This window comes from Sabethes cyaneus, chromosome 2 (genome assembly GCF_943734655.1).
Source record: "Sabethes cyaneus chromosome 2, idSabCyanKW18_F2, whole genome shotgun sequence".
In the NCBI taxonomy this organism is placed as follows: domain Eukaryota; kingdom Metazoa; phylum Arthropoda; class Insecta; order Diptera; family Culicidae; genus Sabethes; species Sabethes cyaneus.
In genome coordinates, this window is record NC_071354.1 from 52,110,315 (window position 1) to 52,254,493 (window position 144,179).

At 39.1% G+C, this 144,179-nt stretch overlaps 7 protein-coding genes across 7 annotated transcripts; 4 read left to right on the forward strand and 3 right to left on the reverse strand.

Moving 5' to 3' along the window:
- Window positions 1-24,337: 24,337 nt before the first annotated feature.
- On the reverse strand, window positions 24,338-25,246 carry LOC128735420 (general odorant-binding protein 45-like). The gene has a single exon (XM_053829906.1). The coding sequence runs from the start codon at window positions 25,244-25,246 to the stop codon at window positions 24,338-24,340; it is 909 nt and encodes a 302-aa protein (XP_053685881.1).
- Window positions 25,247-44,288: 19,042 nt separating this feature from the next.
- Window positions 44,289-45,662, forward strand: LOC128737342 (39S ribosomal protein L39, mitochondrial). Its single transcript, XM_053831961.1, has 5 exons — window positions 44,289-44,441; window positions 44,500-44,682; window positions 44,745-44,987; window positions 45,042-45,487; window positions 45,543-45,662. Exons 1-5 carry the CDS (start codon window positions 44,390-44,392, stop codon window positions 45,600-45,602), a joined length of 984 nt encoding a protein of 327 aa, XP_053687936.1. The 5' UTR covers window positions 44,289-44,389; the 3' UTR covers window positions 45,603-45,662.
- A 718-nt stretch (window positions 45,663-46,380) lies between these two features.
- On the forward strand, window positions 46,381-56,871 carry LOC128733619 (digestive cysteine proteinase 1). Its single transcript, XM_053827340.1, has 4 exons — window positions 46,381-46,528; window positions 55,061-55,381; window positions 55,449-55,706; window positions 55,766-56,871. Exons 1-4 carry the CDS (start codon window positions 46,450-46,452, stop codon window positions 56,785-56,787), a joined length of 1,680 nt encoding a protein of 559 aa, XP_053683315.1. The 5' UTR covers window positions 46,381-46,449; the 3' UTR covers window positions 56,788-56,871.
- A 54-nt stretch (window positions 56,872-56,925) lies between these two features.
- Window positions 56,926-100,704, reverse strand: LOC128733620 (reversion-inducing cysteine-rich protein with Kazal motifs). The gene is made up of 6 exons (XM_053827341.1): window positions 100,324-100,704; window positions 77,234-77,289; window positions 69,481-69,961; window positions 69,028-69,420; window positions 67,889-68,974; window positions 56,926-57,793 (listed from the first exon to the last, which is right to left on the reverse strand). Exons 1-6 carry the CDS (start codon window positions 100,457-100,459, stop codon window positions 57,000-57,002), a joined length of 2,946 nt encoding a protein of 981 aa, XP_053683316.1. The 5' UTR covers window positions 100,460-100,704; the 3' UTR covers window positions 56,926-56,999.
- A 6,619-nt stretch (window positions 100,705-107,323) lies between these two features.
- LOC128735421 (general odorant-binding protein 45-like) lies at window positions 107,324-108,316 on the forward strand. Its single transcript, XM_053829907.1, has one exon. It carries the CDS (start codon window positions 107,324-107,326, stop codon window positions 108,314-108,316), a length of 993 nt encoding a protein of 330 aa, XP_053685882.1.
- Window positions 108,317-113,331: 5,015 nt separating this feature from the next.
- On the forward strand, window positions 113,332-114,333 carry LOC128735422 (general odorant-binding protein 45-like). Its single transcript, XM_053829908.1, has one exon. It carries the CDS (start codon window positions 113,332-113,334, stop codon window positions 114,331-114,333), a length of 1,002 nt encoding a protein of 333 aa, XP_053685883.1.
- A 14,191-nt stretch (window positions 114,334-128,524) lies between these two features.
- Window positions 128,525-135,219, reverse strand: LOC128737903 (synaptotagmin-12). The gene is made up of 7 exons (XM_053832672.1): window positions 135,046-135,219; window positions 134,764-134,985; window positions 134,622-134,702; window positions 134,189-134,564; window positions 133,945-134,135; window positions 128,871-129,107; window positions 128,525-128,809 (listed from the first exon to the last, which is right to left on the reverse strand). The coding sequence occupies exons 1-7, from the start codon at window positions 135,217-135,219 to the stop codon at window positions 128,525-128,527; spliced, it is 1,566 nt and encodes a 521-aa protein (XP_053688647.1).
- Window positions 135,220-144,179: the final 8,960 nt, after the last annotated feature.

The window sequence follows — 144,179 nt, forward strand, 5'->3', positions numbered from 1 at the left end:
TAAATTACCACCGCGAGCAGCGAAAAAATCAAGTACACAGCAGCGAAGGAAGACTGAAGGGATTAAGCTTGATGAATGGCTTTGAAGTGCGGCGGTCGTTTTCCGAAAACGAAAGGAGATTTGCTCTAATTCGTTCGGGCAAAAATATTCGAACTTTAGAGCGTGCTTCCAATCATGCTATGCTACTTTTGACTAAACAATACAGCAGCTCATGAATCTTGATGATTAGCTATAAATTACAAACGGTCTCAGAAACATTCATTGTGCTTTACATTTTCGTGTAAGTGATTAAGTGAACATATCCTGCAAGCTCAGACGTCTTTCTCATTCAATTTACCTAAGAGACCAACCTAAACACAACCGTTAACTTACATTGCTTATTTCAATACTTTAGCCTCACGCAGTTCCAACGATCGATATAATTTACACAAATGCTGCTTTACTTCTGCCGATTGGTTTTGAAACCCTACCTACCTGCGGTGCACCGTCGCTGTTAGGTTTCTGTCCCCAAAAACGGTGTGGTTTCCGAACTCACCGCACCGCCCCGGTTCCCATGAGTCGTAAGCAGCTTTACAGTCGTAGAGAGAGAGACAGAGAAAAAACGACCGAAAGGCGGTTGGCAATTCGAATCAAATCAAATATATTTATGTTCACCCAATCGTGTGATGAGAATTGAATTGAAATCGATGAAAGACAGAGTTTTCTCCTTCCGGATCCGGATACACTCCGTTTTTTTTTGTCGATGCAAAATCGGGTCCCGTCTTTACGCCCCGCCCGGGGGAAAACGTTCTGAAGTACCTCTCTACGTAAACACTGCCGCATCTGCATCAGCTCTTTATTTCCGCACTGCGATTCCCGTGCGAGTCAAGCAACAGACGGAGTAGGAGTTCCGCTCAAGTGTTGTACCTATTTCGTGATACACCCGGTTGGTTGCGTCTGCTATAGGATTTGAAGAGATTTGAGAATTGATTTGTTTACACCCTTAAAACCGTACTATTCAGCTGGCGCAACTTGAAGGAAACCTGTCTGCTTCCGTACGAGGCAGTGAACTATTTCTTGTTATGCACCGTTGGCCGCACTTCGCTGTCTGTTGCTTGTTAGCCAGTAGGTATTGTCTCACATCAACAAAGTCGCCGCTTCTTTGTGACTTATTTGTAAACATAAAATGGGGCAACAAATTTTTTTTTTTCTCAGTACTCCGTCAGAAACAAAATAAAACGTAATGGACGCATGCTTTGTAAATCAAAATATGTACACCTCTTGTTACGAAACTACTTTAAAGACATAATATTTTGATAACAGTTTAGAAAATTTGAAGTTTAGAACACACAGAGAAAAATTTTGCCTCTTGCCATGCTATATAACACGCATTTTTGTGACCTCAATCATATTCCCAGGAAAAACAAATTTCTAAATGAATTACCCTTAAGATTTACTACATTTTACTCTACTGCTGCTTGTGTTAGTGCAGCCACTAACGTGCTCAGATAGAAGATGGGACACTCGACCTTTCAGAAGAATGTTTTGGCCGTAGGATGGCGAATCGACCTTTACTTATCACAAAAATACCGGCCGATTAAATTGAGAACTCCAGACTTTCGGGTGCAACTGGATTTAAAATCTAAAAATTAGACTTGGAACTGGACCAGAAATTAAGTTGAAATCAGACTTAAAATCGGATTTGAATAGGACAATTACTTTAATTTAGGCTAATTTGAGCTTGGAGCTTTACTTGAAATTGAACTAGAAATCAGACTGGAAATTAGATTTAAAATTAAGCTCAAAATTAAACTTCGAAATTCGAATTGACGTTGGACATAAATTAGATTTAAATTGAATTTGAGATTAGACTTGAAATTACAATCGTTATTACACTTGAGATTGGAAATCAAATTGTACTTGAAATCAGAATTTAAATTCGACTTTAAATCAAACTTAAAATTGGAAATAAATTGGGCTCAAAATCGGACATGAAACCGGATTTGATAGCAGTCTTGATGTAGTACATTCAATTAGACTTGAATTTGTAATAATTTGAACTTGAAGTATTACTTCAAACCGGACATGGACACAAAATTAGACACGAAAGTTTACTTGAAATTGGGATTGCCATTTTTCGTCTTTTACTCTCGCACATTCTACCTCTATTCTGTTCCAGTTTTTCTGTATCGTATTATTTATTTTTGCTTTCATTTTTTTAACTTAGGACTACGTCTTACGGCAAGGTTCGGGATAGGATGTTATTCCAAAAAATCGAAAAATGCGAGTGTCACGAAAAAATTTCAAGGTACGCATGGAAAAAATGAAAATAATTAAGCATTGTCAAGCTGGAAATCTTCGCTCCGTGATTGGTTGAAGAAGACGCCATCATAGTTTCAACGTAATTTTAGAAAAAAAGTGTCAACATCTCCCCTTCCCAACAGATCGAAGATTCTTTGCGACGATTCAACCTAGACCAATTTGATATCTGTGCCTAGGAAGCAAGCCAGAATAAATGAAAAAGTGTCCTCGTCTCAGCAAGACTTCTTAACAACGCGATTAAACCTAGACCATTTTGATGTCTTTGCTTGGAAAGTGTGACAAAGTCTCCTCGTCTCAACAAAATCTCTTACGAACGCGATTGAACCTAAATCAATGTGCTGTCTGTGTTAGGGAAGTGTGCCAGAAAAAATGATAAAAGTTCCTTGTCCAAACAGATTCGCAAATCTATGCGGTCGTGTCAACACAATCCCTCCGATTTTTTCTTTTTCCTTTCGTTTTTCATCTTTTTCTCACGTTCTTCTTTTTCTGTACTGTTTCATTGTTCCATTTTTTTCATTTCCTGTCCCATTTTTTTTATAATCTGTCTTGTTTCTCCTCTTGTTTTTCATTCGATTTTTTGTTATTTTGTTTCCCGTTTTCCGAGTTTTCTCTTCCATTTTTCCTGTTTTCTTTGGAAATTTTCATCTCTTTCCAACTTTTTTGTTTTCTTTTTTCTCTCGTCTTTTTTCAGCATTTCTTCTTTTTGATGATTCATTTTGCTTACTTTTCTGCAATGTTTATTTTGTTGTTGGAAAGTCTCCTACATTGTTTCCCATCTTTATTTCTTTTGTTTTTTGTTTCGTTTTCCCTCTTATTTTTTCCAGTTTTCCCACATTTTCGGTCATCAGGTTACTCATCTTAAGCACTCAAAGGCAGAGCAAACTGCATCACACAATGACCAAGTGTTTTCGTTTTCTGTCCAACCGTTTGTTCTCCCTCCGAATATTACCTGAAAACTGTTTTCTTTTAGAACCACTCATCTTACGCAGAAAGAGCACACCTACAAGAAGAGCTAATTTTTTCTTCGCAAACTGGAGATGAAAAACTATTTGCTCCGTATCGCAAAGAGAATATCAGACAGGCAATTATATCGAATGAAACGATTTGCTCCGTGACCTTGAGAGCATGCATTCGGTAGTGCTCCGGCAGAAAAAGAAAGATGAACCAAAACTGGTGCTCATTCAGGAACAGAGCAAAGCAGCAAAGCATTTGTAAAAGAAAAAAAAATCGTCGCTTGTCGGAGAAGGTATCATTTGATTCGACTGATCCGCTTTGCCAGTAAACACCGAGAATTGAGACTATTTGCAGAACCATATTTTTTCCTTTCTCCTTTTTTGCTTCTTTCTATGCCGTTTTTCCTTTTCGTACTTCCGCTTATTATGTCCTCCTTTTCAGTCACGTTCTGTTTTTCCCATTTGTCTTCCATTTTCATTTTTTCTCTACATTTTTTCAATTTCTGTCCCATTTTTTCTCCTGTTCTTGTTTTAGTTACAGCATTTTCCTGCTCCCGTATTTTCTTTTTTTCTATGCTTCCTTTTCTACCTCGTTTTGCCTTCGTATTTTGGCCAGCTTCTACTCGTTTTTTTATCGTTTCACTTCCTTTTCAATCATTTCACTTCTTTTCGCTTCAATTCTCTCTTGTTCCACCCAAATAACAATTCTAAGTTTTTTTTTATTATTCCTTTAGTGGTTGGCATAACCAATTTCATCAAACCGCTAATAGAACTATGAGCTGCACCAGAACTTCCTGATGACCGCTACAAAACTGCCTTCCGACCAAGGGGCTCACTCTTTAGAAGGTTGCTATAACCTTGTTAAGCATCAGATTATAAGCATAAATCCTCTTATTACACAAAGCACTAATAAACCCGATTCTGCTTTTCGCCAGTTGACAGCTAAGAAAAGCAAAGCCATGGGCATAAACGTCCTTAAGAACTTGACACTTCTTTATCGACAGGTTTTGCAGCCGGTTATTAGAGTACAGGAAAACTTCTATTGACTCAATAGCGGCACCGCCCAGTCGAGATTCTAACTTACGATGACTGGCTTGTTAGACCAGCAGCGTACCCCTGAGCTAACCGAGCGGGCAGCGCTTGACAGCTACAGCCATTTAATAAGTTAAATTTAATTAAGCTCTTCGCTAGAAAGCTATAAAGCATACAGTTTGCACTGCTAAAAAGCTAAATCAATCCGCTAGCTTTGTTGACCTGAAAATACGTCCATCAGCAGAAAAGTTCAAGTTTTACTGTTATCCTGATCGATTTGGTTTATAGCGACCATAATAAAATATCCCATAGAATAATTATTAAATTTTCAGCAGTCTCCGTTGGTTGTGCAGCATATGCGCATTAAACTTTGTCGTGCAGATTGATATAATAAATGGATAAAATCAATGCGCCATCGAAATTTTGCAATTTTCGAAATAGAAGAGAAAGGGGCCCTGTAACCGCAAGGTTACCGAATCTGCCTTGACAAGTGAGTGGTCGTGGGTTCGAATCTTAGTAGAATCAGGCCATTCGATGTTAGGTGACTTTAGCATGGGTTTATTCTCAGGCCCCTCCACATCCTTCCTACTGCATTCTGCATTTACTAATAATGAAAGCCTCTTACCAGGGCAAGTTGTAAGAGTGGTACTTGCATGAGGTGCGAATGAAGCCTCTTGTTCAAGGGCAAATTATAGCTTGTTCCGCTTCCTGGTTCTGGGAACGAGATTGGTAATGCATAAGTAGTAAGAAACATATACATACACACATACACACCCTCACTTTGTGCTGAACTCTGCTTTACCGACCATGAAGCCTATAGCCGGGGCTGGTTATAAGAATGATACTTGTTCGAGGTGCGAATGAAGCCTCTTGTCCAAGGACAAATTATAACTAGTCTCCGCACTTCCATGCTCTAGAGCTAGATTGACTGAAAAGTAGTAAGAAGCGTAGAGGAAAAAAGGGGTGAAAACACACCGACACTTTAAGCACGGATAATAAGCAGTTTGCTCACTCTATAGCGATACTGCAATAACAACGAAGTGCGGAACAACACGTGAATAAGATCACAATAGATCAAATGGTCGTAGTGATAATATAGCAAACAGAGCTGGGCAGAAATGGAAGACGAAAACCTGCGAAAAGGACCTTTGCGTTAAAGCACTTAGAACGGGAATCGAGTCGAAGTGCGAAACGGCTTACGAAAATGTTAGTTATAGCATGTGATGCGACCATGCCAAGAAAGCTGGAACCGAAGAACCAAAGAACAGAGCTAATCTACGAGACTGCCAAGGGGCAGAGATCAGGGAACATCACGGAGGGAGTTCCTCAACGCTTCAACCTCAGGCCTCAGGCTCTGAAACGGAATGCACATCAGTATGCCGATGCCGAAACTGCCAAAAAGGCCGATGATCGTTGATTTTGCGGAAAACATAGTACAGTCGGTAGCAGGAAAGACTCTGGAAGAGATTGGAATGCTGGCCAACAACGAGGCAATCGGAATCTAATCTAATCTAATCTCACACTAACGCAGCCAATTCTTGAAAGCATCCTTTTCTTGTCGATGGCCAGGCCAACTGCTCAGCATGTACTGCAGGAAGAATTCCAAGGAACCAAGTGGAACCAGAAATAACACATAATTCCATTGAACTTCTTGAAATCAAGGGGAAAGAAGAAAGCGTGGACCTCCCGTACCAATTGGCTAAGGATGTAGCGCGCTGTCTGAAAGTAGATTAGTCTAGCAAAAATATTAGTTTAAATAATATAATATTTGAAAATAAAGTCGCGTTGTTCAATGGTTACCAAAAACTACAGGTTAGGAACTGAAAACCATACGACCCGCACCTTTTAACTTGGCTGCTTAATTACACAAATTGAAGTATTTCAAGGTATGGCGACGTGGAGGTGCTAAGTAGGAGCTTGGGGTATCTAGAGCTATGCTGCTATACGCTTTTTCCTAGTTGCCTTCTCCATTTCATACCCGCTGGGCAACAACGAGGCAATCGGAATGATAAAAAATTGGATGCAGGGAGTGAAGTTGCAAATAACACACCACAAAACAGAAGTACTGCTTATCAGTAACTGCAAAGCGGCACAGCGAGCGAAAATTACAGTAGAGGAGTATGTTATAATCTCGAAGCAACCAGTGAAGCACCTATGGGTGATGATTGAAAGACGGCTCAACTTTAATAGCCACACGTATTATGCTTTTAAGAAGGTGCCTATAACCATAAATACTCTTTACTCTTTACTCTTTACTCTTTACTCTTTACTCTTTACTCTTTACTCTTTACTCTTTACTCTTTACTCTTTACTCTTTACTCTTTACTCTTTACTCTTTACTCTTTACTCTTTACTCTTTACTCTTTACTCTTTACTCTTTACTCTTTACTCTTTACTCTTTACTCTTTACTCTTTACTCTTTACTCTTTACTCTTTACTCTTTACTCTTTACTCTTTACTCTTTACTCTTTACTCTTTACTCTTTACTCTTTACTCTTTACTCTTTACTCTTTACTCTTTACTCTTTACTCTTTACTCTTTACTCTTTACTCTTTACTCTTTACTCTTTACTCTTTACTCTTTACTCTTTACTCTTTACTCTTTACTCTTTACTCTTTACTCTTTACTCTTTACTCTTTACTCTTTACTCTTTACTCTTTACTCTTTACTCTTTACTCTTTACTCTTTACTCTTTACTCTTTACTCTTTACTCTTTACTCTTTACTCTTTACTCTTTACTCTTTACTCTTTACTCTTTACTCTTTACTCTTTACTCTTTACTCTTTACTCTTTACTCTTTACTGATTGCTGTAACTTAAATAGAGTCGGTCAACAATACTTTGCACTAATGATCGAACACTTTTTATACGGGTCACTTTGATTCGGTTCTTTTAGTAAAGCAGTTTTGCGAAAAAAAAATCATTGATGCAAATGTTTTGCAAATACGAGCATAATAAATATTCGTTCTATCACCCTATTGGATGAACTCACAGACATCTAATTCACTGTTGGTGGTCGTAGCTCATCAACTAAGCCACCAGCTAGCTGTGGTGGTTTGCACTACCGGAAGGATATTACTGTGCACACCGGCATGAGCGGAGAGTAGGTAGGTAGGTAAATAGGTAAATAGTGTTACCAACTTGCCGCCATAAATCAAATGTGTTTCCGCTTTTTTCCCTCCGGTTCGCCACATATGGAAACACGTTGATCACTTATGATGTAATTTGCTTTCAGTAAAAGCTTTTTACACAACATGTTCACATCAAAGGCAGCAGACTAGCAGAGAGACGCAACAGAGAGAAAAAACTATTGGGAACTTCATCAGCAAGGAAACGGGCAAAAACTGAAGGAGATGTAAGCGAGAGAGGAACTGCGTTACCACTAATGGTAGTCCTGGTGCAATAGTGGAAAAAATCCTCCAGGCTTCCCCGTTGGAGCTATCGTACATACAGTAACACAGTGGCAATGGTCGTCGTTGATGCTGGCGACAAACCACCTGGAATTACTCCGGTTGTGCCAAGGGTAGATTATAAATTACGGCAGATAATACTGTTTGCCGCTTGTGTCAGCGGCGGTAGTGGTTAACATATAGATGTTAGAGGACGCTTTTTCTCGGGGGATTGCACATAAACTATATGACAACATTATTTTGCTTTACTTAAAATAGGCGCTTGCAGTTGGCAGACTGAGTGGCGTTGGAATATTTTACGTTCACTGTATGGTAATATTCAACAATAGCGTTCCTTATCTGGATAGATATCCTTTCTTAGTACCAAGGACACTTTCGAAACTGATCAAAAACACGCTCTTGTTTCCAGGCACACCGAACAGATGGTGAGGTTTTCATTTCCCTCTATTGCTTCCACGCAATTTCCCCGGGCGGTCAATGATTTTCGAGTCAAGAAGTGCTAACAAGTTTTACGAAGCAGACTTTTTGTTGGAAAACTGTAGCACAACAGTTGCATCGTATGGCTGCTAACACACGAGCGATTTCTTTTGTGAATAATAAAACTGGTGAAGGTGATGAGAATGAACAGCTAGAAAATGTTAACCGTGGTGGGCCAAAGTTCCACGTTTCTTCGAATGTTAAAAAACGCCGGATATCCGGATCTACCATCCATGAAAGGGGAATATCGACTGAAGTTGTAGCGAAAAGTGTAGATTTATTGAATGTGCAGAAAACGAGCAAATAATTCTGATTTAATACCATCAGCATCATGTGACGCAGTGTTGCTAAGAGGATATTGAAAGAAGTCGGAGTGCTTTCGGAAAGCTAGGCGAAAGGTTCGTGTACAATATCGATTGATTTTGTACAATGGGTGGCAGGTATAATTTCGGAACAATGCCAAAAAGTTTAAAACAGCATGAAAATGGATTTCTGCTTGTGTGAACGTTTGAATCGAACGCAGCACAAATCAACTCTGCTATGAGTGGAAATATTTGTACTTTCAAGTGGCTGACCTGGGATTTAAGCGTGAATAATGAATGAACTTGTTTGTGTATTTATTGAAGTGTTGAAACAAACCTCACGTACCTGCTAGCATTAAAAAAGTACTGGAGCAATTTCGAATCAAAAGAACGTGCTTTTGAACCGTTTGACAGCAGTCAGTCATAAATTTCAAAATGAAATCAAAATAAACACCACTGCTGTTCGTTTCTTAATTTTGCCATCGGCAAATCATGCCATCTCACCGCAATGCACTTAAATTATTTGCATGCATTAAAACCCCCGGTATCGGCGCCGGCCAGTTGCGTTGCTGAGGCCGGCCAGTGTGGCTATTTATTCACGCATTCGCAGCACTCAATTCTCATGTCGAACATAATGAATTTGAAAATATTGTTTTAATCAACACCTGGACGGATTCGACACGCACGATCGGGGCAACGAACTGCATGGAAATCCGCAAAACCGCCATTAGCAATCCATTTGCATTCGGGGAAACTGGACCGGAATATTTTTCCACCGCAGATTGCACACCTGCCCGCGGAAAGGTAAACTGTATGAAAAGCACGGACAAGTTTATTTATTTAATTTAGCAATTTGATTCGAACGAAAGTGTGTGTGTGTAGATTGCATATTACAGCAAAGAGTAAAAGTAAAGAGTAAAGAGTAAAGAGTAAAGAGTAAAGAGTAAAGAGTAAAGAGTAAAGAGTAAAGAGTAAAGAGTAAAGAGTAAAGAGTAAAGAGTAAAGAGTAAAGAGTAAAGAGTAAAGAGTAAAGAGTAAAGAGTAAAGAGTAAAGAGTAAAGAGTAAAGAGTAAAGAGTAAAGAGTAAAGAGTAAAGAGTAAAGAGTAAAGAGTAAAGAGTAAAGAGTAAAGAGTAAAGAGTAAAGAGTAAAGAGTAAAGAGTAAACAGTAAAGAGTAAAGAGTAAAGAGTAAAGAGTAAAGAGTAAAGAGTAAAGAGTAAAGAGTAAAGAGTAAAGAGTAAAGAGTAAAGAGTAAAGAGTAAAGAGTAAAGAGTAAAGAGTAAAGAGTAAAGAGTAAAGAGTAAAGAGTAAAGAGTAAAGAGTAAAGAGTAAAGAGTAAAGAGTAAAGAGTAAAGAGTAAAGAGTAAAGAGTAAAGAGTAAAGAGTAAAGAGTAAAGAGTAAAGAGTAAAGAGTAAAGAGTAAAGAGTAAAGAGTAAAGAGTAAAGAGTAAAGAGTAAAGAGTAAAGAGTAAAGAGTAAAGAGTAAAGAGTAAAGAGTAAAGAGTAAAGAGTAAAGAGTAAAGAGTAAAGAGTAAAGAGTAAAGAGTAAAGAGTAAAGAGTAAAGAGTAAAGAGTAAAGAGTAAAGAGTAAAGAGTAAAGAGTAAAGAGTAAAGAGTAAAGAGTAAAGAGTAAAGAGTAAAGAGTAAAGAGCAAAAAGTAACGTTTATTTCTCTTTCAACTTTTAAAATTTTCTCCTCAATGCAAATTTTATTTTATTATGTCTAAACTTACAGTGCAAGTGTTGAATTATTCCCTCGTTTTTCGAAAGACCATGGGTGAGATTATCATTTCACACATCTGTTTTCCTCATACACGAACTGTAAGTTCAATAATATTAATATTGTCTAAAACATGTCGGGTGTTTACTATCAAAGTCCCGTGGATCTTCCCTCGCCAAAAGATTGCAATAAAATTAATTAAAACTCCATATAAACCACAGATTTTAATTAACAACCGGTACAAGCAGTGCTATCTCGTGTTCTAAATTATTTTATTTGTTCATTATGATGCAGCTAAAGCTGCAGCAGTCGACTGTAGTTCTGTTCACGGTGGATCGTTTACCTGTTTGTGCACACACTCTACCGTTAATTGCGCAAATGTATCATCATAGGTACGCTAGGGTGGCTAAACTGCGACCATTTCTACGGCACGTGTATTTCCAAAATTAAAAACTGAAACAATCGAGATCGAATCATGTAGGGTGTCTGTGTAAGATGGTGAAACGAGTAACATGAGTAACACAAAAGTTTTGGGTCACCATAGGTTCGAGGCACAGAAACACGATTCTCCGCTTTCCACGCTGCGACATTTCCAAGCCACTAGTGAAAACTATCGAAAGTTTACCAGTTGGAGCCAACGGGAGCCAACTGAACATAAATTAAATGCTAGTTTTTCATCAGCCAAATACAGATTTTTGCGGACAAATTACGGTAGTTTGGCTATTGTGATACTTTATCTGTTGTATGTAGGAACTTGTAGTGCGTAAGTTGTTAAACATAGCTTTGCATGTTTGGAAGCCCCAGAATAAACTTCGATCTTTGGTGTAATAGTTTTCCAATTATAATTTATTTACTAGTAGCTAGTAAGTACTAAAAATGGAGACAAAGAATGAAGGTATGGTTTTCTCAAACTCATGGGTCTTCCACCCACTCGTTGAATTATTTCTCAGTGCATTTTTGTCACTGCATTTCACCAACACCGGTAAACGGCGAATCCCTCGGGAGAGTGGGTAATGTAGCGTGTCGATAGATGATCATTCATTGCAAATGCTGTCCTCAATATGTTTATTTCGCAAGATAAATTATGTGCCCTCCGTGTCGCTGCTAATGGATTTCCTGTGGCATACTTTGCGTACATCCTCGATAAAATATTAAAACATCTTAGTGTCGGAAGCCGCGCTGCTGGCCCGTCAGTTGAAGAACCGGTCGCGTTCTTCCGAAACGAAAGTATCATTCAATTTCCATAAATCAAATCTGCGGCTCTTCTCTTTTCACACCATCAACATCGTTTTCTCTTGCCGAACCGAAGAACGTAGATCGCTTTCGCTACGTACACGATAGATATACTTTTATGGAATATTACAACACATGTCGCATAGGACCAGGACGACGACGACGCCGACAACGACGACGGGAATATCCCTGATGCAGGAAGCGATGATAGTGACGAAAAAGAGTCAAGAACGCGTTAACGGTTTGCTGCTTCCTGGAGATGCATCTTTGCTCACCCGAGACAATATATTACTCATCTAGGTCAATCCTGTGCATAAGAAACATATACTATGCTCTTTGATTCCTATATGATGCACCTGCATATTTTCTTCACACAATCTGCTGTTTTACCGAATAAGCTTTTACTATCACTGTAAAAAAGGCATAGACTTTGGTGCTACACTTCGTTTTTGGAAATTTACCTTCTATTTTTTTTATTCGACTTCGCAACCAGCCATTAGAGTACAGGACTACAGCGCGAGGCTAGTTCTACCTTCTACGATCCTGCTGAAACAAACAGTATCTTCTAGTCAACATTCGAACACAAGACGACAGGTTCGTTATTAAGACCAGTTCGTACCTCGTATTCATTGTTACTGTAGCTACTATTAATAACACTGGTGTGCCTGGAATGAGATGGGGTTTCTTTAAATGTTTATACACAATTTTTCTATTGAAGTTCTAATTTTTTTCTGCAAAGAACTAGTTAGTCTTAACGAGCCGACGACTCTTAGACATGTTTTTTTTCTAATTAACCCTCCACACTCCCGTTACCAAAAAGCTCACACAGAGAACCCCCTGGTGTCGGACACTGACAGAGTTTTAGCTTAGAAGAGAACTGGACAACACACTAAACAAAGAAAATTATTTCAGCTAAGAAATTCATAAAGAGGATACATAAAATTATTCAAAAACTATTTAATGGGCGCCCAGTGGAATTTAATGTTCCTTTTTAAGGGTCCCAAGCCCAGCTTTAATAAATAAAACTGGGACACTACTGGGATCAACTAAAAGGTTAACTTTTGAAATAAGTAATGTCCGAAAAATCGGAAAATTTCTTTTGGAGCTTTCTGGAAGAAGCAGACTTCTAGTTTTATAATGATTGTTTCCATTGATAGGTCCGTACGCTATGCTTCTATGCAAAATGCCATAAAATTCTGAGACCCTGAGAAAAGCTCATAACACAAAAAATATAAATACATCATACAAATAGGATACACAACTGACACAAAAAATACACAAAAGTGTTGTAAAATGATGCACAAAATACAAATATGATACCAAAAATGGCTCAGAAATAATACAAAAATAACACAAAAAAGTAAAAAAAAATAACAAAAACATAACAGAGCTATCAATTATACAAAAATCGGCCGAAAACTGATGCACAATAACGATCAAATGTTTATAAAACTGCACGAACTACAAAAGCGATACGATTTTTTTTATTTATTTATTTATTTATTTATTTATTTATTAAATAAAAAAATAATAAAATAAATAAATAAATTTCTTTTGCGATTTTCTTGTCATTTTTTCAATTTTTTCATCATGTTAAATATCAGTTTTGAACATCACTTGTGTGATTTTTATAAATTTTTTGTTTTGTTTTTCTGTTATTTTTTGTATCATTTTCGTGTTAGTTTTGTATAAGGGTATTACAAATATTTTTTTAAAGTTTTTGTCGTTCGGATGCCTGGCAACTGAAGGAGGGGGGGTCGAAAGAAACAATGAGATTTTTTTTGAATTTTTTTTACTTGAAGTTTAATCGTGAAACCCACTTGCTTTTCTTATACACTTTATTATTTTCTATGCGAATACCTTTCAAAATAGAGTCAAAATCGACAAAAAATGTTAGCCGATTTTCGGAAATTACATTAGGCCATTACAAATATTTTATAAAGTTTTTGTCCTTCCGGTGTTCGGCCACTGAAGGGGGGGGGCGAAAAAAAACAAAGTGAATTTTTTAATCGAGCAAAAAAAACATGGATTTTAAGAATTTTTATTTAAGGTTTAAACGTGAAAACCGAATCTATTCTTGCTTATAATATATACGTTATTATTTTCTATGCAAAAATATACGAAAAAAGACAAAAACGAAGGAAAATTTTTTTGGACGATTTTCGGAAATTCCATTGTTCAAATTTCCATTTCTGTTTCGTGCTAGAAGCGTTAATTCAACTCGGAGAATCATTTTTCGAGTTTTTCAGACTGTAGAGCCCATAGACAATTGATTTTATAAAAAGAAATTTGACTCATATCCTACAAATTATTTTTTTGCCCCCCGATTTTTCAAGCCAATTTTCAAGGGGGGGGGGGGGGGGTGACAAAAACTTTTAATATGATTTGCAATGGCCTTATTTGTACTTTCACTTTTGTTTCGTGCTAGAAGCGTTAACACTCCGTAAACTCTTTCTTCGCAATCTTTAGGCTGTGAAACCCACAAATAACAAACATTTTGTACTCAAGTTTAACAATTTTTTTTTTGCCCCCCGATTTATAGAGCCAGTTTTGTAGGGCGGGGAGACAAAAACTTCAAAAATAATTTGAAATGCCCTAATTTAGAAAAGATTTTTTATTTTAGAGTCTTTTAGCTTTTTTTATTTTAGACGCGTGCAGCTGGTTCCATTATAGGTTTCATCACTTCTGTGAAATTTTTTTAAAAATTTTATATCATTACATACATTCAGGCTTGCAAAAACACTTCAAACTCATATGAGCAGTTCCATGGCTCACTCTGAAAAAATTTTCATCTTCATCAATAGTGAAGTGCAAATGCAGAGAAGAACATATGTATTATGCCTGCTACGTTGTGCTTCCATATCGCTCTGAGTAGAAATAAAAAGCTCCTCCCGATTGCCTTGAAGTGCAAATTCAGAGTTTTCGGGAGCGAAATATTTCACGCTCACACAAGTTAGCTCATAAGCTTTCAAACTCAAAATTGTGCATCTTGCTAAAGTTGATTTTGGGCAATAAGTGCACAAATCACGAGATACAGAAATTTAAACTTGTTTATTGAATTCATGACCTGCATCAAAATTAACCGTTATGTGCTCGACAAGGGTACCCGGGTACCACAAATTAAAATGCTTGTATCTTGGCAATTTTCGACCAATTTGAATTCTCTTAGTACCCAAAGATTCAGGAACATATCCACTTCTAGTATGGTGACAACAAAGTCGGAATTGGTTCATCTGGTTTCCGGAAATCTGGTGTTACGAGGATGTGTTTCGGAATTAAAACATTTGTTATGTTTTGGATATAATCATAGTAATATGGGTAGTAGTTTGAAGTTTGAAGAGTAGGATTTACAGCAAGTTCGAAAATCTTCAGAGAGCAAAACTCAAGCTGAATTTGAATAAATTTATCATCACATTATATGTTTTATCGCTATAGTTTTTCATGTTGTTTTGTGAAATTCTGCTGCAACATTATTTTACCAAATATACTTATTATGTTCACAACCCCATAAGTAATTTTTACTAATAACTTTCAAGAATGATCTATGGACTAGTACAGTTTATGTTTATAATATTCATAGTTCAAATGCCAAGTATGCTTTATCCTTAAATTTTTTTTGATAGAAATTGCAAATGTACGATGTATGTAAATGTAAATCAATAAATTACGATTTTCTTATACTTATAAATTTACCTTCTAATTTATTTTTGCAATCATTTTCCTATCAATTTTCACTATAAAAGCAAATGAGATGAGAACGGTCAGACCTATAAACCAGAGCATGTAGAGATATAGAAGCAAAGTCTAGGTGGTACATTTCGATTTTAACACTGAACCGTCTGTTTTTCGACTGATTTTGCAGCTAGCTGCTAGACTGCAGGGTAATTACGGCGTCAGTGTTATGATAATTTGACTCTAACAGCCTCTCAAACCCGGGATTCGAACATACGATGACTGGCTTGTAAGGCCAGTAGTGACGTTAATCATAGAGGTGGGCGAGTATTGGCAATAAAATGTTAACATCACTAAACTATATAAGGACAATTACAACGAGGGGTGAGCGATCGATATTGGACACTTTTGATAAAAACCGGTATTGGCAAATTTATCTGAGGTTAAAGAAATAATGTTTTTTTTCAATAATTTTTCAAATTTCAGCTTCAAAATTTCTGTTTAGGAGAGTAAAACAACAGGAACAATTCATTTCTCAAACCAGAACGAATTTTATTGTTAACGTGATTGAAAAAGTTCTTTCCGTTTCCATCGAAGGCCGACGTTTGGTTCCCAGTGCGCCTAGTGTTTATCACCTTAGAGACGATATTGGCTCGTTACATTGTGCCTTATTTTTATTTTCAGGCGTAACAAACTCAAATTTGTCACGTGGTTTTCGAGCCACCATAGACTTCACAACGATTGTTCTGCTGAGATAGGTGCTAGTCCCCATACATAAACATACATACATGCATACATCGACAGATAGAGTATCCTTCAAAAGCGCGATCATATTCAACATTCCTCGCAGATACTCTGTTATCTACTCTGCTAGTTGTAGTCGCAATTAGCCTCCCTAAGATTTTGTCAGCTTGATTAATTAAACTCCTACGTGTATTGCAGTGGAACGTGAAAGAAATGAATAATTTAAATAAGTTTGATGATATATTATTGTCAATTGATCATCTGACAATCCCTATTGAAGTGATAATGCAATGAAATAAAAGATTCATGGTACTTGTCAGTGATCGGCCAATTTATAAACAGATGTATTTTACAGGGAAATTTTGTTTTTGCAATTAATTTAATTTATTAATATAATTATTGCTAGAATGTTACTAAATATTATGCAAAAAAAGAATTACATAATAAACTATACTATTGTTTGGTATTATTATTATCTTGACTTTCAAAATTGTGGGTGAATTTTTTGTTTTTTATAACATCGCTGTTCAGTTTGATAAACAAACTGTCGATAATGTGTCGGGGTTTAGTTTTGTTCGCTCGTTTGTCAAGATTTTGCCTAGACCACTAAAACCTCTTTCCACCGACACATGAGTACATGGTGTACTTAACACTGTTCCGATCCGTTCGCTCAATCATACCGAGTGTGCGCACCGTGATCGTTCCATTGGCAATGAACTGAACGTTTATGCCCAGAATTGAACGTCCTTTACGTGATGCTAAGTCAGTTTTGATACACATCAGTTTTCCACGAATTTCGTTAGAAATAAAGTACTTCAAATATTTACAAACATGCTCATGAGTAAGGCTCTTGCAAGCCTGGGTATCAAAATACTTCAAATTTCAACGGTAGGTCATTTTTCATTGCTTTGGAATAATATGATGATTGGTACTTGGAATGCCTATTCTGCAACAGTTTTCCTTAGGGCTTTATGCGGCCATAGAAGTGTTTGGTTTGCAACACCGGCAATAATGGTATACAAATTTAAAAATTTACCCCTGAAGATCGTTTTTCATGGTTTTGACTCTATCTGATGACTTGTCCACGGTAGGGCGATTCTGGAACAAATTTCCGCGGGACTTTTATCAGTAATAAGCAAAGCCATGGGTATAAACGTCATGTTAAGAACTTGACCCTTATTTATCGACAGACTTCGCAGTCGACTATTGGAGTACAGGACATTTACGGGGCTAGTGCAATGATCCTACTGACTCTATAGCAGAACCTCCCAGCCGAGATTCAAAAATACGACGACTGGCTTGCAAGGCCAGCGTCGTACCCCGAATCTAACTCGTCGAGACCATCAACCATTATCAATAGTACGATCATAAATCATCAAAATGTCTCAAAACAATGGAAAATGACCGTCTGGGGTATTTTTATGAATTTTGATATCTGTATTGTCGGTATTCTATCCAAAAACACCCATGGTCACGCTGATCCCTACGTGAACCCGTTGCAGAATGGTCATTCCGAGGAGCAATCATCAAATTGTTTCAAAGCAATGAAAAATTACCTTCCGGAATAATTTCAAGAAATTTGATGCTTTTCATAATTTGATTTGATTTTCATATCCAAAAACATAAAAAAACCTTGCCAACCGGAACACTTTCACGGAATACCGGATTCACGGAAACCAGATGAATCGATTACAACTCTGTTGTCACCTCACTAAAATGGATAAGTTCCTGAATCTTTGTATTGTGTAGATTTTCAAAAAATAGCTTTCGTATGAAACATAAAAAATGAATGTAAGTAACTGTGCGTAAATAGGGTAGATGATCCATTAGTTGCGCCACTAAGCACAATATTACTTCATTTTGCTTGTTTATTGAGGTATATGCTTCAATGAATGCTTGTGGGATATAAATTTATTAAATACAAGGTATTTGTCACAAGGCAAGACAATTGCTTTCGTTGTACGAGAAGCTTTATAAAGAAAAAATGAATATTCCGATTCAATTATATTGTACCAACAGTTGCGCTAATGTTTCGTTAGTTAAGTTTGATGTTCCTTTAATTGTGTTATTCCATATACATTGCTAGGTTGCTAAGTGAAAAAACATCGTAGCAAAACTATAGATGAGCGCCTATAGTTGTGCGCTCCAACTGCGCGTTGGATTTTGGAAAATTGGCATTTTAGCAAATATTGCTTTAATTTTAAATGGTGTAGTCTAACTACCAATACTTCTAAAAACCTGTTTTATATAATGAATGTAATTGTTTTATCTAAAATGCTACGGTGACGAAAATATGCATTAATAATGAATAGTAGCGCAACTATTGGTACTACCACAACTATTGGATCAACTACCCTATAGAAGATTTGGAAAAGTATCTTCTAAAGCAAATATTCCTTTGAAATTTTTCAATGTACAATCCTCAATGTGTAGTAAAGCTGCTCTTTATGCGCTCTTCAAATAAAATATTTCATGAAGTGCAGTTTTCCAATGATTCGGGAGCTTCGTGTTGAAACACTTCAAGGCTCACTATGAGGAAAAAAATAATGAAGTGTTTCGTTGCCATGCTCACCTCAAATACAGCACATGAGTGAGGCTCTTGCAAGCCTGCATACATTACATACAATCATAACAATTGGTCACATAGCTACGCTCGTATTTGTGTGATAGAGTTCTGCAAGTAAAACTTAGGTCTGAATTATCGTCGCCGTTCACAAATAAATCTGGTGTACCTCAAGGCAGTAAATTGGGTTCATTTTTGTTTATTTTATTCTTCAACGACGCTGGCTATGCTCTAGGAAGTGGTTGCAGACTAGTATATGCTGACGATCCTTAAATTTACCTGACGCTTCGTTCCATCGAGGATTGTCATCGTCTTCAGATATTTTTGGACACGTTTTGTGAACTGGTGTAAATCGAACTACTTGACCATCAGTATTATCAGCATTACAGCATGTGAAATAATGACATTCCACCGTATCAAATCGCCAATCGTATATGACTACAGAACTGACGGTCAGGTAATAAAAGGGTCGATTGCATTTACGATCTTGGTGTGACACTTGACTCTAAAATTGCGTTTGATCGTCATCGTGCAATGATAATTTCAAAATCTACGCGCCAGCTTGTATTTATACCCAAAATTGGCCGAAATTTCAATGATCCGCATTGTCTCAAAGCACTCTATTGTCCATTAGTGCGTCCGATCCTCTTGTGACGACGAACAGACCGCGAAAACGCGAGCGACGCGACGACCTACACGGCAAAAAATAATGACATCATCGCAATTTAAATTTTAGTTGGAATAAACATGTTTATGGTTGAAAATAAATAAACTTTTGGATCAACTGATATTTAATTTGAAACAATGCGAATTAATCAGTTTGAAATAATAGGTAAAAGTCGTTACTTTTAACTAGATTTGTGGAATTATTGCAAACAAATTTCGATGTCAACGTAATCAAAACTTTAGTGTGGCTCCAACCAAATTTATGGTTGTTTTAAACTAGCCACATTTTTCTCCGTGAAGGACTTGTTTTACGACACGCTCGAGAGGACCAATGGAGAGTGCCCAAAACGTGACGTGAAAATCACCAGATGCAAATGCGCAGTTCGGGAGGGAGGAATTCTTCCGTCCAGTCATTGGAAGACATAGCCTTAATCTATCGACCAATGATAACGGTCTGAAGCTCATAAAGTTTGCCGCGGCTTGAGGAATGGCCATCTGTAGCACCTACTTTCCACGTTTGAATATTCGGAAACGCACCTGGAGGCTTCCAAATGGAGACTCTAGCTCTCCGATCGATCATGTCTTGATTGACGGTCGTCACTTTTCGAATGTCATGTAGGATGCAAGGTCTTTTCAGGGACCAAACATCGACTCTGACTCTGAAGGGTTGCGGCAAGGGGATGGACTGTCCTGTATGTTATTCAATATCGCTATTGAAGGTGTGATCCGGCGAGCGGGCATCGAAACGAGAGGAACGATCTTCGGCAAGAGTGGCCAACTCCTAGCCTTCGCTGACGACCTCGACATCATTACTAGAAACCTTGGAACGGCGGAGGCAATCTACGCCAGACTAAAAACGGAAGATAGGAGAATAGGGTTACAAATCAATGCGTCGAAAACCAAATATATGGTAAGAAGAGGCTCCAGAGAAAGCAACGCTTGCCTCCCACAGCTAGTGACTATTGATGGTGATGAACTGGAAGTGGTTGATGAGTTCGTATATTTGGGATCTCTGGTCACCGCCGACAATAATACGAGCAAGGAGATTCAACGACGCATTCAAGCTGGAAATCGTGCCTACTTTTCCCTCCGCAAGATGCTTCGATCTGGGAGCATGCGCCGCCGCACTAAGCTGACGATGTACAAAACGCTAATCAGACCGGTAATCCTCTACGGACTTGAGACAGTAACATTGCTTACGAAGGACATACGTGCACTAGCGGTATTTGAACGAAAGGTGTTGTGGACTATTTTTGGCGGAGTACAAGCGGAGAGTGGTGGAGGCGTATTGATCACGAGCTACAGACACTGCTTGGAGAGATTCCCATCGTACACCTGGTGAAAGTTGGGAGACTACGGCGGGCCGGCCACGTCGCAAGGATGCCAGACGACTGTGCAGTAAAATCCGTTCTCTTCAAGAACCCCACCATCAGCAGGTATAGAGGGGCCCAACGTGCTAATGGCTTGACCAGGTTGAAGCCGACTTGCGTGTGTCGAGACACGCAACGAATTGGCGACGAGTAGCCCAGGACCGAGTACAATGGAGAGGAATTCTTGATACGGTAAAAGCCACCCCGGCTCTCGGCTGCTAAAGTGAGTGAGTATGACATCGACTCTGACCACTATCTCGTAGTATGTAAGATTAACGCAAGGCTGTTGAACACGGCGAAGGCTCGAACTGAGAGGACGCTGCGTTTCAACATCCAGCGGTTTTTTTCGTTTTACTTATCTTTGACTTTATCGCGGTCCAACGTAAATCATTTTTTATAAAAGGTGGGGGAGCGTTTGGTGAGAAAGAATGGTCGACTGGATGATATTGCGAAACTTCGATGTGAGACCAAAAATATATTGTGTAGTTCAATTACTGAGTGGGACTCTAACCCAATTGTCAAAACATTTGGGCGCAAACCGAAAGAGTGTGATAGACTGAAGCAAGGGGATGCACTCTTTAACCTGCTTTTCAATATCGCTATCGCCTTAGAAGGTGCAATACGAAGAGCAAACGTGGAAAGGAATGAAACTATCATCACGAAATCTCACATGTTAATTGGCTTTGACGGGATGACATCGATATCTTCGCAATCAATCGTAGAACAGTGGAAGAGACCTTCAGGCCTTTTAAACCGGAAGCGGCGTGATTGGGGCTTACCATTACAACGCCAACACGAAGGATGTGCGCTGTTGAGGACGACAAACGGTCAGCTGGTGTTCAAGGGGATTGAATAGCGACAGCCCAGGACCGACAGTACTGAAGCACCATAATTCGTTCGATGCAGAATCGATAACGGACAGCCAATAGAATAGAGTAAGTAAGATATCGTAGGGTAAAATACTTTGTTGTAAAAAAAATCAACGCAAGTAACTTTTATGACATTTTTGTCTTATTTTTATATAAATTTGTATTATTTTTTATCATTTTTGTATCAATTATTTAGCACATTTATGCCATTTTGGTATTATTTTGGAATTACTTTTGATATATTTTTGTTATTTCGGACACTTTTGTAATGTTCATGTAATTTTTATTCTCTGATTCCGTATCAATTTGTACTATTTTCCTGCTATTTTTGCCATTTAGCAGTAATTTTATATTTTGGTGTCATTTCCGTGTTACATGTTTGGTTATTTTATTATTTTTACTGGAGTGGCTCTTGCTGTATCAAGAAGTTCTTTCTCTCCACTATACTCGGTCCTGGGCTACTCGTCGCCAAATCGTTAAGCGTCTCGATATACATAAATCGACTTCAACCTGGTCGAGCTATCTAGCACGTTGTTGAAAGATACAGATTTTATTGCACAATCGTCCAGCATTCTTGAAACGTGGCCGGCCCACCATATCCTCCCAACTTTCGCCAGGTGCACGATGGGAATCTCTCCAAATAGCGCAACAAAACTAGATATTAAACTAATGTACCTAGTAGAAAAGAGTGGCGGCGGTGTAAGGGTATCAAATTTGACCGACAAGCGAGAGTTGTGAGCTCGAGTTCCACCTACATTCCACCTAAATTCAATATTTTTGGTTTATATACCGAAATTTTCCAGTTTATCCAGTTAATCATTTTTCGCATCATACGTGTACTGCCTTTTCACACAATTTTTACTAGTTATAAGTTTTTTGTTTCAAAAAATCGTTATCCAACATTGTTCATTAGAAAATTAAACCCTTAATCCTCTTGGGTAAAATACGACAGTCATGATAGGGTTAATGGCAAAAGCTTTCCCAGTAAGCAAGGACAGGAACCACTAAATTACTGCTTTTCCATGAATCGGCAGGAAATGAGAATACCATCATGCAAGTAACTATGGCATGATTCGGAAAAATTGTACCAGCGATCATTAACCTATTTTTTTATTCACACAACCGAACGAACTGAACATGAGCACCAGCTTCCGGTATGTTCCAGTATGCATTTATTTGAAGCATCAATGTCCTACATTCCTCCACACACCGACTGGCGTTGCTTGTTCCTCTCGGAAGCCATGAATCGAAGCAATCAAAGATATATTCTGCATGAGAATATTCACAAAAATAGTCACCAGAAACGAGAAGTGTGAAATTTAAATTCAAATTTGAAAATCCCTCCGCGATAAGGCTTTAGTATACGTGCTATAGCACGGGAAGAATCCCAAACCGCACAGCTAGCAGAAAAACCATTTCCATATTTTCACCTACCTAGTCCCCATAAACCGAAACGTACGTACAGAGGTACACTCAAACCAGCTGAAAACTTTTGGCGCCCCGTACGATTGGTAGCTGCTCTGCTACCCACCAGCAACCGGTTCACGCAGCTGCAACCAGAGGCACGACACGACACGGTTCCACTCCGCCGTAGAGTTACTCTCGTTTCGATGACGGAACGCACATAGGAACTGCTGCTGCACGAATCCGTTCTACAGTCGTCAGCTTTATGGCGTTTTCCGATGTGCTGAATGGTTTTTGAATTGGCAAAATTTATGCTCTCGGTATCAAAGCGCCATAGAGGTACCGATATCCAGCGAGTGAAATGCAAATTTACAATCATTACCGTAGAAATTGACCCGGCAGATTAAAGGGTGAGTTCGGTTCCATTGTAATGCGCTCCGCAGTTCGACGAGGCGGTAGCGGTAGTAGCAATCACTGAAGTGTCTGGAGCAGAAAAATCAACCAAACTGGTGTGGAGGTGGAGCGAGCGGAAGTCACCGGCCATAAAATATTATTGCAGCACCCGACGATAAAGCTTACTTCCTGCACTTTGAACTTCGAGTTCGAGCAATAAGAATTACGCAAATCTTAGTTCACGTGGTGAATTGAATGCGTCGTCGCCATTCTCGATTTGTTATCCTTTTCTGATATTTTTCTGTCATTAATATTAGTGATCTATGAATTCAAGTCAAAAATAAATCAGAGCCAAGGACTGCGCAAGGAACCTTTGGACGATTTTCATAACATAGAACCCGGACTCCCAAGCTCTGTCCCGAGACGACACTCACCCACGTGACCCACATTTTTCCGTACGGTCAAACTTGAACCGTACCTCCAGTGGCATTAAATCTTCAACTTCAACGGTCGGTGGAATGTCGAAATTTATGGGGCGTAAATCTTACGTCGGGTGGAAATGCGTTTTCGTTCCGGATTATCACACCGTTTAGCAGCGATATTGCCGACTAACACAGCTTGGCTCGATCGTGTTATGAACGATGATTACCATAACCATAAAGCACACACCGACGACGCGACGCGACGGTATCTTAGCAGTTGATTTAATGGCTGAGAAAACTTCTGCGTTAAAAACTGGATGCTGCTGTAGTTAGAAAAATCCGGAATGTTATCAGCTCCAAACAGATGGATGCAAGTGATTTTAGCCAGTTGAATCAATGAGCCATACACAATAACAATAACTAATTTAAAGCAATGTCTAAAATAATACTAATAATAATCAAATTCCATATCAGGAGACGACAGCAATATTTTAAATATCAGCGAATTAAATTTCTAAAAAATAGGAAGTACATAGGAAAACATTGATGATTGATTCGCTGCTTCAAAAGAGGCAATCAATTTATTTGAATTAATTAAAACTAGCTCAACTGCAACAGAAAAATCGACGGTTTTCTACAAATATTGGGATCATCTTCCTGCTGTCCAAACCTCCTTACACATTAACTACAATTATATCTTTTCATCGAGTATTTATTTACGTCTCAAATGGCCAGAACAAAATTTTAGCTTCTGCTGCTGCGTTTGTTTCCGAACAAACTTCTACTAACCGTCTTACAGGTTGCTAATCTACTTATTGTAGTTATACCGCGGGTTAGAAGGCGGCGGTGGAGCCGGACAGGATGGCGACTGTCCCAGCAGAATGTCCGCTGCATTCTTCAGAACGATGGCGGTTGAGTTCGGAACACCGTACAGTGAGAAGCAGTTTTTAGCCTGGAAAACACGGCTGCATTCGTCGCAGCTGCCCTTCAGAGCGGCATCAATGCACTGTTTGGTTTTATCGCTCAAAATTTCCGGAGCCGGTATTTGATACTTTCGAACGTACAAACGCGGCAGGTTGAACCCTAAGGCGGGATCGTAGACTCCTTCGGCAATGTACAGGCATCGGTACAGACAGCGGGTTTCTGGCACATCTGGAACAACTCCGGCACTGTATTGTTCGAGCAGGTTTCGTGGGGTTCGCAAAATATTGATGCAGTCAATAGCTACCTGAGTCTGCTCGAGGGGCGTCAACGGAATGTACTGTTCACCGCATTTCAGGTTACCCCACTGGTGGTAGTAGCAAAGGAATGACTCGTAAGCTTTGGAACAATCATTCTGACAAACTGCTAGTTTAGCAGCAATGCACTCGCGAGTGCGTCTTTCATAGCACGCATCATCAGCACCCGGTTGGAAGTAGCTTTCCATGACAGGTCCTTGCACACCGGAAGTTTCATTCCACCAGCCGGAGTTGATGCCAGCACAACGAACCAGACATTTCAATTCTTTGTCCTGGGTAACATAGTTGTTGGCCACAAGCTGTTGGACTGACTCTTTAGGAATCTCCAAATATTCAGCACATTCGTCCAACGAATTGCGGAAGCTCTTCAGCTGATAGGCGAACTGCGATTCCTCAACATCCGGTGGCAGAGGTCGGTACTGTTGACCAGATGCAACAGTGACCACGGTGACAATCAGCAACGCAATGAACGACGTCATCGGCAACGGCTTTACTATAAGTGGTACGAGTCAAGCAAAAAACTGACCAGAATTGCGACTGCTGAGTAAACTTCCAGTCGAAGACTTTAAATAGCACCCGTAGGCAGTAAATATAAGCAAACTGCTGCTGATGTTGACATCACGTCTCGGCAGGGCCTAAGTTTCGCTGTTGTTTGAGCTTTTGGACATGTTGCGCAAGGATATCATCGGTGTTTAACCGCAGTGGAGAGATATCGGAACGTTTAGGGTATATTTAGTTGTTTATTGTTTAGTAGCTTATTGGATGTCTGGTCTGCAATGGCAATATATAAGAGATAGAGGTGTTTCAATGTGATTTTATTTCAGGCGGCGCCAAGTAAGGTACTGCAATAAACTTTGTTTGACTAAATGGAATCGAGTTTGTATAAGCTGAATTAAATTTAGTTGATCTTCCGAACAAGCTTCCATAGGAAATATTTAAATTTGACGAAGCTAGTTTCGAACGCTTCAACTGAAACAAGTGAATGAAATCGGAATTGGGTAATACAGAGTCAAGTAAAATGTATGATTTTTGTCCTCTTTTTTAGGATTTTGATTTTTCACAAATTTATTTATATAAAATACTATTCCACAGAAGCGTAGATCATTCAACTGGATTAACACCCAAAATATATAATCAGAGATGTCCTGCTCTTTGAATCTATAAACATAAAAATGAATCTCTATCTGTCTGTCTGTCCGTATGTTCCTTATAGACTCGGAAACTAATGAACCGATCGGCGTGAAAATTTGCTTGCAAGCGGTTTGGGGCCGGGGAAGGTTCTTATGACAGTTAGAGGCCCTCCCCTTCCTAAGAGAGAAACACAAATTTCTGCATAACTCGAAAACTAGTCAAACAACTAGAACCAAATGTGGCATGTGGGGGTTTTTGTAGGCAAAGCTCCCATACATCTGATATAAAAAAATTCTGCATAACTCGAGAAGTGATCAAGCAAGTGGAAGCAAATTTGCCATGTGGAGGTTTTAGAAGACACGAATATTTTCTATGGCGAATTATGACCTCTCCCCCCTTTAATAGAGGTGGCTCCCTTAAAGATGAAATACAAATTTCCTCATATCTCAAAATCGAGCAAATGGAACCAAATTTATCATGTGGGGGCTTTTTTTTCTATGGTGAATTAAGACCCATCCCCTATTTAGAAGGGGGGCTTCCATACAAATGAAATACAAATTTCCTCTTAACTCGAGAACTAATCAAACAAATATGGGGGTTTTGGGATGCAAAAATTTATTTTATGATGGTTTGAGACTCCTTACTCCTGCGGTACGGGGATAAGGACTCTCTTTTTTGTACAAATTGGGCTGCAGCGTATTGCTATTTGGGTCTTGGCCCGACTCGCGAGTTAACCAAGCAAAATAAGCCGGCCAAATTAACCTATGTTGGTCGAATGAACGCCGTTCCTCGGACCAAGAGGACTTAAGTTGCCCGAATTAAGCTCGAGATTACTTTGGGTGAATCGTCTTGTCATGGTTCTCGTATTCAGTCGTCTCCTCTCATCTTTTGTCCGCGTCTGACTTCTTTCCCTTGCTCCCTTTCAATATGAGCAGCACTAAAACCTTCTTTATAACACATTTCCCATAGAGTGATGATTCTGTTCACTCTTGTCCTATAACTCTAAAAAACCACCGTAATTCAAAATATGCTGTAAAAACCGCTTTAATTCAATAACACAGGTCTGCAAAAAAAATTTTTTTCGCGTGCATGAGATATTTTAGGTGAATTATATGTTTTTTGGGGTGCTGAATCCAAAACTGATTTCCGTTTTTCTCCATCACGTACCGATTTTTTGCAAATTATGCTTCTTATATGCAAAAGTCACAAATTAGGTGGAAAATTATTATCACAGATTCGTCATAAAAAACCTAAATAAGATCTTTTATGATTATTTTTGTAAATTTTTACCTAATAACCACAGAAAAAATACTACTGGGCAGAAATATTTTATCTTTACTATTTAATTTTGTCTTCAACACAGGGTTACTGTACTCACGTACGCTCACTTATGCACATTCAACTGCAGTGCCTCACAGAAGCAAAGTCTGTAAAAAACATGTATGAAGCATTTGTAGAACTGAATGTAATCTACAATTTTGCTGAATAGAGTAGTGCATTAATTGTTCCATTCATAATAGAAACGGCCTTTAAATCTTGTTATATAAATAGAACGTTTGTTTGCGCTATGGATAAAGTTGCAACATGATTACTGCGTTAATACAAAAAATAATGGAATACTCAATTCAGAAAGATTGTAGATTGCATTCAGCTCTACAATTGTTTCATATATGACTTTTACCGAATTTGCTTCTATAAGGCAATACAGTCGACTGGGCGCAAGTGGGTGTATTTGAGCGCACCAAATCTGCTTTAAAATAATATTCTCCGTAGTTTCTCCATCATATACGGTTTTCTTCCGAAACATGGAAGGGTTTAGATTAATAAATACAATTCTGATGTAAACATTAGTTGTTTAATATAAATTACATCCGGGATATTTTTGCTGCCTTATGTTTAAAACCAACTTACAAGATTATTCAACAAGTATTACATGAAAACGTGACGTCATGGACATTTTTTATTATTATTTCTGAATTCAGCGGACAAAACTCTATAAGAATCAGAATGCTATGCAGTTCTTTTGATGCAGACCTGTGTAATCGTTATAAAATAGACCGTGTTGATTCAAAAACCGACGTAAAAACTGCGTTAGTTCACAGTCGTTGGGAAAACCGCTCAAAGGGTCTAGCCGGTTTTCCATACAAAAAATGCCCCGAACCTAATTAAATTATGCAATGATTCAAACAAAGTACTTGACCTGAGGAGCATTTTGGCAAATTTTCAGATCATTAGACGCCATCTTGAATCAGTAATGGCGGCTAGAGTGAATTTCATTTTTCGCAGTTTACTCCGAAACCAATTATCATAAAAATTTGAAAAATATCACAGATGTTATACTCACTGCAGGACACATTTCCATTGTTTTTTGGAAATTTTCCGATGCGAATATCACAGTAAAAAAATCGAAAAAGTTTTTAGAGCATTTTTTTCAGTGTTCCAAAGATGGCGCCGCTTATTTTTTTCTATCAAAAATTTTTTCAATCAAATGTATAATTTATAAATAATAGGCTTTTTTTAGTCAAATTTTCTTTTGAAAAGTTCAATATTAAAATTGCTCTTATATATAGTTCAGGAATACGTCAATAGGTTACTAAACCAACACTCTCCTTACACTACTGGTAATTTATGATGACTGGCAGTGCTTTTAAAATAAGAATTGTGTTCGTATTTGAAATTTTATGTAATTTTTACAATTTCACAGTAAAAAAAATTGAAAAAATTACAAAAATATTAATGAACATTTCTCTCAGTGCTTCAAACATGGCGCCGCAGATTTTTTCATCAATAGATTAGGAAATCGATTGTGAGAATTATATATTTTTCGATTTTTATTGTAAAATAAATAATAACTTGAAAGATTATATATTCTAAACTTTTAGCGAGCATGCGAGTACTATAGTATATCAGTGTCCATTTGCAAATTCGCAATGTTTCTTAATGCTCTAATAACCACTTGAATGTAGTGCGAGTTGATTTTTGGTGCAACAGTACCCGCCCAGTTAGTTTTCAAGTACGATACGGGTCTAACAAGCCAGTCGTCGTATATTCAGCTGGGCGGTGCTGCTACAGTCAGTGGGATCGTTGTACTAGCCCCGTAATAGTCCTGTGCTCTAATAACCGGCTTTGAAGTCTGTTGAAAAAAAAGAGTCAAATCTTAAAGACTCGTATAGCCAGGGTTTTGCTTTTTGGGGACAACAATATGATTGTATATTTTCGGCAGTAGCTTGCTGTCGAATTACTGATGCAAAAGACAGTATGTATTGACTAAAAACTAGAAACTCGCTAAACTAGGCTCGCTAAAAGTTTAGAATATGTAATATGTATATGAATATGTAATAATATGTTATTATTTATTTTACAATAAAAATCAAAAAATATATAATTCTCACAATCGATTTTGTAATCTATTGATGAAAAAATCTGCGGTGCCATGTTTGAAACACTGAAAGAAATGTTCATTAATATTTTTGTAATTTTTCAATTTTTTTTACTATGAAACATGGGCGTAGCCAGAAATGTTTCCTGGGGGGGGGGGGGGGGTTCACAAAAAAAAATCTGACTTCTGACTTAGCCTAACCGTAAGGCGTTTGTTCAGGAAATGGGGGAATATTTTCAGTTAAAAGCTATTTTGGTTGAAATTGAGTGTTCTTTTGACTAAAAAGATAATATTGAAATAATAGAAGCCAAATGTTAAAAATTTGCCTCCCAGTTGGCATTGAGAATCTCGGCTGAGATAGGCTGTTAGAGTCCATCGGATCGAGTCTCTTCGAGACGCAGTGAAGGTGCTGCTAACAACTTATCTTGCATGATTTTAAATTTCGTTCTTGAATTGATCCGACGAGCAGATTTCGAAACGGGTGCACTATGGGCAAAAACAAGAGAAAAACGGACGCAATTAAGATACGGCCTGCATGCTTATAAAATATAGATGATCTTATGTAAAATTTTCCGGAGAATCGCGTGGTGTCGACCCCTTTCCTGTTTATCACCCAAAAGTGCCCCATTTTGCTCATTTTCCCCTATTTTTAATATTTTTCACCCTTATTGGACTGTTCCAAGCAAGGCTTTGAGAAAACAAAACTTAAAAACCTAAAAATTTTGTGTAAAAAAGTCCGCAGAATCGAATAGAGCTTATCTCATCTAACACATTATTTTTTTAGTTGAGCTCCCGTTATCAAACCGACCATACCAAAGGGGAATTCAACCAAAAAAATTAATGTGCTCTAAAATAAATGAGATAAGCCCTATTCGATTCTGCGGACTTTTTTACACAAAATTATTAGGTTTTTTAGTTTTCTTTTCTCGAAGCCTTGCTTGGAACAGTCCAATAAGGGTGAAAAATATTAAAAATATGGGAAAATGAGCAAAAATGGGGCACTTCCCGATAATAAACAAGAAAGGGGTCGGCACCATGCGATTCTCCGGAAAATTTTATATAAAATCACCTATATTTTATAAGCCTGCAGGCCGTATCTTAATTGCGTCCGTTTTTTCTCTCGTTTTTGCCCATAGTGCGGTGGTTTGGCAGCGAACTTCTTGGCTACGCAGGTGACATTGATGTTAAAACCAGAAACTTTGCCACTGCAGAGGCCATTTGCGCTAAACTGAAAGCGAAGGGTAGGAGGATTCGGCCTAAAATAAACGCGTCGAAAATTAAATACATGAATGACAAAAGCTCAAACGAAACGAACGTGCTTTTTTCGCGGACGGTAATCGTTGACGGCGACGAACCAAAAGTGGTAGATGAGTGAGTTCGCGTATGTGGGATCGCTGATAGCCGTGGACAACACAAATAAGAAGATCCAGCGGTGTTGCTGCTCACCAATTACGGACAGCACAAATCCGAACAAAGCAGCACCAGCAGCAGACGAATGAACGATACCCACTATCTTTGAACTTGTCCTGGGCCAGAAGACGAAAAGTTTCAGCTTTCAATGGACAGCGAAACAGGACAAATTTTCGACAGAATAAAACACCGAATGATCGTACTTGACCATCTATATTACGCAACTAAACTATCTCGGACAACAGTATTCTATTTATACGGACGTTACATTGTTCTAATCTTCTTACATTTAACAAAGCTATTTGTCTCGCAGAGAATCCAGTAATAGATTCCGTCGCACTTAATCTCAGATAAAACAAGCGGCGTATTCAAACTGGACATCGAACCTGCTTTGCCCTTCGCAAAACGCTACGTTCAAAAGGCATAAGCCGCCGTACGAACTCCCTATTAGACCGATAGTTTTTATAGATTGGACAATACTGATGCAGGGCATACGCGCCTTTGCGGACGACATTTGGAAGAGTACAAGCTGAAAGCTAAGAGCAGCGGAAGTGCATGAATCAAGGGTAATAGATACTGCCTTTGGGGCGAACCAACCACTGGTTGAAAGCCCCATTAAAAAAAGTTAATAAATAAATAGATACTGCTTGGGGAGACGTACATTTGGCGAAAATCGGTAAGCCACGGTGTACCGGACAGGTCGTAAGGAAAACAGTTTTTCACAATAACCCCACCGGCACCCAGAACAGAAAGACTCAACGTGCGAGATGGTTCGTTCAGGTCTAAAGTGACATTTTTTATTTTTTAATTAAAAAAAACTGCGATTTCTGAGATGCCTGGGAAATGAGCGACGAGTAACCCAAGATCGAGTTGAATGGAGCTTAAAACAGCAAGAATCAACTCGGCTCTAAGCCGCTGATGACGACGACGAGGATCGCACAACATGCCCCGTAAATATTCCTGTGCTCTAAATAGCTGGCTGTGAAATTTCAAGCTTGAAAGTATTGAACAAATTTTCGTCTGGAGAAGGGTTGAATGATGTAGAAAAAAACCAACAATTGTCATTAAAACCGTGTTTATTCAAATTCGTAAAATAACGAGTAAAAAGAGACTTGAGTGTATGTAAGCACCGGGTGTATGAAACTAACCAGGATATTCGAAAATTTTCTTGTTACCACAAATAGCCGTATCACGAATGGACTAAACACAAATGGCCGACATAACAAATGGCATAATATATCTAATGGCCGAATCGCAAAAGACCACGACTGGCCGAACGTCATATTCGACCGAAAATATTCACGGCCTTCAATCTGCCGCTCGTATGGACTTAACTAAGGGATAACAGCAATCGGGGCCTGCCACAAAAGACGATCATTAAGACTGTCGCAGTGGCCTTTTAACCCAATGCCCTTCTGGCATACAAAAAAAAAGGGATAACCTCTACTAGTCAGTAAACCTAGCAAAATGCATGCACCTAAACAGAAGTGGTTACTGCGGGGGGACTGCACCCCCCCCCCCCCACCCTGCGTAGTGTCCTGCGCTTCCGATGGCGGTTCACTGGCGCACGCTCGCGGCCTGCGGCCGTATCGCCCTGAATCATGTAGGAAACATTTGCTCTAACTCAGTAAATAGGTCTCGCACTTCAAGAAAGAACTTTCAATCATCTATACCAGCGATGCCCAGGAATAGGCATAGTGCGGGCCAGATCAGATCGCCCATGAATGCCGTGGGCCGCAATAATCTGTGGCCATTCCTGTTCATAACAAAAGGTAAAATATACGACAACAAAAACCATTTTCTGGGAATCAACACAAGATTTAACCCGGAAAGCAATCAGATTCACAACATGCACGAATAAACTAAGGAATCCTATGTCATCAAAAATTTTCTCAAAAGTCCACCATCTTTGAAATCAGTCAGCGGGCCGCACGAACCATCACGAAGGGCCACAGTTTGGCCATCACTGATCTATACCCTATAGTGAATAGTTGTGTTGCTTATTGTGTGTTTGTTTGGTTAAAGTTATTTGTCAATTGCTTGCCAATTCATGTTTTTTATCGAATAGTTATTTGGGCATTCCGGAAAAAAATCGGCCTTCTGTTACTGTTGTTGAAATTCGGTCGTTTGGATTTCGGCCATTCGATACCAGCCCGTATTTAGCATCATTTATTGTGACAGTTAAAATAACATCAATTAGCTAACGTCCTCTGCTAATTACCAGTTCTTTTTGACACTTTGTATATCAATTATTTCACACTTTACAGCAATAAAATCGAAAGCATGTCAACAATTGCATACAACTAATTGTAAAGCGACAAATTAAACGCCTGAAACCTATTTTCGGATTAGACAGTCGCTAATTCTTCCACACTTCCAAAATTGTTACATCACGTCACATGCATGAATGTTCCGTCAACCTCTTTTTCATTTAAGACACCAGTTTTGAATAAATTCTTGCAGTATGTGGATACAATCGAGAAAAAGATAGGGTTGGTCGCTCATTTTCATAACTGTTCACTTTCAGGACACCAAATTGGACTAGGTTTATCGTTGTCCTTAGAAATCTCTTTGGAATAAGGAGACTTGTCACTTTTTTGGCGCACTTGCCTAACACAGACATCAAAGTGGTATAAATCTGATGTCGTAAAGAATCTCCGACCTGTTGGGACTAGGGAGCTTTGTCACTTTTTTTCTAAAAATAAACTAAACTAAAGGTAAACTAAAGGCTTAAACTAAAGGTGTATTTAACTGTCGCCCCGCCTGTGAAGCAAGGCGATCACAAAGAAAATGTATGGGGATATTTGACCCTGAAACTTTTTGTGATTGAAAAATTGTATTTAGTAAGTACAGAATAATTATTATTGAAAAATGAATTTGCGTACGACTCGTAAAGTTGCTGCCAGGTGCAATAAACAACCCAATATTCCTTTTATGTTTCACATGGACTGCTCCAGCTTGCAAATATAATCTAAAACCATTCAACTTATCAGTAGGAGCACTAGGGGTGCATTCCTTGGGCGATTACCTCACAGGACTGATTTTGACATCGTTCAAAAATATGTAAATTATCGGTTCCAGTGATTCGCAAAGCGGAGAATCAGTAACAACTTGCCGGTGAGGAGCGCAGAAAAAAAGTAGGTAGATACGTGCTAAAGAATACTCCGACAGCGGGCGGCTTTTCTTCCGCCAGAAGCCAAACTGTAACCGGTGCAATTGCATTTGCGGGCGAGCGGCAGTCCGATTCAATTTCCAGAGTGCAGTTCACAAAAATTTATAGATTTCACAGTCTACCGCCTTTGCATAACAGCAGCTCAGCGTGGGGCACTGATAGCTTCAGCTTTCGACGATATCGAGCACCGCACCACGCCGGATCGGAAACGGAAATGGCTGCTGCAGTGAGGTATCCTCGGTATATTTCCCGCACGCTTGGTGTCACCGATGGGCTAGTGCTACTGCTACTACTACTATCATTACTATACTGGAAACGCTTCTGCTGCTGTCGCTACTGAGGGCTGCGGTTGACTGCAAGTGAAGCATGATCGTGAAGCACAGCCAGTCGGATAGGATATAAAAATGAGAGCCTTCCAGAAACAGAAAGTACCACATACCTCGCTACTCTCTAATCGAGGTAACCATGAATGGAAATAGTAGAAGAAGGGCGTTTTATATCGATGCGATTTATTTCCCAAAAGGAAAGGCGTGGACGTATAATAGAGCCGAATGAATGAATAAAAGAGGATCACTTTTTCCGATGCCAGCAGCCCAGCAGCGCTGGCTGTGGCTCTGATAGAGATATGAGAACCAAAACGGAAAATAAATTATCCTTCTCTGGTAACACTATCTGACACCGCGAATGACGAGAGCATGTGGTTGAAGTGCTGGTAGCATAATGGAATGTGCTTTATGCTATTCTGATTTAATTTAAAAGTATATTTGGTTTTGACTGGAATCTAATTTATAATTTTCAAATTGCTGAAAAAAAATTTTTTCAAAATATCGTGCACAAAAAGTTATGTTAGTTCATCCATAACCGATTTCAAATTTCATCATTGTTGAGAACTCAAAATCAGTAATACTTCCTATTTTCTTAGACAAATGTTTCAAAACAACTAGTGCGTAAGATAGCTAACATCTGCAAGAAAATGCGAGAATTTTTGGCAACACTGCCAATTTTTACAGACAAAAGTGGTGGAAAATTCACCCACTTCAATAAGTAGATAGACGACATCCTATGATATCGGCAAGACGGTTTCGGACGATAGTGAAATGCTAATTTTATGACTAACTATAATCGGAAAAGAACGGATTTTCTATCTCCGAAGCTGCAGGCGATTTCAGCTTGCCATTGTCGTTAAGTATTTTATCGTGTTCCCATACTCATATACGAAGCTGTCTTACCGGACCGAGAATAATGTGTAATAAATTCTGAACATTTTCAAATTGCCCGCCGGAAATCCAATTGTGCATCGAATGAACGGCAGCATTTGCATTTTTACTTTGAAACTTTTACTGCTGGGCATTAGGGCATAAATGATAGAATCTAAAATCTGCATAAACGATGCTCGAAATGACCCACAGAAGTTAGAATATCGGAATGCCAACTATGCATTCGTATGATAAAGTCAAGATAAGTAAAAATCTGCTATTAGATGTATAAAACTAGTAATTATTTGACAAATCAACTAAACTTATGAAGATAGATGAATAGAAAATTGATTAAAAAAAAAACAATGTCAATAAACAATAGATAAACTTAATTTGATTCTGTAAAAACCGTTCAACACTAGTGGGATGAACTCATTATAAAACCGACAACAGTACACGGGCATATAATACATTCACCGCTTCAAGCGCTGGATGTTTATACTAAAACTCTGCCATCAGGTAGGTGTAGCAAAACCAATCATCCCCTTCCTTTGCTTTTGCCACACCGCAAGACATCTACGCAGCGGAGCACTAATAGAGATTGTCGCTATCGTGAGCCGGTGCCATAACACGTGTCGCACCAAATGATCCTCTCCGGAATGAATTCACGGCAAACAGCGAAATCCTGGCACAATCAAGATAAATGAGACTAATCCCTATTATTCATAAATTAATTCTAGCTATAATAATCCGTTGTAGAGGATTTGAGAAACTTCAGCAACGGAACGGGAATCCTATCTCGTGCTATAATGTTGAATCATTGCAGGTAGTGCTATATAGAGTATTGATTGCTGAGAACAATCTGATATCAGTGATATACCTATTATATGCATTCAAATATGATAATACAGAACAGTCAGAGGCGAATGCCAAAATAGGCAGTCTTTTTTTAAAAAATACAGAACAGTTTTATGTTTTGGATTAGACAAAATTATCGGACAGGAAAAATTTTGACAAAATTTAAACTTACGCTTAGGCTTCGACTTCAAGTTCAAGTTGACGTCCAAATTCAATTCGACGTTCAAGTTGAACTTCAACTCAGATTCTTGGTGAACATGAATTAAATGAACTTAGATTTTAAGCATAAGCATAAGCATTGGATACCGCCTGTGTGCTGCTACTCCGTTATAGATGGGGGAGTTTGATGGATTCTGCAACATATAGCAAAACAGACGTGGACGAGGTCCTGTGAAATTATTATGAACATATACGAATAATAAAACCCTGATAACTTGCTAAAACCAGCATATGTGTATGTAATCCTATGGCGGTTCAAACGATGCTAACTTTAGCTGCCAGTAGGTGCCTATTTACGAAAAAAATACTTGTAAAAACGGTAAAATTTATGCTTCAAATAAATTTTTAAAGCGAATAAAGCAACATATGATATTTACACCTTCCAGAAAGTTAGGTATTTTGATAGTATCCAAAAGTTTGTAGAACCTGTCAGATGAGGTTTTTGTACAAAAAGTTAAAAAAAACTGATTTTAAGGGGGTCACGACAGAAAGTCAATTATATCTCGCAAACCATATGATGCAGATACTTAATATCTTCGACAAAGTTTAATGAAATTCAAAGTTCTACAACTTTGCCGAACACACGGCCATGCTATCTAGTTCATATAAAAAAAAATTTTTTTATCAAATTTGTTATCCCCTTAATTTTTAATTTTACGAAAACGTCATTAGATGCAGAATACTTTTCTAAGAAACTTCTCCTAAGACGCCTAAGCTCGAAAACGTCAGGAAAAATATGCAATGGTCTTATTTGTAAACAATATCATTTCGCAGCAGATTGAATCAGCAACACTTTTATCAAAACTAAACTATTATACACCTACTCGGCAACTTCGTAATCGAAATTTATTTGCCATAAGCCATTATCGCACAAGTTATACAAAATTCGGTCCATTAAATCGTATGATGGCCTCGTATAATCAATACTGCGAAACCATTGACTTTACAATGTCTCGGCATAGACTTAAACATCACTTTCAGTCAACACGTAATCGTAACGCGTAGCGAACGATACAAAAGAATAAGTACACTTTTTAATCTTCATTTAGTTATAAGACTTTTATATGAGAAAATTGTATATATCATACTAGTCTACATCGGTTGACGAAATCTTCTATATAATAAAACCAAGTTGGTTTGTTTGTTTGTAAGGGATAAACTGAAGAACGGCTTGACGGAATTGCATGGTTCTTTTTTCAGTTGTTGTGTTTTGGTCTGCGTCAGGTTTATACGTAAAAAAAGTAATAAAATTTCACGCGAAAAGCTGGAAAATAGTAAAAAACCGATATTTTACTTTTCCCGCCATCCATTGTATAGACTTTATTTTAGATTGCTATGATTATTATCGGTGCAAATCAGCCGACCCGCATTCAATATGAAGCAGCGTCGCGACGTTGCTGGGCAAACAAACACGTTGATGAAGGTAACTTTGATTGAATGGTGAATTGTGCTGAATTTTCATAGAACATCTGTTCGTTATAACAGTGGTAAACCATTAGTTAGAAATGGTAATCTTTCCAAAATCGTAATGATTATTGCCGAATATTCATTAGAAACATTAGTTAGAAATGGTAATCTTTCCAAAATCGTAATGATTATTGCCGAATATTCATTAGAAACATGTGGAAAATATTAATTTTTCAGTTCTTAGGACTCAACAGTTAAGCCGGCTGTCAATTTGTTTGTTTAGATAACACCTAATTTCGTTCGCTGTAGTTGATTGTCAAAATGATTATATTCTTATTCTTGCTAATAAACGATTTTATGAACTTGCAAGATTCGAAAATAATAAACGTTGTATGTGTTATGGGTTCAGTTTATCAAATAGCCTAACTGCCTAGAGCTAATTCTTTCACCTCATTTATCAAATTATTGAAATTAACCAAAACTGGAAACTTTCTACGTTAGGTGCGTATCTAATGCATGTTTACAAATGTTTTACACACTAAAATAACACACTGTCAAGTGACCAATATATTTTATGTACTAAAAAAATGTAAATAAAATTTTGTATTGGAAAGAAATATTGGCCGGAATAAATTGGCAGTAAAAAAGTTTTGCAATGATGGTAACCCATTAGAATAAGTCGTATTTCAATATTGTTAATAATTTTTTGTCTTTTTTACTTCGAATTGGACTTCTTACAAGTGCAAAAAGGCTCATGAAATACCAAAGGAATAAAGAAAACACAAATCGGTTTAAAGCAAAGCGTATATTTATTTGCATTTTCGTATGTTTGACGAGCCCAGCAAGAAATGAAATTAACAATATAATATTGATTGTATTTTAAGGAATAATAAAACCTTTCGGATCGGTATAAGATAGTAACGCAGTTAATTGATTGAGAAAGTAATTGAAATTCAGCAATGCAATTCATTCGACAACTTCTTACCAATCGATTGATATATCAAACAGAACTAAAGATCTAATGAATATTGACATCGGATACATAACCGAATTTACACATAAAAATTATCGTGGAAATCAAAACAAAGCTCTAATTATGATAGAGGAAATGTGATCGAAAGTGTCAAAAAATTATACGTTTAATAAACCAATAATTTACGTAAAAAACAACATGTAAAATTTCAACCTAATAATGAGTGAAAGGCAAATAGAAAGCGTTTGAGGGCGGAAATGAAAATATAGTTGGCGGAGCAATGATTCTATTCTCAATAAGTTTTGAATATATATTGCATATCGTTAGTCGGTTAACCGCAGAAAACGAAATTAGACGCCATCGAGTTAATTTTCCAAAAAATAAATTGACACCCAGCACAACTGTTGAGTACATTATTCACAAGTTTTTAACGGATATTTGGCAATAAATGTTACGATTTCGTAAAGATAGCTATTCCCAACAAACATTTTATTTGGATAGTAGATTATATAGACTAGCTGAAGATACCGAAACGATTTAATGCAAAATAGCACTTTTATGAGCGATTTCGCACTTTGGATGGTACAATTTTCCTTGCAATTGACAATATAGCCAATGTTATATTAATAAGCAATTACATATACAGCATTTGTTAAACGTTTGTTGGGTTTCTAACTAATTGCTAAACGATTGTAGAAAACAGACGTTCTATGAAAATCCGGCAGTTAATTAACCATTCCCTCAAACTTTTCAAAACAAGTACAAAACGTAACCTATACTTTGAATACATCCGCCATTAACAATTTACGTCTTTTAATATAATTGGTGGCAGTACGAAGTTTGCCGGGTCAGCTAGTAAATAAATAAATAAAAAAGCGAGAAAAGACTTTTGACCGCCTTTTTCCAGAATGGTCCCACTGTGCGTGGGTTTCCCGCGACGACCAAACAGAAAACCAACTCGACCACATCTGCATCAGCCGAAAATGCCGAAGTAGCCTTCTTGATGTAGCCTTCTTGATGTAGCCTTCTTGATGTAGCCTTCTTGATGTACGCAACAAACGCAGTGCTGATATTGCATCCGACCATCATCTTGTTATCACACTGAAAATAATATTTAATTTATAAAACGAAAAAGTACGTTTATTGTTCGAATTTTTTCGTTGTTTTCTACCACGAAGTACCCCAGCTAGCATTTTCATATGTACAAAAAAGGTAAAAATCAGCATTACGTACAGATATACATGCTAAATAAATCGTATTTCATGCGCAAAATTGGCATATCCGTACTATTTTGGATGCGATATACGTGATTACGAATAATTTTGAGCGTTACGACTATATAAGTATTTATATACGATAATATCCGATTAAGCGCGAGTCGCTCCGTACTACTCTACGATCTTGTGCTGAAAATCGTATGTATGTCAGTCATTATCATTATATACGACAGAAAATCAACTTGGTCCCACTTTATCCAGCTTTAGTTACGATTTCGAGTTTGTTAGGAGATATTTACGAGAGTTTTCGTACATTGAAATACGAGTTGGTGCTAGCTGGGTAGGTTATGTATTTAATATGAAGAAATTGTATTTGTGTATTTACAAGTTACAATTATTTCATTAAATGCTTCATTTGTTTTATAAATGTAAACCGTGCATAAACTGAACTTCAAGATTTACAACAAAAACAAAAGAAACAAAACACAAGTTTTGTCAATAATAATAACCGGATTATACTATAATTATAAATATATACTAGAACAGGGTGGCAACTACCTGGAAAACCCTGGAAAACCTGGAATTGTCAGGGAATTTGAAATTACCTGGAAAAACCTGGAATAATCAGGGAATTTTTAGCATATGAACACTCTGATTCTCATTTACTGGTTTGATATGTTCGTGTACTGAGTACCTATATCAAAAGCTTGTTAAATTGGCGAAAGTCTGTGGTGAGCCTGTGCTGTATTAATATAAATGCAAAGGGTTACCTGGAGGAGTTCATCTAGTCAGGATACTGCCATAGATGATAATTCCATTTTGTAAAACTACTGCTAATGAATAAAGTAAGGAAACGTACCATAACTTCGTAAGACACGACTCAAGGGAAAACAAATTAAGATTGAGGGCTTCGTATGACAATAGTTTGTTCAAAGTTCTTAAAGAATGCCAGTTTATGCGATGTAAATCTTATCAGAACCGAATCAGAAATTTGTATAACTCCTTGCTTTAGTATAAGTGATTGATTAGCTTGAGTATGTACTATTACCCTCCAGGACAACCTAGAAATTAGATAATGTAATATGAAATCCGGTAAATTAAACATAATGCTAAAAGGAAGTGTGTGTTTTTTTGTATTTTTGGTATCCAGAACTGTCTCAACCAGCTCAGTATTCATGTAACCAAGTTCAAGTTCATTCAAGGTAACCAGAATTTGCAAAATCAGCGCTTTTCTCTGAAAAATATTTGCATTATTGCTAATATATTATGATTCTTCTAAAAACTCTCACGATTACGACTACTGAAACCGTTTCAGCCTTTTGTTTGTAAAATATTATTCCACTGGTAGTCTTCACTGATAAGATTCGTTAATTTGAAATTTTAGAAAAATAACTTCTTCCATGTTCTATTATGACTTGACATTTTATGTTAATGAAATTTTTGCATGGTGAAGATTGCTATAATTTCAATTTATGCGATGTTGCCAGCGCATTATATGAAACTGCGGCTAGGTTCTACCACAAACTGGTAATGTAGAATAGGTAATTCCAAAAACTGAATACTTAGTTTTCGGAACTGTCTGCTTCTACTTCGTTTCTGTAAAGATGCGTTTAAACTGGGCAATTGTTCGGCAACATGTATAATTCAACATGTTGTAAGTGGCATGTTGTTAGTTGTTGCTCAATGTCGCTTCTGTTATAGCCTGAATTGAGCCTAGATTGATTGTTCATATACTTACTATTCCTAACCGATGACAATTGGACAAATGCGTTTCTGATGACGTTTCCGTTGGAGTGCTGTTCAGGATTTTGCATGAAAGAGAGATATATTCAAGTAAATTGCTTATTGATCAACCGCTATATATACTTACAGTTTCAAAAGGATGACAAAATTGACGATTTAAATAGATATTAACTTTGCAAACAGCCGATGCGTTGCGAACACACACTTTGGTTTAGAGAACTTTCCATTCGAGAATTCGCGATGGCGATTGGCGACGTTTCACAAGAGAAAAAGAGAGGGAAGATTTTTTTCTGCTGTCATTGCAACATCGTCAATTTTTATTGTCATCAAGCAGTGATGCCAAATTTGCAAATTGCAGATTTTGGAACAGGAAATGCAAATTCTAAAAACTGTGAAAATTTTGCAGTTTTTTAGAATATTTTATAGATTACCGCAGGTTTTCGATGCACAATATTTACAAACTGGTTTTTCGTTTATTTACTTTGTGTTAACAAACGATATCCGAAGTGTGACGTTTCAAAATTAACACTTTTGAGTTAATAGAATGGATTATGGGTGATTTTATAAATGTTTTGACAGCAGTTTATTCAAAACTCGTGTTAAATTGGGTGAACCAAATTCATCAACGAGATCCGTGATAGTCTTTGTAATGTTTCAACTAGGAAAAAACTTATGTGGCATCACTGACCGTTTCTCACTACCGATACCAACCCGGCTACAAAAGTGGGTTTGTGCCAAATACTAATCTTTCGTAACTGAAATATCTTGTGCTTGAATTGATCTTACGAATGTGTTTTAAACGGTACGAAAAATGTATATACTGTACGAATCTCATTTTACGAAAAAAAAATCCGAAAAAATACGAGACTATATTATCAGTGCACTGAAATACCTTTGCGCGTCGCACGTGTCCAACGACGGGAGGAGAACGTTGGAGACCATTACGGCGTCCGCCTATTGGAGAATCCTGAGGCGAAAAGAGTCTTTGTCGAACAACTTGAATCCCAAGCCTCGGAGTTGCCATCTGGTTGAACCATTAAAGAGCAATGGACCGGTGTCAAGAACGTCTTCATCACGACCAGTGACGAAATCCTCGGTAATGTGCGCAGTGGGTGGAGGAAAATCACAGACCGGAGAGATGCAAAAGCCGGCATTGAACGAGCGTGAACCAGATCGACTAAGGCATCTGCCCGTCAACGATACGCCGAATTGGAGAGGGCTGTTAAACGAGCTTGTAGGCGGGACAAGAGAGCCTGGACTAACTCCATAGCCTGTGGCCGGGGGGCTCTGCGGCCGCAAGATTACCGAGTCTGCTTTGACAAACAAAAGGTCGTGGGTTCGAATCTTAGTAGAATCAGGCCATTCGATGTCAAAGTGGCTTCAGCATGTGTTAATTCTCAAGTCCCTCATCACCCTTCCTTCATGCTGAATCTTATATTATCCCGATATGGCATCTTCTTGACAGTGCAAAAATGACCCTTATAGTTAAATACACTGGTTAGGTGTGCCAGGGGAGCGAGATCTATAGAGAAGCACTCGACTGAAATCCGCAAGGACAGCGTAGAAAAGGCAGACCCAGAGGCTCATGGTGATGCAGATTAGCCAAAGACCTCCGAGCTGTAGACGAGAACCTGTCCTGGCGACAGTTAAACGTCATGGCGGGTAACCGTCAGCAATGGGAATTTCTGACCTTTGTTCTGCCGGACTGGCGGGTATGGGCACAAAAAGTAAGTAAGTAAATCAGACTTAAACAGGTACATAGCCGTCATGATTATGCAGTGACTGGTCGACCTACTGCATCCTTCCAGGTGCATGATGTAGTAGAATCTAATGCGTCGCTCGTATGGATGTCTTCCTTGCAATGATATCTAATCTGGAAAATCATTGCACAGTGCACAAAACCAATCGAAAAAACGAACGCGATTCAGGAACGATTGATCTTATGTGAAAAATGGCGCTTGTAAAATTCAATATTATCCCGTTTAGTCTCTATTGGCTCGTTTTTGGACACTCGGCATTGGTAGGGTACAGTATGACTATTTTTCAATCAAAATATAATATCTTTATGGATCACCTATGGTCTGTGCCAAAAGGTGAATCAACCCGCAAACGATTTTCTGATCGATTAGTATAAAAATCTTGTTAATCCATTAAAAAATAAAAGATTTATAAGAGTTAGAAACCTGACAACTTTTTTACTTTTTAGATTCTGATCTGGCACCTAGGTGATCCGTTTTGTCTCAACAAGAAAAATGACATTGCCGTAAGGGGAAATGAACAGTCATTAACTTTTGTCGTAGCCCAATCTGGAAGCAGTTTTTGTATTCACTGCAAATATATTCACTGAATTCTTCTTGCCAATCTGAACACTGAAAATATATTTTCATAAACAGAACAGAAAGAGAGTACTCCTCTTTTATTCCTATTCATGTTGCATAAATTAATTATCAGCGGAACTGACTACCAACATAGATTATTAAAAAATAGTTCCTTTTCCTTTAATAATCTAATGTCGAATTTGTCGAATTGGAACTGGATGAACTTTTTGTGTTCATTTGCTCCTATCTGACAGATAAAATTCATCCAGTTTCAAACCGGATTGAATAAACAAATTCGACATAAGTTACCAATAATATTACGCATTTTTTAAATACCCTCTGGTTATCAATTTCCAATGCACAGTGAAGCAGCGCCATCTAAATGTGAGTATGAAAATTTCTACTTTCAAACATGACCGAGCGGGAGAGCTCACCATCGTGCACATGTATTTGACATTTATACGCAATGTAAATAAACAAATCGGACGAAATCGGCAAAGTATAAAATTCGCGGATTATTTTACAAAAGTTCCAAGCCTTTTCGAGTGATATCAGAAATTTGAGTCTTAAGTATTGTATTTAAGTCCAACCGGAGTAAAATGGTATTCAAATATTCCCAATTATACATCAATGTGCAACGAAATCACAAAAGTAAAATTAGCGTGAAGATTGCCATATGACTAGATTTTAGTTGAAATCTCTTTTCTAGGACTTTTTTCTTCCACTGCAAACCGGCAGAGCCTAGCCAGTAATCTATTCACCGAAGAGCAGAAGCGGCAAAGGGAAAAAGTTGGTCGAATCGAAAAAATTGAAATTCGCTATCTTGGAACACCAACAGACACCACTCTGGTAATGAACCGAGGACTCTCAACGCCTTACGACTGTGCCAGACGTATGCATAGCACTATTTTGACCATCGAATCATTTGAATTAACTTCTTTCTTTGATCTTTAGATATCGGGGAGAAGTACTGTCGTTTTAGTGCATTAGCTCTGTTGGATAACCATACTCCTTGGGACATGCGTCGGCCCCTCGAAGATTCATGCACACTTCAACTGCTGAATTTCACTTCTCCCGAGCCGCAGATTGCTAACAAAGTTTTCTGGAGATCCTGTTCGTTTCTTCTGGGAGCGGTGCTACAAAAGAGCTTCAAACAGGAAGCCGGACTGTTTTTGCACAGTTTTCCGAAGCCAAACAGTAAGTTTGCCTATGTAAATCACTAAATGAAAGCTTCATTATCTTTAACTTCAGTAAAAAGTGGTAGCTTTGTTCATGACATTGCGTTATCCAAAGCGAATTGGAAACCATCAGTCGAAGAGCTCCGTGCTCTTTCCGTTGGCATGATAAAACTGGCCCAGCAAGAATTGCCCATCGAACGGCTGGATGTGAGCAACGAAATTGCTCTGGAGATGTTCCGTGAAAACCCCTACAAGCGAGAGCAAATTCCGAACATTTCCGCTCAAAATAATGGACTGATTACGGTTTACCGTGTCGGTGACCACGTTGATATCAGTAAAGGACCGATGGTTAGTTCTTCTGGCCTGCTGGGGAAGTGTACGATAGCAGCCGCCCACGAGGTTCCGCCGTCGGGTTCGAATCAGCTTCCGTTGTACCGAATCCAGGGAGTGGCACTACCGGTAGGGTTAAATATTAATCACTTTGCATTCGGTATTTTGGAAGACCGGGCGAAAAAGTTGGTGAGTGCCGTTGCAGTGAATTAGCTAGCACGTTTTTCAAATGTTCTATTTGCAGAATCCTGCCAGACTTCCGAATGAACCGTATGAGGACACTGTATCCGAGCAAGTAGCATAAGGTTTCAACTATTTTATGAAATGTCTATGAATTTGTAGATAATAGAATCGTAGACTGTTTACCGACTACTATTTTCTTGTTTCATTTATTTTCAGTGCTTTTGCGTAAAAAGCAACGAATGAGTTGTTTTAAAATGTGATCTTTTTAAGGCCCTTTATTCCAAATTGTCTTTGGAAAAGTAATAATCAAATTGTATCAATGTGCAAACCCGAATTTTCACTTTTGTTAAGCAGAATTCACGTTTGTTATTTGAATATGTCTAAAATTCAAGGTTCATTTGAAAAACATCAAACCCAAAATTTCAGCTGGTCATATTTTTACTTAACAGGCTTTTATTTTCTAAACAAATATGAGGCACCGTAAATGGGTGAACTTTGATTTAATGTCACAGTATGGTTCACACGGTAACAATAGATTTTTTCTGAATTTTGCCTCATGATGTACCCGATAAGGAATTTTAAGTTCGTGAAACAGTATCAGAATCGGTATTGTTAGAATAAATTTATGGAATTGAGAGACATTAAATGCTTAGGCTATTATTATTTACGGAAAGGAAATAGCTAAACCCGCTTTTAGTTGCACGCTCACGATTGCATTCTTTCATACAACTTTCTCACGCAAGCAATTCAACTAACACATGTCTCAGACCGAACATGAACATCATGGACAGCAATTTTACATTCCGTTGCCCACACTGATTGCGTTGTTTGTTTGGTCGGTTTGGTCTCTTTAATCCTTACAGTCGGCAGGATGCTCAGCAGTTGAGTAAAATCTTTCCAATCGAGAGGACGTGTCTAACTGTGCTTGCTCAACAAGTGAAGTTTTATTTTTAATTATTTTTTAATGTATGAAATCAACTAGTAAAAAGCTGAAGCAGTGCAAAATGATCCTGTTCTCTGTACTTATAAGCTGCCTTGCAGCAGTAGGTAAGTGCTGTAGTAATAGTGAAGTAAAGCAATTATTAAAAAATGTCAAGTTCGATTCTCGTACCTATCACACAAACGCGAATGGCCGCATCGAGCTACGTTCTTTTATAATCTATTTAGCGCTCGACCCTTTTGACCGCGTGTTTATAGCCTTACAAAGCCATAACAAAAGTGTATACAGAACGAAAAAACTTCTTTGAAGTCTGCTACTATTCTTAGCACTTGATCAGGCAGTGCGTAACAGTAGTGTGAACCGTACAACTTCGCCACTTTAATTGAGCACATAATTAAATTTTTATGAAATATTCCATTTGAACTACGTTATTCCAATTTTAGCCTGATTGCTGAACAATTTAACTAAGTGAGCATGTCTCGTCTTCATGCGTCGAAAAATGCCCCCTGCTACCGTATAAGAATCGGATAAATACAAGTAGAAAAAGAAAGATGGCAATTAAGTCAACATAGCCTTAGCATAAAATATCTTGTTATTAAATGTTTCCAATTTTGATGAACTATTTATCAAATATTTATTGTCTTGAATTAATTTGTGTGCTTTTATTGCCTTTTTATACCGTACATTATTATCAAATTCCATGCCCATGAGGACGCAATAGAAAAGATTAATTTGTCAATTGATGACCTTTGTGGGTTTGTCATTAGTGATGTGATTGATTAGTGATAGTAGGATTATGAGAATCTTTTCGGGTTAGACACATTCTCTATAATCACCACTAAGGAACGGATTGTGCTAGGCCATGCGAATAAGTTTTCGGTATTCTCCCACTGATTAGGACTGTAGTAGATCCACGGCTAAAGCCCTGAAACGCACTCAATTATTCGCTCTTATTCTTGTTTACGGTCATATTCTATACAATCGCATGAAAGCACCAATAATTGGTTATTGATTTGATAGAAAACAAAAATAAGGCTGATTATTTTTATTTAAAGAAAATGGTAAACAAGCTGTTGTGGCGTAAAGTGTTGTTTCGTGTTCTAGCGTGCTCAGGCATAAACAGAAGGTGGGGCGTCGACTTTTCAAAAACTTGTTTTGCATTGGGAAAATCACGTAATCGTGGGATGATGGATTTATTTTTATGAAATCGATTTCTTTATCGCAAAAATGCCAATCGATTACGTTAAAAATTCCGGATTTCTGGTTATTTTAAATTTTATAGAAAAGGACGGACTCGTGGTCCATTCTGGGCTTGTCATCAGTGATCGTAAAATTGGATTTGAAATTAGACGTAAAACTTCCGTTCAAATTAGCCTTGAACTTAGATCCCAAAATGGAATTGAAATTATATATAAAATATGGCCTAAAACTGAATTGCAATTGAATATGTACTACAGTGGTAACCCGATTTTGTCACTCCCCGATTTTGTCACTCCCCGATTTTGTCACCCCCGATTTTGTCACGTTTTTGACCCGATTTTGTCACCCCCGATTTTGTCACGTTTTTTACCCGATTTTGTCACGCTTTTGATTTATCAAAAGCTTAGTTTGAAAATCATTTTGAAACATGTCAAATGTGTTAAGACACTGTGAAAAGAGCTGTGTTGATTATCGTGGAGTTTTCACAAAAGTTGTTTCTTATCTCCACAACTATAATAGCTAGAAGGTCACTTTCTTTGGCAAAGTTCTTTATAATAATCTTCTCAAAAATTTTGTAGAACATTATTTTGCTCTATCTCTTACTGCTTAAAAAATAAATTTTCTATCTTACTTTTAGGAGAATTAATCAAAGAATGGTTCATACCATAAGAAAGAGCTTTTCACGCTATGAAATTTCTATGAACATAGTTAACCAGTATAATCAACCATTTCGGCGCAATTAAAAAACGCGTGTTTTCATACCTGTGGGACTGCTGTGAACAGGTGACAAATGTCCACAGAGAGGTAGATGGAAGTGCGAAATGTCCTAAAAGTGATCAGAAAGAAATATATGTAGTTCGTTCTAAGTTATCTGCAAAAAAATAAAAATTGAAAAAATACCCGATTTTGTCACTGTCCCGTTTTTGTCACCCCTAAATTCATCATGGGGGTGACAAAATCGGGTCATTACTGTAATTGGATATGAAAGTGAACTTGAAATCATATTCTAATTTGGCTTTGGAGATCGCAGTTAAAATTTGACTTAACATTTTACTTGAATAATTTCAAGTTTGTGAATGAGGAATGAGTATCAAGAATGAAGATTTGAATATGAATTCGGACTTCAACTAGAACTAGACTTCAAATTAGATTTGAAATAAAACATGGAACTGGAAGTTAAAGTAAGACGTAAAATTGCACTATAAATTAGATTTGAAATTAGACTTAAATTGGACCAGAAAATGCCCTTGAAATTGTACGTCAAATTATACTTGAAATTGAGGTTAAAATTGGAATTAAATTAAAATTAAAATTAGACTTAAAATGAGACATATTGGACACTTATTTAACTTAAAATTGGACTTGAAATCGGACTCCAATTGTAGCTGAATCTGGACTTAAAATTTGACTTGAAATGGTCGGTGTTAAGTCAGACTGAACCAAGTGACAAAACTCTGATTTTGAGAAAAACGCGTTCATAGTTTGCTGCTCTGTATGGTTTATAGCTATCAACCGTTCGAAATCATTTCATAACTCTGGCTGTTTGCAACATTTATGTAGTCTGATTAGAGTAAAATGCAGCTTAGAAAATTCTTGATCGTTTGCTGTCTTTAATTCTTATTTTTAAATTTTGCGACTTGCTCTGGTCTGATTTAACATCGACCAAATAGGAGTTGAAATTTAAATTAGATAATATTTGAAGTTGTACTTAAAATGGGACGAACTAAAATTGGACTTAAAATGAGACATGAAATTAAAATTTTGTTTGAAATCGGTATGAAATTGGAATCAGATTTGATAAATTGATTCAAATTTGCCGGTTTGACTTCAAATCTAATTAGGATTTGGACAAGAAATTAATGTTTTTGTTGGACTTAAAATTATACTTGAGATTGACTGGAAAAGTCGGCAAAAGCTTTCGATGAAATACGTGAAGTGCACGTATGTCTTCCGTAAGCAAAATTATAGTCTGAAGTCGGTAGAGGTCTGTAGGGAACGAGCCGAGTTAGATGAATCAGCGTAAAACAAATCTAATAAAACTGAATTATTTACTTGAGTGTAACTGAAACCCCTTGCATAGGAAGAATACCGTCATACGAACGATGAGAGACAAGGAGAGAAATGAATCGTCCAATATGAGACTTACGCATACTGTGGCATGATATAGCATGCTCTAAACAAGTCAGTTTTTGGACGAACGTAGACTTTGACGGACGTTGTTCCGTATTCCGGAGGGCTCGGTTGGAAATAACCGACGGACACGACAAGGTCTAACCTCCATACCAGGTAACCAACCTATTTTGGACCCTATCAGCAGCTGTACGTAATTTGGACACTTCCATTTGATTTTGCTGTAAGTGTCTAAATTATGTATAGCTGCTGACGGGGTTCAAAATACGTTCTTAACCCTACCGGTCTGATTAGCGTTTTGTACATCTCCTGTACTCCTGTACTCCTTGACCGAAGCATCTTGCAGAGGGAAAAGTAAGCTAGACTTCCTGCTTGAATGCGTCGTTGAATCTCCTTACTCGTACCGTTGTCGGAAATGAGATCCCAGAGATCCCAAATATATAAACTCATCTACCACTTCCAGTTCATCGTCGTCAACAGTCACTGTCCGTGAAGGGCGAGCGTTGTTTTCTCTTTCCACCATATGTTTGGTTTCGACGCATTAATTCGTAGCCCTATCCTGCTAGCTTCTGTTTTTAGTCTGGCGTAAGTTACCTCCACTGTCCCAAGGTTTCTAGTCATGATGTTGAGGTCATCTGCGAAGGATATGAGTTGTCTACTTTTCCTGAGGACCGTTCCTCTCGTTTCGATGCCCGCTCGCCGCATCCCCTTGCCGCAACTCTGCCGAAACACGCACATCCACATCACTCGCTCCAGAGTAGCTTTGATCACCCGCGACAGTTAGTCCGGAAAACCGTTCTCGTGCTTGGCTATTCGCGCTCGACTGTATCGTATGCTACCCTTAAATTTACGAAAATACGATGCGTGGGCATGTGTACTGCCGACATTTCGGAGGACAGTTTAGGAACTGTTCCTCCAGAAAGACACCGTTTTCATCAGCAAACGAAAGAATTCGGCTTTGGATTGACTTCTGAAACAGCTTAGATTGCCTCCTCTGATGAGCCGATAGCTCTTTTTAAACAGCAGGATCTTTTCCCGGTTTCAGTACTGGAATAACCTGAGCTATTTTCCACATTGAAGGGAAATAGCCAAGCTCCCAACAGTGGTTGAACAGTGGTTTGCTACAAAAGTAATTGAGCCGTAGCTCAATCGCTTGAGCTCGATGTTAAACGTGGCATCGAATCCGGGGTACCGATCCGATTTTTTCTTCCTCAGGTACCAAGCTGTCTGATCGATTGACCTTGGCGACTCCCTCGGCAACAGAGGACTCTTGTGGGCTGACAATATTCTATCCCAGATGGTGAGATATTACAAGCCGCTGACCCAGCGCATCCGCTTTTTCAATTCAAGTGTTCTGTAAAATTCCATCGTCCACCTGACGAGATAAGAGAACAGATAGGCTTTGGTTCCTTTTTGAGAACCTTAGTCAAAGACCAGAATGGTTTTGAATGAGGTAGAATTTGTTGCACCTTCTGTTGGAATTCCTTGTTTCTTAACTCTCCAGTATGGAGCACCGCTGAATTGAGAAGATTAAAATGAGTGCGTAATGCCCATCAGCGTCGACTAAGTCGCCTAAGTCCGTTACCGTTCTGCTGAATCAAATAATGCATTTCGATCTTCTAGCAACGCCTATCGGAAACTAAACTCACAGCTATACTAATCGTATATATTGCGCGTACAATCGCGCGTACAATGCGCGTATAAATCAAAATGCCTCTGGAACTTAGTCAACCCAAAGAGGAAAAATTCAGCTATACCGTTTTGCTTACGTTTTTGCATAATGAACAGTCGTCTTTGGAATCGAAAACCTGCGAACAGTTTGCAAAATTATTTGCTTCTGTTTTTGCATCGGACGTTGCTTTAGACCAAGAAATTGAATAAGCAATTGTGGATGTTCCTGCTAACACCGTTGATTTGGATACATTCGAGATTACTCAACCCGCGATCTGAGCTGCAATTAACAAAATTAAGAATTCATCGTATTGTATAGCCAATTATTTTCTACTATCACATAGCAGACATTAAGTTCAACAGAGTCGAAGAGATTAGTGACCTTAGAGTTTTGGCTACCTCATCAAATAACATGGGACATACGAATAGAGAGAGTACAAATACGGTTTCTTCGCGTTGCTCCGCGTAATTTGCCATGGCGTGACCCTCTGAACATTTCTCATAGCGATCGCTGCAAACTAATCAACCTTGACACTTTGACCAGACGCCGGAGAATTCAACAGGTAACTTTTGTTACCAAGCTTCTAAACAACGAGGTCGACTGTCCACGATTGATATCACCACTTGATCTCAGAATTCCATCGCGGTCCCTTAGGATTTAGGAATGCTACGTTACTTCAACCAAGAATTCATCGCACAGCGTTTGGATGACCTATGAGTTTATGTCATCGATAATACGAGCTTTCGCCTCTGTAGAAGACTTGTTCGAGTTTGGTGAAACCTCCAGCATTTTCTCGCGAAGAATAACTAAATCTGACGTTTTTGTTATATGAGAATTGTGATATTTTTATTCGTTAAGACAATATGTTAGATGAATACAATAAACAATAAACTCTGGAATTCGCTCCTGGATAATCCTCGAAATACTGTTCGTCATCGATTTTTCCTAGCGGTCACCAGTACGCTGGTATTTGCGCCGGTATACACTACGCAACCTTAACTGATGTTTGGTGGAGGAATCTATCCGAAGAGAGAGACTCACCTGGAGTTGTTGAACTGGGACCGCACCTGGCCGGGCAACGGCAATCGCTCGCTGGAGATTCCGGCGCCTAATCGATCAGTTCCGGTTTTATCAGAGGCTGTTCGGAATCGATGTTGTCGTCGACGATGCGTTGAAACTCCATCCAGTTGTCACGAAGGTAGTTTCGTTGGGGCCGACTGTCCACCGTATCGGTAGTGGCAGTAGGCTACTGTGGAGATAGCCTCGTTCATTAAAAGATGTCCAAAATGGAGTGGACCCCTGATCTGGAGATTCTAGTTGGACTAACCGGCGCCAGGATATTGTAGTAACCGGCCTCGAAATCTCCCGACAATATGGTCCCATTCTGATTTGTCCTTCGGTTGCCCACGCTTCATAGCGAGCATTGAAGTCATCGGCAATGATATACTTCTCTCGCCGCCATGTTAGTTTGCCCAAATAGAATCATAATTCAGTAGCAGTACCATCCCGGGCCCTGGTCTGTTCGGTTAGTAGACCACTAAATTATGTGGATTGGGGCCATCGACGTACTGATTTCTACTCCTATGGCCTCGTTGACTTTCAGGTTGAAGCCCGGTAGTAGACGGAATTTTAGGAGGCTGCATCCCCTCGTCCTGCACTTGTATGATCGAGTCTCAAAATCGAAAATTGGATAGGTGGACCCTCGAAAATTTGATAGGACGCTTTCCGTGATGACGGCGATGTCTATCTTCTTTACGCTAAGAAAATCGAGCAGTTCAATATGCTTGCTCCTCAGAAAGCAACCCAGGTAACCAATAAGCATTTCCAATGCAATTTAAATGCAAGCCAATAAGCATTTAAGTTGCCTTAAATGCTACTTAAATGCTACTTAAATGCTATTTTGGCAAAATAGGCGGCTACCTTACTGCTAGTCCTCTTATAGTGCTGACAATGATTATTTGCAGCTAGTTATCGACAAGAAGAATTTAAATAGAATTGTGGATGCCAATTTACAACAGTTATGCAAAATTGACCAAACTCGTGACTTTAGTCATGACCTTGAAATGCGGTCAGGCATATATTGATATTTTTTTGAAACGATGATTCTACAATTGATGAAGGGACGGTAAGGGAAAGTAATGAAGAAGGATTTTTTTCGGGAATGAAGGGGAAGAGTGGAAAGGAGGGGGGGGGGGTAATAGGTAACTATGCTTAACAAGTTGTCGTTGTGACTCCTATCTTTTGTCCAATGCTGGAAGGTGCAATCTCTGATTACAGCTTGGTTCGACCCATGCACCTTCCAGCATTGGACAAAAGATAGGAGTCACAACGACAACTTGTTAAGCATAGTTACCTATTACCCCCCCTTCCTTTCCACTCTTCCCCTTCATTCCCGAAAAAAATCCTTCTTCATTACTTTCCCTTACCGTCCCTTCATCAATTGTAGAATCATCGTTTCAAAAAACAAAAAAATATTAACAGTTATGCAGTCAAAAGGCTGATTAACAGCAACCTGCTGTATAAAACGCCAGGGATGCTAATAAACGATTGATTTACTGCTTATACTAATGCTTATTGGTTACCTGGGAAGCGTTCCAATTAACTATGGAGATGGCTTCACGGTCCATATTACAGCTTGGAGCTGCTCAGCTACAGTTCGCTTCCGAGATGAGTTGGACGAGATCTTCTGTCGTGAGAGGGGCACCGGCGGGCACACCAAAAGCGACGCCAGCATACGACAGAACATGCACGGTAGAACCTAGATGTTGAAAGGTATCAGCATCAGCATTTGAGGGCTGAATGAGAGTTGGAAGCTGTTTGATAAAGTGTTGAATTCGAGGCGGCGATTCGTTGGTTGTTGAGAGAAAGTGGAGGCAGGTTTGGGACCTGCTAACGGGGCTGAAGAGCAGGATACTCGGTATCCATGATGGCCAGAAGTCGGCGATGGGTTGGCTTGCGATCAGTCTGGTTGTTTGCTGACGCTTGTTGACGAATCCGTTTGAGCTCCGATCGCTTAGGGCAGGTACGGCTGGTGGCGCGATGGTTTCCATCGCAGTTGACACACTTTAACTCGCTATCATTGGGATGTACGCAAATCACAGTTGAGTGCACCCCAGAGCACTTGTTGCAACGCGAACCCATGTTGCAATTCTTAGTACCGTGACCAAACCGAAGGCATTTGGTACATCACATCGGAATTACTTTCCTTCCATCATAACACGGTCAATTTGCGATTCGCTTTGCGGTGGTGTACTCCAAAGTTACCAATATGGGAGGTTATGCTGGAAGTAGGTATTTCGTATGACTTTCCATTCAAACTTTTTTGTGAGTGGCTCATTCAACTGTGGTGTATCTCATTTCCGTGAAACAAGCTCTTAATGGGATATTATACAACAAAAATGTTCTTTGGATAGTTTCGGAGATGGTAGAGTCAACGAATGGAAAACCGTTTTCGTTCGTAAGCACTAATCTTTCCAATAACCGATCTTAAACGAACCTGAGTGTTGAGATCCCCGATAACGATTTTAAGTATAACTGTGTTGAAAACAAAATTTGCTTTTTGATACTTCCGTGTTAATCAATAATCATCTATTTTGATTTGATATATAAAACTTATATTATGTTTCTTTTCTTATAGCAATGGCTACCAATCCACCCAAGTGGCCCCAAACGTACTCCGTTAGTGGAGTGCTGAGCATTCCGTACGCCGAAATCACTGAACCGTTCTTCGCCTGGTACGATAACGATAACGGTCGGTCCCGTATCGATTACTATGGCGGTATGGTGAAGACATATCAACTAACTAAAAGTGGCGATTACGGTACCAGTCTGAAGGTCGCTCCGGTTAGTAGCCGTCAAACGCTGAACAAAGAAACTTGCCTACAGGTCAACGGCACCGCTGATATGGCAATCACGGTGCAGAGCATTCTGCCGTATGTGAAAAACTTCAAGCTTGCCGGTGGGTTAACTTACGCTTTCTTAAGGGTACTGAAAAACAGAATTGATGAAGGATCTTTTTGTTTCAGGAACGGAAACTAGAAACGGTTTCAGCTGTGACAAATTCACGCTGATTGAGGAGGTTGGTCAAAAGCGTAACGTTTACAACTTGTGGGTTCGCTACATCAAGTCACCGAAATACCCGGCATCTCGGATGCCTATTCCGGTTCGCTATGAAATGAAGGGATACAATACACTGCTTGGATCTCATTATGATCACTATTATCTGGATTATGATTCGTACGATCATCAGGATATTCCAGCCGAAGTTTTTGAGGTCCAAACTGGTAAGTTCGATTCTACATTAGATCAACAAAAACATAATTTTCTTTATTTTCAATTCCAGCTGACCCATGCATAGGCTTCCCCGGACCAGGCAACGGCCACTACACCACATTCAACCCAATGCAAGAATTCATTCTACCGCGTTCTGAGGAACATCTTGACAACGAATTCTCCCGTTTCAAAAATAAACACAAAAAGACCTACCGTGAGCAGGAGGAGCACGAACGTCGGCGGGAAATTTTCCGGCAGAATTTGCGCTTCATTCACTCGCACAATAGAGCGAACAAGGGCTTCACGGTTGCCGTTAACCACCTAGCTGATCGCACCCAAGATGAGTTGAAGGCGCTCCGAGGTTTTAAATCATCGAACGTATACAATGGAGGACAGCCGTTCCCGTACAACGCGAAAAAGTTCCTGGATGATCTGCCAGAGAGTTTGGACTGGCGAATTTCCGGCGCCGTGACTCCAGTGAAGGATCAGTCGGTTTGTGGTTCTTGCTGGTCATTCGGAACTGCGGGCCATATTGAATCCGCCTATTTCTTGAAAACAAAGAAACTGATGCGTTTGTCTCAACAAGCATTGATTGACTGCTCGTGGGGTTACGGAAACAACGGTTGTGACGGTGGTGAAGACTTCCGCGCCTATCAGTGGATGATGGAAGTTGGAGGTATTCCTTCCGAGGAAGAGTACGGAGGTTACTTGGGTCAGGATGGATACTGTCATGTTCAGAACAGTACGCTGTATGCACCCATCACTGGTTGGGTGAACGTTACTTCTGGTGATTCGGACGCTATGAAAGTTGCCCTATTCAAGCATGGACCTCTGTCGATCGCAATCGATGCCGGTCACAAAACGTTCAGTTACTATGCTAATGGAGTATACTATGAACCAGAGTGTAAGAATAAACTGGAACAGTTGGATCATGCTGTGCTAGCTGTGGGTTATGGAAAGTTAAACGGTGAGGATTACTGGTTAATCAAGAACTCCTGGTCAAACTATTGGGGCAATGATGGATATGCTTTAATGGCAATGAAGGACAACAATTGCGGACTTACAACCGATGCCACGTACGTCCTCATGTGAAGAGATCTAAGACTAGTTGATGTCTATTAGCTTTTTAAGCAATTAGTTTATCGTAGAGTTTTGCGAAATAAATGCTAACTGTTTCGTAACAAAATTCAAGACTAGAGATTTATTGCATCTTTTATCACCTATCTACAATATGCTTTGGTTGATTAGTTTATTTTTTATCACAGACTTTATCCTCAGCAAATGTTTGGTATTGTCATTTGATACTACCGTTTGAAAACATACGAAAATAAAGCTAATAGTGCAAAAATTATAATGGATACAGAATAACAATTAATTCTATTTGCTCCACTATCGATATTCAATCGAACGAGGGTGGCAACGGTAAGTGCACTTAAATTTAGCTCGCTGGTAATCCTATGACTTTGGGTACGAATCAACGTAACTAGCTTTTCAGCTTCTCGAATGCAAATTTCCTCCTGCAACTGATTTGGACGGTAGCTGATGTTCTCAACCATCACAAAAATATCATTTTCGAAAGTTAACTGACCACTTAGCCGGCATTCCACGGTTTGCAGCAGCCGTTCGAGCGATTGCAGCAAACCCTTTAGCGTTAAGTTTTCCGTATCCTTTCCTTTCAACGCATACAACGCACGATCGACCTGCTTTCGGGAATAAACGATCCTCAAAGCGGTTCCACAAATGGGACAACAGGCTCCGGGTGGTATCACCAGATTACACTCGAGCCACTTCCTTTTGGGACATTTGATCGATGAGCACTTCGCCTCCAACTGGGAATCAATAACACCAACCTCCTGGCAGGGCCCGTTATAGTCTACCGTGGAGAAGTCGCTCCACGCTTCACACTCGCTGCGGTAGGTAATTCCGTTTACACCGCAAACCTGCGCCGTTTTTCGGGACGTTTCGCAGTACTTGAGGTATTTCTCCTGATAGGCAAAAACTCCACCCGATTTGGCAAGATCACAAATCGTCGGGTAGAAATTCAGCTTGGTGTCGCGGATCGACGTGAGAACGGAACAGTTCGTTGAGGCTAAGCTGACTGAAAGTGAAAATGAAACAAATTGATTAAATTTCATTAATTGGAAGTGAAAGTACGATTAAAGTTTTGAAATCGTTATAGCGGTTTCATCTGATTTATTTGATGCTCTAGTACAACGTGATGCCGTCCGACCATGACCAATCGGTGGATTTCGGAACTTGACCTTCAGTTCTTTATTCGACTGACTTCACCAGTCAGCTGTTGAAGTACTACAGCCTCAAACATCCACTTCCGTATAAGGACTGGCTCTTGACGATGATCAGATTAGCTATACAATGGTTGAATAAGCTACTATTCAACAGTGTCTGCAACCGGAGTGTGTGGTTAATGAAAGAAACATGTACTCTTGTATCCAAAAGTCAAGATGGTAAGATCATCACGAGGCTCGGTAGCGAGGGGACTTGTAGGAACTTCTTGTGGAGTCTTGTCATGTGCGCTAAAACAGAGTGGATGGGAAAAGATAACCATAAGACCAAACTGGAATGGTATAACCGGACTGGAATGGTTAGAACGCAGTTCTAACGGAGTTAGAACTTAACATTGCAAAAAGCCGAACACTGTTTAGGCTCTACAAAAAATATCTAAGCACGTTAATAAGACTAATCACCGCTCACTACCTGAGCAAACATAATCTCGTGAAGATAGACAAACTCAATGACCTGCCCCTGCCGATTCTGTAGACTTGAGAGTGATACTTTAGAACATCTACTCTGCGAATGCCGAGTATTGACACAAGGCAGGATGCGTATCCTTGGGAAGTGAAGCAACTAACTTCATACGTGCAGTCCTTAACTGGGATACATCTATTATCATACGTGGCCATCGACTCACAAATAATGATGAGCTACGAGATTAAGGTGGAGCATGTTACAATAGATCTCTCAAAATAATCACAGCCAGCGGTTCAGTCTTCTAGAAAGAAAATCATGACAAAGGAACGGCTATGTGAGTTCTTCGCACTCCTCCTGCTGACAGCGTTCCTTTTTCTGCAAAAGTCGGGTTTGCTGCCGCCTTCGTTCCACATTCGGATGAGTGGCTATACACAGCATTATTACTCGTGTTGCTTACTTCTCATCCAATATCTGTTGAAACTTCTGATTCTGAGTTTAGTTTATGTGTCCCTGTCCGTCGGTTCGGCAGAACAAAGGGATGAAATCAGAGATCTCCATTGCCGACGGTTACCCGTCATGGCTTTTACCTGTCGACAGGACAAGTTCTCGTCTACAGGCTGGAAGTCGTTTGGCTAAGCTGCGTTGCCCTGAGCCTCTGGGTCTGTCTCTTCTACGTAGTCCTTAAGGATTCCAATCGAGTGCTTATCTTTCGCTCCTTCCTTCAAGGTGTTTTCCTTCCACTGAGACTTCTGAGACTGAGACTATTCTAACGGTGCTCCAGCACGCCTCAAAAGGGACTGCATCCCGTTTGGAGAGATACTGCGTAGCCTTCCGCACCATCAGGTTGCTGCGATCGCATATGGTTATACAGTGGACCCCGTTCGTTTGAACGATTTCTCATGCAAACTAACGGGGTTCGTTTTTAATTTGAACAACTAGCAACCCTAAATATGCTGAAACTTGTATGAACTGGCCGCCCTGCTCTTTGTTATTGTTTTGGTGTTTATGTGCATTGTCTGCGAAGGCAAATGATGCCATATTGAGAATGACATTTGAACCATTTTTAATTTGCACATCGTGCAAACCAGCGGGGTTCAAATTAAAAAGTGTTCAGATTAAAAACGGTCAAGCGAATGGGGGTCCACGGCCCAGCTAACACCAACTCGTATATCAATGTACGAAAACTATCGTAAATATCTCCTAACAAACTCGAAATCGTAACTAAAGCTGGATAATGTGGGATCAAGTTGATTATCTATCGTATATAATGATAATGACTGACATACATACGATTTTCAGCACAAAATCGTAGAGTAGTACGGAGCGACTCGCGCTTAATCGGATATTATCGTATATAAATACTTATATAGTCGTAACGCTCAAAATTATTCGTAATCACGTATATCGCCTCCAAAATAGTACGGGTATGCCAATTTTGCGCATGAAATACGATTTATTTAGCATGTATATCTGTACGTAATGTTACGTACGTAGGGGTACTATGGTGAGCGCCGATTCAAATGTTGTTTACAAAAAATAATTTTTGGCATATCTTAATCATCACTAGGTACCTTTTAATCAAGGTTTGCAACCCGATAGGTTTTGACAACGATCTACATTCATCTACCAAAACGCGGTCGATTTGTGATTCCATCTGGTTGGGTGGTCTCTAGGTCTACCGATAGTGAAGGTTATGCTGGAAGAATGTAATAGGTATGTTTATATTGTAGGAGTAAGCGTCCAATAACCAGTTTGAGTTTCTTCTCCTGACCAACTTGTGCATTGTAGTCGATGATGATCTTGACATCAAAGTCTTGAGCAGCGGTCGTAGTCACGCTCCAACTGCGCGTAAATTTCGTGTGTGTCATTCGTCTCGCCTATCACAACAAAAGCTATTTCCAGTTCGTGCATGTTCCGAGTTGCCAAAAACAATTTCCCATCCAACACCCATTTTTCTTGCCTAGGTCTTTGCTGATTACTGCGATCCGAATTAATTATTATGTCCTCCGTTGGTTGAGTTTTTAGTACTGCCTATTTACTAGAGGCGCTACCAACTCCACTGTCTCGAAGGAGGACCAACGTAATACTACTGTTTAAATTTCCGAACACTATCAGGGGACTACTGAGGGAACTCTGAAGTAGAAAGTCCATTTCACCCATCAGCATGCCACTAGCAGTCCCAGCGGTGTTGATTACCCGATCATTACACACCCCAAAGTGTCCATAGCCTCCTATCCAGCAACCTCTTATCCTATCCCTACCTACCAGTGGGAACTAAGGTCGTATACCAACAGGGAAGGAGGCACTGTGTTGTCTCGCCACCACTACGAGACTCGGTAGCGTTGCCCTAGTAAGGACAAATCAACCACTAAAAACATAAAACATAAACATAAAATCATTTCGGTGTCCAGAAAATATTTCAGAGCTACGCAGTTTTCTCGGGCTAATAACTTATGTTGGAAGATTTTTACCATCTTTGACAGATAAAACAGAGCCCCTTCGGAGCTTACTTCGCGTTGGGGAAAAGTTTGACTGGCAGCCAATACATACACGAGCGTTCGAAGAGATCAAATCCGCCATAAGTGAAGCTAGCTTTCTTGGCTATTATGATCCCAAAGATCTTTGTATTGTAATAGCCGATGCGAGTCCTAGTGGTCTAGGCGCTGTTTTATTACAACAGGATGTGAGTGGAAAAAGAAGGATCAAATCTTTTGCGAGCAAGTCCTTAACAGAAACGGAAAGGAAGTACTTCCAAACAGAGAGGGAGGCGCTGTCTATGGTCTGGGCTGTTGATAGATTTCAATTGTATTTACTCGGAAGAAAATTTATACTGATAACGGATTGTAAGCCTCTCCAGTTTTTGTTTAAAGAACGATCCAAACCATGTGCCAGAATTGAGCGCTGGGTGCGTCTTCAGAATTATAATTTTGATGTTATATATACCCCTGGTACAAACAATCTGGCTGATGACCTTTCGCGACTATCAATGACCGATCCAGTAGCATACAAATCATCAGATGAAGGGTGCATATTACAATTAGCTGTAACTGGAATTCCAAGTGCGGTAACGGTTGAAGAAGTCGAAGAGCAGGTCTCGAAAGACGCGGTACTTCAAAGTGTTCTACAGAGCTTGGATACAGGGATTTGGAATGAGATCACAAAGGAGTTTAAACCATTCAGCTCAGAGTTGTGTCGGGTTCAAAACCTTCTGCTGAGAGGGGATAGACTAGTCATCCCAGAGCAGCTTAAGTTACGAATAATGGAAATTGCCCATGAATCCCACCCAGGTATGGTGGTTATGAAAAGGAGGCTTCGCCAAAAGGTATGGTGGCCGCAGATGGATAAGCAAATTGAATCATTCGTAAGGAAGTGTAAGAGCTGCACCTTAGTATCGATACCGAACTGTCCCGAACCACTGATCAGTACCAAACTGCCATCAAAAGCTTGGGGCGATCTCGCAATCGATTTTGTTGGGCCATTACCATCCGGTCATAATTTGCTCGTAATTGTGGACTACTATAGCCGCTTCACAGAAGTTGTAATCATGAAACAAATTACGGCACATCTGACTGTTAAGGCGTTACATGAGACGTTCTGCCGTTTTGGAATGCCAGAGTCCATTAAAACAGATAACGGTCCTCAGTTCATTAGCTGTGAGCTTGATAACTTTTGTAAACAATTTGGTATTAAGCACTGGAAAACTACACCATATTGGCCCCAAGCAAATGGGGAGGTTGAAAGGATAAACCGATCTATTGGCAAAAGACTGAAGATTAGTCAAGAAACGACAGGAGCATATTGGCAATGGGATCTTCGGACTTTTGTGCTCATGCACAATTCAACTCCGCATTCTACAACAGGTGTCGCACCATCAATCTTGATGTTTGGGCGGAAGCTGAAGGATAAGCTACCTGGTTTGTTCATGAAAGTGCCTAACATCTTGGAAGAGGTTTATGACCGAGAACATCTACAGAAAACGAAGCCGAATATGCGAATAATCGGCGCAGAGCAAAACATATTGAGATATCACAAGGCGACACAGTAGTTGCAAAACGCATACAAAGAGAGAACAAGCTCTCTACCATATTTGATCCTGAAGAGTTGTCGCCAGGAATGGTTCAGATATAACTTTAAAATCAAAGGAGAGTGGAAAAGTCATGCACCGAAATGTGGCGCATCTAAAGAAGCTTTTCACAGATATCAAGGACAACGAAAACACTAGTGGTGAGCCGCAAACGGAAAAAAGCAGTGGAGAATATTTACACCCATACCTGGATAAAACGACAACCAATGAAGAAGTAATCGACATTTTACCAAAAGGTTATAAGGAAGCAGAGATAAGGTTCCGTCCGAGAAGAGAAGTTAAGCATCCATCACATTTTAAAGATTACGAAATAAATAATGTAAATTAGTTTGAAGAAAGAGAGGGATGTAGTATCGTACCTATATATATATATATATACTAGCTGACCCGACAAACTTCGTATTGCCACAAATTAACCTGTGTTGTACATAAATCATGAATCTCGGATAATCTTTGTCACTATCTCGAGTTTTGCAAGCCCCCCAGTGGGCGGCGCTTCCGACGGCGGGTCACCGGCAACACTCGCGACCGGCTCGTCCTGAATGATCTAGTGTTACTATAGATAGTTTTTGTGGTCTTGTTATTGATTAATGTTTTATGGAAGAGTCTCGAATTTCTCGAGTTGGATTAGTTTTTGAGTTTCGCAAAAATTTCTGTTTTATTTGTATGAGAGTCCATATCCCCCTACCACAGGGGTGAGAGGTCTCTAACTATCATAAAATAAATTCAAGACTCAAAAATCTCCTACATGCTAAATTTGGTTCCATTTGCTTGATTAGTACTCAAATTATAAGGAAATTTGTATTTCATTTGTATGGGAGCCCAGCCTCTTAAAAGGGAAAGGGGTCGTAATACACCACAGAAAAAAAATTCTGCCATCTAAAACTCTCACATGCCAAATTTGGTTCCATTTGCTTGATTAGTTCTAAAGTTATGAGCAAATTTGTATTTCGTTTGAATGGGAGCCCCCCCCCCCTCCTAAAAAGGTAAGAAGTCCTAATTCATAATGGGAAAAATGGTTGCCTCCAAAAACACCCACATGCCAAATATGGTTCCATTTGCTTGATTAGTTCTCGAATTATGAGGAAATTTGTATTTCATTTGTGTAGAAGCCCCCCCTCTTGAAGTGTGGAAGGATCCTAATTCACCGTAGAAAATATTTTTGCCTCCAAAAACCTCCACATGCCGAATTTGGTTCGATTTGCTTGATTAGTTCTCGAGTTATGGGGAAGTTTGTATTTCATTTGTATTGGAGCCCCCCCTCCTAATGTGGGAAGAGGTCCTAATTCATCACAGAAAAAATTCTTGCCTCCAAAAACACCTACACGCCAAATTTGGTTCCATTTGCTGGATTAGTTCTCGAGTTATGAGGAAATTTGTATTTCGTTTGTATAGGACCCCCCCTCCTAAAGTGGGGAGGGGTCCCAATTCATCATTGAAAAAAAAATTGTCTCCAAAAACACACATATGCCAAATTTGGTTCAATTCGCTTGATTAGTTCTCGAGTTATGAGGAAATTTGTATTTCATTTGTACAGGAGCCCCTCCTCTTAAAGTGGGGAGGGGTCCTAATTCACCATAGAAAATTTTCTTGCTCTCGAAAACCTTCACATGCCAAATTTGGTTGCATTTGCTTGATTAGTTCTCGAGTTATGAGGAAATTTGTATGGAAGCCCCCCCCCCCCCTCTTAAAGGGGAGAGGAGTTATAATTCCTCTCATAAAGAGGGGAGGGGTCTCAATTCACCATAGAATAAATTCTTGTCACCAAAAAAAACACCCACATGCCAAATGTTGTTCTATTTGCTTGATTAGTTCTCGAGTTAGGAGGAAATTTGTATTTCATTTGTACAGGAGCCCCCCCCCTCTTAGAGTGGGAAGGGGTCCTAATTCACCGTAGAAAATTTTCCTGCCCTCGAAAACCTTCACATGCCAAATTTGGTTCCATTTGCTTGATTAATTCTCGAGTTATGAGGAAATTTGTATGGAAGCCCCCCCTCTTAAAGGGGAGAGGAGTTACAATTCCCCTTATAAAGAGGGAGGGGTCTCAATTTACCATAGAATAAATTCTTGTCACCGAAAACACCCACATGCCAAATTTGGTTCTATTTGCTTGATTAGTTCTCGAGTTATGAGGAAATTTGTATTTCATTTGTATAGGAGCCCCCCCTCCTAAAGTGGGGAGAGGTTCTTATTCATCATAGAAAAAATTCTTGCCTCCAAAAACACCCACATGCCAAATTTGGTTCTATTTGCTTGATTAGTTCTCGAGTTATGCAGAAATTTGTGTTTCATTTGTATGGGACACCCCCTCTTAGTGGGGGGAGGGGTCTCTAACCATCACTAAAACCTTTCCTGGCCCCAAAAACCTCTACATGCAAATTTTCACGCCGATTGGTTCAGTAGTTTTGGATTCTATAAGGAACACAGGACAGACAGACAGACAGACAGACAGACAGAAATCCTTCTTTATAGGTATAGATATATATATATATCATTATTACTTTGATTGTATAACTCTCTCTCTTTTATATTGTCTTTGGCAACCCTGCCACAACGAGTGAAATGCCAACAGTTAAATAAAGGACATTCTAGTTTCTGCTACCAACGAGACGTGACGTGTATTTAGTAATCCAAAACGATCCGAAGCAACCCGATTCCACAGATGCGAATACGAATCGGAATATTTGGAATCGACCTAGTCGACGAAACAAGCACGATGAATTGAAACTTGGTACTTGGAACTGCAGATTGCTAAATTCCGCAGGTGGCGACCAGTCTAAAACGTATTGATCGGTATAGTGCCTGTATAGGACCCCACAGTCCGCACAGCGATACAAATGATAACGGGTAGTAGCGTATAAACTTCACAGCTTCCCGAAGTCTGGTAAGCCGAAACACCTTTTCCCACGCAAGGATATCTACAAAACCATTTGGTGATCACCTGACCAACGAACAATGAACCAGATTATAACGACGTACTCATAGATATGTTTCTTACGGGGTGCGGATATTGAATGTTACCATCACCTAGTAGTAGTGTATGTGCGTTCAAAACTGTCAACCAGACACATCAAAGCCGTCCTCCTTGGTTGAACATTTGGCAGCTAGATAACCCGCAATATACCGAGAGATGCATACCGATACTAGAGTACTGCCTTTTCCGAGGAGCTAGGTGCTTCAAACTTCGAAGGCGTTTGGGGTAGAATACGCTCGGTCATCAGAGAGGCCGCTGCCGAGAGAATAGGTGAAAGCCCCGGAATATACAAAATGATAGGTTTGATGGGGAATATCACCAAGCGGTGGAGAGGAAAAAATTGCTTGGAAAAATTATCTGAGTATTGCCACCAAGCAGAACTTGACCAAATACCGACGAGCAAGAAACCAATTGAACACGATCCTGAGGAGTAAACGCGCCAAAAGTAGAACAGAGATCGCGAGGAATTAGAACAGCTCTTCCGAATCAATGAAACTCGCAAGTTTTACGTGAAGGTGAACCAGTAACTCGTAAGGGTTAGACACCGAAACCAGTCATGTGTAGCGACAAAGAAGGGATCTAATCACAAATGAGCAAATGAACACCTCAATGGCTAAGTTACAGAAGCAGGTGAAACGGGAGTTAACCTACAAATGCCCATGGAAGGTAGTAAAGTCCCAGCACCTAACCTCCAAGAAGTCAAACGAGGAATCGGGTTGCTAAAGACAAACAAAACCGTAGGTGAGGAAGGCTTGCCGCTCTACACTGAGTTATTTCCAAGATTTGGGAGGAAAAAAAGTTACCGGGGGAATGGATGGAAGGAGTGGTTTGCCCCAGCTACAAAAAGGGTGATCGGCTCGACCGCTGCCACTATCATGGTATAACGCTGGTAAACGCCACCTACAAGGTACTCTTCCAGATCTTGTTACGCTGGCTGTCACCGATAGCACAGGATATCGTAGGAAATCACTAGGCGGGCTTCATGAAGGCTCGCGCAGCTACGGACCAGATTTTTACCATCCGACAGATCTTGCAGAAATGTCGGGAGTATAACGTGCCCACGTATTACATCTTAACTGATTTCAAAGCAGCATCGCGTGTATCGTATACAGACGATTGAGACCAGCTATGGAGATAATGCACGAACACGGTTTTCTAGATGACTTGACGCGACACGCGACTGATCAGAGCTATACTGGATCGAGTGATGTGTTTCATGCGCATCTCGGGGACACTCGCGAATCTCTTCGAGACATAGCGAGGGTTGCGGCAAGATGACGGCAACGAGCAGTCTTTGAAACGAAAAGTGCGGTTTTACCAGGGTTAGCCAACTCTTAGGCTTTGCAGATGACATAGCCAGGAACTACGCCAGCCATAGCAGGAAGCTAAACCAGACTGAAAGCGGAGTCTAAGACGATTAGGCTAAAAATAAATGCGTCAAAAACCAAATACTTGAAAAGAAAAGACGCCAATAAATTGGAACGAACTAGAAGTGGTAGATGGGTTCGTTTATTTGGGATCACTGGTGATCGTGGACAACAACACTATTAACAAAATCCATCTGCGCATTCAAGCGGAAAATCGGGCCTACTTTGCCATGCGCAAAACGCTACGATCAAAATGCATACGACGCCGTACAAAGCTGAAAATGTACAAAACCTTTATTAAACCACTATTTCTTTATGGATTTGAGGCCGTGTTCGAGTTAAACATACTGCGGACGATATTTGGCGCAGTACAAACTGAAAGCGAAGAGTGGAGGAGGTGTAAGAATCACATGCTACATGCACCGCTTGGAGAGATTCGCATCGTATATATAGCGAAAATCAGTAGGCTATGGTGGGCCGGGCACGTCGTAAAGATGCCGAACGATAGTATGACAAAAACAGTTCCCTTTAACAACCCCATCAGCACCAGGAACAGGAGGGCTTAACGCGCAAGATGGCTCGACTAGGTCGAAAGTAATTTGGGGCTTCTGAGACGATTAGAAAATTGGCGACGAAGGACCCAAGATCGATTTGAATTTAGACTACTGCTTAAAACAGCACGAGCCACCCCGGCTCCAGGCTGCTAGTGACGACGACGACAACTAACTAGCATCTACTTAAACTAATAAAATGTATGGATTTTGCCATTCCCATGTTTTCACCGGCAATTTTCCGGAAAATTGTACCCAAAAAACTGCTTTATCATATATAGCTTATGGATTACTCCGACGTCGTCTGGAATTAACTTCAAATTCATTGAGGGTCAAATTTGGGGAACTTAACCTAACCCAACAAACATTTTTGTTGAATAACGGCTTATTTAGCGCTCGTTACCTAGTAATTAACTATACAACGGTTGAATAAGCTACTAATAAAAAAAAATGTTTGTTGGGAAAATTATGAATATTTTTTCAAAATTTCGGATAACGGATAACTTGCCACATCGATGCTGGGGGCACGGCTTATGCATGCTGGACAGACAAACATTTCTGTCCGGTATGCACACCGACAGTGGTCCACAGTTCACTCCCTCGCAGGGATCTCTCGCACGGCACGGTCCGAAACTGATGTCGCCATCCTGTATTCCAGAGCACTTTGCAATACAAGCCGAAGGATAGGTGTTTCCGTTGCGACCGCACACGGGCACATAATGTGGAGGACAGTTGCACGGTAAGCTGGTGAAGGATTTATTGAACGTTACTCCCGGCACTCGACACTGCTTCTTAGTACAAGTTATCTCCCCTGCAAAGCAACTGCATATATTACATTCTACGTAGAAAAACGATAGATGTTGAAATCGTTTCCCGGCTAGACTACAGGAATCGTAGCTGATGCACGGGAGAGGTTGACATTTTTCGATTCTTCCCGAAGTTCCACAGCGGCATACTTTGAGACAGCCATTCACAGTAGCGGATACTGGAATACGGACGAAAGTTCCTGCTGGTACCAAATAGGACGAAGCTTCGCCCATAGGACAGCCATTCAAGCATTCATAACCATAAGTACCATCTCTTTTGATAACACAAACTTGAGTAGAGTTGCACGGATTTCCTTTACAGGGTGATACCAACGCTACATCCGTGTTCCTATGGGGAACATCACTGGGCTCTTGGTAATGCTTTAAAGATATACACTCGTGATCACTACTATCTTCCGGGGAGAATATTTGACACAACGATACCACCGAATGCTTCGTTGTTATTCGGTTCCAATCGATACATCTCCCCAACACTTCGTAGCAGTCTTCTTTGCAGATTCGATTTGTATGGTAACTACGGGTACATGGTTTTACCTGCAAGGAGCAAGCAATGGATTTCCAAGTGTCACCTGAACACTCGCTGATATTGCGAATCGGCAAGTTCACTCCTAGCAGGTTTATGTACAGCTCTTCACGCCACTGTTCTACATCGTTCCGAGCTGCATTATCCGATTGAGATCTACAGCTTCGAAACAACTCCGTTGGTCGGTTGTTAAAATTACTACAATACGACAAACCGTCACAACCAAGCTCGCACGGTTCGTCAACTGAAAATACATTGTATAAACTTGATGCGGTAAAATGTCATTAAACCCTATACCTTCTTCAACACACTGCTTTAGACTATGCTCTTCCACCGACATCAAGCAGCTATGCTCGAACTCCGCCAAATTAGTAGTCCACTCGTTGGAATACGTCGCAATACAGAACTTTCGACATCTGGAGGAGTTAGCCTTCAAGCAGCAATGTAGCTTAGCCGAATCCATTCCTACTTGGTTGATCCGAGAAATTTCTTCCGAATTCACGGGAGCAGATTTTTTCTGCTCGAATGAAAAGAAGCATTTCCACAGGGGGTCGTGTGGTAAAGGAACTCCACAGCCAGAGTTTTGCAGAATGTCGACGGTTTCCTCCTCGGTGTTAGTACCGTCCATGAGCGTTTCTCTGCAAGCTTTTTTACATCCGTAATCAGTCGTTTGATCACAACATGGAAGATCTAAAATAGCTCGACTAGGTAAGTAGAATTGAGTATCTAAGGTTTAGAATTGTTACCTACATCGCTTGAGGTTAGAGTTCACTGTGACTTCGACGTAGGATTTGATGCACTGCAGGATGTTGCTGTTGTTGTTGCTACAGGTGCTCTGCACCAGCAGCCGCTGCTGCCTGGTTGGCGTTCGTTGGTTTTTGAACACATCCTTGCATGCTATCAAACACTCCGAGGTACGAGCCTGCCCGCAACAACTGTCGCCGTCTTCCTGGCGTTGGATGCAGCTAAACATGGTCTGTTCGTCGCTATGCCGGCATCCAGAGAGCAGTTCCTCCTGCTTCGATGCAATCGCACACGCATTCTGGCACTTTTGTGTCATCCCCAGGGAGCAGCAGAATCGACCAGGCCAGCTGATACCACGTTGCACCTGCGCCAGGGTGCTGTTTAGGCAGTCCCAAAATGGTGGCTCTGCTGACTGGCAGCTACGCCGAATGTCGGTCAATTTCCAGTCTTTGCTGCCGGCTTCCGAAGCCAGTTTTACTAGAGGTAGCTGAAAGTAATGGAAAGCTATTCTGTAGTAATAGTAACATAATACTTAAGTTCTGTTATTAACGTAGGACTTCGTCTGTCGGGAAGGTACGGATGTAAAACCAAAACGGATACGGGAGAGCACTTTATAGACTGAATGAAATACTGTTTACCGCTCAGTCAAACTAGACTGGTGGGGCACCAGTCCTTTCAGAAGAATGTGTTGGTCTGATAAAACAGACTAATCGAAAAATGGCGAATCTATTTTTACTTGGCATAAAAATACCGTCCAATTAAGTTGAAAACTCCAGACTTTCAGGTGCAGTTGGACTAGACTAGAATTAGACTTGGAACTGTACTAGACTAGGTTGGACTCGAAATCGGACTTGACATAGGACATTAAATAAAACTTGAACTTGGACTGATTTGGGTTTGGAGCTTCACTTCAAATTGAACTGGAAATTGGACTAAAAATTGGATATTAAATTGGGTTTGCATTTAGAGTAATTTGGACACGGAGTTTAAAAATTAAATGAACGAAATTGAAAACTGGATTTGAAATAAATGGAGAAATGTGGTTTAAAATTGGGTTCGAAATTAAGTTTAAATTAAACCCCAACTTAACACGTACTTAAAATTGAACTTAAATTTGAAAATTGACATTTTTCGTCTTATTCTCTTATACAATTTTGCTCCTCTTTCCGTTTTCCGCTTTTGTAGCCCACCTTTTCTCTTTCTGTTTTGTTTTTCTGTACCGTTTGCTAGGTTTTTGCTCTAACTTTTATGCTTTTTTCCCATTTTTCCTCTTTTTCTATCGTTTTTCTTTTTTTCTGTCCCACGTTTCCTGCTTCAGTGTTCCGTTTTTTCTTCGTTTCTTGTCCCCTTTTCTCTTATTTTCAGCCATGGTTTTCCTCATGCTATTCACACTTTCTTTTATCTCGTTTTCTCTTGTTACCTCTCCTACAATCTCTTCTCTTGTTACCTTTTTTGTTTTCAGTCTTTCTCCTAGTCCAAGTTTTTCCAAGTCTTCCTTTCCTCCTCATTTTTCATCTTCGGATGTTCAGTTATCCTCTTATTGATGCCCCGTTTTGCCATCTTTTCCGTCACGTTTATTTTGTTTTCTGCTCCTTTATTCCCTTTCCTCTCCAAGTTTTCTTTTTTATCTCGCGTTTTTTGTCTGTCTTTTTCTCCTCCGTTTCGCCTCTTTCCTTAGTCCTTTTTTCCTTTTTCTGTCCCATTGCACAGTGGTCCAAAAGGGCGAAAGGTGGAACTTTTTTCCTAGTGTCTTTTGCTTTCATTTTATCATTTATTAAAACTGTCAAAAGTTAGTCATTGCTTACTACAATGAAAATAAAAATAATAACCTTTTTGTGTTAGGAAATATAGACATAGTTTCTTCGGCAAAGTTGTAAATATTGTAAAAACAAGCAACTTTGCTCGAGAAATAAAATTTCTATCTTTATCGAGTGCTAAACTACAGGGCATATCCTTCGAAATTTCTTTAAAAATTAGTTTTTCATTCTTAGCTTTTGTTAGTGGCATTTTACAAGAATACAATGTTCTAGGCAATTATCGAAGCAGCTTTCAAAACACACGTTTTTGCAGAAGACTGCAAATCTCTGGGACTTTTACTTTCTGAGTTATCATGTATTCAAGTTATAAATTTCCGTAGCTTCACGAGCCTATGGGGTAAAATGGGGCAAAATGGGACAAGCGGATTTATGAAATCGGTACTTCATCTTAAAGCTTAAGTCGAGTACTATAAATTTGTATAGGTTCCGCTTGTCCCTAACCACCCAAATGAGAGTACGGCAAGCATACGTTTTATGTGTTTCGCGTTCGCTAACGGCTCGATTCACGTCCATTTTTTGCATTAGATAGACACATGGTTTCTTTGGCAAAGTTATAGAAAACATAATAAGGCAAACAACTTTGCTAAAGAAATGACATTTCTATCTCTATCGAGTGCAGAGCTATAGAGCATTTTCCTTTGAAATTCTTTTAAAATTAGTTTTTCATACTTAGCTTATGCTGGTTCCATTTTACAGGAATATATGGTTCTAGGCGATTGTTGGAGGACTCAAACAAAATACAAGATTTTGCAGAAGATTGCAAGTTTCTAGGACTTTTCCTTACAAAGTTATCGCTTTTGGTTCGTGAAATTAAGGAAAAATAAAATTTAGATAAGCGATAACTTTGTAAGGAAAGGTCCAAGAGATTTGCAATCTTCTGCAAAAACATGTGTTTTAAGTCTTTCAATAATCGCCTAGAACCATATACTCTTGTAAAAAGCAACCAACATACGCTAAATATGGAAAACTTATTTTTAAAGAATTTCCAAGGAAAATGCTCTATAGCTCTGCACTCGACAGAGCCAGAAATGTCATTTCTTCAGCAAAATTGTTTATCTGTAGATTTTCTATAACTTTGCCGAAGAAATCATGTGTCTTTAGCGAACGCGAAACACATAAAACGTATGCTTGCCGTACTCTCATTCGGGTGGTTAGGGACAAGCGGAACCCGTACAAGTTTATAGTACTCGACTTAAGTTTTAAGATGAAGTGCTGATTTCAGAAATCTGCTCCCATCCCATTTTACCCCATGGGCACGTGACGCTATGGAAATTTAAAGCTTGAATATGCGATAACTCAGCAAGTAAAGGTCCAGCAGATTTGCGGTCTTCTGCAAAAACGTGTATTTTGAGAGCTTCGATAATTGCATAGAACATTGTATTCTTGTAAAATGCAACTAAGAAAAGCTATGAAAAGTATGAAAAACCAATTTTTAAAGAAATTTTAAAGAATATGCCCCTGAACTATGGGGTCGATAAAAATAGAAATTTTATTTCTTCAGCAAAGTTGCTTGTTTTTACAATATTTACAACTTTGCCGAAGGAACTATGTCTATATTTCTTAACAAAAAAAAAGTATTTTTTTTTATTTTCATTATAGTAAGCGATGACTAAGTTTTGACAGTTTTATATTAAGGGGGATATTCATACGAACAAAAGTGCTGGAGGCCATGAATGATAAAACGAAAACAAAAGACTGTAGAAAAAAAAATTCACCCTTTTCGACTAGGGTAAAGTGGTGCAGAATGCACCGCTTAAGCAAAACATCATTTTGCAGAGCAACGGTGTGTTTGTTCCACGTTTTTCAACTTCCAAAAGACTTTGGGATCTTTTTTGCACTATCTCCTGGTGAAATTTCTTAACAAAAACCGGTATTTTTTGTTATTTTTGACGATTTTTAGCAAGAGTCAAAGTCATTATGTGAGGCAAAACGCCAAAACCCGTGGCCAAAACGCACCAAGTTTGCCCAGCCAGGCGTAAAACGCAACCAGCAAATATTACATATAGTCACGTGTTCTACAAACTCCTAAAACTAGGCTTCAAAAATGACGGAAGCGTTTGTTATAGCGTTCGTTCGCTGGGATGGAATGGATGCAATAATGGGTTTATATCTCAACATAATTGGCAATAAAATGTATTCATTTATTTTTCTCCAACTGAATTGTGATGAAATATTGTAAGTTAAAGAATATTCAATTAGGTTTGAGGCAAATTCTAAGTCCTATACAATACATAATATTGCTATATTTTAAATAATTTAATAAATAATCTGTAACAAAAGATGTACTGCAAATTAAAAATATTTTATATTATCCCACTGTGGTGCATTCTACCCCTGTTTTGCATTTTGAAGTTTTTTTTGCAATTTATGTGAAAAACATGCCTAGTTAATGCCGTTTTTGTGATGAATCATCGAGTATGACAGTATATCAATTAGATAGACTGTATTTATCATGAAATTTGCATACGACTAGCGGTAAAAGCTTAAGAGAAAACCGTGATTTCTTACATGTGGAATGAGATCGCGGATAATCGCTTGATTTTATTTGATGTGGCTATGTTTGATGCTTTGCTACACAATTATGCATTAGCTTGTTTTACACCAAAATAAAATGCGCATTCATGATTTTACAAAATAGTTTCCGCGTTTTTAAACAATTAATAGCATGGGCCATTCTACCCCCACGGTGCGTTCTGGACAGTCTTCCCTTACTATGCATTGTCCGTGTTTTGTCCAATCTTTCTTCTTTTATAACCCGTCTGAGCTCTTTTTTCGTTTTCCTCGTTTTCTTCATCGGTTTTCTTTTTATCCCCTCGCTTGATTTCTATTCTGTATGTGCGAGACGAGACAAGAAATTGTTTTCCTTTTTTCTGTCTGCTGTTTCCTCTTTCTCAGCTCATTTTATCTACTTGTCCCGTCCTGTTTTCCGTGCTTTTCCTGAGTCCTGATTTCATCTGTTCCGTTTTTCGTTTTTCTGTCTTCTGTTCTTCCTTGTTTCCAGGCCCGTTTTTCTTTTTTTACTGTTTTATTTGTCGTTTTCTGTACTATATCGACTTCTATGATCCCAGTTTACGTATTTTTGACGTAGAACTACGTATTTGTTTACTATACTGGGTATCAGCATCTTTGGCTCGAGCAGCACGTTACTATACTGGGACTGGGTAGCACTTTGTGAAAACGAAAATAGAAGTGTAACGTTTAAATGAAAGATTTCAAATGCTAATAACTACTAAACTATTGAACGAAATTAAACAATTTATATATCGTTGGATTGATAAAATCACCAGCAATTTTATGGAGGGGTAAGCGAGCAATTTTATGGAGGGCGTTAGAGGGGGCTCCTTTAGAAATGAAACATAAATTTCCTCATAACTCGAGAGCTAATCAAGCAAAAGGAACCAAATTTGGCATGTGGGGGTTTTTGAAGGCATGAAATTATTTTATGATGGTTTGACCCCTCGCTTCTGTGGTAGAAGGATAAGGACTCTCATACAAATAAATCAGATTTTTTGCGTACGTGCCATGTTTTCTGCTATGTAACAAGCGGCAAACTGTGAAAGTAAACTAGTAAAACCTTCTCGAAGCAAAAGACAGTGAATCAACGCCGCTAACTTACGTGCCTGTTGCCATTCATGTCAAAAGAGATGGGCATTCGAATGGCACGTTATACTTGCTATGAACGTGCTTTAGTTTTAATGTTATTTGTAACCAATGGCCCTTTTAAAGGCCACAAGCGAGTTAAAGTAAGATTATTGAAACATGTCAAGCTATGTATAATTATATTTAATACAATAATCTGTCAGCTGGTCATTCATTACTATTTCAACCTTTATGATGTACCACAAATGATTTAAAAAAAAACTCCATGTCTCAATGTTTGCAGGCGTTGTACTTATGAACCCCCGTCCTCTTATTTTAAAAGTCACCATTGCATTCAATGAAGAATTGAATCTGATTATTTCGCTCTTCTCTTTTAAACATTCACTTAAACAATGGCACTCACAGATTCTTATAAACATACATATGCCAGAAATGCAGTTTACACTAGCCTTTGTTCTAATGATCTGATCGAGTCCTACGTCATCCTTTCGTACAACCCTTAGGGCTGTATACCTTGTAGTTTTTCTCTTGTTAACACCTTTGAAATCCCGTTTTTCGTTTTTTGTCTGTTCCATTCTTCCTCTTTTTATGTCCTGCTTTTCTTTCTTTCCTGTCACGTTCACGTCTAGTTTTTTTTTCGTTTTATCCATTTTCATTTTTTTTTCCATTTTCTTTCTTTTTCCTCTTCTCGTGTTTCCTGTTTTTTTTTTGTTCACCGTTCTCCTAGTCTTCCTTTTTTGTATCCCTTTTTTTCTTTTTTGTCCCGTGTTTCTTCCTTTTCTGTCTAATTTATCTTCGTTTTCTTTCTCCTTTCCTTTATGGTTTTTCGCTCTAGTCCCAGGATCCATCGCGCAGTGGTCCAAACAGCGAAATACGAGATCGTGTGACATTGCGCCTAAACGTGAAGTTTTTCCCATGTAGTGTCTTTAGGAACATTTCATGGTATAACAAACCCCTTCTTATGCGAGAAAATTTTGGATGATTCATTCCCTTAAAAGTGAGATACGAAACTTATTTTCTCGTATATTCGAGATACAGATTTGGTACGTTAGGCAAAGTTGCAGTAAATATTAATACAAACAACTTTGTCAAAGATACTATACTTGTATCTCTTCATGGAAATTATCTATGAAGCGTTATTCGTGGGCAAACCCATTTTTCACTCGCATGTTGACCAATTAGTTTAAATTGCTAAGCTGAATCACACACTACGTCGTGCATAACAAATTTTCGATGCATAACATAAATCAATATACACAAGAATTCATACAGCTCTAAGTATGTTTTGTGAAATTGATTCTCCAACTTGCTTGACACACACATTTCAGGTAACCATAATGTGTCACTCAACAGAAAAACAGGAAAGAATGCTTCCGGACGTACCAGTACGTACGCTGTCGGATTAATAATGTGGCATTAAATCAACAACTAATTCGATACATCCGTCCATCATGAGTAGGTACTCTGCCAAGTAGTGCAAAGTATATATAGCTGACGGCGGTAATTTTGTCACTTATGAACAAGACGCGAATCAAATTAATTGGCAAAAAAAATGTCTCTAATCCATAGCTGTGCAATAGCAAAATAATCGGAGTTATAGTTCAATGAACTTTTCCCGTGACAAAACATACGACGTCACTGACTGCTAAAGCAGGGGTATGATTCCAACCTGAAGAAACGGTCATAAATCACGGCCAGCAAACAGCAAAGAGACCACTACTTGGTTTAGAGCCCTAACCGCTAGAGTAAAAGAGAAATAACCGAAATGCAAGCAACATATCGAAAACGAAATGCATGTACATGGTGTTAAAGGATAAATAAATCATAAAGTAACAAGACAGACAGTGAGAAGTTTTTCGTATGTTTGTTGTGTTTTAATTTTTTTTCCTATTCTTGAGGTGTAGAATTACACGTTGGCAGCTACAGACGAACTCGAGTGTGTAAGTTCATCTGCATGCGAATATTGCATTTACTAGAATACGTTTCCGCAGTCAAAACCTTGCTTCGAATGTTAATTTATTTCGAATAAAAATTAAATGTGCACTTGGCCTTACTGTTTTATGTTGAAAAAGCTTTGGTGATATTAAAAAAATATGAGAGAATGCGATGATGGCCTATATCGCTTATTTGTAGATCTAGTAAAAATTCATAAGATGCTAATTATAACCCTAACAGCACAATTTTAGCACTTTTAGCAGCATAAACCTATTTATGACCAGAATTAGTCATATATCGGTTGCCACTGCTTTGTAACAACTGTGTTAGTAAGCAACTGTGGCGTTTGGGTTCTCGTTACAGATCGAATCGTCAAAATCGATATTCTTCGGGCATGTGATACTCACGTTTTCGCACGCTGCTTTACATGAGCCATAAACATCTGAGCAACACGTGAAGATATCTGGAAGAGAATTAAAACAAAATTAAGAACATCATAAAACAATTTGCAGTCGATAAGTTACGACCAATGGGCCGCGAAGCAAGATTCAATGGCAATGATAGAAAAACAGAACATGACATACTCGCGAACAAGTTGGTGTGATTTTCTTCTGCTTTCCCCGTAGCACCGTACATGTACAGCTCTAACCAAAAGATACAAAAGGAACTAAACTGTAGCAGACAGCAAGTCCCAATAACATGTGCTAATGCAAAACACGTTTATATGTCGAAAAATGTCAGAATGTTGGGCGCCTTAGCGAAAAATAAACCTGCAAAGCCTGAGTGATCTTGCAATCTGTGCTACGCGCTTCAAGTTTCAGATTTAAATTAGAAGTAAACTAGAAGTTTCCTACTGCACCAAGAGCAAGTTGAAAAGGATTTTTTTTCGTCGTCTCCCAACAGCAGAAGTGTGCAAATTTAATTAAAAGCAACAGCTCAACACGAACGTAACCCGCCCGAGATGACTTGACTTGAGTGTGGCCAACAGCGTCAGATGTCTGTCAGATCAAATAAAACGCTTAGGAATTGTCTGTTGGAAAACTGCACGCCGCAACAAAGGCGAATAACGTGAATCTTGTGACCGCATAGGCAAAAATACTCTTCTTCAGCAGCGGCTGTTTTTCATCGGAAAGTCGTTAGGATGCTGGTTACGTATATCAGATAAATATATTTAAATATATGGTATATTTTTCTAAAGAAGTTTAATGTTTCATTTTACCTTTTGTATGAAAATGAATTAATAATGAACAAAGTGTTATACAATAGATATCTGATGGCAAAAATTACAGTTCTATCGACATCTTCCTTGTTGTTTTCCACAACAAAGGATACCTACTGCTATTTATTCGTAGTAAATCGGCACTGCAATCTTTTACTCCCAGTTGCGCTACGCAATTAGGTACCCAACTACCTAATTTGTTGCTCGGAAGATCGCGCTGCATTCGTTGCAACTTTCCCACAGGGTGTATTCAACACATACTTTAGTTTTATCATTTTTGACTTTCGGGTCTGAAACCTCGTAGTTACGAATGAGAATCGTGTCAGGTTTAATCCGAGCATCGGACCGTACGGTCCTTCCGCTAAGTACTGACAACGATATAAGAACTTAGTTTCCGATACATCAGGAACACGCTTTTACTGTATTGTTCGATGAACTGCTTTGGCGTCCGAAAGTAGTTGAAGCAGTTGAGCAGCCGAGTGATTGAAATGTATTCCTGGGAACATTTATCCCAGCGATTATCCTGCTGTTAATGGTAGCACAGGAATGTCTTTATGCTTTGGAACAATCGTCTTAATACAGTGCTTGTTGATGCACTCTCGTCCATTTTGCTTAGCAGGCAAAAGGCTGGAAATAACTTTCTATGATTGGTCTTTGCAATCCAGCTGTATCGTTCCATCATCCAGAGTTAACACCAGCACAACGAATCAAACGCTTTAGGTCGGTATCCTGTGGACCAGCTTCGAAAAAAATGTGCATGAGTCAAATGAGTGAAATGTTACGACTGCCGTAGGTTTCTTACTAAACAAAACACTTTGATATGACTGCTGTTTTTGGGGCAAACCCGCATTTCGTACCACGCCGCTTAATTCATTGAGCAGAAGAAATGCGTGATATACGTGCTACATTGAGAAAACCCCACCAGGTTCTGTTACAGTCATAGTAAAACTTGAGTTTGTTTAGACGAAATCTGTGTTTACTTCTGGGAAAAGATACTTCAACGTGACGTTAAAACAGCTCGGCATTACAATAAAATGATTTTTTGCGATCCTCTGTCTGATATCTGATCTGATCTGATATATGATAATTATGAAAGTGTTACTTATGGTTATGTAAAGAAATAACAGCTAATTTAATTTTTTACTCAATCATTAATATTCTGGAATACACTTCAGTCCATTTACGTATACTTCAGAGCTTTCTGGTTCTTCTTTAAAGTTTCCCACCACCGAGATAAATTTTATAACAAACATTTTCCAGATAACACTTTTTCTGAATTATGACAAAATTTTCTTTCATTTCCAACCAAATAATGTTTTTTACGATATACCTACACGTTTTAAGAGTTTTAAGAGTAATGTTTAAAAATAAGTGATGTCCAAGCAAATCAAAAAACTTCTTTCAATGTGTTGTTAGAAAACAGAAAACTTCAATTTTTTTTAAAGATTGTTTTCATTTATAAAACGTCTACACAAGGCTTGACCCTTCTTTATCGATAGACTTCGCAATCGGCTACTGTTAGAGTACAGGACAATTGCAGGACTGGCGCAACGATCCTACCGACTGTAGCAGCACTCCCAAGCTGAGAATTGAACATACGACGTCTGGAGCAATGATTTCCCCCTTCAATCGTTTGGCAGCGAAGATAGCTCTAGAAGCCTCTTTTCTTTTGATCAAGGTGTTAATGTCCAGCAGCTTACATCTGTCTTCATACGGTGAAAGATTTGAAGGATCGTTCCAGGGAAGGAATCTTATTAACTTAAATTTGGACCAAATGAAGTGAAACTGTGTAATTCATTATATTATGGCTCGAATGTGGCGGGAAACTCAAAATCGTCATTTGGAATGGTTTCAAGGTCAAAATATCGCAGGTTTTATATTTCATACGCTCAGTTACAAACAAACAAATTACAAAGTTGTTTACATATTTCTAGTCGAATTTTGTGACAGACTTTACATAGAAATACCGTTTTACATTTCAGGTAATGTTTCGTCACAAAATGTAGCCTTTTTCATTCGTTTTGGAGACAAAGCTTTTTTCGCATTTTTTTCAACTTTTTTTCCGCCATTTATCACAACTTTGCACTGTTGAAAATACAGATGAAATGACAAAAACTGACACATTATCTCACATACACATCGGATTGATGTCTTTTCCTTGTTGTAGTGAGCTTGTTGTACAATGAACTGGCTCATTGTGAGCATACCAAAATGTGAAGTTATTAGTTTCCACCGCATCAAAAACCCTATCTACTTTAATTATACTATTGACCATACTGAATTACGCAGAGTGGATCGGGTTAGTGACCTGGGTGTCTTGCTAGACGCTAAATTAACATTTAATTTACACCGTGAATTGATTATTTCAAAAGCATCTCGACAGCTTGGGTTCATTTCTAAGATTGGACGAGACTTTAAGGATGTCCATTGTTTAAAATCCTTGTATTGCGCGCTAGTACGACCACTGCTGGAGAACTGTAATTTAGTTTGGTCTCCCAAGCAGATCACTTGGAATCTACGCATCGAACGTGTGCAAAGAAGATTTGTTCGAATGGCTTTGCGACATCTCCCTTGGCGTCATCCCGATAACTTGCCACCGTATGCAAACCGGTGCCGTTTAATCGACCTTGACACGCTTGACCACAGACGCAAAATGCATCAGGCGATATTTGTGGCTAAACTAATCAATGGTGAAATTGATTCTCCGAAACTGTTGTCCTTGCTGAATTTCCGGGTATCACAACGACCATTACGATCGACGGGCCTACTACAAACTCCATTTCATCGAACGGCATTTGGATATAACGAACCAATCACGGAATGCATTCGGACTTTTACAAAAGTGGAGGAACTATTTGAGTTCGGCGAACCATCGCACGTGTTTGCACAAAAATTGAAGAGGTGTAATATGTTATAAGTGTCCATTAATTAAGACAATTTTTATGTCAGATTAATTATCCCAATAAATGTAAATGTAAATGTAAATGTAGTGATATATTAACAATGCTAACTATTGAAATTCAGCAGTAAACGAGCTTTGAAGACGGGGTATGATATATCATACGCTAGAACATAGTGGGTTAATACATGCCTAATGAATCTCCTTTGCATGACGTTGTCCATGCCGATCAAGAATTTAGTTCCAATTATATCTCCGGTGCCAGGTCGAATTTCAAATGCTATTTAATGTCCGATTTTAAAACCAATTTCTATTGAACCAAAAATTTAAATAACGTTTTGTACAACTTTTTCTTAGGCGTTGTTTACCACCCCTTTAATGCAAACTTTTTTGGTATAACAAAAAAGTGCCTTAAAAACAAGAAACAGGAACGTTTGGTGCGACCTCGGTTTGCACCCAAGTGTTTTGACAATTAAACTACCAGCACACGACATCCTATATTAGGTAGTCTCACATCTATTTTCGATCATTCTAGTCGAACCATTCGTACGCACACACCATACGCTCCACCCGACGACGGTAATTATTTTTTGTATGATTCCACCACTGAGAAGATAGACTGTTATCGACTACATTGTGGTAGGAACTTAGCAATCTGGAGCCGATCGTTGATACCGTAACCGAATTTTGTAGTTCTATGTTCAACTGAGCTTACAGCAAAGAATATTTTCAGATCGTTCACATATATTAACTTGCTTACAGGTGCTATAAAAAAACAAACATCGTTGAAGTGTAAGGAAAAGTTATGTGCCTAAATTACTTCCCTGTGAAACGCCGGACTGATTGCAAAAATTACTCGACTCGGTAGTGCCCAGCCGTACCGAGAGCCTACGATTCGTTAAGTACGTTAAGTATCAGCAGACAAATTCGTTACGAGCTCCAAGTCGGTTCAGCTTATGTAACAGGATTTGATGGTCTAAACGATTGGAAACAGTTTTAAGGGGGCATAGTATTTTTTCAAATTAAAATAATCGAATTTCTTTAGCTTTTTGTACCGCGCATGTCTGTATCGATTACACAGCGAATAAAAATTTCAACGCCGTTTTTCTCGAAGCCAGATTATGGAAGTCGGTTAAAAAAAGGATGGGTCAAACACAAGATAATTTAATATACTTTTATGTCGCTTTGGAATTTTCCGTTTCGGATATGTCCTCGAGCGCCAATCCATGGTACCGCATATGATGATTTTATTTTTTGAATGATCATCTACAAGGAACCGTAGGGGAGGGGAGAGAAGGTTTCCAAATGAAATCAAAATTGTTAATATTAGTCGAAAGTGCAATGTTTAGAATACAAAAAGCCCGAATCAATTGGTGTTTCGTATTACAGAGAAAATAAATATTTGAAATGAGGTAACAAATATGGTGGAAAGCCTACGCCCCCTTAAGATTAGTATACACTGCGTCAATTTGAGCACAATCAGCGCAGAATTAATAAATTTGTGCCGATAGAGCGCTATGGAAAAAACCATGTTGTTCTACTGAAATATAAATATGATTTTACATTACTGAACAAAAACTAAAAGACATATTCTTTAATAATTTAGAGCATGCACATAAAGATGTAATTCCATAATTTTCTGTGTTGACTTTTCCTTCTTTCCTATACACCGGGAAAACGCAAGATATTGTTAAGACAAAAAAACCTATAAAACCTGTTAAGACAAAAAAGCTTATCAAGCGCTTGATAGTTCCATTGGTTTTAGCTATACAACAGTTGAATAAGCGACTCTTAAACAAAAATGTTTGTTAAAAGCTTTGTTAACTTTAAAATATATAGCCAGGTAAAGAAAAGTTTAGGTTTTACTGTCAGATCATCACTCATGATAAAAAAGCTGAAAAAATAATTTTCTACAGTTTCCGCAGTTTTTCAGCAAATGCGCATTAAATTTTATCATACAATTTGGAATGATAGGTGCCCAGATAACATAAAGTCGTAACAGAAAGTTCACATTAAATCGTTGCCATGTCAATTTCACAATGGAATTGTATAATGATTAGAGTGTGTCAAATCGAAGTGGACAATAAGTTGTTTTGCAGTCGTGCGTGTCTTCATATACAATTCATGGCTGTGAATTATAAAGCAGTATAGACGATTGCAATATTTGATTATATCTTAATCATATATTCAGGAGTATTTAGTTGCGTGTTATAAAAACTACGCAAAATAGAATTACAAATAATTGTCAAAAATATCGCACGTATATCGCCTCCACTTTGGTACATATATGTTCTTATATAGCGTGAAATGTAACTTTTTCGTTCAGATATGATTTCGTATATCTCAGTTGCAATCGAGATATACAAGCCAAATGGTTTACTGGGTGACTAAACTTAACGCATCATCAAAATGTTGCAATTTTAGAAAACCAGTTGTTGAAACAAAATAAATAAATTCGATTAACTTACTCAAATTCACTTAAAACTTTCGATCTTTCTTAAAACATCCGATTTATTGCGGCTTAATAAGCTACGCCGTAGTTTTATAACACATGTGACGTAGCCAACTAATTTTAAAATTGTAATATAGTCAGCCACAGTAAACTTGCTAGATTAACAATTTTATTAACTGACTGAAGTTTTGTGGAATACGAAACCAGAAAATAAATAAGGTATCTGTCGCGAATAATAAAAATAGTAGATTTTAATTTGAAAACCCCGACTTAATCCACCTAGTGGTGAAAGGAACCTTTGTTATACCATCTTATGTGTCATTTGATATTGGCATTTCCAGCTTAAATATTATTTTTGATTTGTATTTAAATTGGTATTTTTTATAAAACTGACAGAGTCCAATTCTATACGTATCACTTTGAACCAAATTCTTATATAAACTGTTTCTTAGGCCCAGCCGTTCTCAAGTTATTCAGATGTGAAACCTATAAATTATCTATTGGAATCAACTCATGCAAAGTATCCGATAACCGTGTAATCGACCTTCACGGATTTGAACCAAATTTTGTCAGATTGTGCATTTTAACTTAACTAAGCACAACGAAAACTTGCACGCAATTAAATTGTGCTCAAGCTTGTATGTAAACTCTTATATTACAGCAATCATTTTATTTTTTCGTTAATTTTTTTCAAAAAGTTCTACGAGTTCGAAGTTGTTTGTTTGTCGTGTGTTTGAAAATTATTGTAAAAGTTTAATAATTGTAAAATTTGTTCCTGTTTGCTAATATTGTTTTCTTTTTACCTTTGTTATACTATAACAAAGGTTTAAAAATTGGTCGAAAAACACGAAATTGATCCGAGGCCCGGAGGGCCAAGTCACATATACCAATCGATAGGGTTCGACGATTTGAGCAATGTCTGTCTGTGTGTGTGTGTGTGTGTGTGTGTGTGTGTGTGTGTGTGTGTGTGTGTGTGTGTGTGTGTGTGTGTGTGTGTGTGTGTGTGTGTGTGTGTGTGTGTGTGTGTGTGTGTGTGTGTGTGTGTGTGTGTGTGTGTGTGTGTGTGTGTGTGTGTGTGTGTGTGTGTATGTATGTAATGATTTTTTCTATCGCCTGTTTCTCAAAGATGGCTGAACCGAATCGTTCGCTATTACTTTTGTTTGAAAGGTATTATTGTCTAGTAGATCATTATTGAGTTGCTTCGTGACACGACGTTTCGTTTAAAAGTTATAAGCAAAAATGTGAAAAATACGTGACACGGGTTTCTCTAGAACTACATGACCGATTTCAACGATCTTAGTATCAAATGAAAGCCCTTATTAAAGCTAAATTATTCAGAAATTTTTAATTGAAAACAAACAAGTAGTTGAAAAGTTATGCTTAAAAAACCTGTTTTGACAAGGAAATAATTATCGCCTGTTTCTTAGAGATGGCCAAACCGATTTATGCGCTATTAGTCTCATTTAAAAGATAATATATGCTAATAGATCACTATTGAATGGTTTTTTGATTGGACGTTTAATTTGAAAGTTATGAGCAACCGTATACACCACACCAAAATTAACAATAATTTATAATGATTTTAACCAAGATAATTTACCTAATTTGAAATATTTTAATATCAAACGAGAGGTTTTGACAATACGAATATATATGCAAAATTTCAGAAGAATTGGTTGTACCGGTCAAAAGATATTACCCCTCGAACACTCGCGCCAACTTTTGCAACACAGTTGCTCGCGCGCGCTATAATCCCAAACCAAAGAAAACGTGCGCACTAGAGGTTTGACTGGGAAAACTTGGTTTTAGGTTTATCGAACCTTTAGAATAGTTTCTTGAAATTAAAAGCTCTATCGTCTGGTGGAATCTAAATTTTGATTAATCCCCCTAAAAGTGAAATAAAAAAAATATTTTTCTTCAGTGTCAATATAACACATTAATGTGCTCTGCAAAGTTATAGAGCATATTATTACAAGAAATTTTGCTAGAGACAGTAACCTTCCATCTCTGCAGCTAAGATAGAAAAATCTTATTTATTGTATATGAATTTGTAAACTCAGTTTCTATATTTTTGCTCTTTTTGTAATTGTTGTATGACTTTTTCTTGTATTACAAAATTGTACAAATGATAAAAATGATAAAAATACACAACTTTGCTGAATATAGTATACCTCTATGTTTGCTTGTTTAGGAACTGTAGAACTTTGATTATAAAAAATACCTTAATTTTGATTACGAATTACTCGACTACCAGCAGACGGATACATTTTAAACATTTTACATTGGCTAGTTTTGCTGCATACAGACACCATTTTTCCATATGAAGAAACGAAAGAAAATTCCACTTGGGGTCAATTGCGGTACACCTCGCATGCTGATTGTTTCGTTTCTGTGATGACGGTTTATGCTGATCTATTTTTCCAACAATTTAAATTATTAATGCATTAAATAGTTATGACATTTTGCTCAGAATAAGTTTATTGAAGAATATTCGTTAGTTAAACAACGATTTGTAACTTTATAACAATATGGCGTTGAAAAACCTACACGTGTTGTACAAAATACAACAGCGCACAGTGGTGCCAGTCAGAACAAAACTGAGACAAAACTAATAAAATTGGTAAAGTAGCATGGAACATACATATTTTGTATATAACTGTGAACCAAATTGACTACTAAAACTTAAAGTTTTCAAATATATCAAAAAAATATATTCAAATATATTAAAAAATCAATAATTAGGGTGTCTCTAAAATTATTTTCTAAGAAAAGTTTTATAACTACTTGAACTATTATATTTATTTTGTGTTTTTTTGCATTGGGATAATTAGGAGAAGTAGTAATGACCTTGTAACACTCAGCAATCCATAACGTTGAGCCACATTTAAAAATAAATTTCGAATTTTAAAAATAGCTCTTTCTCCAGCCAATAACCATGTTTATTCACTAAAATTTGAATATCAAAGTGTCATTTCTGCTCTGCTGACCTGGTACTAACCTTTAGCTGCTAAATGCTCAAAGATTTATTTTAAAAATATCTGTAATAGTATTGTTAGAAGTAATTACAAAGCGGGATTGCCTAAAAACACATGGTTCTATAAAATTCAATATTTTTAGTCTCTGCGCAAATCTGCGCAAAATGCGGATATGATTTTTGGAAAGTAGACTAAATTCTACATAAAATATGAAAAAATCACGGTTACCTTCCGTTCCCAAAAAAAGATGCTCAACTTTGAAAATTCGAAGTCACATGTGTGTTACTATTTTGAGATTTGTTACAAACATATTTTAGAGTGTACTTGATTTTCGTCAATCTTCAAAATAAGGTGCTAATCTATAACCATTTCAATACCAAATCGCGTTTTCTTTGTATCCAAATACCTAACAGGATACGATTAAAAACAGTTTTTCGAAACTTGCGTTAATTGAAAAATATGGGAAATTATCACACAAACCTCAGATTCAAAAAATTCTCCAAAAAGCTGTATCATTCCCAGTGCTCTGAAATTTTGGAATATAGTTATTTAGTCTGTCTACTTTCATAAAAAAATAATAATTCATGAAAAACTTCAACTCCATTTTGGGTGTTTTGTCCCAGTATTTTCCACTGTGCAGCGTGAGTAACCGAAGGTTAATAAAAATTGATTAAAATTATTTAAGTAAACTCTATTGATGTGAATCAAATAGAATGGCATTACAGGAAATTATGCATAGTTCAAAAACCTATAAACTAGACCTTTACTAGGCAATGTATATGTTAAAGAATAAGATTTCCTCTTACAACTTACTTTTATTTGCACTTACTCAAATTAATAACAACTTACTTATCCTTACTCAGGAATTACATGAAAATAGGATCTATCAAAATTTAAAAGTGTTCCTATTTTGTTCAAAATTTGTAAACTTAGTCAATTTTCAAAAATTTTATGTAAACCAACGCATTACGCAACGTTAACCAATAGATGAATTATGTTCCGAAAACGTATCGATTTCTATCTCAAATGCCAAGTAAGAACGTATAACAAAGGTTCCTTTCACCACTAGGTGGATTAAATCGGGTTTTTAAATATTGTTAGGCTAATATGTACATGCGGAGCAGAAGTGACCGTGTAATGATGAGCCACCTGACAAAGAAATGGTCCATTCTCGGTAAAAAGTTTATATTAATGTTGTAAGGACAAATTAATGCTTTGATTATTTTTAGAGCCTTGATAAAGAATATAAATTATTCGAAACGTTGGAGAAGGTGAAAACACCGTTTTTCTGCTTTTTAAGACTACAAAGCAGAAAGAAACTCCATAGAATGAATTCCCATTCGATAAAAGATTGCAGTGTTCATTTTAGGTCAGAAAGCAAAAATCTTAAATTTGGCGCCGATTGATGCCCCCACGATTAGTGGTAGTACCTCCTTTTTAAAAGGAAAGACCCGTTTTGTCAAACCTTTTTATTTTCATTTATAGATAAAAATGGAAATATTAGGTTTGGAAAGAAACTATTTTCACATTTTCACATTCCAATTTCAATCGAAAATAGTCGAGAAAAAATGGCTTTTTTAGCGTTTTGAGCTGGAAATGATCATCGGTATCTTCGGTACCTTATTCAACTATTTGTTAACGCTGTGCTAGTTATCATCCATATGCATCCTATCGATAAACAATCTCCAGAGTATATTTTAACCTACTAAATAACTTTGTAGAACATTTGAAAGCAATGAAAACATCGTATGCAAATTTTTTGAGCAGAATTGCTTTTAGAGTGGCTTCTTTAAACAAATCATTAAATAACGTAACCAGTAAGGGATAGATAGTTACTATATACATCAAAGTTGCTTATTTTAGTGTGCTCTATAATTTTTGAGAAGACGCTAGATTTTTTGGAAAACAAAAATTTGTGTCACCCTATTAGGGGGATTCACGGTCACCCTAAAAGTGTAAGAAAATGTGCTATATTTTAGTAATTGACTGCTCCAAAGAAACACCCGTTGAAAAATTACACATTTTTGCTATACTGTTCTGTTTTTCAGGTTTGGTCCCATTAAAGGTTTGGTCATTAAAGTTTTCTTGAATAAATTTCATCAATCATTTTTAAATATCTTTTGACCAGTAGAACCAACCTTTATGAAATTTGGCAGATACATTTGCAGTATTAAGACCTCTCGTTTAATACTAAAATAATTGAAACTAAATAAATTATCTTGATTAAAATCGCTATAAATTATTGTAAATTTTAACGTGTAACTTTAATTGCTCATAACTTTCAAATTAAAGGTCCAATCAAAAAACAATTCAATAGTAATCAATCCGGCTATATTACCTTTTAAATGAGACTAATAGTGCATAAATCGATTGGGCCATCTCTGAGAAACAGGCGATAATTATTATCTTGTCAAAACACGTTTTTAAGCATAACTTTCAAACTACTTGTTCGTTTTCAATAAAACTTCTTGAAAATTTTTATGGTAGCAAGAGCTTTCATTTGGTACTAAGATCATTGAAATCAGTCGTGTGGTTCCGGAGAAAATCGTGTCACGTAGTTTTCACATTTTTGCTTATAACGCTTAAACGAAACATCGGACCACGAAACTATCGTTCGACATGCGCACGATATGCCTAGCCCGAGGCAGCCGAACTAATCTCGTGATATAGACGATGATCCTGGTCGAACTTCAAGATTTGTTTACCATGTTTCATGTTTCGTCATCCATGTGTATTCAAGGTGAGTTAAAATAGGTGATCTGGTTTTTACAGTTTGTAGAACAGAAGTGCGCAAAGCGATTGATTAGCAACCATCGATGTTATTTGTACACATTCAAGTGTTTCAAGTTTGCAAATTTCGGTGATCGTCAAAGGTAACCCAGCGGAGGTGATAAACTAATTTGAACATCAGAAAACCTCTCTTGACTAACCTTGTATGTATTTGTGTTCTGTCGTAGACGATACGCAACACTGCTCCGTTCAAAGGGCGCACTGGTCCTCCGCAAGTATAACCCATATTTCATGGCCGTAGAGGATTTCCGATCTTATCAGTATTTTCTAGACGGCCAAGTTCGTGGCGAATTTTATTTTTTATTAAAAGAAACATATTTTTATATACATTCTATCAGTTCACAGTTTGTTCGGAGGACCTGTTTGCTTTTGTGAATTTGACTAAAAGATGATCATGCTACCCTTATTTTTGAGACGTTTACTGAGAAAATTAGAGTAAAATGACTATTCTGCCGCAATCAAATAACCTGCCATTAAAATCCACATGATAATAGCTTCCTTATGGTACAAGAAGATCGGTTTTATTCCAGCGGAATCCAGAGTTATTAAAACATATTGATTTTCGTGATCGAGTTTTTTAATGTTTTATCGTTAAAGTTATTTTTTTATTTTTCGAGAAAAAAATAGAATAAAACCTGTATATAAAGTAATAAATTTCATTATTAATTCATTATTTGCTAATACCGATAACACCACAGTAATCTAGGTAGGTAAATTACAACTACAGTTTACTTACTTCGAACTTAAACTTCACTTCAGCTATAGTTCTATCTCACGTCCTTATCATAATGCGTCGAAAGGCTCAAAACTCAACAAAAAGTGAATCAAAATTTACTAGAAAGTCAACTTCATCCATTCTGGCAAGAATTCAGATAGTTCTTAGTTTCTGCTGAAACGACCGAGCTCGTACGGCACGCCACAGAGATTCATGGAAATCGTTCCCATCTAAAGCTTCTTTGTTGCTTCATACATCACGCGCCGGGGGCTCACACCTTCCCTACAGCAGTGCAAAAGAAGTATGTACTTCTGGCGATGTACGGTATCACCGCAAAAAAACATGTCCAGCACACGCTTTTCCTTTTAATTGTTTTTACTTTTGATTCTGAGCAGACACAATTTAGCGGTGCCATCCTCCCAATTTCACCTTATATAAACCGCTGAAGATAGACACGACATATCAGTTGCATTGTTACTTTCAACTCAATTAAGTAACATTGGCGAATCATTAGTTTCTGAAACTATTTAAAAATGAATGTCATAACGTGTATACTAGTTGTGGCTAGCGTGACGATGGTGTTGGGTCAGTACAATGTACCCATGTCAGCGCGTTCTGGTGGGGAAAAATTACACTTTGCCTATAAGTTGAAATCGCTACGACAATCGTTGGATGAATGTGCTCAGTATTTGAACCAACCAAAGGATGCTGTAGGTCGATTGATTGCCAGTAATTACATCACGCAGGATAAGGACCTAAAGTGTTTGATTCGCTGTGCTGGTGTTAATTCTGGATGGTGGAATGAAACAACCGGAGTGCAAGGACCGGTCATTGAAAGTTACTTCCAGCCTTCCGCCGATGATACCTGCTACGCAAGACGAACGAAAGAGTGCATCAGCTCGAAACTAGCGCTGTGTCAGGATGATTGTTCCAAAGCGTACGAGACTTTCCTATGCTATTACCAGCAGTGGGGCAATCTAAAATGTTCGCCAGAATATATTCCACTCCCGCGGTTGGACGCGGTCCAAGCAGCTTTCAACTGCTTTAGCTATTTGCGGACACCCAAACAGCTCCTCGAACAGTACAGTAAAGGTGTGTTTCCGGAAGTGTCGGAAACTAAATGCTTGTACCGTTGCCAGTACATTGCTGAGGGATTGTACGAGCCGGCATTGGGAATGAATCTGACCCGAGTCTACATTCGTAACCATGCTGTTCCCGATCCGGAAATATTAAGCGACAAAACTAAGGCTTGTGTGGAATATGCCCTGCGGGAAAGTTGTGACGAATGCAGCCGTGTCTTCCGTGCAACCAGCTGCGTAGAACAACTAGGAGTCAAGGGACGCACTGCTGATTTGTTGCGAGAAGCAGCCACTTTTGTCGTTGGAAAACAACAACCCGATGAACAAAACCCACCGCCACGTTATAGTTCACCTCTCGGTATGCCACCACCATACAATCAACCACAGTCCAATTATATTCCACCACCACCGCCACCAGCACCGGAACCACAGGGAGGAAGATGCCGGTACAATTGCAGGAACTAAATGAAATTTAAAGGTCACAGTAAAAAATATTTATTGAAGCATAGTTGGTAAGAAAATGGAACTACTTAAGAGTAAATTATTATTTTAATAAAAATTAAATAAACATATTACACAATATTGTTATTTTTGGTACAATGAGCTCCTGTTTTAGAAAGTTGAACACACCATTTACAAGAAACCTCAATATATAAAAATAAAGGTACATGTGCCTCTCTACTCTATCCAAGTGACGTGAATTGGGAAGATGAAGAGTGAAGAGGGGTAACTCTAAAGAGAAAACCGTTAATTCTAATGACATGGTCTGCTGGGAAAAGTTTCTAGGAGTTTTTGCAGATAGTTCAGTGATTAATTCACCAAGAAGTGAGATAAAAATTGAATCCTTTTACCAAAGCTAGTACAAGCAACTTCCAGAAGACACCAGCAAGAACAGTTTTCCAAAACTGCGTCAGAACGCACGCAACTTTTCATCGCACGAGCACACACGAGCAACATAATGAGCCTGGCAGTTTTTGGAACGTCCGTCAAGTCGAGCGTATAAACTGCATCTCTACCACCAGCATCACGGCTGGTCTAACGGAGCCCGAATAGGAGACGAACTACTTTGCAATCTGGTTTAATTTTTCACCTCTGTTGATTTAATTAAAATGTCAAAATAATCAACAAACCGCACCCGATCCTCACGTTCGTTGCAGCGAAAAGTTGACCACTACTAGCCTGCCCCGCACTTGGGACCACGAGACGGTCAGTTGCAGCTGAACTGAGTATACGGAGTAGTACGGATACGATGAAGGCACTCTTGCCGGGCGTTTGGGTCCGGCGATGATGTACGAGTCTTTTACATTTCATTAAAACTTCACCTCTAGCGTAGAATATAATTGACGTTGTCATCGGCAGCGCGTACTGCCAGCGAAAGATGCACCATGTTTGGGTACAGCGTGGCGGCCGCAGACTGGCAGACAGCATCGCACGCGAAAATGTTTTTGCCTGGCGAGTGCGTTCGCCGGCGATCACGCTTCTAGCTCGTTTCGGGTGGTAATAGTCTGAAACTAATTAGGAATGATATTTGTATCGTTTCGGTTTTGTTTTTTTGTTGCTCACGGAAAGTTAGCTAAAAGTGTCAACGTTCGCACATTTGGAATGCGCTGGATTGGAAACGTCATAATGGATTATGCTCGAATTGGACGAGTTTTGCCAACAACTGAAAGATTGTCGTATGCTGATGAAGTGTTACACAAGTTTAGACAAGCTTCGTCAACCTATCATCATCATCATTATTAAGGGCGTATGCTGGGTGAATATACAACAGGGCCCAAACACTGGCGGGTTCAGAGATAAACAAAAGATGGAGCCCCTACCTTCAAATTTGGATTGGAAATAAGAAGTTTTGTTTGTTATTGGATTGAAAATTTGACTTTCAGTCGGAATTGAACCTAAATTTGGACTTCGAATCAAACTTGAAATAAGACATGATTTAAACTTAAAATTTTACTTGAAATTGTGCGTGTAATTAGCTTAAAATTAGTCCCTGAATAGACTAAAACTGAATTGGACTTGAAAACGGACATGGAATTCGACTTAAATTGGATTTAAAATGGGACATAACTAGGACTCAAAAATGGACATGAAATTGGACTTGAATTAGGACTAATGTGGACTTGCTTTACTTCAAATAAAATTAGAAATTTTACTTCCAATTGAACTAGAAATTTTTCTTTAAAATGAACTTGAAATAGAACTTAAACCTATATTTGAAATATGACTTAAAATGGAACACAAAATGGGACTTGCAAAGGGTTATTGCACCCATAGGTCACTTTCGAACAATTTATTTTTGTCAGATGAACATCAGAACTTGGAATTTAACTTGTATTTGTGGATTTATAGTTGGAATTAGACTTGAAATTGTTGAAGTTGAAATTGAAATTGGAAATAAAAAGGATATGAAATGACTTAAAATAAGACATGAGATTATAATTGGAATTAGTCCTAAAATTTGTGTGTGTGTGTGTGTGTGTGTGCGTGTTTGTGTGTGTGTATGTGTGTGTGTATGTGTGTGTGTATGTGTGTGTGTATGTGTGTATGTGTGTGTGTGTGTGTGTGTGTGTGTGTGTGTGTGTGTGTGTGTGTGTGTGTGTGTGTGTGTGTGTGTGTGTGTGTGTGTGTGTGTGTGTGTGTGTGTGTGTGTGTGTGTGTGTGTGTGTGTGTGTGTGTGTGTGTGTGTGTGTGTGTGTGTGTGTGTGTGTGTGTGTGTGTGTGTGTGTGTGTGTGTGTGTGTGTGTGTGTGTGTGTGTGTGTGTGTGTGTGTGTGTGTGTGTGTGTGTGTGTGTGTGTGTGTGTGTGTGTGTGTGTGTGTGTGTGTGTGTGTGTGTGTGTGTGTGTGTGTGTGTGTGTGTGTGTGTGTGTGTGTGTGTGTGTGTGTGTGTGTGTGTGTGTGTGTGTGATACAATCTAGCGCTTTTATGTAAACAAATTACATGCATGTTATAGTAAGAAAGTTTGTCTTCCTAAATGCAATTAATTTTAGTCCTGAAGATGGAAGGTGATAGCTCTATTGTTCATCCAACGACCCATTTCTAGAATACCTGGATATACACGCACATTCCGAAGTCGCCTTCATAAACAATAAGTCCCGCATGGATACTTTTACATATCCACACTTCCAGAATAATTTTCATTATTCTGGCGCGTATTTCATTTGACAAAATCATAGTTGTAATTTGAAACAAGCAGCAAAGCTGATTTGAAATAGAATAGTTCTCTTCCATATATATACCGTTTAGGTTCTATTTTGGAGATATTGCATTAAACACGAGATTTCATTCATTCAAATTATCCGCTTTTATAATTTTAATTAAAATACAGCCGAATGGAACATTTCAGTTACTCAGCTATACATTTCAAAACTCTGCTTAACTATTTTAATGTTGATGCATAACAGCATCATCTGTACCGTAGCGCCAACTACATGTCAAAAGAAACCCATATTCGTCAATAAACATCGAAAACAATTGGCATCACGAATTATTTTTTATGGAGTTTCTATGACATGTCATCGGAAACTACTTTTAGTTTGAAAATGTACTTATCCGTGCTTATCCTTTGTAAATCAGCGGGATTAGGAAGCCATCAGCACTAAACAACACACTCGCGGAAAGGAAGGGGGGGGGGATATTGGTAGCTATGCTTGACAAGTAGTCATTTTGACTCCTACCTTTTGTCCATTAATATATATGTATGACCGCATTTCAAGGTCAAGACTAAAAACTTGAGATTAGTCTAACACACTCGCGCAAATTACGGAAATAAATACTGAGTTTTGACACTGAAAATTTCAAAAGCAACGGAGCGATAAAATAAAAACAACAATTCTTAACCGTGCTGCCAGCAGAGGCCAATTTCAATCAAGCGGTTCAAAAGTTATGCTTAAAAATGTGCTTTTTCAAGGTGTCAATTAGTTGAACGTTTCTCAGAGATGGCCAAACCTATTTATGCGCTATTAGTCTCATTTGGTAGGTAATATAGCCTCTTAGATCACTATTGATTTGTTTTTTGATTGGATGTTTAATTTGAAAGTTATGAGCAGTCGTGTACAGCATAATAAAATTTACAATTATTTATAACGATTTTAACCAGATAATTAAGCAGATTTCAATTATCTTAGTATCAAACGAGAGGCATAAACTCTATGAACATACCTGCTAAATTTTATTAGAATTGTCCTTGCAAGTCAAAAGTTATTTGATAAAACATTGATGAAATTATTTAAGCAAACTTTACTGATATGAACCAAATAGAAAAAAAATGCGATCATGTGCTCTAGCGTAAAAATGCTTAATTTTCCAGGCGGTGTGTCTTTGGAAAAGTTTATTTAAAAAATCTGGCGCAACTTTTTACACTATTAGGGTGACCGTAAAGCTACCTATTAGGGTGATACAAATTTTTGTTTTTTTTAAATGCGTCCAAAAAAGTACAGTGTCTCCACAAAAGTTGTAGAACACAGTAAAATAAGCAACTTTGCTGGGTTGTATAACATTTCGCCGAAGACCATATCGCGGAGTACCGTTTCGCGGAATACCATTTCGCGGAAAGTACTATTTCGCGGAAAGTACCAAAACGCCGAAAACCCTTTCGCGGAAAGGACTATTCCGCGGAAAACCGTTTGGCGGAAATAAACATTTCGCGGAAAACCATTTGGCGGCAAATATGGTTTCGCGGAAAACCATCATGTTAGCAGCAAACGTTTCCTAGATGATTCAGGGCGAGCCGGCCGCAGGCAACGGCGAGTGTTCGCCGGTGACCCGCCGTTGGAAGCGCCGGCCACTGCGGGGGGGCAGCCCCCCCGCAGAGATCACATCTGTCTAGGTCTATTCGTTTTCCTAGGTCTATTGACCTCTAGTTAGTTTTCCCTAGTCCTCGCATCGATTTAACTACTGATTTAACTGATGATAACTACCATAGTGTTATCCGCGAAATAGTACTTTCCGCAAAAATGTATTCCGCGAAATGGTACTTTCCGCGAAAATGTTTTCCGCGAAATGGTTTTCGCGAAACAGAATATTCCGCCTTATGGTCATCCGCGAATTGGTTTTCTGCGAAATGGTATTCGGCGAAATGTTATACAATCTTACTGTAAATTCTCAACGAGAGCACGTACCGAAAAATACTTTGGGCTCAACATTTCTGAAGATAAAAGGCTTCTGAAAATGCAAAACAAATAAATTTTCCGACTTTCCAGTAAGGGTCCCCCTTTAATATCAATCCTGTCCAAGAACTTTGCACACGATTTTTTGATTGATTTCAAATATTCTACAAATTTATCAGTATATTACATACACACGCATATGTGTTGATGATAACTACCATTACTGCCCATAAACGCATAACAGTCCCATGTTATTTTTCACCGCTTTTAGTCTCAGTCTCAGTCTCAATAGTCTCAGCAGTGAAAATATAACAATAAAGATCTGCATTTCGGAAATGCCTGGACCGATTTGACTGCAATAACTAACAAACGGAAAGTTTTGTGGCCTAGAAGAATTTGGATCGGATGTACGGTTCGAAAGATATGTCCGGAACAAGGTCGGGAATACATGAAACTTGAACATAGAAGCACCTTGAGTCATAATAAACCCGTCATGCGACAGCTCCAAGTACTCGAAATTGCAAACTAGACCATTGGTAGTCGTATAAAATGTTTAAGACATCATCGGCTACATCTGAACACGTCCAGCAATGTTCCGGATCGGGGTTCAGTTTCTGAACTGAACTGAGATACAGCATGTGACATCTTAAAGTACTCAAAATTGCAAAAGTAGTTCATTTGTCGTCATATAAAGTGTCCAGGATTACATTGGCCACAGCCGGACACGTCCTGGGAACGTTCCGAATACATCCAGGAAAACGGCCAGTTTCTAACTTAAACCAAACCCCACAATGCGACCCCACTATTTACTCAAAATAACAACTTACAAATAAAAGGAAGACATTTTTTGATTGCTTTGAAATATTATACAAATTTATCAGTATATTACATAGACATGCATATGTATTGATGATAACTACCATAGTGTTATCAAAAAGTTGAATTATGTTCCTGGCGTGTCGAATTCTATCTCATATGACAAATGAGATGGTATAACAAAGGTTCCTTTCACCAATAGGTGGATTAAATCGGGTTTTTTTTCTGACAATGAGAAGTCTTGAGTACAAAGATTAATTCTTAAAAATTTATCCTTTACTGCTGGTATGTTCAGCTGTCTGTAAGCCACCTTTTGTCGCATCAGATCAGAGTTACATCAGCATTCAACTCTTTCTGAAATTCCTCAACTGCACTTTATAGTTACAGATTGATAAAATTTAACAAATAAAATTTAAAAATTGATAATTGATGCTCAAAATGAAGAAAATTGCCGCCCAGTTAGCTTGAAGGTACGTTTCTGGTCTAATATGCAAGTCAGTCGTCGTATGATCGAATCTCGGGTGGGCGTACGGCTAGAGTCAGTAGGAACATTTCTTATAGCTATAGCCAACTTCTGGAGCTGGAATGCCCCATAATGGAACAAACCAACTAGAAGCAGCCCATATCTTTCAGGTATTGTGACAACCCCGAGCCAAATGAACAAAATGTCTCCAATTCACTCACTTGTGGGTTCTTGCTCTCCAATTCCTAGCATACCGCGAACGAGTGTACTCGTCGCCAGATCTTCCTGCACCTGGTTTACCCATCTTGCTCGCTGCGCCCCTGGTCGTTTTGTTGTTACCGGATTTGAAGCAAACACCATCATTGTCCACCAAGTTAGCTCCGGGGTATGATGATGCTAGCCTAACAAGCCAATCGTCGTATGTTCGAATCTCGACTGGGTGGTGCCGCTACAGAGTTAATAGGATCTTTGCACTAGCCCCACAATTTTCCTGTACTCTAATAACCGACTGCGAAGTCTGTCGATAAAGAAGGATCAAGTTCTGAAGGACGTTTATACCCATGGCTTTGTTTTTTACCATCATTGCAGGGTAGTGGTGTGGCATTCTTGCGAAATGCTCTGCCCATCGTATCCATCTAGCTTTAGCTACCTTTTGACTACTGGGTTCGTCACAGGGCTGCGCAAGCTTATGTTTCATCCTACGTCTCCATACTCCGTTCTCGTTTTTAACACTGGTCTCTCGAAAACTCCGAATACTCACAGGTCTGCCTCGTGTATTATCTACGTTTCATGCTCGTAGAGAACATCCGGTCTCATGAAATTCTTGGACAGAGTATACTTTGTACGATTTCCGCTGATGATACGCCTTCGAATCTCACGGCTGGTGTCATTGTCTACCGTCACCATTGTGCCAGGATATACCAATTCCTCAACTAACTCGCACGCATCGCCGTCGATCGTTACACTATTGCCCAAGTGGCGTCGATAGGCCTCAGCTCCGCTGAGCAGCAACTACTTCGTTTAGGATGTATTTATCCCAATTTTCTCTTAGAAATTCTGTACCGCTCCTCTTTACTCAAGCTGGGAGATCCGCGGATCAAAACAAACTGAAATTGGAGCCAATCATAACAGGAATCAAATCCACTTATCCTCCTAGGCCCTGTGTGAGTACGATTCCAGTTATGATTGGCAACTTGGTTCCAACGTTAAACGTTGCTTGAATAACCATCCTTTACCTAATTTTCCACCCGTTCCTCTTCACATCTTGTGCCGCTCTACTTAGATACTATCAACACCTTTGTTTCATTACTTTCTATTACCGTTCCCTCCGGCGATTGCAAAAAAAACTATAGTTATAAAAAAATAATGATATGCCTAACCTCAATAAAGGTTAAAACAAAACCACGAAGTTGGTCCAATCTTCCCTGATTCGGGCTTCAGTCCGGTGTACTGTTCAGCCACCCTACAGATGTTTTACCGACAATATCCATGTCGTCGCTAAAGCAGACAAACTAGATTTGTTGAAGCTGGTGCTCCGCGAGTTAATGTCCACTCAGTTCATAGCACCTTGCAGTGCAATGTTGAACGGTAGGCATGAGAGACTATCACCTTCAAGAAGCCCTTTATGTCAGTAATTCTCAACCTTATTTAGTTCGTGAAACCCCTGACGGAATTCCGTATATAAGTTTGGTGCGAACTAAATGGTGCGAAGCCGTGGAAGTTCGTGAACTCCCATTTGGGAAACGCTGCTTTATGTGATAACAATACACCCAAAATTCAATCACAGCACTGTGCACTATCCAGAGTAGCGTTAGTCAGACTCGAAGATGTTGTTCTTACCTATGATTTTCCATATCTATCTCCGGTCAATGGTATCAAATGCAGCTTTGAAGTCAACCAACAAATAGTGCGAGGGAGTTCTGTATTCAGTCCAAAGGCTCTGATCTACTGCAGTGATTGGTAATAATGGACGCAAAATGGTTTGGGCAAAGCATTGGGAACGGTGATCGTACGATAGTCTTCATAGACCAGCTTGTCGTCATTCTAGTCTATCAGGCAGATAGCCCCGTCCTTTTACTCTCCCGATAGCTATTCAGTATCCCAGATTCTAACAAACAGCCAAGTGGCCAGCTTTTTCAGTCCCGGGGCGCCATTTAGGTGTTCTTCGGAGTGCTACTTTCACCTTCCGGTCACCTCACAATCGCCCGTCAAAATACTATCATTCTTAACCCGACACATCTTGGCTCGCGTTCCACAAAGCCTTTGTGGGATGCATTTAGTTTTTGGTAGAACTTTCGCGTTTCGTTAGAACTATGATGCTGCGCCTACTTCGCATATTTCCGCTCTTCCAAGTAGCGCTTTTTCTCCCGGTGTACTTGGGTTAGCTGCGTCCAAATGCTGCAAGCAAATGCGCTCGCACAATATTCTCCTCATCCATCATCCTTCTACATTCATGGCACTTCATGGTCATACCAACCGTTCCGCTGATTCCTTGCCACGTGCTAAATGATGCTCTCTGCGGTGAGTTTTGGGCACAACTTAATCATCACTAAGTAGTCAAGTTTAGCGCTCCGAAAAGATCTGACATCAATGACTTTTGAGAAGAGCCGGCAGTCGACCAAAACGTGATCGATATGTGTTTCTATCTGATTTGGTGACCTACAGATGTTCCTGTGGCGGCGTTTATGCTAGAAGAAGATCCTTCTTCTTTTCCTAGTGTTTTGAACTGAATGTGATTGATAATGTAAACGAAAACTTTCGTATATTTTTGGATATGTACCTTTCAATATTTAATCAAAGAATCCAACTTTCGTTATTATTTACTGAAAACAAATGTTTTCCAAATGTCTTTCTTATATCCCGTATAGTGAACAACATGTTAAATCTCATACATTTCAATCGAGTATAAGTTTATAGCCCATTCCGTTGCTCGTAAGCTATAGGCTCGTAAAATCTATGAAGGATAAGCATTACATATACTCACCAGAACCGCTGTGCGGTGACGGTTGCGTAGATCTATATTCATCTTCCGTCTCTAGAGAACCGGTACTCCAACCTGAAGAGACTGCCACTAAACAGCTCAGTACAATCAGTTGGCGGTACATACTCGTAAAACGCATCAATTAACTATAGTACTGTTGAAACGGTAGCAAAAATATGCATAAACTGTTCATTAACGTCCGGTGGATGCCAAGTTTATTTTTTACATTAGTTGTCATCGACCAAACCTCTATTTTCACTAGTTCACTCACTCGATCCGTTCAAATGACTCGGTAAGTTGAAGTCAACTCATTATGCAATTATTTCCAACTCGACCAATTAAGATTCATTACGACAACATGTTGGCACTCACGGTCGCCTCCTAAAAAAGCTGGGTGGTAATCGAAATTAATAATCATCACACGGCTACTTTACTTGACAAATCATACAACTTTCTAGGATATTCTCATCTTACAATGTTTTCAACAGTTTCACTTTTTATTTTCAAAAAGGGCTTGTTATTTAAAGTTGACTTTACAACTCTAGCTCAACTAATTCAACTAATTTTGAAAATTAAAGTATGAAGAATTGCCAAGTTAAACAAAGTTTAACCGCAGTTGAACCGAGTTCTGAGAATTGGCACGAAATCTTTCATATACTTCTAAATTAATTACCGTGCATAGTGCACATATTCAAGACTATTGAAAATGAAATCAGAACTCAAGCAAAAGAAGCCATGAACGTTTCACCACCCGTAATAGACTAAAACACACTTGCAGTTGCAATCGAACACGCCTCTGTACAATTTGTAAACAAGTTGACAGTACATATGAAGTTCCGGTGTTACTAAACTCCTTCTCCTCTTCCTTCGCAGTCTTATTTCCCGCGCATATTCAAACGAAGCGTAGAGACAACTGATTGAATCAACAACATAGTTCTTCCCTCAATTGATTAATTAATCAAGCGTCGTATTCGCACAGTATATACACACTAACAACTTGCCGCCGTTTGAATTGATAACGTCGAATGGCAACCCAATGGCACCGGCTCCATTACTTTGTTGATCGCTCTAAGCTGCAATAGTTATCAGGGAAATCGTTAAACATTCTTTCGGAGAATGAATAACAATGAGCAATAAAAACTTATTCAAATCAATCGTTCGTGAGCTGTGAATTAAATGCATAGATTGAGCCATTGAAGTCAGCCAAAAATTTGAACTCGTGCATTTCATTACGACTACCTACGATTTCGGGTTTTGAAACAGGCCCTTAATTTCTACAAATTTCAGACAAAACACCGACCGCGAGTTGAAAGGACCAAAACAAAAAGTCATATCAGCAGCAAAAAACATTAAACGGCCCGAGCACGCGGTGTTTGAAAAATAAACCACTCACACGCGACTCCTCCGCAAATTGGGTGGAGCGGTGACGGTATCAAGTGTTGGGGAAAACAGCTCAGCTATGCGAATCATCGCCAAAACATAACGAGTAGGACACCACTAATCACATGCACGCTCTTCCTCCTAAAGCGTGAACAAATGGTCTTACACGCACACGGAACGCGAATCCGCACCGGGCTATCGCCGCCCAAAACTTCAAAATGATCAAAATACTGGCCGGAATCGCGAACGTCCTAACGCAAACACGACTGACGGAGCACTAAGAAATGCTGCGCGCACTCAGTGAGCAGCTCAGTCACAGTCGACAAACGCGCCGCGCCGCGATGCGTCGCGAACGGGACACTGCCAGGAATTTGTGACGAACGTTGTCCGGTGTGTGCGCGGTCGGTCTGGCTGGGATGGGCCGGGCCGGACTGGGCCGTGTGACAGCAAGAGACAGGAAAACTGTCACCACCGCACCGCCGCCGCCCGCTACGCGGCCTTTGCTGTGGTGACATCCGACAGTGTCGCTTCGCTTGCGGGATCAGCTTGTTTGGATTTGCTTACCGTATGTCCGCGGGATTCGTTTTGTCTGGTGAAGTGAATTAGCTTATGTTCAGATAATTTAACATGAATTGAGAAATTTAAAAATAATAATTAACCTCATCTTACTCCATATTTGTTATTTCGACGATGAAAAATTCTGTACAACCAATTGATTGGTTAGCTTCGGTAAATGATACCTTTTTGTATTGAGAATGTTAGTCTCAATTATTTAAATTTCATGAAAGGTACGTAATATCGATCAGCTGTTATTATCACTCGCTGAACTTTATTGCTTTTCCTGTGTTCAATCATATTTTGTTTCACGAGTCGTAATCTCAAATCCCAAAATCCAAAAGATAAAACCCAAAATCCAAAATTCCAGATCCAAAATCCAAAATTTAAGATCCAAGATCCAAAAGCTGAAATTCGAAATCTAAATCGCAAAGTCCAGAATTTAAAATTTAAAATTCAAAATCCAAAATCTGAAATCTAAAATCGAAGATCAAAATCTACATCCCAAAGTTCTAAATTCAAAAATCAAAATCTAAGGCCCAAACACAAGACTCCGAAATCTCCAATCTAAAATCCAAAATGCAAAACCCAAAACAGAAAATTCAAAATAAAACCTTCAAAATTCAAAATACAAAATCTAAAGTCTAACATCTAAAATCCAAGATCAAAGATCCTAAGTCGAAAGTTCAAAATTCGAAATCCAAAATCGAAAACCTGAAAGCCAAAAGCCAAAGTAGAAAATCAAAAGTTACTTTAATCTCATACTATTGCAGCCAATTATTGAAAGCATCCTGGAAATAAATAAATAAATAATAATAAACAGAATCAGCCAGGCTGCAACAGGTCAAGGATATAGCGTGTTATTTCGCTCTCTGAAAATAGATTAAAAACACCATGAAAGTTCAAATATTTCAAGGTATGGCCACGTTGAGGCGATAGGTAGAGGCTTCCCAAGCAGCAATGTAAGTTTTATTGTACTCTTATGGCGCTACGGAGAGTGACCAAAACACGACGTGAAAATCATCTTCGGAGATGCAAATACGCAGATCGGGAGGGAGGAATTCTTCCGTCCAGTCATTGAAAGACATAACCTTCATCTGTCGACCAATGATAACGGTCTGAGGTTCATAAATTTTACCGCGGCCAGAGGAATGGCCATCTGTAGGACCTACTTTCCACGTTTGAATATTCGGAAACACACCTGGAGGCATCCAAATGGAGACTCTAGCTCTCAGATCGATCATGTCTTGATTGACGGTCGACACTTTTCGGATGTTATCGATATCGGTCTTTTCGGGGACAAAATATCGTCTCTGACCACTATCTCGTAGTGAGTAAGATTCGCGCAAGGTTGTCGAATACGGCGAAAGTTCGCACCGAGAGGACGCTGCGTTTCAACATGCAGCGGTTAACGGCCGACGGCGTAGCAGTGGATTGCTTGACCAGCGAATCGCAGAACAACAGGTAGAAGGAGAAGATATAAATGGGCTGTGGAGGAACATCCATGGCGCCATCGAAACAGCTGCGAGAGAGGTGGTAGGCACGACGCGTGGAAGACAGCGTAACAGCTGGTTTGATGCCGAATGCCAGAGAGTGACAGATGAAAAGAACCGCGGCAACGCGTCGAAACAGAGAGAGGTACAGAGAGACTAGAGCTGCGGAAAAAAGAATCCATCATCTAAAGAAACTCGAGTTCGAGGAGCACGAGCTCGCCGGCGTAGAGGGGCGATACGCCAGCAACGACACACGGAGTTTCTATAAAACGGTGAGATGCAGGAATTTTGTCATGCCTGTGATGTGCAATGATAGTGCTGGCAACCTGCTTACCGACAAAACGGCGGTAGCAGCCAGACACTACTGAATGGAGAGGTAAACGCGGAGATCAGCAGGGACAGGATAGGAATTGTAAGTGATGGTCAAGCTGTGGAGCCACCAACACAGGAGGAGGTTAAAAAGGCAATCAGTGAGCTGAAAAACGGTAAGGCTGCTGGAAAGGACGGTATCTCGGCTGAACTTCTAAAAGCGGAGAGGGAGCGGCTGTACGAAGCAATCCACCGCATCATTGTCAGGATCTGGGAGGTAGAACAAATGCTGGAGGAGTGGTTGGATGGCCTCATTTGCCCAATTTTCAAAAAGGGACATCGACTGGAGTGTAAAAACTATCGAGGAATTACATTGCTCAATTCTGCCTACAAGGTGCTTTCCCGTACCCTGTTCTGCAGACTGAGACCGTAAGCGGAGTCCTTCGCCGGCGAGTACCAAGCAGGTTTTCGTGAGGGTTGCTCTACGACGGATCAGATGTTTACCCTGCGTCAGTTGCTAGACAAATTCCGGGAGTACAACTTGCAGAAACACCATCTGTTTGTGGACTTTAAGGCGGCGTACGATTCAATTAAACGGAATGAGCTGTGGCAGATGATGCTAGAACATGGTTTTCCGACGAAACTAGTTACGCTGATTCGTGCGACGCTGAACGAATCCAAATCATGCGTTAGAACAGCGGGTGAGACCTCAGCTGCTTTCGTGCCGTTGGATGGACTGAAGCAAGGGGATGCACTATCTAACCTGCTATTCAACATTGCCTTGGAAGTTGCATTACGAAGGGCAAACGTGGAGAGGAATGGAACTATCCTCACGAAATCTCACATGCTTCTTGGTTTTGCGGATGACGTCGATATCATCGGAATCAACCGTCGAGCAGTGGAAGAGGCCTTCAGACGAGATTGGGACTTACCATTAACACCGCCAAAACGAAGTACATGGTTGCTGGTAGGGAACGTGGGAGCCCAAGTGGTGTTGGTGCCAAGGTGGACGATGATGGCGAACGATGTGAAGTAGTGGAGGAATTTATATACCTTGGTACACTCGTGACATGTGACAACGATATAAGCCGCGAAGTGAAACGACGAATTGCAACCGCGAATCGGACTTTCTACGGATTACGCAGCCAGCTGAAGTCCCGTAATTTGCAAATTCGCACAAAACTGGCGCTCTACAGAACACTAATCCTCCCGGTGGCCCTTTACGGACACGAATCATGGACGCTAAAAGAAGCTGATCGGCGAGTGCTTGGGTTTTTTGAGCGTAAAATTCTGCGATCTATACTTGGTGGCAAAATGGGAAATGGAGTGTGACGCAGACAGCATCACGAGCTGTACCAAGAATATAAATATGCTGATATAGTGAAGGTAGTGCAATATGGCAGGCTGCGGTGGGCTGGACACGTGGCTAGAGTGCCCGACGAAAGAGTAGTCAAAACTATTTTCAGTAGAGAACCAGAAAGAGGCCGTAGACTCCGACGCAGACGAGGTGTGCTGTCGAAGACGATGTACATTCAGCTGGTGTTCGTGGGGATTGGAGAACGGCAGCCCAGAACCGACGGTACTGGAGGACCATAATTCGTTCGGCGCAGGGTCGGTGACGGACCGTTGCCACTAAAGTAAAGTAAAGTAAATTAAGGCGTAGTCAATGACTGAAGAATATTAATTCGAAACGTCAGCTGAAAGCATCATAGTTTTTATTTTCACCGAAAAAATCAACTAAAGTGATATATATAAAGTAAGTAAGTAGTATGGCGGTTTTCATGACCAATTTTGGTCTTAAATGTCATCATAAGAGTGTAATAAAACTCCAATTGGGTATTTTACTTTTCCCAAAAAAGTGGATTTTCCAATCTTATTTGATAGACCGTCGTTTCCTGAATCTAGCAGTTCTTTTTTTATTTCAATTAAGACAATATAGTCGATGAAAAAATTAATAAAAATCAAAACTAGAATGATTTGCTGTTTGACAGATATCAACCAAGCCGATTGATTGACTTGATGTCAGAAGTTCTCTCCCTCTCTTCTATCTCTCTGATAGAGCTCTTCATTTTAACCGAGCTTTTAAAGCTCTCATATGAAACCTGTATCGTTCGACGACCATAGTGTATCTATTCACTGTGTTGTCTAAGGCGAGCTAAAAAGAAAAGTGGTTTACTTATAAGCTATCGTCTTATTCCAAAATTTTTTTTCAAATATAAAAAAAATGTTTTTTCATTACTTCCATTAGTCAAATTCGGAAAAGTCTTCATGTAGCGATTGAATGGCATCATATCTTGTCAGAATATGCGGAAATGTATATACCACTAAAATACCCAATTGTTACTTGGGCTAAGACGGCCAGAGCTACGTTGGGTGCTTCTTCCTAGTTGCCTTTCCAATTCATACCAAAAGACAAACATCAAAATCTGAATTCCAAAAATCTAAATTCAAAAATCGAAATCTAGGGTAAAAAAAATGTTTGAACTAACATCTGAAATCAGAAATCCAAAACTCAAAATTTAAAATTCAAATTTCGAAATTCTAAATCCAAAATTCTAAAGTCAAAACAAAATTCCACATCAAAATCCACAGTCGAAATTCAAAAAATTCCCAAAATTCCACATTCGCTATGACAAAAATGGAAAATATTTCTTTACAACGGAGCACTGAAAATTTTAATGTAACAAAGCAAGTAACGAGCAACTTGACCACTCTACTTATCTATCCTAAAAGCAATAACGATCGTTAGCAATTCTTACAAATATTTGTATTGTTATTTTTATAGTGTTCACGTTTTAATTACTGTTAATTCAAATTACCATCAATAGATTTACTGACAAAATAAAAAGAAAATTTTATCAACAGAACAAATTATGCCACTACGCTTGTTTTTGGATATCTCACCTTTCGACCGGCACGCCGGTCCAAATACGTAACAAATAAACAAAACCGATAGAAAGTTAAAACGATGACTGGCAACTTCTGACTGTTTCACTCTTCACTAGCTAATTAATGGACAGAAGCCCACTAAACAGCATTTGTTTTTCGGCACGTGTTCATGAACTATATTTCAAGGCAAAGATAACATCGTTATGGCAACTGCCTATGATGTAATAACGGTAACGTGCGTTAATGCACAGCACTTTAAACGCATTATTTTCAACCCTATAAAAGGTTCTCTTTTTGCATTACTTTCATCAGTAACGTTTTCGAGACCATTGCAGTAAAAAAAATTCAAATTGATCAGCTTTCGATTATTTGTGTCAATGCGTCTGATATTTATCATTCTAGTTGCACCCCTTGTGGGACTCGTAACGGCCCAGTTGTATCATCCGCTGCTTCCACCGACACCGCGTGTAGGAGAGTCTCACTATTCGTACCAGCTGAAAAGCTTCCGTCAAGCACTAGATGAGTGCGCAGAATACCTTGTGATTCCGCTGGAAGCTGTCGAACGATTGGTTTCCGTCAGCTACGTAACGAATGAAAAAGAGCTCAAATGCTTGATCCGATGTGCCGGCATTAGCTTGGGCTGGTGGAACGATACGACGGGTCTTCAAAATGCAGTGCTTCAAAATTATTTCCTGCCTGCTCCCGGGGACACCTGCTATGTCGGCCGCACAAAGGAGTGCATCGAAACTAAACTAGCCTTATGCCAAGATGATTGCTCCAAAGCTTACGAATCGTTCATGTGCTATTACCATCAGTATGGGAATCTCAAATGTACCAACGAATACGTCCCGTTGACATCACTTGAAGCCGTACAGGCAGCCGTAACGTGTATCAACGCCCTGCAAATTCCCGATGATCTGCTCGACCAATATAGTCGGGGCATCTTTCCGGAGTGCCAGGAAACTAAATGTCTCTATAGATGCCAGTATCTGGCCGAAGGACTGTTCGATGCCCGGCTTGGATTCAGTCTGTCAAGGCTCCAAGCCCGTGAACATGATAATCCAGAAGTAGAATTCCTAGGCGAAAATACCAGAGCTTGCACGGAGCTTGCTCTGCGAAGCAACTGCGACGAGTGTACGCGCTTCTATCGGGCACACAAATGCTTCCTGAAGTATGGAGTTGCTGAACGGACCACCGCTGTTCTGGTGCAAGCAGCTTGGGTTGCCCTGGGTCAACACTCCTGCCGGCGACAAAATCCGTTCCTTATGCTGCCACCGTATGCAGCACTGCCACACTTTGCTCACTTCCAGACACTCGTTCCACGGTACGTCTATCCGCCGTTTAGAACTTGTCAATTTTGCCTTAGATGAAAGCCAGTGTTGAGAATAGTTGGAGAGCGCAAGTTCATTAGGAAATATAAACAGCAATAAACAGTAGAGTATTAAATAGTAATTATTTGTCCAGTGGCCTTCCCCTGCTTTCGTGGAAAGCGCAACTTTGACGAATACAAAGATATTCCCTACCAACACCAAATTTGAAATAACTATTACAGTGTGCGAAGAAGGTGACATGAGTGTTATGCCTGTTAGTCTGTGGTGGAAACATAAAGATTTATAAGTGGCACTGCTTGAAACTCCATCCTGGATAGCATCCAACACTTTCTCTATTCTCTCTGCTTAACTCTACCTAATGAATAACTTTCTAAACTGTGTGAAAACTGCTCGGAAAAGTAAAAACCAATTTGAATGTTGAGATAATGTACACTCTTAAATGAGTGTACACTCTAGTACTTTTTTACACGGTTTGGTTTTTCGATTATTATAGGAACAGGGCAACTTAGGGACCAATACATTTGAGAGAGGCCCGACATTCGTCACGTAGTTTGTAGATGGTCTCTAAGTTGCACCGTTCTCGAGTAATCGAAAAAAACGAACCGTTTAAAAAAAGACTTGAGTGTACCTGTAAATAGGTCGAGTTTCGCTAAAACTTGGTTGAAACTATTCAAAATGCCCTCAAAATGTACAAACTCAAAGTTTGGGTAAAAAATTCAACCAATTTTAGCTACTTGCTACCGCACTTTTAAGTTCCTACTATCAATTTTTTGGTTGAAAAACTACTCAAATTCACAGAGTTTGTACACTTTAAGGGCATTTTGAGTAGTTCTAAAAAAGTGTTGGCTAAATCCAACCAATTTACAGGTAAATTCGTTTAAGAGTGCAGAGATGCTTGGCTAACGTTACGTAATGAAGGGGAACGTAGGGGAGGAAGGTTTCCCAAAAACCGGAATTTTTGGGATACGTAATTCGTGCGCCACGCTTTAGGAAACGCGCCCTGTTACATGTTGGGCGTAGATTTATTTAGTAAAAACTAATTTTGTGTTTTCTTTATTTGAAAATTTGTTACGCAACTAAGCTTGTGACTCCCCTTCCCCCCTATGTGGTAAATAGATACGCAAGCCATAACTCGCTTCGTTTGACTGAATCGTACGCCGTTTTAATGTCCACAAACAGATGATGAGTCTGTAAGTCTCAAGCAGCATTCGGAGGCCGATCCTCACGAAAACTAGCTTGGTATTCGCCGACGAAGAACTCAGCTAATAGTATCAGATCTCAGTCTTCAGAAGAACATTTTTTGAGCAAAATTAAGTAATGTAGTAATGTCCATTGTTTTTACACTCGAGTCGATTTTTATTTTCAAAAATAGATCAAATGAGGCCATGCGATCACTCCTCCGGCAACTATTCCTCCTCCCAGATCCTGACAATGATTCGGTGGATTGCTTCGTATCACCGCTCGTACTCCACTTTCAGAAGCTCAGCCGGGATACCGTCCTTCTCAGTAGCCTTACCATTTTAGCTCGCTAAATGCCATCTTAAGCTCCTCCTCTGTTGGTGGCTCTAAGCTAGGCTATCGCTCATAATTCTTAAGCTGTTCCAGTCCTATCAACACGATTTTTACAATAGAAAGGCATCTTTAAAAAACTGTTTAGGATAGTATATGTATAAAACATCACGTCTATTGTAACTACATTAGGGCTTGCATCTATTATGTCAAACTATGTCATAAGGTATGGTATCTGTACCTAAGTCAAACGTCCGTATTTCTGGTTATCGTTTGGTCACCCTAAAACGATGAATTACACGATTTAATCAATCAAAAAAGCTGCGAAATGATTGGTGCGTTATTTTACGTCATTAGAAGGCTGCCCACATTGGCAATATGCATTGATTAAAGCGCAGTCATTAATGTACCGTTTTTGGAGTTTTTGAAGAGCTGTGAGCTTGCTTAAACGCTAATCAGACCGGTAGTCCTCTACGGACTTGAGGCAGTAACTTTGGTTAGGGAGGACATACGTGCACTAGCCGTATTTGAACGAAAGGTGTTACGGACTATTTTTGGCGGAGTACAAACGGAAAGCGAAGAGTGGCGGAGGCCTATGAATCACGAGCTACAGGCACTGCTTGGAGAGACTTCCATCGTACACCTGGCGAAAGTTGAGAAATTATGGTAGGCCAGTCACGTCGTAAGGATGCCGGACGACTGAGTACAATGGAGAGGAATTCTTGATACGGCAAGCGCCACCCCGGCTCTAGGCAGCTAAATGATGATGATAATGAAACTTGCTTAAAAATATTTAATTTAGAGACCAATAGGAGAATTTGTTACTGTTGGTTTGGTTACAGTTGATATTTCAGCACCGCCATAATAATAATGTTGTCCAGAGTTGCGCAATTTTATTCTGAGCAAACTTTGACAAAAGGAGTAATAGCTCTCCAAGTTTTCGGACGGAGATGTCACTTACAGGGAAATTTTTCTCAGATGTCTAGTAAAGAGTTGTCAGCGATATGGATGTCACCCCTATATCTAATCTTCTATTTATATAAGAGGCTTATGTCTGTACCGAAAACGGTCTCTGACAGGACGTCATAAGAGGCTTATCAGTAACTAAAAACAGGTCCCTGACAGGTGGGGTTGTATTCTCATTCACCTCACTGGTCGACTGCTGGACTGCTCGATTGCTCAACTGGTTGACTACACTGCTCGACTGGACTGGTCGATTATATTGCTCGATTTAATTGCTCGACTGGACTGCCTACTGAACTGCTCGACAGAACTGTTCGATTCGACTACTCGACTCAACTGCTTGATTGGACCGATTGACTTGACTGCTTGGCTGAACAGCTCGAGCGGACTACTCGACTTAACTACTCGATTTTACTGCTTGACACATTTGTTTGACTTACTACTGGACCCGACTGCTCGACTTAACTGCACTATTGAACTTCTCGACTAGACTGTTCGATCCGACTGCTCGACTGGATTGCATGAATGGACAGCATGATTCAACTGCTCGACTCAACTGTTCGATTCGACGCTCGACTCAACTGCTTGATTCCACTGCTCGACTGGACTACTCGACTCAACTTCCCGACTCGACTGCTCGAATGAACTGCTTGACTCAACTACTCGATTGGACTATTCGAATCGTCTGCTCGACTCAACTGCTCAACCCGATTGCTCGATTCAACTGCTCGACTAGACTACTCGATCTGATTGCTCGACTCAACTGACAGCTTGATTCAACAGCTCGACTAAACTGCTTGACTTAGCCACTCAATCCGACTGCTCGACTAAACTGCTTGACTTAACTGTTTGATTCAACAGCTCAACTTAACTGTTCGATTCATTCAACTGCTCGACAGGACTACTCGACTGAACTGCTCGACTGAACCGCTTGACCTGACTGCTTGACTAAACTGCTTGATTCGAGTGCTCGACTCAACTACTCGACTAGACTACTCGATCCAACTACTCGACTGCGCTAGTCGACTAAACTACTCAACTGGACTGCTCTAGTAAACTGTTGGTTCGACTGTTCGGTTCAACTGCCCAACTCGACTGCTCGACTCAACTGCTCGGGTGGACTGTTTGACTGAACAGCTTGATTTAACTGCTCGATTTGACTGCTCGACTCAACTGCTTGACTTCTGTTTGAATCGACAGCTCGATTCAACTGATCGACTGGACTACTCGATTCAACTGCTCGACTGGCCTACTCGACTCAGTTGCTCAACTGGACTACTCGATTCTATTCCTCGAATAAACTGTTCGACTGGACTACTTGACTCAGCTGCTCGACTCGACTGCTCAAATGAACTGTTCGACACAACTGTTCGACTTAACCGCTTGACTCGACTGCTTGACTGAACAGCTTGATTTAACTGCTCGATAGAAGTATTGCTACTTCGACTATAGCCGAAAACTTATCAGACAAAACTTTAAGGATTAAGTAAATGAGATGACACGTTTACACGCGCCAACTCGAAACCAACCCATACACGATCCAACCAGATTGTCCAAACAAACCGTCAGCAGCTCAATTTGCTCAAAAAATCGTACTCGAAACAATTGCTATGCAGGTACAAATTGCTATGCTGTACAAAATAAAACCCTCCCTAGCACCAGCACGATAAGTAAATTAGAAATAAGAACACTAGTAACAAAAATGAAATTCCTCTACAAAATTGTTAAATGGGAGGGGATAAAACTGTATTCCTCAAGACACAAAGACAGTTCCACTTTGCACTATTCCCTAATTTCATGATTCCGTTTAGGAAAGGCAAAAAAGGACCACCACCACACCACCCACCACTGAGTAGCTCTGGGCGAATATAATAAATTTCAATTACTGATTATAATTACAAATCTGACAAAGTTAGATACCACAATTGCTACGATTAAACAGGTTTAATCAAAATGCCTTCAAGCAAAAAAATCAAAGAAGGTCGTTTCAGGCTGATTATTGTAAATCTACTTAGATCCACCAATTACAATTACAGCTGGTAAATTTCACAGAACGCAGAAAATTTCTAATATTTTAAATGTCTCATTCAGTTTAAGTTAAGTTTACTTTTTTCATTTATTTTGAAAAACCGGCAAACCATTTAGGTAGAAAATGATACCATTGAAATTACATCCCCCAATTGTATTACCCATGAATGTAATTGCATGTGCACCACTTGGCATGGCACCAACCTTTTCATCTTTTTGTTACCATCAGTTCTTTGAGAGCAAGTTCTAAATAAACTTACGAAATAAACCATTAGAACAGAAATAGCAACATAACATATCGAATGTTGAGTTAAATGTAAAAGCCCATTCACTATGCGAGTGAAAGCACTTTCTTATATGTGTGGTGTTGATGCCTTCCTATCTAAGGTACGTGGTATCCAGCAAAAAAAACACTCTAATCACCCTATCACTCACGTGCTGACCATTAAAACATAATCGAGTCTTAAACGGTGTCACGAATATAAATATCATTGACCTCGTAGCGTTTGCCTCAGTACCCGCTGTTTACCCGTTCATTTAATTTAATTGCAATAATGTGGTGGACGACAGCTGTCCTAATAGCAACCGCGGCGACCGTCGTTTCGGGACAATACTATCGCTTAGCGGCACCGCTTAAGGTGGAACAATCCTATTTTGCCTATCAGTTGAAAAGCTTTCGGCAAGCTCTGGATGAATGTGCAGACTATTTGGTGATTCCGCTCGAAGTCGTCGACCGCCTGCAGGCTCAAAGTTTCGTTACGAATGAACCGGAACTGAGATGCTTAATCCGATGTGCCGGATTCAATCTAGGATGGTGGAACGACACGGCGGGTGTCCAGAGCCCAGTGATGGAAGCCTTCTTTCAACCAGCCCCCGGGGACACCTGCTATGCCGGTCGCACTCGAGAATGCCTGGATGCCAAAATAGCTGTTTGTACTGATGATTGCTCCCGAGCTTACGAGACTTTCCTGTGCTTCTTCCAACAATACGGAAAGCTGAGATGTACCAGTGAATACGTTCCACTACCAACGCTGGATGCTGTCCAGGCAGCTGTGGAATGCATCAATATCCTGCAAATTCCGAACGAATTGCTGGAACAGTACAGCAGGGGATTGTTCCCGGAATGCCAAGAAACTAAATGTCTCTACCGCTGCCAGTACCTCGCCGAGGGATTGTATGACACAAGGCAAGGCTTTAACCTACGCCGACTGTACGCCCGGGAGCACGAACATCCCGATTTAGAACTACTGAGTGAAAGTACCAAGGCATGCACGGAATTAGCTCTGCTGGACAACTGCGATGAATGTAGTCGATTCTACCGGGCCCACCAGTGCTTCGATCGGTGCGGTGTTCCCGATCACACGACTGCCATTTTGGTGCAAGCCGCCTGGGTGGTTCTGGAGCAAAAAGCATGCCAACGGGTAAATCCGTTCTATCTCTTCCCTCCGTACGCTCCACTACAGTCGTACGTTCCGCTGCAGCAGTACGTTCCTCGCTACGTTCATCCATTTCCACATGCCGCCAGAGGATGCAGTACCTGTGCTTTGCAGAAGTAGTAGTCGTTCGTATTTAGGGAGGCTAGTGTGTGAAAAATTCTTCTCGCTGTTGCAATTGTACATAAACTCACCAAAAACGTTAAATAAATTTGTTGTTGTTTGAATATCGATCCTGAGTACTCATTTGCTGTTGCAAGTTGCAGTCCTAGTTGCTTACGGCTCCAAGACAAAGTTATGAAAAAAAGTTTTTTTGACGTAGGACTACGTCTACGTTATTATCAAAGTTTTTGCAACGACCGAGACATGAAAGCAAGCGATGCTGATCCCTTACATTAAAATACTCAGAGCTCAAACACGTCAGTACCACTGACGAAAACTGAGAATAATAATTTCTTTCATAAATGATTAAAACAAAATTAATTTAAGAACCGTGACCACTGCAAAGCAGTATCAAAGTTTCTGAGATTTTTATAAAGATGAAGAAAATCACACATTGCACAGTGGTTCAGCAGCGAAAATTAAGTGGAAAGTTTTTTGTGGTTCAAAATAGTTCCCCACAATGTTCAGCAAAGTTGTACAACTCTAAAAGACAATTAATGCGAAATCAACAGCTAAGTTCCAGTTTGGCTTGTAAACACATAACACATAATAACTTTTTATAAGAAAGAGATAGAAGGATAATTTCTTCGACAAAGTTGTAGCTAAATATTATATGAGTAACTTTGCCAAAGACATAGTAGGCATATTTTTAGGTGTTTCTAACTTGCAGGGTGTTTTATAAAAAGACATCTCAAAAATCACTTTTTCGCTGATTACTTCAAATGCAATGGTTTAATTGCATCATAATGTCTTACAAAGTTGGTTATCTTATCAAAAGACATATTTTTGTAGAACATTGTATGTTGAAAACTCATACGTATAACGAGTTCTAACGTTTTTCCTGTGTTTTTTTAGTCTTTTTTGGAATAGAATATCTCAAAAAGGGGCAAACGAAAAAAATCAAACTTGGCCGTTTCTGAAAGCTTGGAGTTTTATCTCAAACATATGTGAAAATAAAAAACTGGTTTTTTCTCTAACTCGAGTAATTTCAGTTTAATTATTTCATGTTTGACCATTTTCTACTATGCAGTATTTTCCAATATCTTCTTGAAGACGATTAAAGTCAACATGTCAATAGTAAAAAAGAAATTTGTCGTACCATGACACAATTTCTTCTGATTGTCACGTAAAATAGTCTTCGAACTCCGGATAAGTTAAGAGATCTAGTTTTTCGACCTTGTGCTAGTTTTCGAACCACTGCTGAAATATTCATCAAATAAGTTTTTATAACGGTAGTTTTTACAATTGTTTATTGTCAAGATATATGGACTTCGCCCGTCATCCAATCCATACATATAAATATAAATTATAATACCAAATACATAATAATATAAAATGCAGTGTGCAGTGTGTACATGTAATTGATCTTTCAGAAATAGTCAGAAAGTTTTTTCTTTATAGTATCAGTCGACATGTTCAAGCTTAGTATGTTTCTAAAATTGTTCATTAGCTGCATACAGCGGCAGACTGGTTCATTGCGCGCGTAGTTAGTTCGACGGTGGTTTAGAGTGAAGGGCCTTGGTCTCCACAGAACTACTGTAGTCTGGTTAGCAGTTATCCTGGATTTCAAATAATCACTGTCGTATCGTCCTCTCTACAAATGGAGCTCAGCACCAGCTGTTTTTGATAAATATGTATCTTACAATTTTCATTATTTTACAAATAGTCATGGAAATCTTCACTTGGATATATGCACATGAAATTAAATTTTATATTGATACTAGCTGACCCGACAAACTTCGTATTGCCACAAATTAACCTGTGTTGTACATAAATCATGAATCTCGGATGATCTTTGTCACAATATCGAGTTTTGCAAGCCCCCCAGTGGGCGGCGCTTCCGACGGCGGGTCACCGGCAACACTCGCGACCGTCTCGTCCTGAATGATCTAGTCTATAGATAGTTTTTGTGGTCTTGTATTGACTAATGTTTTATGGAAGAGTCTCGAATTTCTCGAGTTCGATTAGTTTTTGAGTTTCGCAAAAATTTCTGTTTTATTTGTATGAGAGTCCATATCCCCCTACCACAGGGGTGAGAGGTCTCTAACTATCGTAAAATAAATTCAAGACTCCAAAATCTCCCACATGCTAAATTTGGTTCTATTTGCTTGATTAGTTCTCAAGTTATAAGGAAATTTGAATTTCATTTGTATGGGAGCTCCCCTCTTAAAAGGGGAAGGGGTCGTAATTCACCATAGAAAAAATTTCTGCCATCTAAAACTCCCACATGCCAAATTTGGTTCCATTTGATTGATTAGTTCTCGAGATAAGAGGAAATTTGCATTTCATTTGTATGGAAGCCCACCCTCTTAAAGGGGAGATGGGCCATAACTCGCTTTCTAAAGAAGAGAGGGGTCTCAATTCACCATAGAAAAAAATCTTGCGTCCAAAACCACTTACATGTCAAATTTGGTTCCATTTGTTTGATTAGTTCTCGAGTTATGAGGAAATTTGTTTTTCATTTGTATAGGAGCCCCCCCCCCCCTCTTAAAGTGGGAAAATCCATAGAAAATATACCATAGAAAATATTCTTGCCTACAAAAACACCCACATGATAAATTTGGTTCCATTTGCTTGATTAGTTCTAGAGTTATGAGGAAATTTGTATTTCGTTTGTATGAGAGCCCCCCCTCTTAAAAAGGTAAGCGGTCCTAATTCACCATAGAAAATATTTTTGCCTCCAGAAACCTCCACATGTCAAATTTGGTTCTATTTGCTTGATTAGTTCTCGAGTTATGAGGAAATTTGAATTTCATTTGTATAGGAGCCCCCCCTCCTAAAGTGGGTAGGGGTCCCAATTCATCATAGAAAAAAATTCTGTCTCCAAAAATACCCACATGCCAAATTTGGTTCCATTTGCTTAATTACTTCTCGAGTTATGAGGAAAATTGTGTTCCTTTGGTACAGGAGCCCCCCCTCTTAAAGTGGGGAGGGGTCCTAATTTACTATAGAAAATATTCTTGCCCTCGAAAACCTCCACATGCCAAATTTGGTTCCATTTGCTTGATTAGTTCTCGAGTTATGAGGAAATTTGTATGGAAGCCCCCCCTTTTAAAGAGGAGAGGAGTTATAATTCCCCTTATAAAGAGGGGAGGGGTCTCAATTTACCATAGAATAAATTCTTGTCACCGAAAACACCCACATGCCAAATTTTATTCTATTTGCTTGATTAGTTGTCGAGTTATGCAGAAATTTGTGTTTCATTTGTATGGGAGCCCCCCCTCTTAGTGGGGGGAGGGGTTTCTAACCATCACTAAAACCTTTCCTGGCCCCAAAAAACCTCTACATGCATATTTTCATGCCGATTGGTTCAGTAGTTTTCGATTCTATAAGGAACATACGGACAGACAGACAGACAGACAGAAATCCTGCTTTATAGGTATAGATAGATTTCTGATTCTAGTCTAAAGTAATTTTTTAATTACTTTAGTGTCAGAAAGCTGAGAAGTCTTCAAAATTGATGTCTTATACGTATTCAGGAACAGGAGCATGATTATGATCGTAGTAAAAAAGGAGGAACGCCTTCAAGCAAATCCTATTAGAGTCCTGGAGTTTTTTGTCAAAAGATTTGAGGGTACCGTTACTGTTATTTTAAATTAGTATCTAAAATGTTCGTGAAAGTAATTCGGTAGTTTAGGAGATTATTTCCCATTCAATTCCATATTAGCTATATCGCCAACCGTTAATAAAATGCTAGTACACGGCGCAGATATTATTCAGGCCACGGCACAACCCATAGGGTTATTAAGCGAAGAGGTACAGGAAACGCGAAATAAATGTATTTGTAAGTTCAGGGAATTTCACGCCAGAAAATTTAACCGGATTGCCAATTTGGAGGATGTGTTCAAACGCCTCCTGCTGTCGTCCGATCCAGTCATTGCAATACAAAATCGTTCGTATTGTACACGTACTCTGGAGCTTCCACCAAGCGCAAACCAATTATTAATATAATAAATTATTATATTGCTAACAATAATAAAATATTTCGAAAACAAAACATTTATTGAATCTCTCAAATAAATGACTACCCTTTATGTTTTCCAAATCAACGATATACTGATATAAGGTGGTTGAAGTTCGAAAAGGATCTATAGTTTTTTTTCTGTTTTACCTCTTTGCCTGTTTTGATATACTTACCTGCGATTAAAAATTGACATAAAACTTATATAACAGTTAACAATATTACGTATGAAATAACTAATATTTTTTTTGCTTTTTTATTAAAAATTTTTTTTAAAACATTATTGATGGTAGATTGAGCATATTTGCAAAGTAATGAAAATTGAAAGATAGATATTTATCAAAAACAGCTGGTGCTGATAGATAACTGATGTCATATCTGGAGTTCGAACACTATTTAACGTGACAATCAGAAGAAATTGTGTCGACTCATGCACCTTCCAGCATTGGACAAAAGGTAGGAGTCAAAATGACTACTTGTCAAGCATAGCTACCAATACCCCCCCCCCCCCTTCCTTTCCGCTCTTCCCCTCCTTCACCAAAAAATTTTCATTTCTTTCCCCTACCGTCCCTTCATCAATTGTAGAACCATCGTTTCAAAAAAAATATTAATATATATGTATGACCGCATTTCAAGGTCAAGACTAAAAAACTTGAGATTAGTCAAAGTACGACAAATTGCTGTTTTACTATTGACATGTTGACTTTAATCGTCTTCAAGAAGATATTGGAAAATACTGCATAGTAGAAAATGGTCAAACATGAAATTATTAAACTGAAATTACTCGAGTTAGAGAAAAAACCAGGTTTTTATTTTCACATATGCTTGAGATAAAACTCCAAGCTTTCAGAAACGGCCAAGTTTGATTTTTTTCGTTTGCCCCTTTTTGAGATATTCTATTCCAAAAAAGACTAAAAAAACACAGGAAAAACGTTAGAACTCGTTATACGTATGAGTTTTCAACATACAATGTTCTACAAAAATATGTCTATTGATAAGATAACCAACTTTGTAAAACATTATAATGCAATAAAACCACTGCATTTGAAGAAATCAGCAAAAATTGTGTGATGAGAGAGTCAGCAAGTGATTTTTGAGAGGTCTTGTTGTAAAACACCCTGTAAGTTAGAAACGCCTAAAAATACGCCTACTATGTCTTTAGCAAAGTTAGTTATATAATCTTTAGCTACAACTCTGTCGAAGAAATTATCCTTCTATCTCTTTCTTATAAAAAGTTATTATTGATTATGTGTTTACAAGCCAAACTGGAACTCAATCATTGATTTCACATTATTTATCTTTTAGAGTTGTACAACTTTGCTGAACATTGTGGGGAGCTATTATAAATCGCTTAGCCGCAAAAGTAAGTTTCCACTTAACTTTCGTTTCTGGACTACTGTGCATTGGTAATTGGTTCACAATATCTGACAGCAATAGGCTCCAGGCTCAGTGAAACCAATGACGCATTTCTTGAAGCATAGTCTCTAAGTTGGTTAGCATTTTCTCTTACCAACGCAAATGTGTAGATATATAGCGTCCTACACGCCACTAGAGGACGAAAAAAATCGTAACAAAAACCAGAAAAACGGAATAGCAAAAAAGTTAAAACGCGAGAGAAAAAGAAGAAAAACTGGCATGAAAAACAAAACGCAAAAAATGGTGACAGAATGGGAGGGAAATGCGACGTAAAAAGAGAAAAAAAGGAAGAGAAAAGGGAAAATGTGGTAAATAAAACCTGTATAGAAAAAAGGGGAAATCGAGGAGAAAAGAAGAAAAATGAGAAAAAACAACTAAGAATCTATTTATATAAGAGGCTTATGTCTGTACCGAAAAGCAGGTCTCTGACAGGACGTCATAAGAGGCTTATCGCTAACTAAAAACAGGTCCCTGATAGGACGTCATGCTTTCGTAGCATTGGGTTGTATTCTCAGTTACTTCACTGGTCGACTGCTGGACTGCTCGATTGCTCAACTGGTTAACTAGACTGCTCGTTTTGATGGCTCGACTGTACTGCTTCACTGAACTGCTCAACTGAACTGTTCAATTCGACTGCCCGACTCAACTGCTTGATTGGACAGATCGGCTTGACTGTTTGACTCAACAGCTCGATTTAACTGCTCGAGTGGACTACTCGACTTAACTACTCGATTCGACTGCTTGGCACATTTGCTTGACTTACTTCTCGACCCGACTGCTCGACTGAACTTCACGATTGAAATGCTCGACTGGACTGTTAGATTCGACTGCTCGATTGGACTGCTTGACTGGGCTGCTTAATTTAAATCTGCTCGACTAGACTGCTCGGCTCAACTGCTCGATTCAACTGCTTGATTCCGCTGCTCGACTGGACTATTCGACTCAGCTGCTCGAATAAACTGCTTGACTGAATTACTCGATTGGACTACAGAGGTTTACCGATTTTATCTACCCATCCGAAAATTTTTGGTAGATATATTTGGAAAGTTGACAAATTTGGGGGAAAATAAATTGCTCTAAAATAATTTAAATGAACAAAAAATATAGTTAATATTAATCATTTTCTTCAATTATTTATTATTTTAGCGTTATTTTACGCATAGGGCTCATTTTATTCATACCAATCATTAGCCATAAAGCATGTCAACTCAGCAATATTATGAAAAAAGACATCGAAATTCAAAAATGCTCCGGTTTTCTTCAAATTTTGTGTACTTATTCCTTTGCAGTAAATTTTAGATCCGTATTTTTATTTGGTACTTAGGGTTCTCCTTTCTGAGTCAGTGTGGTTCCAAAAATTACCATTTTATCCATCTTTTTTTCTTTGAAAATTCATAACTTTTGATCGTTTAATTGATCAATAATTTCAATGATGTTTATACCAAATGGAAAGTATTTTAATGAGCTTTTCAGAAAAAAATATTGGACTAAAGCCCAAACTTATATTATTATCGCAGAAACATTGAAGACATTCACTTTTTATGTTTCCATGGTGTGTAGACCAAAGAAATTCTAAGTTTTCATAAAGTATCGAGAATACAACGGATGGTTTTTGTTTTTACTTGTAAGAAAAGGGGTTTTTTGACAAAGAAATGCCTCTCTAAAACGCGATGCGAGTCCATTGCATTTTCGCATCTTTATTTCTTAAAAAAGAGTATCTCAAAAACTAAAAATGTCAGATACCTGACAGAATTTTTAAGGAAAGAAAAGTGATAACCATAGTTTCTAGCGGAGACGGGGTGTCCCCGTTAGCGTTACGGTATAGAAAAATATCAGAAAGGATTAATATTATGAAATGTTAAAAATATGCGTTACAAAATAAATGGAAGTTACTTCGCGTATTTGACTTCAGCATTATTATACTCATTTTGTGTATAATTACATACCACAGATGCCACATAGTAAACTATAAAATATAAAGAAATGTTCCGTGTTATGCATAAATTTATGAAATCTTCCAAATTTTCATGCCGAAATGACAATTTAAAAAAAGGTAGATAAAACCGGGTCTAAATGGTAGACAAAATCGGGGGTACCTAAATTCGGGTGTAGATTAAACCAGGTGTATATATAATCGGAATACCACTGTATTTGAATTGGCTGCTCGACTCAACTGCTCAACCCGATTGTTCGATTCAACTGCTCAACCCGATTATTCGATTTAACTACTCGATTTTATTGCTCGACTTAACTGACAGCTTGATTCAACAGTTCGACTTAGCCACTCAACCCGACTGCTCGACTCAACTGCTTGACTTAACTGTTTGATTTGACAGCTCGACTGAACTGCTCGACTCAACTACTCGGCTGGACTGCTTGACTGAACAACTTGATTTAACTGCTCGACTAGACTGCTCGATTTGACTGCTTGACTCAACTGCTTGACTTCTGTTTGAATCGGGCGCTCCACTTAATTGCTCAATTTAGCTGCTCGACTGGACTACTCGACTCGACTGCTCGACTCAGCGGCTCAAGTGAACTACTCGACTCAGCTGCACGAATAAACCGCTCGACTCAACTGCTCGACTCTACTGCACGAATGAACTGCTCGACTCAACTGTTCGACTTAATCGCTTGACCCGACTGCTTGACTAGACCATTCGATTTTACTGCTCGACGCAAGTGATCGACTAAACTAGTAGTAGTTTCAACTGCTCGACTGGACTACTCGACTTAACTGCTAGACTGTACTGCTCGATTCAACTGCTCGACTCGACTGCTCGACTCGACCATTCGATTCAACTGCACGATTCGCCTACTCGACTCAACTGCTCGGCCGGACTGCTTGACTGAACAGCTTGATTTAACTGCTCGATTAGACTGCTCGACTTGACTGTACGACTCGACTGCTCAACCCAACTGCTTGACTCGATTGCTTGATTCGACTGCTCGACTCGTCTGCTCAACTCAATTGCTTGTCGCAATATCATATGGTCGGAATTAAGGTGAAATTAGTCGTCATCGATTCTGCGAATTTCAGAAGCAGTTTTTTGGTTTGAAACAAAAATTCTGTTTATGAAAATATATTCGCTGTGTTCAGTTTAGCAAGAAAAATACAGTGAGTACATTTCTATAAAAAGAACCTCACTTTTGGGCCCAAAAACTGCTTCCGAAATTGGGCTCTCCGACGAAAAGTTAATGACTGCTAGTTTCCCGTTAAGGGGGCATAGTACTTTTTACACCATGTTTTTGGCCTTATTTCAAATATTGAATAATGCTGTTCGCTGATTTATCTCGCGTTATGTACCAGAGCAAGCGACAAGAATCGGTTCCGCCTATTTTTCGTGGTCCGTCATTCCATCATCTACGTTGAAGAAAATGGAGCATTTCATTTTCAGTCTAAACAAAAGAGCAAAGTTATCAGTGAGCCGTTCACCTTTGGTGCCAAAGAAAAATTACGCTAAGTATTACTGTAGCATTGGTGATGGATAGATTTGTGTTGCTAAAGAAAACCTAGTGAAAAGCCCTAAGTTCCAAGTTTCCTAAGTTTCATCAATAACCGAAAACCGTTCTTTCAAGAATGAACAAATTCTTATATGAAGATGCAAAAGATGTTACTAAAACAATTTCAATCCACAGTTTTCAATGCATTTTGACGCTTGACCGAACACATTTACTTGTAGCTGGTATGTTTGTTGACTGCTTTGGTACCTTCCGAGACGGCCAACTTAACCAGCAGTAATAAGCGAACAGAAGCGCGAGATGTGATCGGTTAAAATTGATAAGAAGCGAACAATAACAATTCTTTTTAATAGGATAGAAATAAAATCAGTGAGCGAAAATTCCTCAAATAAGCATAAACATTATGTTTCGTCCTTAAAAGAACATTTAAGCCTTGTTTTCTGTCTTCTTGGGTAGCAACAAAACAGCTTGGATGTTTGGAAAGACACTTCTCTGAGCAGTGGTGACACCGGACAGCAATTTGTTCAACTCTTCGTCGTTGCGGTGCGGATGGCCAGCTGAAAGTGACGTTAATTCTGGTTTTGTTGTCACGAGCAGCACATTTCCTGCCAATTCCAGAACTTCAGCAGCCAGATATTCCATCACGGCAGCGAAACGAGTGCTCCAACTCCAAGACATTCTCAGCATACTTTCGTTTTCCCAGCAGCCGATGAATACGACCGACCGAGAACTGCAGACGCGCACGACTGCGGCACCGCTAGTATTGCCGTTGGTGGTACATCACAACAAGGAATTTTAAAGCCAATTAGCAATCAACGAGAAAAGGTAGGATTTCATTTAATTCACTTGTAACTTTGTTATAGTAGAATTAAATGGAATTTCCCATCAATTTTCTCGTTGGGTCCTGAATTGTATCGAAACTTGTTCGAAAATAATTGGAAATTATTCCAGCCAATCACGAAGCGAGAATTTAAACCTCGACGAAGAGATGAACAAACTGCTTTTATCTACCGAGTTAGAGTTATTTTCAGTTTTTCAATGGCTCGCATTGAAAATCAACAGTTTTCTATATTTTCCAATTCGATTTTTCGATCTATTGGTGTAAATAGCTTGGAAATCTATTGAGAATAAACTGAATTATAAGCCGAAGCGTGAAAGCGCATTACCACTTTGATGACGTCATTTCCTACAACCAATCACGAAGCTAGGATTTCTAGATGGACAAGGTTTCATTATTTCCAATTTTTCAATAGTGCGCACTTAAAAACCAAAGCAAAGCAAAGTCTTGGGCTTAAACATCTTTCTTAGACTTAACCCTTCTTTATGGACACACTTCACAGCCGACTATTAGAGTACAGGACGGCTACGGGGCTAGTGTAATAATCCTACTGACTCTATCTAGCAGCACCGCCTAGCCGAGATTCGAACTTACCCACCTAAAAACCAATAGCTTTCTTTATTTATGTAGATACGTAGAAGATTTTCCGATCGATTGGTGCAAAAATATTTAAAATCGATCGGGAAACCGCTAAGCTATTAGCGCTCAAAATCTTTCATTTTTCGTGACGCTTGCATTTTTCGATTTTTTGGAATGACCCTACCAGCTACCTTTCTGAAAGACGTAGTTCGACGTTAAAACAGAAAATACAGGAGCAGGAATATTGAGTTAAGAGAATAGGAAAGGTGAAAGCAAAAGAGGCAATAAGACAAATGGGATAAAACGAAAAAAAGATCGAGACAGAAAATCGGAAAAACAGAACAAAACATAAAAAGAGGAAGAACGGAACAGACAAAAACAAAAAATAGAAAAGGAGTAACGGGACAGAAAATAAAAAAAGGAGTCTGAAAAAAGGGAAAAGTAGTATGAAAATAAGAAAAACGGAATAGAACAGATACAAACAAGTAGAGAAAGAAAAGGAGAAAGAAAATAAGACAAACAAATCAAAAGGGGAAACAGGTCAAACCCAAACGGTATATAAAAGGTGAAAGATGGGGCAAAATGGGATATGAAAAGGAGACAGAAAAAATGAAAAACGGAAATAACGGACCAAAAGCAGGTAAAGAGGAGACATAAATCGAAAACCGGAGACCAAAGAGTAAAAGGGAGCCAAAAACAGAATAAACATAACAGAAAACAAGAAAAATCGAAGCATCTAAAAAGGGGAAAACGGAACAAACGAAGACAAAAAACGATAAGGAAAGAAGACAAAATGAGTTTGAAAAAGACGAAAACTGGAAACGAAAAAAATTAAAGGAAGAGGAAGAGAAAAGCCGGATAGAAAACAAGGCGCAAACAGGAATGAAAACAAGAAAAAATGGGATTGGAAACGCACTTAAACTGATCAAAGAAACAAAACACATTAAATCGCGAAAGAACTGGAGGAAACGATGAAAAATAGAAGTAAAAGTGGAAAAGAGCAAAAATCAACTGAACGGTACAGCAAAGAAATAAACGTAACAAAAGCTACAAAAAGTGGAAAAACGGGACTGGAAAAAAGGAATAACAAAAAAAACGTAAAACGTGTGAGAAATTAAGACGAAATATGTCTATGTTCAAGTAGTAATTGTGTGTTCATGCTCAAATTCAAATTTATTTTAATGTTCAATACCTCCTATTTTAAACCCAATTTCAAGTCTAATTTAATTCTAATACAAGTCTTATTCAATTCTAATTTTATGTTCAATTTTTAAACAAATTTAAAGCTTCATTTCAAGTCCAATTTGAATTGCAAATTCCAGCAAGAGTAATCAGTCAAATGTGATTCCAGGTCTAATCTAAAGTTGAATTTCAAATCCAATTTCATGTCCAATTTCTGCTTGAAGAATTTGAAAACTATTGACTTTTTAAAAAATAAATAAATCTAGTTCTAAAGTCCAAGTCTAATTTTTGTACTAAATTAGACTTTCAAGCACAATTTCAAAATAAACTTCAAGTTCTCTTATAAGTTCGATTTCGTATTTAATTCTAAGTGCAGATTCCAGCCCAAATCACTTTTCAGTACAATTTCCATCTCAAATTGAAATAAAGGTTCACACCCAAGTCCACATTCAAGTTATTCAATTAGCCCCATGTCAAGTCCAATCTCTCCAAATCTAATTGATAGTGCAATTTCAACTTTGATTTTAAATCCAATCGCATCCGAAAATCCGGAGTTTTCAATCTAATCGACTGGTATTTTTATGATAAGTAATAATAGATTCGCCATTCTACGATAACTCGATTTTCCAGGCAAAAACATTCTTCTGAAAGGTCGGCTGCCTTGCTTCAACTTAGGTTTACGTCTGGGCACGCTAGTGGTCACAGAAACCGGTCGGTGGTGTGGCAAACAAGGTATCATCCACATAATTTTAAGCGAATTTTTGAAACTGCGATGGTATTACAACCTGTTTAAAAATTAAGTGTAACTCTAAAAATAAAAATAGCACATTAAGAGTTTGAAACAACCTATTGAACCACAGAGAAAAGTCGATTACACGATAAATTATAACATAGAACATATTTTACAATATAAGTAGATAAAATTTATTTCTTATCAGTGCGTTATTTTTCAGAGATTTACATTTATTTCTATTCTGTAAATATAATGTATTCAATGGTTAGAGCAGTTTCTGCTCATGTAATTGAAATAATTTTATCATAAATTAAAATTATGAACAATTCCCAAAAAGCAACTTACGTTCAATAAATTTGATTTTGTACTGAAATCAAGAATCCTACATGTTGTGTTTTATTTTACATTTTACTTAAAAATCTGAAATCGGTTTCTGCACATTACAATACTCGAGTAATTTTTGTACAATTTAAATCGGCATAATACAAGGTCGGAATAACGAAATGAACATTAGTTGAAATAAGTAATCACTGTAAATGATCCTAGTTCACTAGAGAAGAAGGTCAACGAACTACATTTCTCTAATTTTTAAACAACATTTCACATCAATAGCAATTGGGCAAGCTGTTTTGACTAGAATCACTTTTCCATCGGACACATTTTATGCGCGTTAGCTTTAATGTTTAACTACAATAACGGCGGACTCGATAAAATGTTTATTCCTCCGTTTTTGGTTCAGATAATGTGAATTTCAATTAGAGAAAATTTTCAGAATTACGATTTTTAATCTACAGTTACTGCAATATTTAACAAGCAATCAATTTCTTAATTAACATATTCCATGATATCCTTATAAAATGCTGCTACAGTCTTTTACTATCATGAACGTTCAATCGGTTCATTAGGATTTATTATAAGTGAATTTTTTTAAAATAATCTAAATGATATCTTCGGTGATATTAACGGATATAAACAATACCTGAAACTACACTATCGATTAATGTTTACCGGGGGAGTGAAAATGTTAAGTCTTGTTGCTCGCTGTCTGCATATGTATCAAAGAAAATTATAACTGTATTTTAAACACGCGCACCATATATTAGTCTTATCAAGATATAAAAAGCAAGCAGCCCGACGGTATCACTCGATAAATATGTTGGACTATTGCATGTTTCAGAGAATAGTCATTTGTTAGTCATTAATTATTTCAAATGGAGTGTAATCGTAATCCGAAAACGGCAAATTTGAATCGCTTAATAAATCTTCCAGCGCAACGAAAAAATGTAATCATTTTTCAAACTTTGAATCCAAAATTGTTGATCAATCACAATTGAAGTTAACTGTCTTTTGGTTGATTGTTTTTAATCCGGCGAGTTGGCGGTTGGCGAAAGCAAAGTAATTTCCTAACTTGGTTACTGTCTAGTTACAACTTGTACATATTTGAATAAGCTCTGATGATTTAAACATATTTTCTTTATTTTATCTATAAGATAAGTGGATTATACGTGGATTATTATACTCTAACATTCTTTGTAATGAACAAAATAAGACAATTTCATTATTCGCTGTAATGGAACAATGAACGGAATAACTGAATAAATCTACCGTAAATGTAACGTAAACTGTAACGAATCTGTTGATTTTTTTATCAACATTCAACCAAAATAATGTTTTGCGCATTTCTGCCTATTTCATTCTTCAAAAGCGGAGTGGGTAGTTTGTCTTATACATCAACCATATTTAATTTAAATAATTATTGTTGTGCAGGATTCAAATATTTCAAAACCTGTCTGTTGGAGCAAATATTCTACACCAACGGCTATCCTACGGAGTAACAGCATAGTACCTAGATACACAATATTGTTAAGTGTAATATGCCACTGATTGAAACCTTGGCTGGAAGGTGCCAATCACACAAACGGTTAAGAGTCTCCGACAAGGTTACGAGAGGTAATTGATCTTGCAAGCTCCTTAAAATCATTTATCTCAGCACATGCCACATGGCAATCGGTTTACGGCTGTTCTGCATCAAATCCTGCCAGTGCAGTAGTCCCGATCCGGTCTCCCGTAGTCCGATCGCACAACCTGGTTCCTGCTGTTCACCTTCGTTAGAAGTAACGTACAGTTCCACTCCGGAATCCTGCATCTGGGAAGCCGGGAGATCGAATGTAAACGCTTCGTTCCAGATCGGATTTGCCGGATCCGTTGCACGGATTGCGCTTGTCTTGCGTTTTTTGACGCGTTTCTCGTTGATCATCAAATATAGCTAAAAATTGAAGCCCAAATTCAATCAAAAATGAACTGAAGTTATTGTTGCGAAAACATACCTTCACAAATGGGTCGTGAACAATGTTCAGGTTCTTGGCCTTCATCACAACGAGCGTCAACCGTTCGGCTTGTGGTAGATAGCTTAGAGAAATCAGTAGCTCCGGGGGCTCTTCGATGGGTTTTTTCATCGCAATCATATCACCCCATATTTCACAACCGGATAAATCCAACGTATTCAGCAGGAAACGTATTTCACCAATCACTTCATCTCGGGAGAAACGATCGTAGTCCAACAGCTGGAAGCATAAAAGAGTGAGATGTAAAGTTACTCTAGTTTAGCGACATTATGAGAATATCAGGCCATTGCTAAGTAAGTTATAAAGCTAATCCAGCCAAAAATGGGAATCGGTCTGGAGTGATGGCATGGCTGACATGTTTAAAAAAGCCTTAATTTGTATTAGATGTACCTAGCTCTACGAGCCAGGAGAAAATGGAATAAAAACAAAAATCCTGTAACTGAACCTTCAAATACTTTTCTCAAATAATCGATGTAACAATACATTTTTCCCCCAGCCAAGTTCGGGCTACGACACTGAGATGCGCAACTAAATTCTCGGTCTTTGTCAATATGTAGATGGCTTCAGCAATAAATGCTGGTCGCTTTCGAAATATCATGATCATGACAAATCATCATGAGCTAAGCTTAAACATGTGGTAGACAAACCGTTTTGTCACTTTAGTGATTTCGTTTCGGCGTCATATGATTTTTCTTGCCATGATTTTTCTAGAAAATGTTGATTTTCTTTTGTCATTCGAAGAAAACGACGGCTGAAGCGCGTCGATAACTCCAAAAATTTCACGGAAATGTTGCTCTAAACAAAACAACATGCCGTGGTCGGTTCCGTCACTTCAAAGAGAGCGATTTCGACATTGATGCGTGAAGGAAACCTTCAAAGATGCTGAATTGGAGGCATTGCTTGGTGAAGATCCGTGCAAACTCCAGGAATATGATGTTTCAGCATTGGAAGTTAAACCCTTCAAGTCATTTACAAGCGATTATGTGCATTGGAAATTATTCAAAGGTAAGAAACTTAGACTCCATATGATTTGAAGCCAACAGACGTAGAGTGTCGTTTTTTCATCTGCTACTCCTTCGACAAAAAGGAAGGTTCATCGCATCGTAACAGGTGATAAAAAATGGTTTCGAGACTGATCGGTCATGTTAGCTTATCCGGAAAACCATGTACGTGCATTAGCTGCCACAACTGTATCGTATGCTGCTTTGAAATCGATAAAGATGTCCTGCGTGGGCATGTTGCACTCCCGACATTTTTGCAACATCTAACGGATGGTAAAAATCTGGATCGCAGCTGCGCGAGCCCCAATTAAGCCCGTCTGGTAAATCTCTACGAAACCCTGTGCTTTCGGTACGGTAACAGCCGACGTAATAGGATCTAGGAGAGCACCTTGTAGGCGACGTTTACCAGCGTTATGCCGCGGTAGCTGCATCAGTCGAGCCGATCAACCTTTTTGTGAATGGGACGGACCAGCTCTTCCATCCATTCCTCCGGTAGCTTCTCCTCCTCCGAAAGGCGGTCCTTACTAGCAGCTTTGACTGAAGTTTTGAGAGCGTCTTAGAGTGGCTTTGTTGGCCTTTAGCAACTAGATTTCTCGTTTGACTTCTGGGAGATCAGGTGCGGGGACATTACTATCTTTCATGGGCACTCATAGGTTAACTTCCGTTCCGCCTACTTCTGTGATCATCGAAGAACTGCTTCCACTCGACCACCTCGCGCACGTTTGTGATTAGATTCCCTCCATCGTCCCTACTCATGTGAGGTTTCGGTAAGTAGCCCTTACGAGTTTGGTTCACCGTCTAGTAAACTAGCGCGTATCATTCCCGAGCGAGAGCGAAGAGCAAAATAATATCAAAATGTGTTATGGAAATCGAATAACTCATATCAAAATTTGGTCTTGTTATGCCTGACATAGTTGGTAAAATAACAAAAAAATAATATCAAACTCTTGCTCCTTTAAGGCCAAAAGAATAACTACACAGAATAACACAGTTTGATATTGTTTTTACATTATTTTGCTCTTCGCTCCTGCTCGGGTTAGCTCGAAACAGTTGTTCTAATTCTTCACGATCTCTGTCTTCCTGTCTTCCTCTGTCTAGCAGAGCGTATTCTGCCTCTACCGTTTTCGAGGTTTGAAGCACTTAACTCCTCGGAAGAAGGCAGTACCTCATTCAGTATTCACACGTAGTTCTCGGCGGATTGCGGGTTATCTAGTTGCCTAATGTTCAACCGAGGGGAATGGCTTTGATGTCTATTGTATACCGTTGAGAGTTTTGATTGCACTTTGCACATACACTGCTACTAGGTGATAGTCATAGTCAATATACGCACCCCGCAGAGAACGTATGTTCGTGATGTTAGAAAAGAATCGGCCTTCTATGAGAACGTGGTCAATCTGGCTTATTGTAGGTTGGCCAGGGGATCTCCATCCAGGTGGTTTTGTGGATATCTTTGCGGTACTTCGGATCACCAGGCCTCAGGAAGCTGCGAAGTTTTTATAGCGTTGGTCATTATCATTCGTGTCGGACCCCATGGCCTGCAGATCCTATCCTATTCTACGACGAGTTACGTTACTACGACGAAAATTAGCACTAATAACCCTATAATCCGTCGCAACTCTTTTCGCTTTACTTAATCGTACGCTGCCTTGGTGTCTATAAACAAATGTTGCGACTGCAAGTATAATTCTCGAGATCTGTCGGATCTGATCTTACTTACGAGATAATGATTCTAGTTGGCGTTTGGCTCACGGAAAGAACACATGTCAAGTGCCAAGCATCAATCGTAATGCGGTATCGTGATTTGCTATTCACAGGTGTGCTTTCGACTGTTCCAACGTGATGTATCAGCAACTCTTGAACTTTTTATCTGGTCTTGTTCGTTTCGTATGTCAAACCACCCATCATAGTTGCCGCAGTTGTGCCCAACACATCTTATGAGGCGGTATCGACATGAAGATGCTTACACGGGCCGTCAGGTCCAGCTCAACTTGGTCTAAAAGTAAATTGGACGCAAAGAACAAGCTATAATTCGGGACTCGAGTGTCACAGAAAAGCTCATAAATGACTGGATTGCAATATTTTTATTCAACTTTAAGTTTCACAGTATTACATCATTGCATTTCTCTGGTTCTGATAAAATATTGAACTTTTTTATTAATAGAACGTATCATACCCTGCACAGTTGAATATGCGACTGAATCAGCACGTTTCTTCCACTTTGAACGCATTTCTTTAGCACTGTTGGCTGTCCCCCCGCTTCGCCGACAATTGCCCAAAATTTTTCAATGGGTCGAAACTCCGGACAATTTGGAAGGTTCATCTCTTTTGACACGAAATCGACATCATTAGCTGCATACCACTCTATTCAAAATCCGTTTATTCAAACATTCTTCCAAGTACCTATAAACTTAATGTCATTGTTGAGCAAGTGATGAAAGGCTCAGTCTTCAGTCCACAGCTACAAATTCCTTGCCAGATCATGGCCTTCTTTCCGAATTTATCAGCACACACGAATTTTTACTTGCCTGGCACATCGCCACGCCCAGTTTCAATGTAAATTTTTTGTCCGGGAAGTTGCTTGAAATCCATTTTTACGGAGGTTTCGCCATTCATACATCCGGTGAATTTCGCCAAAACTTGCTCGTATAAACGCTTAGCTTCTTGGGTACCAAATTCTGCTTTACATCCCGATTCGGATGTTTACTGGCACTGTATGACCTATAGCATTCTCGAGCGAGGATAATCCGCGTTGTTTGATAATTGACATCGGACCTTCTAGCCATATCCTGGATGGAGATGCCAGGGTTGGAGTTCTTCGCCACCTTTCCACACCTAGCTTCTCCTTACAACCTTTTAGAATAGTACACACTGTTGATTTTCACATTTTTAGCTTTGATCAACTTTGATCCAGACCACCTTGCACTTTCCAGGTGTTTGTGCAAGATTTTTTTACGTCCTTCGAGTTCCATTCTGTGCTGCTCCACAACCAACGTGGTGGAATATTTTGGCGAAACTTGAACAAGTTGTTCTTCATAAACATGTAAACAAAGTTATGTCAAATGGTTCCAGTTCTCGCCACAACCGGTGTGCCGGCGATCCACGAGGGACGTCCAAATTTACTGTCAGCCAGGATTTATCATACTTTTTTGCTCCTTTTCAAGAGTACTCTGCAGTAATATTTGCCTTTCGTTAACAGTACATAAAAAGTACACATGACTATTCCTCGAATTGGGACAGTCACTAATCTAGGTTCGTTCTCTTTAGTATTACAGTTACAGTTCGTTGTATTCCCGATGATGACCTTGATTACGTGTTCAAGATTTGCGCCAAGTGACTGGGAAAATCATTGTTATTTACCCATTTGGATCACCCCTAAGTCTAAGCTTTCAGAAATTGTGAATAGTATTCTAGTGGAGGCTCGCATATTGTTTAGTTTAGTGGCTGCACTGACATTTATTTGATCTCAACTACAATACTTTTAGCTCCTCAAGTTGGCCTCAAGTTCTTGCTGGTGAGTGGGCGGTTAACTATATTACCTCCTTTTAAGGATGTAGCTTCATGGACGAGTTGAATATCGCATACAAAACACAAATGTCATTAACTTTGAACTAGATTCACTTTAACTTTTTACACTTTTTGCTGCTTACTTCGCGTAAAATAGGAAGCAAAAATAATTTTAGTAATGAATTCCAGCTTACCAGTATTCATATTAAAAAGACTTTTTACCTTAGTGATAGTGCCATATACTAATTGAAACGAAAATACAGAATCCTAGAAGAGTGAAAACGGCTGAAAAGAGGATTTACCCGTGACAAATCTCTTACTTTTTCACGCTAGGAGACTCGTTTCGGGTAGAGCTTAAATTAATTTAACGCTCGCCACCGCACCGCACCGTGAAGAACAGGTCGAGATAAATAGGAAAAGGGTTTTCTTTTGGTTGCGTTATTTGCCTGCTCGGCGAACCCATTTCGTCAACAAATATTAAAAAATGTCTAACTTTTCCTTTTGATGCCGGTGATGATGAAAAACATCTCAGACGGCAAAAAAAAACTTACCTGCATGATGAAATTCGACTTGACCAGATTCTTGGGCCTCAGCGGAAGAGAAAATTGCTCATCGAAGTACGGGTGCGTCTCTGTCCGGTGGATAGCGGTTTGCAGCGAACGGTTCGTGTCGTCCGTGTCCAGAAACATTCTTACATAAGGGTCTCGAAAGCCATCCCTCGATAATGGTATCAGTTCTTGAGCTGTGAAAAATTTATTAATCAAAACTAAACGAGTTGCAATGAACCGAACGAACCTTCTATCAAATGAATCAGCAATTCTTCTCTATCGCCGTCATATTTCAATCGAAGATGAAATCTGCCCAGAACGGCATTGATATCGTTGGCAGCCATTATTACCGGAACTCGTCTCCGTGGCGAACGGCTACTGTCCGATCTAATCGATCCGCAAGGACTATCGGGAGCTACGAAATCGGCTGCTCGGGGAAGAGTTGTATTCGATACCGTACTGAGTCTTTTCTTTGGAGAATTTACAGCTTTTGCGCTGATACTCGAAACCGAACTAACACTTCCTCTGGGTACTTTCGAACGAACTACGTCACTTTCACTCTGGTACAGGGGAAGCTTACCTTCTAAACTTAGTGTTCTCATTCGGTTTGGTGAGCGAGATTTCTATGATAAATTTACGATTTATCATTTTAATGAGAAAAAATAAATACTCAGAATTACCTGTATTACAAAGTTATCAGAAAGAGTAGATCGTGTCTCTGCGTTTGCATTAGATCCCACTTTAGGTGATTCCCGGTAACTCTGCAATTAAAATACGGCTAGTTATTTATTGGCAGACAGCAACTTGAGTTGCATTTCAGACCGATGATGCTTTCGAATGTACGCTTTCCATGCTGTTATTTCTCGAAGCCGATGTGGGCGGCCTCTGGCGTCCCGTGTACGCTTTTTTCTGATCCAAGTTAGGCTGCAACGGACTCGAGCTTACGTCTATCGGCGAACCTTTTCCGTCGATACCCATCGTTGCCGGCATAATGTCCGAGGCTGGTTGCACCGGATGCGAGCCGCTAATAACACTGCACTCCTGCTGCAGGAAGGAATTAACTTTACTGTTAAGCCGAACGGAAAAAACATCGTTACGTGTTACTCGTAAATTAATCTTCCGCGCTGCCTTGCGCTCCTCCAGCCGGTCCAGTTCGGCCCACTCTTTTCCCTTGCGCCGTACGACGTAGTACCGGTACATAACTATGGTGACGGCAACCAACAGGGCCAGGCCGGTACCGGCAGCTGCTCCCAAAACGGCGGAACTCACGAATACCATGCTGAGATTGCTGTTGTCAAAAAAATACAATTAATTTTAAAATTAATTATAAAGAACTTTTAATTCGTTTTCCGGAAATTAAATATAAATATTATCTTCCATATTATTTAAAATGGGAGTATTTTTCTTGCTAATTTATTTCACCTTGCATGGTTCACAATTATTTCCTAACAAATTATGCAATTATTCATCATGGGATTACGAATCCATCCTTCTTCGTCCATTAAACTGCGTACTTGAAAAATGTGTCCAATAAAAAAAGACAATTATTTAACAATTCAAAAGCAAAACAAAATGAGCAAACAATATACGTCTGCCATCGCTTAAGATACTTTTCCAGAGTGAAAGTTGCTTCGTCCTACGCTCGTAGGAGTAGAGAAGGCCACTTTTCGGGACCAATTAGTGGCTTTGCCCAATTAAGTACCATTTAATCAATTAAAGCAACCCCTTTATTTCGTTAGATGAGCGATCCCCAGTAGTGCAGAACAGCAGAAAAAAAAGACAAATTGAGTAACGCTCGTTATGGTGATCCCAATTAAAAGTTTTATTTCGAGGCTGCTGCGGGGCTTTTTAGCATTGAAGTTGAACCGGCTTTGAATGTGATAATAATAGAATTAAAATAAAGCAGCTTACTGTCACGTTTGCTGGGTTTAGTCCTGTTGCGGGGCCACACAGTAATTAAATTATTATAGAATCTTTTGATCATAGTTCCAGAAGTGATTGTGAAAACGTTTGAGCTGATTCCTTTAAGTCGGAGCGAGTTTTAAAATAACCTGCCACTAACTAACATAAAAAGTTGGACAAGAACGAAACACTAGCTCTATCTGTTTGTCTCTTTAGTTAATCGCTTAGCTCAGTAACTTTTTGCTTGAAACAGACTTTCCTGCTATCTGCGTACAAAAAAAACGACGAGCAGCAGCAATTACTGTTGAATAGCATCTCCGTTCAGAATTTCTCGTTGTTTACTCTTTAATTACAGTCAACTTTTTTACTCCTAGCTAGCGACGTAATACAACGCGCAAAACAAGAACAATACAGTTTTGTCTCTAACTAGCTCCGGTCGTATATTGTGTAATACATCAGTTCAAAAGGTCGTGGGTGGAATATAAACGGCGAAGCTATTAAAGAAATTTAATGATTTTTCAAAAGATCCAACGGTCAGGCAATGGCAGTAAAAATTTCGTGGCAATATCAGTTTAATTACGGTGCTTTAGCGGTTTCTAAAACAATGAAGGCGAATTTTCCCCGTTTGGCCTCGAGGTACGGCGCTGGTCAAACAAGCAAGCCGTCGTATGTCCGAAGCTCGACTGGCAGAGGCTGTTGGAATTAATAGAATCGCAGCCTAGCAATTTGGGCTGCAATAGGATACCGCCTCTAATTTCTGATAATAAATGATAGAATTTGGCGCTAGTGTTTCATGCCATGCGTGAAAGTATGCTTGAAACTATCAATGTTTCCCTGTTGAATACAACAGATGTCGTTACTTTGTAACGCATATTGTACATTTCGGAAACAGCACATTTTTGCGCGACAATAAATTTACTCAACGCAGCAACATTACTCTCTCATGCATCTCAGTTTCTTTTGTGTTTATCGCTTGTCACAATTGTCAGCGTTTGACGCCTGAACCAGTAAATAGTTGGAAGATATTGTTTTTATTTATTGTGTTCATATTGCGAAATTTAATTTTTTCGAAGGGAAATGTCGCAAACATATTCAGCTCATGGCTCTCGTTCGGTATCAAATCACTTTTCCGGGCTCTCGGATGAAAGGTAGTAAGATGCTATGGAGAGGTATAGGAAAAGTTTATTTTTTATCAAAATTAGGCAAAAGTCATGAAAATTAAGTATAACAGAGTAACTGTACCACAAATAAAATATGATTAGTGATTGTTTTTCAGGTAGGTAAACATAGATAAGTGAGAAATTTTGATTTTACTACCACTAAAAAGTGCCTTCGGTTCGTGTGGTGTCCTATTGTACTGTACTCTAACAGCAGGCTACGAAATCTGTTGAATAAAAATCTGAAGGTGCAAGCACGATCGCTTGGAGACCAAAGCAAATGAAGTGAAGCAAATTATTAATTATCAAGCCATTGTGCTTTGCTAGAATGGTATTTTTTCAATTATTGCTCAACCTTGAAAAGTACCATCAAAAATCGTTTTGCAATCGTATTGAAGAATGACATGTTTCTTCGCACTTGCCACACTGACGTACTAGCGTAATACAAATCAAATTAAAGCAAACCACTTTTCACCGTGCGAGAATTCACCAACAAGCAATCAAGCTGCATTCATTATACTCTTACCACAGCAAAATATGTATTTGTAAAAACTGGTCACTCTAACTTAATATGATTTGCCATAATAGCCAGTGTTTTTTGAGGAAGCCTTCTATGAACTTTGTTATTTCGTTTAAGCCTCAGTGTCATGCATCCAAATGGCGAATTTTCATTCAACTGGTAACTGCTTGAAGTGATTTTATTCCGATAATTTATACATATACTAGCTGACCCGACAAACTTAAACTGTGTTGTACATAAATCGTGAATCTCGTATGACCTTTCTCACAATCTTGAGTTTTGCAAGTTTCTGGGGAGTTCATGAATGTTTTAATATACAAATTTTCCTCACAGTAAAGTAGAAAACAACTTCCCCCATTGCTTAGCCTGATAAAATAAAGCGGATAGCATTTAAACATTCGTCATCATTACAAACCATTTCGCCGAATACCATTTTGCGGAACACCAATTCTCGGTTGACCATAACGCGGAATATAGAGTTTCGCAGAATACCATTTCGCGAAAAACCTTACGCGGGATGTACCATTTCACGAAAAATCTTTTCGTAGAAAGTACCATTTCGCAGGGGTGACCCAACTGAAGGAAAGTAATAGAGGTCAGTAGATCTAGGAAAATAAATAAACCTAGATAGAAGTGATCTCTACGGGGGGCTGTCTCCCCGCGGTGGCCGACGAATCCGACGGCAGGTCGCCGGCAACACTCGCGGCCTATGGCCGTCTTGCGCTGAATTATCTAATGTTACTATTGATAGCTTTTGGTGAGCTGGTTATTGATTAATGTTTTATGAAAAAGTCTAAAATTTCTCGAGTTCGATTAGTTTTTGAGTTACGCAAAACTTACTGTTCTATTTGTATGACAGTCTTTATCCCCCTACCACAGGGGTGAGGGGTCTCAAACCATCATTAAAAAAATCCTGCTTCCAAAGCCCCCCACATGCCAAATTTGGTTCCATTTGCTTGATTACTTTTCGAGTTATGAGAAAATTTGTATTTCATTTGTATGGGAGCCCCCCTCCCTAAAAAGGTAAGGGGTCTAAATTCATCATAAAAAAAATTCTTGCCTCCAAAAACACCCACATGCCACATATGGTTCCATTTGATTAATTGGTTTTCGAGTTATGAGGAAATTTGTATTTCATTTGTATAAGAGCCCCCCCTTCTAAAGTGGGTAGGGGTCTCAATTCACCATAGAAAAAATTCTAGTCTCCAAAAACACCCACATGTAAAATTTTGTTCAATTTGCTTGATTAATTCTCGAATTATGCAGAAATTTGCATTTCAATTGCATGGGACCCCCCCCCTCTTAGTGAGAGGAGGGGTCTTTAATTCATAAGAACCTTCCCTGGCCCCAAAAACCCTTAAATGCAAATTTTGACGCCGATTGGTTCAGTAGTTTTCGATTCTATAAGGAACATTCGGGCAGACAGACAGAAATCCATTTTTATAGGTATAGATTTGTAGGGGAGCCCCCCCCCCCTGGCACCAAAAACCCCTATATGCAAATTTTCACGCCGATCGGTTCAGTAGTTTTCGATTCTATAAGGAACATAAAACAGACAGAAATCCATTTTTTAGGCATAGATTTGTATGGAAGCCCCCCCTCTTAGTGGGAGGTTGTTAATGCAGTTAAAAAAAAGAGAGTAGTCTTCAAAGGTTTGAAAACCGCGCGCGTTAAACAGATATAGAGGACTGATTTTAAATTTGACTGTTCTTTCTATTAGAAATATCTGACCTCCATCGGGCTCCATCATCATCATTATGTGGAACGTATCTTTCGCGATTCAGCTAGCAGATTCACCATTTGTATAGACTTCAAAGCGGCGTACGATTCAGTTAAACGAACTGAGCGGTTGCGGATTATGCTTGACAATGGTTTTCCAGTAAAACCAGTTAGGCTGGTACGTGCTACTCTTGATAGTTCCAAATCAAGCGACAGAATAGCTGGTAAGATATCGAGCTCGTTTGTGATGTTAGATAGTTTGAAGCAAGGTGAAGGGCTATCGAATTTGCTGTTCAACTTTGCATTGGTGCTATTCAAAGAGCCGACGTGCGGAGAAGTGGTACCATCATCTTGCAATCTCACATGCTCCTACGGTTCATGGTCATGGTTGACCGTAGAACTGTGGAAAAGGCATTCTTACTTACTTAAGTTAGCTGGCTTGCCGTCCCAAGACTGATGAACAAAGTTTCTCCAATTTACTCGGTTGTGGGCTACCGCTCACCAATTTCTCGGACACCGTGCACTCGCCGTCAGATTTTGCTCCACCTGGTCTAACCATCTTGGGCCTCCCAGTTGGTTCCGAGGAATGACGCTGGCCCAATAAGCCAGTCGTCGTATGTTCGAATCTCGACTGGGAGAGACTGTTAGAGTCAATGGGATCGTAGCAACTGGCCTTTCAATTGTCTGTCGTATAAAAATACGACGTTATATTGAAATAAAAATTTCAATATAACGGAATGTAGCACCTAGGCTTTGCTTTGCTTTGCTTTCGGTCTAACCATCTTACTCGTTGCACCCCGAATCGTCTAGTTCATACCGAATTTGTGGTAAACACCATCATTGAGGGTAGTTGTCTGGCATTCTTGCAAATTGTGATTCGAATGAACTCGACAATCTACACTACATCCGAACACAGCACTGTGTACCATCCATCGTAGATTTAATCAGTTTGATGATCTTCCTGGGGAAGCTGTTCTCTTTCCGGTCGATGGTATCATGTGCGACTTTAAAGTCAACGAACAAATGGTGCGTGGAAACTCTGTTTTCACGGCCCTTTTGGAGGATCTGTCGGAGGGTAAATATTTGATCCGTTGTAGAACATCCTTCGACGAAGCCGGCTTGATATGTTTTCACAAATCTGTTCGCAATTGGTTATAGTCGGCGGAAAATGTATTGGGACAATACTTTGTAGACGGCATCGAGAAGGGTCATCGCTCGATAGTTGTCACAATTTAACGTGTCGCCTTTTTTGTAGATGGGGCAAATAACCGCATCTTTCCACTCCTCCGGTAGCTGTTCCGTATCCCAAATTCTAACAATTAGCCGGTGCATACCAAACGGTCAGCTTTTCTGATCCCATTTTAATAAGCTCGCCCACACTGCGTTCTTCTTATCTATCACCCTCCTACAATCAACGTCAAACCAATCGTTCCGGTGATTCCGTACCACATGCCCAATGGAGTTCTCCGCTACACTGCTAATAGCTGTTTTGATGATGTTCCAACAGTTGTCGAGCAGTCCTCTTCCGGCAGAGCTGCTTCGAGTGAGCATACACGCATCATAAAGAGTACGTAAGTTATCGATCGTTGGATGTGCGCTGTTGACAAGGATGCTAAAACGATCGGAAAAAGGCTTACTTTTCTTTGGGAAGAGTAAATATTTAATGTGGAAAACGAAAACTTAGATGAACTGAATAATCCAGAAATTGAGCTAAAAGTATTGGCTAAACGAAGGTGAGGCTCGAACCCTTTTGAGACCTAAAAATAAAAAATAAGAAAACTTATCCAATTTAATTCTACTATGTGTATTTTATTCAATGACAGATACGTATTTCGCCTACGACTTGCAGGCTTCCTCAGTGTCTGTTTTCGAACTCGAAAACAGACACTGAGGAAGCCTGCAAGTCGTAGGCGAAATACGTATCTGTCATTGAATAAAATACACATAGTAGAATTAAATTGGATAAGTTTTCTTATTTTTTATTTTTAGGTTTCGTATTCTACTAAGACGCTCCAAAAACTTCAGCCTTTTTGAGAGCTGTGGATTCGTGCCTCAGCTTCCCTTAGCCAATATTTTTAGCAAAATTTCAGGATTTTTCGGTTCATCTTACTTTTGATTTTTTACACTAAACTTTTACTCTTTCCAAAGAAAAGTAAAAGAGTTCGATCGCGTGGTGATAAACAACAAAGCAATTATATTTTCAGAAAAGATATAAAGACATTTCCGGAACTACCATGGGGAACCCATTGTCTTCCAAAGTAGCCGATCTGGTTATGAAAGCACCAGAAATAACTTTTTTGCCGTTTGGGCATAGACACTACAACCAGTAATTCCTTCGATCAAGGAGCACAAAACTCTGTACAAAACGCTAATCAGACCGGTAGCCCTCTACGGACTTGAGACATTGCTTACGGAAGACATACGTGCACTTGCCGTATTTGAATGAAAGATGTTACGGACTATTTTTGGCGGAATACAAACGGAAAGTGGCGGAGACGTATGAATCACGAGCTACAGGCACTGCTTCGAGAGATTCCCATCGTACACCTGGCGAAAGTTGGGACACTACGGTGGGCCGGCCACATCGCAAGGATGCCGGACGACTGTGCAGTGAAATCCGTTCTCTTCAAGAGCCCCACCGCCACCAGGAATAGAGGGGCCCAACGTGCTAGATGGCTCTACCAGGTTGAAACCGACTTGCGTGTGTCGAGACGCGCAACGAATTGGCGACGAGTAGCGCAGGACCGAGTACAATGAAGAGGAATTCTAGATATGGCAAGAGCCACCCCGGCTCTCGGCTGTGTTACCGTTCGAAAACTTTGCCCCATAAAACCCTGTGAGAGCGTTCAGAGCCGGAGATGAGAAGAACTAATATACTGGAGATCATGATGAATGCAATTGAGATCCATGCTATGAAATACTATTGCTACAACTATTGATTTTGCTATAATTTTAGGGTATGCTATTTTTGCTACGAGGTAGAATTAAAATATTGTAAATTAAATAAATAAATACTAAAGTATATAGGATACAGGATTAAAGATAAGAAAAATAGTTGAGTAATACGATGGGCGGCTAACGGTCAATTTAAACACATTTATAAATAACACTCACAATTAGGGTTTACACAACACAAAACACTCATAAAATCTGCCGGAAAATGGGGATAATGGAAATAGGAATAAGGACCATGCAAGAAGGAAAAAGGGAAATTGGCTTAAGATAAGGGGTTAAGCTGGTTAAGTTGAGATAGGCTCGGTCATTTATACTTGAACAAGTGATCACGAAGGTATGAAAAGTCGATTAAGTGACAATAAGAAAAAGAACGTGTACTATTTAACATAAATTAATTAGCCTCAGTAGGCTCTGAGTAGTTATTCGAAATCAGGTAACTAAGAAACCAATTTATCACTGTGACCGAGTCTCAGAATAACCTGCCAGCTGTAAAACCAGCTATTATTCCCTACAACAGACCCAGCAGGTTGTGGTCATAGATTGTGGCCGGAATAAGCCGCAGTTCTCGCAAAGTGCACCAACTCCATGTGGTATGATCGAATCCGATCAGCAGCAGTAACCTTTCTGGTCGACGCAGTCCCAGAATAGAGTAGCACACGGTAGATCATCAACGGCATATTCATCCGTGCAGTACACATCGCCTTCCCCGAAAGCATCATACCCGCTTCCCCGAAAGCATCATCTACACCCGCTTCACCGTTAAACATCGCCACGTAGGGGAATCGAGAGAAGCAGCGCTCCTAGCAGGAGGAGAGACTCACCACCGTCCATCATTCCCATCGGCAGATTCCGCAGCCGGCCGGCACTTCCACACACACACACAGATTTTGTAAGTTAGTTTAGTCAATAAATTAATCAACCGTAGAGTGAGATCTTTTCCATAAGCCGACTTGTGTCCCTGATCGTGTCAAGGAGCCGACCTCGAGAAGGCGAGTTTCCCTCTAGGTCGAGCTAGCCGTAAAAAGAGACCGTGAGTGTCCACCCCGGAAGTCCCCAGTGGTTCGACCAGGGACTTGGGGTAGTAGCGGGAGACCCGTCCGGTCACCGAGTAATAGCTGGTAAAGCATGTTGTTGATCAAATGAAGCTTTTTTAAGTTTTCCAATGCTATAAAGAGAACAAACAGTATTCATATTCTTGTACCGGGAGTAAATATATATTTTTGCATTTTCGCAGTGTCCAGATTGTATAAGACTAGTTGACTTTTTCGGACTTTTGATTTTTTTCAAAATTCTACTAATTCTACTGCAACGCCCCCAAGTAAGCTGATAGAAGTAAAAAGTAAGTACAATTGAATGGGAAAAGTTTCTGCTTACTCATGCTTTTATTTGATAAAATCCAATAAATTTAGGATCACTCTTATGGTAACGTAGTTCAATAACATAAAAATTAAGAGCAAACTAAATTTAATTTAGTCATTTTTAAAAATTCAGTAGACTTCACTGCTGATCGGTAGCAAAATGGGATGCATTTGCCTTTTGGGATTGCCACCTGTAGGTGCCCGTACCTGTCGATAAATTTATTTTCTATCACTTTGATCCTATCTAATTTGCAATCTACACAATCCCATAAAGTTTTTTAGCTTCCATTATACCTTCAAACCAACGCCACCGTGTATTGAACAAATGGACTTTATCGCTGGAGCAATCGATTTTCAGTTCAGTAGCTTGTTGTCTGTTTCATGCTTTTGTAGCTGAATGTGGCATTATAAAATTTGCAACAAAACGAGCAGCACCAGTCAGAATGCTTCGTTTCGATGGAATTATACAATGGTTATAGGATAGTCTGCTGACTGACTCCCACCCACTTTCAACGCACGATCATTGTTTGATTCGGTATAAAATCAGTTTGTTTGTCAAATGCAATCTGTTTTGAATAAGCAAATTTCTATATTCAACTGCAAATTAGAAATTGATACGTTTCGATT

Bases quoted from the DNA above. Each gene is read 5' to 3' on its own strand.
- LOC128735421 (XM_053829907.1), top strand. From the start codon at position 107,324: ATGCGTCTGATATTTATCATTCTAGTTGCACCCCTTGTGGGACTCGTA.
- LOC128735422 (XM_053829908.1), top strand. From the start codon at position 113,332: ATGTGGTGGACGACAGCTGTCCTAATAGCAACCGCGGCGACCGTCGTT.
- LOC128737342 (XM_053831961.1), top strand. From the start codon at position 44,390: ATGGTATTCAAATATTCCCAATTATACATCAATGTGCAACGAAATCAC. The intron at 44,442-44,499 runs GTAAAATTAGCG...TCTCTTTTCTAG, and splicing joins TGTGCAACGAAATCACAAAA to GACTTTTTTCTTCCACTGCA. The intron at 45,488-45,542 runs GTGAGTGCCGTT...TTCTATTTGCAG, and splicing joins AAGACCGGGCGAAAAAGTTG to AATCCTGCCAGACTTCCGAA.
- LOC128737903 (XM_053832672.1), bottom strand. From the start codon at position 135,219: ATGGTATTCGTGAGTTCCGCCGTTTTGGGAGCAGCTGCCGGTACCGGC. The intron at 134,703-134,763 runs GTCTGAAATGCA...TTTTAATTGCAG, and splicing joins TACATTCGAAAGCATCATCG to AGTTACCGGGAATCACCTAA. The intron at 134,136-134,188 runs GTTCGTTCGGTT...AATTTTTCACAG, and splicing joins GCTGATTCATTTGATAGAAG to CTCAAGAACTGATACCATTA.
- LOC128733620 (XM_053827341.1), bottom strand. From the start codon at position 100,459: ATGCGTTTTACGAGTATGTACCGCCAACTGATTGTACTGAGCTGTTTA. The intron at 69,962-77,233 runs GTGAGTATCACA...CATTACTTTCAG, and splicing joins GTAAAGCAGCGTGCGAAAAC to CTACCTCTAGTAAAACTGGC. The intron at 57,794-67,888 runs GCAAGTTATCCG...TTTCACTTTCAG, and splicing joins GTGCCCCCAGCATCGATGTG to TCAGCTTAGCCTCAACGAAC.
- LOC128733619 (XM_053827340.1), top strand. From the start codon at position 46,450: ATGAAATCAACTAGTAAAAAGCTGAAGCAGTGCAAAATGATCCTGTTC. The intron at 46,529-55,060 runs GTAAGTGCTGTA...CTTTTCTTATAG, and splicing joins AAGCTGCCTTGCAGCAGTAG to CAATGGCTACCAATCCACCC. The intron at 55,382-55,448 runs GTGGGTTAACTT...TTTTTGTTTCAG, and splicing joins GAAAAACTTCAAGCTTGCCG to GAACGGAAACTAGAAACGGT.
- LOC128735420 (XM_053829906.1), bottom strand. From the start codon at position 25,246: ATGACGTCGTTCATTGCGTTGCTGATTGTCACCGTGGTCACTGTTGCA.